General features: G+C 49.8%; 4 protein-coding genes and 1 long non-coding RNA gene across 13 annotated transcripts in view; 2 read left to right on the top strand and 3 right to left on the bottom strand.

The window, feature by feature from the left end:
* AJM1 (apical junction component 1 homolog) overlaps positions 1-5,946 on the top strand; it is a 24,977-nt gene extending 19,031 nt beyond the window's left edge. Inside the window, exons 2-3 of the mRNA XM_061578586.1 lie at positions 1-610; positions 5,441-5,946. The exon at positions 1-610 is cut by the window's left edge and continues 1,446 nt beyond it. Of these exons, the coding sequence (XP_061434570.1) occupies positions 1-610; positions 5,441-5,946 (1,116 nt within the window). The remainder of the gene's footprint in view (positions 611-5,440) is intronic.
* A 16,783-nt stretch (positions 5,947-22,729) lies between these two features.
* On the top strand, positions 22,730-74,078 carry LOC133360194 (uncharacterized). 9 transcript variants are annotated; one of them, XM_061578809.1, is made up of 6 exons: positions 22,730-22,762; positions 23,263-23,388; positions 24,017-24,163; positions 58,951-59,239; positions 65,728-65,955; positions 71,873-74,062. In XM_061578809.1, exons 4-6 carry the CDS (start codon positions 58,963-58,965, stop codon positions 72,700-72,702), a joined length of 1,335 nt encoding a protein of 444 aa, XP_061434793.1. In that variant the 5' UTR covers positions 22,730-22,762; positions 23,263-23,388; positions 24,017-24,163; positions 58,951-58,962; the 3' UTR covers positions 72,703-74,062. The 9 variants fall into 9 exon arrangements, with proteins under 9 accessions (XP_061434793.1, XP_061434794.1, XP_061434796.1 ...); XM_061578810.1 differs by lacking the exon at positions 23,263-23,388; XM_061578815.1 differs by lacking the exons at positions 22,730-22,762; positions 71,873-74,062 and adding an exon at positions 67,390-67,748 and having other exon boundaries at positions 22,844-23,388.
* A 15,090-nt stretch (positions 74,079-89,168) lies between these two features.
* Positions 89,169-96,179, bottom strand: LOC133360055 (oocyte zinc finger protein XlCOF6-like). Its single transcript, XM_061578636.1, has 2 exons — positions 95,978-96,179; positions 89,169-91,981 (listed from the first exon to the last, which is right to left on the bottom strand). Exon 2 carries the CDS (start codon positions 91,965-91,967, stop codon positions 89,922-89,924), a length of 2,046 nt encoding a protein of 681 aa, XP_061434620.1. The 5' UTR covers positions 91,968-91,981; positions 95,978-96,179; the 3' UTR covers positions 89,169-89,921.
* Positions 96,180-115,961: 19,782 nt separating this feature from the next.
* Positions 115,962-120,219, bottom strand: LOC133360192 (protein krueppel-like). Its single transcript, XM_061578805.1, has 2 exons — positions 120,101-120,219; positions 115,962-118,053 (listed from the first exon to the last, which is right to left on the bottom strand). The coding sequence occupies exon 2, from the start codon at positions 118,041-118,043 to the stop codon at positions 117,621-117,623; it is 423 nt and encodes a 140-aa protein (XP_061434789.1). The 5' UTR covers positions 118,044-118,053; positions 120,101-120,219; the 3' UTR covers positions 115,962-117,620.
* Positions 115,962-124,598, bottom strand: LOC133360193 (uncharacterized). The gene is made up of 2 exons (XR_009757234.1): positions 124,517-124,598; positions 115,962-116,699 (listed from the first exon to the last, which is right to left on the bottom strand). It is a non-coding gene; the product is annotated as an uncharacterized LOC133360193 (long non-coding RNA).
* Between the last annotated feature and the right edge of the window lie 19,581 nt (positions 124,599-144,179).

Genomic DNA, 144,179 nt, shown 5'->3' with positions numbered 1-144,179 from the left:
GCCACCGATTACTTGGGCTTCGGCAGCCTGGCGCTGCACAAGACGGTGTCGCCGGCATCACCTGTTGCCAGCCAGGAGCTCGACGAGATCCTCACTGACATCGCGGTGCACTCCTCGCCGCGACTCTCCGACGAGTCCAGCGCGCAGTCTGACCGCTTCGCCCAGCAGCTCCACAGCCTCATTGACAGCGATGATGGCGGCGGTGCCAGCGGCCGGGAGAATGAGGCCGGGGAAGAGGAGGATGCGGAGGAGTACAGAGAGGAGAGACCAGCGGACGGAACTGGCCGAGCATGCCCGGCGTCCCCCGCCAGCCGATTGCGGCACCGGCGCCTCTCCGAGGCAGTTGCACCGGCGCCGGCGCCCACCTCGCTCTGCCGTCGCGTGCTGCGGCTGTGCCGCACCGACGCCGAGTCGCGCCGCGTGCTGTCTAGGGCGGCGCGGGTTGGGTACCTGTCCCGGGGGCGTGGCTGCCTCTTTCTGGGCTTCCCGGGTCCGGCGTCAGCATCAGCGTTCCTGCGGCACGGCCTGGACGGCCTCCTGGTGTCGCCCGCCTACCTCTCTCTGCGCGAGATCCAGGCCCATGCGCGGCGGCTTGGCGACTACGTGCATGGTGAGCGGATGTGGCGGCAAGCGGGCGGGTGGCATCGTTGATTTGGGCACTCTGCAACTGCAACGTTCTCTCACACCCTGTTCTACAGACTCCGGTAACACAACCTGCTACCTCCTCGGAGGTGCCGGAATATAATGCTGTGGTGAGCAATGCCACGGGGAGGGAAGGCTAATTTCATGGCACTTGTAGCCACCATAGGGGCCAAGGGGGGCTCTGGACAGGTGTGAGGGGCTGGTAACCCCTCCACCTTCAGTTTAATTACCACTAAACTACGTGGAAAAAGTCTAACTTAACTTATCCTGGAGGCTCCGGGGGGACAGGCGTCTATGACGTCTCCTGGCCAAACCCCATTTGGCGGAGCCAGGAGACTGAGCCCGTACCCTCGGAGTTCCTCCAGAAATGGCAAAAAGCCACTGCGAGTCACCATGTGGAATGTTCTAATGCTCACTAAAGAGGAGAGGCTGTCCACTCCCTTGTCGGGAGCTGGACTAGTACCACCTGACATTCAGGAGGTACAGTGGACTGGCTCTGGCTCCTGCCACCATGATGGGTAAAGAGTCCACTCCTGGGAGGTGGACTGCTAAACAACAGAAGAGTGGCTCTTCTTCTGAACAAAATAATGAATGAGGTGTGGGAGTGTGGTGAAAGAGGTGTGGGAAACTGTAAGCCTCAGGCTACTGTGGACTTGCCTCCCAATAAACCGGAATCAAAGAATGGTGGAGGTAGTTACTTATGCCCCCACCCAAGGTGGACATCAGTGGAGGGATGCAAGGCTGATGAGTCAGATGCCTTCTTTGACCTGTCCCAAGTGCTCGCAAAAGTGGGGGATAGAGTCATCCTATTGGCTGACTTTAATGTTCGAGTGGGTCATGATGCAGGCACCTGAGCTAGAGTCAGGGATGCAACCTAGGGGGGTTGGGGGGGTATGCAGCGTAGTGAGACACATAGGGGCCCCGAATCAACAGATAAACAAGTTCAAAATGTTGAGAAAAATGATTCACAATAAAATATTCCAACAATTAACCATAACCCGCCAAAAAACATTGTTACAAATGAAAAAAATATATTTCTGAAATATACACACAAAGTAAAATATAGTAAGCGCTACTGGTGTGTGTTACTGAAGACAATGGTTTTTGCTAACTTACATGCACATGAAAGCAAGACACATGATAATTGTAAGTATTTTAATATTTGACGAATACTGTCACTGTGAGACTGTCCTCCTCTAAACCCAATACACAGTGCAACTCAAATAATAAAGTAATCCCTCGGGTAATGTTTTTAATCTGTTCCACGAAAACTACTGTAAACCGAAATAACTGTGAATATAATTCACTCATAAGGTGATAATATAATAAGTAAAAATCACTGAGTCTGCAATAGAGCTGTTTCCACTGACAAAAAAAACGTTACAGTTATAATGTAAAAAACCCAGTCGAGGTCTCATCACTCATAAATAGACATCGCTGATTGGCTGAGGTGATGGCTCAGCCCCACTTATGAGTGCTGAGATTGGCCGAAATTGGTACCCGCCTTCATAACGTAAACATACCATTAATCAACATCTTAACATTAAATCGAAACCATGGGCTCCTTTGGGAGGCGAAACGTTAACAGACAAACCGTTAACTGATGTCACTGTTAACCGAGGGACTACTGTATATATATAGCCCACATGTTATTGTAGATGGGTTAAAATATCTGTAGCTATTTCAGTAAAAGTAAATCGGGAGAAAGGAAAGGGGTCTACAGATGTATCTTGCATACCCCCCTTGAAATAGTCGTTGCGCCCCTGGCTAGAGTGATTGGAAGGCATGGACCTGATCAGCTCAATAATAACAGTAAGAGGCTGTTCGACTTCTGTGCAGCCCATGGGCTTGTCATTACCAATACATTCCGGTATCCGCGCATCCCCACAACATCATGGATGCACACCGGGTCAGAGCAAGAACGTCTTCTGCACTATATAGTGATGGAACAGCGGATGCGGGCCCATGTCCTTGACACCAGCACCTTCCGTGGAGCTCATCTTCCCACTGACTATAGTCTTGTTATCTGTAAGATGCCACTCCAGATGCCACTCCAGTTACGTAACGCTGTGTAGAAACTACTTGGTCTATCCCACCACATGAAGCTTCTGGTTTTCTTGGTCATAGTCATACCCTCCCTTCTAAGTGCTAGAGAAAAGATGGACTGATATGGTAGAGGAGGGTATGGAGCTGAGTGGTCTTACTGGTGACTGCTGTCAGCAGTGTCAGGATCGGCCTCTCTGAAGGAGGCTCGTGAAGGACGCTACTGGGCAGTTGGAGGCAGATGCCAGAGGAGCAACGCTCACAACAACGAGCGGAGCGCTGGGCAGCAAAAAAGCACCAAGTTGATACAGTACAGGACACAGGTGATGCTTCTGCCAGTCGCCTCAGTGAGTCAACCGATGGCACTTGGGCCTGTGCCATAACATCCTGCCAGTGGGCCTTCGACACTTCACGTGGCCTCAAAGTACACCCAACCTGGCCCACATGCCGTGATGACGTAACCACCGCTGAATGGCAAATGGCGGTTGTTATTCAGTGTGTAGGTTGTGTGTTCTCTCCCCCTGTTCTACAGAGTGAGTGGAGGCTGTGTGTTATCTCCCCCTGTTCTACACAGAGAGAGCGAGTGCAGGTTGTGTGTTCTCTCCCCCTGTTCTACACACAGAGAGAGTGCAGGTTGTGTGTTTTGTCCCCCTGTTCTACAGAGAGAGAGAGAGTGAGTGGAGGTTGGTGGTTCTCTCCCCCTGTTCTACAGAGAGAGTGCAGCATCGCTCCCTGACTGTGGAAACTGGACAGGACACCATGAACACAAACCTGAATGAATCTGACTGACATTTGCAGCGATGCAGTGATGGACGCCTGTAAACCAGGCAGTTGCTGGCAGCTGCTCACAATTCCTCAAGTGTATTTTTGGTGACCTAAGACACACATCTCGACCATTACATTCATACACACACATGTTGTACCGTTCTTAATTCTCTGTAAAGCGCCTTGGTTAAGATACCATATAAGTGACGTCAAGATAAGATCTCCTAGCCACCGTAGCCCCTTGTGGTGCCTACGAGGGTCTCCCGGGTGACCGGGTCATTCAGGCCCCACGCCTCAAGGGAAATCGGAGTCCGCGGCTCTCTCCCTCCACCTGTGCGGGTGCTGCACCTCACGCTGCATTCATTTTGCTGTCCTTGGTTCAGTTTTATTCACCGAGGGTTCGTTAAGGGTCGGGTTATTTGCTGCAAGAGAGCTGTGAGGGCCCTGCTGTGGGGCGCCGCGGTGGTTGATGTGTTTCCTCCCTCGCATGGTATGGAGGAGTTCGTGGGTTGGATCTCGACCCTGATGATACCTCTATATTTGGAGTTTGCATCTCTCTCTCCCCGTGGATTTTTCTCCGGGCCCTCCTGTTTTCCCCCCTTCACATTTAGAATCAACGTCATGCATTTAGAGTATTCGGCTACTATACATTTCCTCGTGATGGTAAGCCACTTTGTTGTGCTATCATTTGTGGCCAGGTCGCTTCTAGAAAAAGAGCTACATAGCTCAGTGGACCTTACTTGGTAAAATAAATATAGTTTAGTTTTCGTATGAGTCTCGATGGGTTTCTCGGCCTCGCTGTGCGCTGCGTTGCACCGCTAGTTGAGTAGTTAACCTCACGTTCAATAAACCCTCGGAGCCAGGATGAACGTCCGACTCCAAACGTCATTTATTGAGTTTAACGAGGTAAAACTGGTGAGAAAACACAGATACAGCATCTGTTATAACCCGGAAACACCAACACAATGAACACCACAGCACCAGAACATTGTCCCAGATAACATGCTTCCCAGCAATAGACCCTGGATGGACCAGGCCCCCACACTACCACTGAACAACTACACAAGAGCACAAGCCGCTGCGTTGCATAAAGGCACATCGTGTATTCATCACACTGCACCCCAAATGTACAGCATTACACATAACACTAAACTGTGGATGAGATACTTCGTCATCTTTGCTCTCAGGATCGCAACATAGCCACCTGGGCACAAGTCTGACTCGACCTACTAAATCACAAGTAACATCCACAATAAGGAAAGTTTCAGGCTTCGTTGATAACTAGGCCTCGTATTTACCACAACAACTTAAAGGCATTTACATCACTATAACGGTCATTCCAACATCAACAACAGCATTGCCACTATTATAAGAACATAAACAAACTTACAGACAATGCTTCTCAAAGACCCATGATGGACAACTGCGGCTGGCTTCACTGGGACGCGATGTGTGCCGCCATCTTGAATAATGTGCGTAATGGCCGACACCCGCGTGGTTAAGCGGGAATCTTAAATCGCAACTTCCTGGTCACGTGACCAAAACCAGCATCAAAAACAGGAAATTCCTGTGTACATACGCCCCCCACCCCCATCTGCCGTGAGGCAAAACTCCTGCCTTGAGGCAGAACAATGGGTATTGTTCTCTGGGTTTCTGTGGTTCAATACGAGTCCCTGGATCTCTGTGGGTCTCTATAAGTATGTGTCGCTGTGGATCTGTATTTGTCTATGGGTCTCTGAGTGTGGGTCTTTATGGGTCCGTATAAACATGCGTTGACAGCATTTGGCTGCTATAAAGGAGCTATATAGCTCAGCGGGCTTTACCTGGTAAAATACGAAATAGTTTAGTTTTATCGTCGTGCAGCTGTTAGCGCACTAGCCTTTATGGCGCGACGACTCCGCTACCGAGCCTCGGTATGAGCACCGACCTCTTCACGGAAGGAGGCCATGGGCCTCACGGCATGCACCCCCCCCCCCCACTCCGCTTGTAGAGCTGCAGACTGCTGGCTCTGAGTATGACCCGGACTCGCGCTTCGTGCTCAGCGTGAGCGTCTCAGCGCCCGCTGGGCCGCTCACCGCCCGCCGCCTCGCCAAGATCCGGCTGGCCCCGGCTACGACGCCACCGGCGCTGCCTCCTCCGTCGTCCCCCTCCTCCGCCGCAGCCGCCTCGGCGTCCGATACGCTCATCCTGACGCCGCCGGCTGGTGCCGGCGACGGGGAGCGCCCCGGCGCGGAGGGCCGTCGCTCCCGGGAGTTGGCGCTCACATCCATTCAGCGGGAGCTGCGGGAGCGAGGGGTGTGCCTGCGCCGGGACCACCCGCGGCACTACGCGGCGCTGTGCCGCTACGTGGAGACGGGCAGCCGCCCGCCACCTGCCGCCATCTACCCGCTGGACCGGCGAACCGGGCGCCGCTTCCTGTGCCTCCTGCTGCCGGCGTCCGAGCCGCTGGCGCTGGGCTGGGTGGACAGCCCCAGGCTGCTGCGGGATCTGCTGTGACGGCGCTGACCCACGGGGGGGTGAAACGAAAAACCGGGCGGCGATCGGCATGGAGACCACGGCTCCAATTCACAACTTTAGGGGTTCCAAAAAAACCTGCGATGCATCACAGAAGATGTCACGATACTAAAGGCAAAGATCCCCCCACGGGTATATGATGAAAACATTTTTTATTGCGATTTTACCCTTCCTGGCAATAAAACATGAGTTGTGTTAAGATGTTCAAACACCAAATAGATACACCTATAGCAAGGCGTCAAGTCTGCATTCGCGACACGTACTTGCGGCAAAACATGCAAACAAACATGCTCTTCTTATTTTTCATCATTTTTGATACTGGCAAAATGCTCCCATAGATATAAATGCTCAACCGAGCTGTATGTGTTCTGATACGTGTCTTTGTATTGTTCGCCTTTTGGCATTCTCTGGAATAACATTGGTGTAGAAACTAGGCCACAAAGAAGGCTATCTCTGGTGTAGGCCAATTAGTTTCAAGGACAATGCGTGTATCATTTTCAGAGCATGTGTATTTGCGTGTTTTGCCACAAGTATGCGTGGTTAATGCAGACTTGATGCCTTGCAAAAAGTATATATTTGGTATTTGAACAATCGTAACACATATTTTATTTCCAAAAAGGGTAACACCTATTCTTATACTTTTTGGATCTTTCGGTAAAGTCACATAGATAGGTTCAAAGAAAATAACAACACAAATAGCAAAAAAACTACGACGTTTCAATCTCAACACAAGCAGTCGTCATCAGCAAAAGGGGTGTTAGCTTCGAAAGACAAACTGTTTATAAAGATTTGAAATGGGCGTAGCCAAAACGTCAGCAGCCAATGTTAAAGTAAGTGGTGGGTACCGACTGCGGCGGTGGTGGGTTTTTCTCCTAACCCCCCTTTTCCTGATGACGACCGCTTGTGTTACAATCGAAACGTCGTAGTTTTTTGTTTGTTTTCCTTGAACCTATCTACGTTACTTTACCGAAAGACCCAATGAATATTAATTCCTGCAGTCACGAAAGCTTTAAGTTAAAATTTAACCTATTCTTATTTTTCATCATTTTTTATGCTGGCATAAAGGTCTCATAGATATCCCCCATATACCCTCAACAGCCTGTTAGGGTAAATGCTGTTAGTAGCGAGTAGCAGCACCTATGAAGGCCGGAATTGGCACATGAAGGGGGTGGGTGTCTAAAACCACGCCCGACTGCCTTTGTTTCCTCAGTGGCGGATGCTTACACACCAGCCTTGACGGAGGCCCAGGACCGGTTCAGATAATCGTCACTGGTGTTGTTGGCCATGGGTGGGTATCGGGCTCGGGTCGTTGTTTTTTTTTTCATCGCAGCGTGCTACCGTTGCGCTGCTGCATCATGGTTCATATTATGATCATTATTATGACCCAACTGGCAACCTGAATCCGGCATGGGAAGACCTCACAGCAGATGGCGGGACACTGTCAGGGAAGAGCTGTAGGTCTGTAAGTCTGTGGATCTCTGTGTGCGTCTGTGGGTCTCTGTGTGATGAGGCTGTCAGGGCAGCTTCAGGATCTTGTGGAGGGTGGGTAGTTGTGGCATCTACATCTTTGACCGAGATGACATCTTCACTTTGATCTTGAATGTCCTGGCACGACTTGACAGATTTGGTCGGATGGGAAACAATGGCCTCACTCAACAAGAGGCTGATTCTGTGAAAACCCAAGGACAGGTGGTAACCCTCCCTTCAGGGTCTGTGGTGATGAACCCATCCTGGATAGGCACCTTGTCCTGTTGCTGCTGCTTCCTCCCACAAGAACTGCAAGCACTGCAAAGGGATGCAGAGTGGTGTGGAGAGAGAGGCGTGCTGAGACAGGAGGAAGAGGAGCACGCGGGTGCGAGGATGCACTCAGGTCTTGAGAGCCCATCACACGGGACTGTCAGGGGAGTATGCAGCATTGGGGTGGGATTGGGCAGTGCGCGTCGTGGTTCCGGTGGCTAGGAGACGTGAACTACGTCGCCTACAGGAGGTCGTGGGTTCGATCCTGACTGACGCCTGTTGTATATTTGGAGTTTGCGTGTCTCTCTCTCTCCCCCCGTGGTTGCGTGGATTTTTCTCTGGGTCCTCCGGTTTTTTCCCTGCACATTCAGAATCAACGTCAATCATTCAGAGTATTTAGCTGCTGGTTGAAATTTCTACGTGATGATATGTCACTTTATTCAACTATCATTTGTGGCCAGGTTGCATCTGATAAAGAGCTATGTAGCTCAGTATTGAATGAGCCTTACCTGGTAAAAAAAACAGTTTGTTCTCCTATAACGCTGCATGTTTTCATAACGCGATGAATCTATTACGGAACAAAATCTTTATAACGTGGATGCAAATTGTATATAACAAGATTGAGCGAACAGAACTACGTCGCGTGAGTAGGAATAAGCGGTCGTGCGGCCGCCTGGGTGTAGCGTCACACAAGGCATTGGGATGCTGCTGGATGCTTCTAGTTGCTACCCACGTGCCTCGGTCTTCGTTCGACCTGCGTTGCGCATCTCCCGTTATCGCGGACTGTGCTTCACCCCCCTATATTTGATATTATTTATTATAACGCCATGTTTCCATAACGCAGTGTTCTTCAGGAATGGAACTACAACTACCGCCGCCACGTTATAGGAGAACACAGACTGTAGTTAGAATTGGAAGGGGGAGGCTCGTGGAGAGGCAGTACGAGCAATGATGGCCTCCGCATCCAGCAGCGGATAGACCGTGGCTGACGGCGGCAAATGCTGAAGCTTCTCGAGGCGATCGGAGAGGGAGGGGCGGTCTCATCCCCTGGGCGATAGCACAGGGTGCGATCGCTGGCGGTCGTGTCGGAAGACTTTAAACGCGCCGACGATTCCTAACCGCGGCCAGACCCGCGGGCAGGTGACAACATTTACGAAGGGGCTACGCTTCACCGATATCCCTCATCGGGGGTGAGACTGACGCGCATCAGACGCGGCGTTTCGCCACACAAACTGGTATTAGAAACGCCCACCCTTCCACGGCGGTCGGACATCTCGGATGGAAGAGGTGGTAGTTAATCGCATCTACCCCATACATACGCAAACCTGCCGAATGTAGAATAACTATTGGTGAACGCGTTCATGCGGCTGAGTGGACAGAGCCCACGTCGGAAGATTCGAATCAAAATCTTGATTGAGCTATAAAGCTCTTTTTTACAGATGTCCGGTATGGGGCACGGGCTCGGCAAGTTGCACCAACAAACACAATACACAACACAGATAGGTGTGCGAAATAGAGAAAATGTGAATATATATAAAAAACGTATGAGTAGAAATTGCATAAGTACATATGTTCCTGCCGATGTTTCGATACTAAACACAAGCTTGAGGCAAGGCAGCAAAACAACAACAGTCCCAGACCACACCAAGACAACAAAAATAGCACAGTCGCTCAATAAAGTGACGCAAAGATGTAAATGGCGCCGGCTACCTGTGCACCGTCGCTCTGCAGTCGCGCCAGCTGCTCCCCCGCTATGCGTACGCGACGTACGATGGTGCTGCGCTTGAGAATGACAATAATGTTACGCAGGCATACCTCGTAGAGTGCTCAGGTTGCGTTCTTGGTAAACGCAGTGCGGTACGAAACAGCATTATAGCAGGTCACTAAACATGGTTCCAATGGGGATGCGTTCTCGACAGTGCATTTTTTGTTTAACTATGAGCGATATATGAGGGCTTCATTGGGGTATCGGCAATGGCCTTAATAATGATATGTACACATGATAAATGCATGATAGCATTTTATTATTGAAAATAGTAACTTTTAAAAATGACATGAAAAAGAGAGTAACTTGAATACTCACCAGCGCATTTGGTCGGAGTTTGCATAAGGTTAACCATCGCCTACTATATGGTGGATCGTAACGTGGTACAGAACCTACTACTACTACTAGTACTACTAGTAGTAGTAATAGGTTCTACTACAAGAGATGGGATGGTGGATCTTAACGTGGTACAGAACCTACTACTAGTAGTACTACTAGTAGTAGTAGGTACCACTACTAGTAGTAGTAGGTACCACTACTAGTAGTAGTAGGTACCACTACTAGTAGTAGTAGGTACCACTACTAGTAGTAGTAGGTACCACTACTAGTAGTAGTAGGTACCACTACTAGTAGTAGTAGGTACCACTACTAGTAGTAGTTGGTACCACTACTAGTAGTAGTAGGTACCACTACTAGTAGTAGTAGGTACCACTACTAGTAGTAGTTGGTACCACTACTAGTAGTAGTAGGTACCACTACTAGTAGTAGTTGGTACCACTACTAGTAGTAGTTGGTACCACTACTAGTAGTAGTTGGTACCACTACTAGTAGTAGTAGGTACCACTACTAGTAGTAGTAGGTACCACTACTAGTAGTAGTAGGTACCACTACTAGTAGTAGTAGGTACCACTACTAGTAGTAGTAGGTACCACTACTAGTAGTAGTAGGTACCACCACTACTAGTAGTGGTAGGTACCACCACTACTAGTAGTAGTAGGTACCACCACTACTAGTAGTAGTAGGTACCACTACTAGTAGTAGTAGGTACCACCACTACTAGTAGTAGTAGGTACCACCACTACTAGTAGTAGTTGGTACCACTACTAGTAGTAGTTGGTACCACTACTAGTAGTAGTAGGTACCACCACTACTAGTAGTGGTAGGTACCACCACTACTAGTAGTAGTAGGTACCACCACTACTAGTAGTAGTAGGTACCCACTACTAGTAGTAGTAGGTACCACTACTAGTAGTAGTAGGTACCACTACTAGTAGTAGTAGGTACCACCACTACTAGTAGTAGTAGGTACCACTACTAGTAGTAGTAGGTACCACCACTAGTAGTAGTAGGTACCACCACTACTAGTAGTAGTAGGTACCACTACTAGTAGTAGTAGGTACCACCACTACTAGTAGTAGTAGGTACCACCACTACTAGTAGTGGTAGGTACCACCACTACTAGTAGTGGTAGGTACCACCACTACTAGTAGTGGTAGGTACCACCACTACTAGTAGTAGTGGGTACCACCACTACTAGTAGTGGTAGGTACCACCACTACTAGTAGTGGTAGGTACCACCACTACTAGTAGTAGTAGGTACCACCACTAGTAGTGGTAGGTACCACCACTACTAGTAGTGGTAGGTACCACCACTACTAGTAGTAGTAGGTACCACCACTACTAGTAGTGGTAGGTACCACTACTAGTAGTGGTAGGTACCACTACTAGTAGTAGTAGGTACCACCACTACTAGTAGTGGTAGGTACCACCACTACTAGTAGTGGTAGGTACCACCACTAGTAGTGGTAGGTACCACCACTACTAGTAGTGGTAGGTACCACCACTACTAGTAGTGGTAGGTACCACCACTACTAGTAGTGGTAGGTACCACCACTACTAGTAGTGGTAGGTACCACCACTACTAGTAGTAGTAGGTACCACTACTAGTAGTGGTAGGTACCACCACTACTAGTAGTGGTAGGTACCACTACTAGTAGTAGTAGGTACCACCACTACTAGTAGTGGTAGGTACCACCACTACTAGTAGTGGTAGGTACCACCACTACTAGTAGTAGTAGGTACCACCACTACTAGTAGTAGTAGGTACCACCACTACTAGTAGTAGTGGGTACCACCACTACTAGTAGTAGTGGGTACCACCACTACTAGTAGTAGTGGGTACCACCACTACTAGTAGTAGTAGGTGCCACCACTACTAGTAGTAGTAGGTGCCACCACTACTAGTAGTAGTGGGTACCACCACTACTAGTAGTAGTGGGTACCACCACTACTAGTAGTAGTAGGTGCCACCACTACTAGTAGTAGTAGGTACCACTACTAGTAGTAGTAGGTACCACCACTACTAGTAGTAGTAGGTACCACTACTAGTAGTAGTAGGTACCACTACTAGTAGTAGTGGTAGGTACCACCACTACTAGTAGTAGTAGGTACCACTACTAGTAGTAGTAGGTACCACTACTAGTAGTAGTGGTAGGTACCACCACTACTAGTAGTAGTAGGTACCACCACTACTAGTAGTAGTAGGTACCACCACTACTAGTAGTAGTAGGTACCACCACTACTAGTAGTAGTAGGTACCACTACTAGTAGTAGTAGGTGCCACTACTAGTAGTAGTAGGTACCACCACTACTAGTAGTGGTAGGTACCACCACTAGTAGTGGTAGGTACCACCACTAGTAGTGGTAGGTACCACCACTACTAGTAGTGGTAGGTACCACCACTACTAGTAGTGGTAGGTACCACCACTACTAGTAGTGGTAGGTACCACCACTACTAGTAGTGGTAGGTACCACCACTACTAGTAGTGGTAGGTACCACCACTACTAGTAGTAGTAGGTACCACCACTACTAGTAGTAGTAGGTACCACTAGTAGTGGTAGGTACCACCACTACTAGTAGTAGTAGGTACCACTACTAGTAGTGGTAGGTACCACTACTAGTAGTGGTAGGTACCACCACTACTAGTAGTGGTAGGTACCACTACTAGTAGTAGTAGGTACCACCACTACTAGTAGTGGTAGGTACCACCACTACTAGTAGTGGTAGGTACCACCACTACTAGTAGTAGTAGGTACCACCACTACTAGTAGTAGTAGGTACCACCACTACTAGTAGTAGTAGGTACCACCACTACTAGTAGTAGTAGGTACCACCACTACTAGTAGTAGTAGGTACCACCACTACTAGTAGTAGTGGGTACCACCACTACTAGTAGTAGTGGGTACCACCACTACTAGTAGTAGTGGGTACCACCACTACTAGTAGTAGTAGGTGCCACCACTACTAGTAGTAGTAGGTGCCACCACTACTAGTAGTAGTAGGTACCACTACTAGTAGTAGTAGGTGCCACCACTACTAGTAGTAGTAGGTACCACTACTAGTAGTAGTAGGTACCACTACTAGTAGTAGTGGTAGGTACCACCACTACTAGTAGTAGTAGGTACCACTACTAGTAGTAGTGGTAGGTACCACTACTAGTAGTAGTGGTAGGTACCACCACTACTAGTAGTAGTAGGTACCACCACTACTAGTAGTAGTAGGTACCACCACTACTAGTAGTAGTAGGTACCACCACTACTAGTAGTAGTAGGTACCACCACTACTAGTAGTAGTAGGTACCACCACTACTAGTAGTAGTAGGTACCACCACTAGTAGTAGTAGGTGCCACTACTAGTAGTAGTAGGTGCCACTACTAGTAGTGGTAGGTGCCACTACTAGTAGTGGTAGGTGCCACTACTAGTAGTGGTAGGTGCCACTACTAGTAGTAGTAGGTGCCACTACTAGTAGTAGTAGGTGCCACTACTAGTAGTAGTAGGTGCCACTACTAGTAGTAGTAGGTGCCACTACTAGTAGTGGTAGGTGCCACTACTAGTAGTGGTAGGTGCCACTACTAGTAGTGGTAGGTGCCACTACTAGTAGTGGTAGGTGCCACTACTAGTAGTGGTAGGTGCCACCACTAGTAGTGGTAGGTGCCACCACTAGTAGTGGTAGGTGCCACTACTAGTAGTGGTAGGTGCCACTACTAGTAGTGGTAGGTGCCACTACTAGTAGTGGTAGGTGCCACTACTAGTAGTGGTAGGTGCCACTACTAGTAGTGGTAGGTACCACTACTAGTAGTGGTAGGTACCACTACTAGTAGTGGTAGGTACCACTACTAGTAGTGGTAGGTACCACTACTAGTAGTGGTAGGTACCACTACTAGTAGTGGTAGGTACCACTACTAGTAGTGGTAGGTACCACTACTAGTAGTGGTAGGTACCACTACTCGTAGTGGTAGGTACCACTACTAGTAGTACTCCTAGTAGTACCTGCTACTACGAGGACTACTTTTGGTACCACTACTACATGAGTGTGAAACTAATAGTTCAGTGGGCTTTACCTGGTAATAACAAAAACTAATTAAACATTAGGAAATTCCACATTCCTGTTGCTAGGGCAAATATATCCACCGTTTACTTTCACCACACAGTGGTAATCATTTTATTGACCCTAGTAGATGATGGGCTGAATCAACCCCCAATGAGGTGGACACTCATCCAGGTTTGACCCGGTACGGTCCAGGAACTGGTGTCTGTGTTCGTGTGGCGGCATACATCGAATTGCACCGAGGTCTGCTACCGGCAGCGCTGTGCTCAACTGTATTGCAGGCACTGCACACTTCTGATAACAGACCACCTCGTGCTGACAGACATTTACTGACGAGTTTAGTATATCGTGTAAAAGGTGGAAACCCTACCACACACGTGTTGAACTACTCACTCACTCACCCACCCACTCATCGACACACTCGCCCACCCACTCACTCAACTACCTACCTGCTCACTCACCCACTCATCCACCCACGCATCCACGCATTAACTCACCAACTCATTCACTCACCCCGTTCATTCAATCACCCACCCACTCAGACACTCACGCATCCACTCTCAACTACTGACTCATCTACCCACCCACCCATTTACTTACTCACCTCACTCACCCCCTCACATGCCCCCCCCCCTATCCATTAACTCACCTAAACCCACCCACTCGCACTTTTGAGAGACCCAGCTGGCTGCTGTGTGGTGGACAATGTGGACAACAGAGTCCCCAACCAGGATGTGAACTCGCAACCTTCCGATTGTGAGCCATTCGCTCTATCACTGAGCCAAATGGCAGGGTATATATTTATGAAACCGCATCTGTATATATCTACATAACGCTGCGTGTAATCTCGGAGTGATCTTACTTCCTCCCCTTCCCACGGCTTTGCTTTGCTTGTGGCATCTTGAGAGCCAGTCCAGGTGCGCAAAGGATACCCAGGTGCAGACTCTGTCCAGTCGTCAGCCGCAGCAGTTCATGCCGCTCCGGGTTAACGCCTCGTCTGAATAGAGGATGTGTCAAACCTGTCAAAAGCCATATTTACACTTGGACGGGAAGCACGTACAACGGCATCGTCTCCACTTTATATGTATATACACCGCGCCTCTAATAGCGGTGCATCTCGGGGCAGTCGAGCCAAGGGGACCCCCCGGTGGCAACTGTCTCTGTGCCGTGCCAGGTTACTCAGCACTGACCAGGACATCAGTCTTCCAGTGGGGGGGGGGGGGGGGGGGGTAGCAACGCTTCTCCGCGGTTTTCCCCACTCAAGAGTAATTAGCGAGTAAATGTATTTAATCATCTGCACGCCTCCATCATCCGCGATGGCCCTTCAACGGAGGCCTTTGGCAACCGCCGCGTGTAGTAGTTTGCTCCGATGGACTGCAACTCCCAAGCCAGCGCAGTCATCACCAAGGCGGTGGCCTCCGTGTCGAACCGTGAGCCTCTGAAGCAAGCGGCCGACGAATTGCCACTGGGGTCGCGCGTGGGCGAGAAGTCCAGGAAGGTCGCTGCACACATTTTTGTGGAGCGGCCGTTTTTGAACCGTGGGCCATCTCAACCAGCATAGGTTTGAGGCAGGCCTCTGCTTGTGTTGAACCGAGGCTGCTGATTGGATGCACTCCCACGAGGAAGGAGGCTGAAATTGCCGAGGCGTAGGGCATTCTCTCCTCTTCTGCATGTATCTTGAACTTACTTCGCACCGCACGTAGCCAACCGTGCAGCCTCTCGTTCACTCGACTTGCAGAGAGTCCAGAAGAGTCCACCCCTGTGTGTGTGTGTGTGACCTCACCCCCACAGTGACACACCCCTGTGTGTGTGTGCGTGACCTCACCCCCACAGTCAAACCCCTGTGTGTGTGTGTGACCTCACCCCCACAGTGACACACCCCTGTGTGTGTGTGCGTGACCTCACCCCCACAGTCAAACCCCTGTGTGTGTGTGACCTCACCCCCACAGTGACACACCCCTGTGTGTGTGTGACCTCGCCCCCACAGTCACACCCCTGTGTGTGTGTGTGTGACCTAATCCAGATGGGCTCGGACCCACTCAGTTTTCTCTGGGAAGCTGCAATGCCGGCTTGGAGAAGGGGTAATGATCGGCATAAGGCACTACCACGAGTCTACAAAGCAACGCCTGGCCACAACAATCCAATAGGTGTGTACGCCTACATGTCTAGAAAAACAACAACCCCCTGACAAGTGCGTAAAGAAGCAATGCAGAGAGACATGCTGGGAATTTATCTGACGGACGGAGAAGAGCACGTGGAGTAGGGAACACGCGGCCGTGAGCGGGAACCGAACTCGGATCGTAGCGCAGCGTGCTAACCGCTACACTGCCGCTGCACAGACACACACATAAGTTGTATCTTGCTTTACGAGTGTAATTTATCCCGAGGATCTACCCCCAAATGAATGCATTTTCCCCACATGTGTTAGACACAGAGTGAGACGGCGAACACTCAACACGTTTCACGTCAACAAACCCTGTGGGGCATTGGAACGAAACGCAATATAGTAGGTGACGTTTCAGGCAATGGGCCCTTCTTTCACAGCACATAGAGCCTTCCGCTGGCTGTGCAGTTGATAAAAGCATTTTCAGAGGTCTCCCTCGGTTTACGCAAGGGTTGGTGCCGTTCTTCAAACAACGCACGCTAAACGAAATTTCATAAACCGAATAGCGCTTTTCCCCATTAATGTAAAACAAAAAAATTGGGATGTGTTCCAATTCTACTCGTAACCTAGTAACAGAACACACACCGATATCATTTTTCACACGACAAAAATAATAAAGAACACAAATATTAAAACGATTGAATAATAATTTTAACCAAAAATAATTCACCTTTTAAGGCGATTTACCAAAATACCTGCATCTCTGTACGGTATGTTGAAGTTGCTTCGCACTGAACGTAGCCAACAACGCTAATCGGAGGTTCGGGGGAAGGACAACAAACTAAACACAAAAAGCAGTTCTAAAGAAAGGATTTTGTCAGTCGAGATTATTTAAAAGTGCCTAGCTCCAGTGGCTTCCTAATATCGGAAGGAAGAGCGTTCCAGACGGCCGTAGAAGGGCATCTGAATGCGCGCGATGCGGTGACCGTCAAATGTTGGAATAACGGGAAAGGTGAGTTGGAGGCGCGACCGTTGCCCTGCTGGTAAACCGTGGCTACAGTCGCGGATCAGAATCTTTATTTATACTGGAGGGAAAATCTGATGAGCTATGAAGCTACTTTTTCACAGATTTCTAGGAGCAGACGGATGACGCTTCTCGTTTGATTATCTCGTGGTGCCGGTCGTAGTGAAATTTCGTTCACGCGGAAATTAGATTTTGTTCAACGAAAAGCATCCGTAATTTGTCAATTGCGTTCACGCGAAATTTCGGAAAACGTTCAGAATCGACGGAACCCTGCACTTACGGGAGCCTATGTGCTGTGAAGGGCCATTGCCCGAAACGTCAGCTATATTTTTTTCTTCTTAAAACTATAGTGTTGTTCTTGACGAACGCGTTGCTGATTGTGCTCATGCAACCTCTGACAAACGCAGGGGTTGACGATCGTCGCCACTGCAGAGAGATATTCAGTGTCCTGACTCGAGCGCACGAGATCACCCGTGTGCGTCACGATCAGCGTGCGCGTCACGATCACCGTGCGCGTCACGATCACCGTGCGCGTCACGATCACCGTACGTGTCACGATCAGCGTCTGCGTCACGCGTATTACATTGGACCTCTGACAAACTCGTTCGAACACGTTTGGCGGTCAAACTGTCCTCACGCAGTGGTGGAAATTCTACATTCCCACGACAAGGACCAGTCTCTCCACAGGAAAGGTAACGGGTAAAATGCGCAGCCCCGCAATATCTTTGTCACGCTCCTGCTGGCGGAAGCGCTTCCACTTATGAGCGCGAGATCACCCCCCCCCCCCCCTCCTAGAGGTATTTGGTCTACTCTTCCACACTGGCCAGATGTCTTGGAAGAGGTGACTTTGATCTCCCCCTTACCACTGCTCTTGCTAGTCACCACAACTGAAGGAGCTGACTGGCGTTGCCTAAGTGGTTTATCAATGCCATTGCTGGCGTCCACCCAGCACTTGGATTCAAGTCGGTGCAAAGTGAAATAAAAAAAATCACAGTTTTGAAACATCACGAACGGTGAGGATTTGTAATAAAGGTTTCGGTGTGCAAGTCCATGGGACCCACGAATCAATGTGTACCCTTTATAATAAATATATGGGGGTTGTGTGTGTGTCTGTGTGTCTGTGTGTCAGTCCGGCAAAACAACCCCCTACCTCCTCGCGGTGCCGGACGGGCAACTCTGTCGTGGACAGTGCTGTGGGGGGAGGGCCAATGCCCATTGGCCTCTCCCCTCATGGCGTCTGTGACCACCACAGTGGCTAAACGGGGGCTCTGGACGGGTGCGAGGGGCTGGTAACCCCTCCACCTTCAATTCATTACCACGAAACCACGACTTAAACATAAATATGTTACTAATAAGCTTGTGCCGGAGGCCCCGGGGGGACAGGCGTCTATGACGTCTCCTGGCCAAACCCCAATTGGCGGAGCCAGGAGATTGAATCTTCACCTTCGGGGCTCCTCCAGAAACAACGAAAAGCCACTTCGTGTGGCCACGTAGAATGTACGAACGCTTACTGGCAAGGATTATTCAACATCGCCTTGCTAGCGGAGCCCCAATGTGGTTTCAGGGAAGGGCAGTCCTGCACAGATGCCATATTTTCTGTCCGTCTGCTACAGCAGAGGTGTAGGGAATTCCAACAAGACCTACATCTCTGCTTTATTGGCCTGGACAAGGCCTATTTACCATCAGTAGGCCTGGGCTCTGGGTTGCTCTTCGTGCTTTCGGAGTCCCTGACCCTCTGCTCACGATCATTAAGGACCGTCTTGATGGTGAGCAGGCCCGGGTAAAACTACGTGGCCGGGAGTCAGAGCCTTTCCCTGTACACCTTGGGGTGCGACAGGGATGTCCTCTGGATCCCACATCATTTAACATCTATTTTGACCACGTAGTTCGTGAAGCCTTCAATAGCTGTACCGGGGGAATTTCCATTTGGTACAGATATAATGGGAGGCTGATCGATGCCCGTGTGCGATCAAGGGATGGCTCCCTATTGGTCAACCACGTTATATATGCCGATGATTTGGTAATAGCTGCTCATTCAGAGGTGGAGTTGTAGACGCTGCTGCTGAGACTGGAGCGTGCCAATAAGAGGTGGGGCCTTACCATCAGCCCCACCAAAACTAAGCACCTGCCTGGGTATTTTGTACCATCGGACACTCCACCCCCACAACTCCCAATCAGTGATGGGGTAGTAGTGAAGAGAGTGGAGAGTTTCCCATACCTGGGCAGTGTGCTTATTACCGACTCCAATTTAACAGCAGAGGTCTCACTCCAAATCAGTCGAGCGGCAATATCTTTTCATCGGTTGCGTCACGCTGTATGGAAGCTACCTGGTCTGTCGCTCCGCACGAAGCTTCAGGTCTTCTCGGCCACAGTCATTCCCTCCCTTCTCTACGCTTACGAAACGTGGACCCCCCTAACGGAGCATCTTCGCCGGTTGGAAACATTTAGGCTGGCCTGCCTACGATCTATTCTGGGTTTAATTAGGCTGGATTGTGTGAGGAGCTCACAAATCCTTGAAAGATCTGGGCAAAGTCCCATCGGTGAGCTCCTCCGGCAGGCAAGGGTGTGTTGGTTGGGTCATGTAGCCCGCATGCCCAGCCACCGCATGCCTAAACAGCTTTTGTTCGGCCGGATCGAGGGGACTAAATGGGTGCGGCACGGGCTAGAGAAGAGATGGAGTGATGTGGTACAGGAGGACGTGGAGCTGAGTGGGCTTGCCGATGACTGGTACCAGCGGTGTCAAGATCGGCCTCTGTGGAGGAGGCACGTGAAGGACGCTACTGGGCAGTTGGAGGCAGTCGCCCTCCAGCAACAACGGAGGGCGGAGGAACGATGCTCACAACAACGAGCGGAGCGCCGGGTGGCTAAAGCACAGCAAGTAGGGGGCACAGGTGGCGCATCAGCCAGTCATCTCGGTCATCTCAGTCAGTCGACCCGTGGCACCTGGGTCTGCCCCGTGACCTCCTGCCAGCGGGCGTTCCACACTTCACGTGGCCTCAAGGTGCACACCTGGCACAAGCGTCGTGGTAACGTCACCGCCACTTAGTGGCGTGTTGTGTCTGTCTGTGCGTCGAGTGAACGTTAATGTAGCGGCTTCTGCGCTGCACTACGAACCCGAGTTCGATTCCCGCTCACGGCCAACACCAGTGGCGATTATCTAAACCGGTCATGGGCCTCCCCTAGGTCGACTCAACCTCAAATGAGTGGTTGGTGCAGCGTGTAAAAAATCACACACTGGGGAGACGAAGGCGGTGAGGCGTGGTGCTGACCACCCAACCCCCCCCCCTCGTGTGCCGTGCCGGCCTTCATAGATGCTCGCCAACAGCTCTTGCCCCAATAGTCTGTTAAGGCTATACAGGGGTTATTTGCCTTTGTATTGTGTGCTGTGTGGGGGCTGCTTGTGTGTGGAATTCGTGGGGGGAGGATATTCACTTACAGAGGCGTCCCTCGCATAACGCTGCGTTCCTGAAAAACAGCGCAAGACAAATCGTGCTGTTTTACCTCTAAATCTCTCGTGTCAGGTCAGAGGTTTTACCTCTAAATCTCTCGTGTCAGGTCAGAGGTTTTACCTCTAAATCTCTCGTGTCAGGTGAGAGGTTTTACCTCTAAATCTCTCGTGTCAGGTCAGAGGTTTTACCTCTAAATCTCTCCTGTCAGGTGAGAGGTTTTACCTCTAAATCTCTCGTGTCAGGTGAGAGGTTTTACCTCTAAATCTCTCGTGTCAGGTCAGAGGTTTTACCTCTAAATCTCTCGTGTCAGGTGAGAGGTTTTACCTCTAAATCTCTCGTGTCAGGTCAGAGGTTTTACCTCTAAATCTCTCGTGTCAGGTGAGAGGTTTTACCTCTAAATCTCTCGTGTCAGGTGAGAGGTTTTACCTCCAAATCTCTCGTGTCAGGTCAGAGGTTTTACCTCCAAATCTCTCGTGTCAGGTCCGAGGTTTTACCTCTCAATCTCCCGTGTCAGGTCAGAGGTTTTACCTCTAAATCTCCCGTGTCAGGTCAGAGGTTTTACCTCCAAATCTCCCGTGTCAGGTCAGAGGTTTTACCTCCAAATCTCTCGTGTCAGGTCAGAGGTTTTACCTCTAAATCTCTCGTGTCAGGTCAGAGGTTCTACCTCTAAATCTCTCGTGTCAGGTCAGAGGTTTTACCTCTAAATCTCTCGTGTCCAGTCAGAGGTTTTACCTCTAAATCTCTACTGTCAGGTCAGAGGTTGTATCTCTAAATCTCTCATGTCAGGTCAGAGGTTTTACCTCTAAATCTCTACTGTCAGGTCAGAGGTTGTATCTCTAAATCTCTCGTGTCAGGTCAGAGGTTTTATCTCTAAATCTCTCGTGTTCAGAGGTTTTACCTCCAGAGCTCAGTGCAGAGTTTATAACTCTAGATATCTGGTGTCGAGTTAGAGGTTTTACCTCTCGATATTGAACATCAGGTCAGAGGTATTACCTCTAGATATCTCAGTTCACAGGTTTTAACTTGAGATAACTGGTGTCGATTGATAGGTTTTACCTCGATCTTTAGCATCAAGTCAGAGGATTTACCTTTAGATGTCTGGTTTCAGGATAAAAGATTGATCTGTAGATGTCTTTTGTCAGGTCAGACGTTTTACCTCTAGGTCTGTAGTCAGAGGACTTCACAACAGGGGCTACAAGCAGTCCAAGACTGGCCACTTCGAGAGAGGGATACCCGCAGTCCATGACTGGTCACTTATAGAGAGAGCTACATGCAATACAATACTGGTCAGAGATGGAGGGATACACGCAATACAAAGCTTGTCACTTAGAGAGGGCAACATGCAGTACAAGACTGGTCACTTAGAGAGAGGGGGGCTACATGCAGTACAAGACTGGTCACTTAGAGAGAGGGGGGGGGGGCTACATGCAGTACAAGACTGGTCACTTAGAGAAAGAGCAACATGCAGTACAAGACTGGTCACTTAGAGAGAGGGCAACATGCAGTACAAGACTGGTCACTTAGAGAGAGGGCAACATGCAGTACAAGACTGGTCACTTAGAGAGAGAGCAACATGCAGTACAAGACTGGTCACTTAGAGAGAGGGCAACATGCAGTACAAGACTGGTCACTTAGAGAGAGGGCTACATGCAGTACAAGACTGGTCACTTAGAGAGAGGGGGGCTACATGCAGTACAAGACTGGTCACTTAGAGAGGGGGGCTACATGCAGTACAAGACTGGTCACTTAGAGAGAGGGGGGGCTACATGCAGTACAAGACTGGTCACTTAGAGAGAGGGCAACATGCAGTACAAGATCGGTCACTTAGAGAGAGGGCAACATGCAGTACAAGACTGGTCACTTAGAGACAAGGGCAACATGCAGTACAAGATTGGTCACTTAGAGAGACGGCTGCATGCAGTACAAGACTGGTCACTTAGAGAGGGCTACATGCAGTGCCAGACTGGTCACTTAGAGAGAGGGCAACATGCAGTACAAGACTGGTCACTTAGAGACAAGGGCAACATGCAGTACAAGACTGGTCACTTAGAGAGACGGCTGCATGCAGTACAAGACTGGTCACTTAGAGAGACGGCTGCATGCAGTACAAGACTGGTCACTTGGAGAGGGCTACATGCAGTACAAGATTGGTCACTTAGAGAGAGGGCTGCATGCAGTACAAGATTGGTCACTTAGAGAGGGCAACATGCAGTACAAGACTGGTCACTTAGAGAGAGGGCTACATGCAGTACAAGACTGGTCACTTAGAGAGGGCTACATGCAGTGCCAGACTGGTCACTTAGAGAGAGGGCAACATGCAGTACAAGACTGGTGAGTGAGACAGTGAGTGAAAAAGTGAGAGAGTGAGACAGTGAGTGTGAGACAATGTGAGCAGTGAGACTGAGAGTGAATATGAGAGTGTCCGGCAAAAAAACAACCCCCTATCGTCTCTGTGGTGCCAGACGGTAACGCTGTGGTGGATGTGGAAAATGCCATGGGGGGACGGCCAATTCCAATCGGCTGTTCCCCTCACGGCACTCGTAGCCACCAGTGGCCAGTGGGGCTCTGGACAGGTGCGAGGGGCTGGTAACCCCTCCACCTTTAATTTACTTACCACAAAACCACAAAAAATATCGAAATAAGTTTGTGCCGGAGGCCGCATGGGGACATGCGTCTATAACATCTCCTGGTCAAACCCCATTTGGTGGAGCCAGGAGACTGAACCCGTGCCCTCGGGTTTCCTCCAGAAATGTCAAAAAGGCTCTCCCCGAGACCTATTCTACTCGTGCCACCACTCGGGTCCACCGATTCATCTTTTCTCGTGCCTGCAGACACCGCGCTACCCACAAGGAGGTCTGTGCTTCCTCCACTATGGGCAGTACAAAGCACATTTCGTGAACCAGGACCAGCATCCTCTCCATCACTTACGAACCCAGCGCCGCTTCATCCAGCTGAGGGTAAGGCTTGATAAGCTGCCTGCCTGAGCACCACCAGAGCGCTGCGGCGGGCGAGGGCGACTCTGCTTCCTCTCGCTTGCGATGTTGGACCTTCCTCTTTGCGTGGGATGGCGGGTCGAAGACCTCTGCTTGCAGCGTGGCCCTTCACTCTGCTGGTATCGCCTTGAAGATGACGAGGGCTTCCTCGCTTAAGGCCGTGGTTAGTGCCTTTAATGCATATTCTTTGGTCCAATCTAGTGCCTGATATATGGCCTCAAACCTCCTGGTGAAGGCTCCCCACACAAACTATGTAACTGGCCCCAGCCAGCAAGGTCTGTCGGGCGCTCTCTCGTGCGCCGCCGGGACTGCCTCCTATGCGGGAGCCATAGCCGCCGCAGCTGCCACAACGCTGAGCATCCTTGGCTGCCCGGTCCCTGCGGCAGTCAGCCGGGTGGCTCTACCCGCAGGTTCTTCAACCATCTGCTGTCTTCCCGACACCGCTGGTGTCTCTTGCCATCGTCCTGACAGGGAGGTTCCTCTCTCCCCGTCCGCCGATCCTGAGCCCATCGCCATATTTACTGTAACATCAGCTGAGAGACTGCATCCGTGAGGGAGCTAATTCGTCCCTCCATCCGCTCCCATCCTTCAGTCACCAGCGGCGCTTGGCTGAGTGGACGCTCTTCTCTCTGCGGCTGCCCCAGTTCCGCAGCCTCTCTCGCGTCCCCGAGGTTGATCTCCGGGTCCTCTCCACCTGGGACGTTCTGGATGAAAACTTCTTCATGGTCGGAAGTCGTCGGTGGGTTCTTTCATCGGCTGAGGCGCGACATATTCTTGTTACCCCACTTCTGACATCAGTTGTAATGTTTAACACGTAGGCTTTCGCGACCAATATGACCCATAATACAGGTTTTTTTGGTTAGATTGCGTAACCAAAAAAACAATGTCGTTAAATCCGCCACCACCCAACACAGCCAATTAGTAAGGGTTGTCACGTAAACAGAATATGCCAATTCATACTCTTAGGTTTTTTCGGTAAAGTCACGCAGGTAAAAAAAATAAAATGACGTTTCGGAGGCAACACAAGTCTCCGTCATCAGGTGGGATCGTCACAGCAGTAATTTTAGCTGTGACGGTCCCACGTGACTTTACCGAAAAAACCTAAGAGTATGAATGCTTGCAGTCACGAAAGCTTCAAATCTAGAATATGCCAATTCGTTACTAGTACACAAGCATTGCAGCTGCCCAAGTAATAAAAACTATTAAAATACCGTACATTCCGGAAGTAACTGATAAACTAGCCAGATGTTTGGAAAAACAAAACATCTGAGTCAGATTTGGCACGGTACATAAAATAATAGAAATTAATATCTGGTACAAAATATGGATGACCGAAGCTATTAACAGAAGATGTGTACCAGATTAATTGCACTTATGGAAAATGCTATGTTGGGGAAACAGGATGAATGATCAGCACGGGACTAAAATAAATAATACATATTAAATACTCCCGAAACAACTGTCAGCAGTAGCAGAACACATGTGCAAACAAGGACAATCAATTAATTTGTCATCACATCTATGCCTCTATTTGAGGAATGAAACAAATCTGGCTGTCGCCTGATGAAGCTAGTTGTAATTACTGGCGAAACGTCGTACTCAGATTGTAAATGTTGTGGCATGGCTCTCCAACACAGGTGTGCTGTACTAGTGTAGGGCTGTTATCGAGGGGCTGTTTGTACATAGGATCAAACGGCGAACAAACACAGTGGGCGGAGCTCCGGGAGTACACGGGGGGGGGGGGGGGGGGTGCCCGCAACGACGTCCGCATCGGGCAGCCTGGGGGTAGGGCTGCCCGGGGTTGTGATCCTGGGGGGGATATAAAAGGGGATGACAGAGAGAGCTCGGGGCTCAGTATTAGAACCAAGGAGGGAAGATTGAAGACCTGGGTAGCTAGAGCCCTGGACTCCCCTGAGACGCCGCCCTTGTCAGGGCCGCGCAGGACCGAGCCAGCGGCGTGGTCCCGTGAACCAGAGTCAGCACTCTGGGACTTCGGGTACCGTAGCCCGACACACCAGTGTCGGGCCAGACAGCCTCCCCTAGCCCATTAGTGGAGGACTCGGGGTAGGTCAGGGATAGCTAGTGGTGTATCCCCAGTATACGGGTGAGGGGGCCGATACCCCCTCTAGTACTGTCCTGTCGTGACGACTTGTAAAATAAATACACGTGTGCCTCAACCTCGGTGTCAAGCGTCCTCACCAGTACTTCAACTGGAGTCAGAAGTACTACGAACATGGAAACGCGCAATACAGCTCGGGCCAGAGTACCGCAGGAGGAAGACACTGCTGAGATCGTCGAGCCCGAGACGGCTCCACAAGACATGGTGCAGCCGGGGCCTGACGCCTTCTTACCGGGGCATCGGAATGAAGAGGGGCCGCAGCCAGACGCGTTACGGCTGGCTCACGAAAGGCTGGCGGAGCTGCTGTATGCCGCTGCCGCCACGCTGGAGACCATCACGCGATTGGGGGCTGGTGGTCCACCACGGGGCGAGGGGAGCCGACGACCGGGCCGCCTTCCCGCCATTTCAGAAGAGTCGAAATTTGAATTTCCCGCCATCGACGCCGCGGCGGCTCAGGGCGTGGCCAGCTTGAACATCGGCTCCGACATCGGCCTCGCTGGAGCTGCCGCGTCATCACCGGCGGAGGGTGCGTCATCGCAGCTGCGACAGGCGATTCCATCGGCCGTTCGCGCCGAGCCACAGCCGAGTCGTGGTGACAACAACCTGCGGGGTTCTACAACAACCGCTGCGCTACACCAGAGACTGCCCCCGCTTAAGGAGTTTGTCGGCGCGGAGGGAGACTGGGGCGGCTTTCGGCGACGCTTCCTCGCCCACCAAGAAATGGCAAACTGGTCGGACGATGAGGCTCTCTGCGCTGCCGGCGCTCCTCGACGGCGACGCGCTCGCCGCCCTCACATCGGCGCCGAGGGAGAAGCGTTCTACGCTGCCGATGGCGCTACAGCTGCTGGGCGGGGTCTATGGACCTTCAGCTGAATGCCGACAGCAGTTTTACGATCGCAAGCGGGGTGAAAAGGAGTCGCCCCTGGCATACCGGACGAGCCTCCTGGCGATGGCGAAGACGGCCTTTCCTCGTATGGACGACGACGGCGTGGACGCGATGGTCACGGAGAAAATCCTCCTCCTGGCAGACGACCTCGACATCGCTGTCGTCGTACAGGAGGACGCGGAGATGACATCTCTCCAGGCTGCGCGGCTCCTCCACGCCAACCTTCTGTCACTGCGGCGGAAAGCCAGCAGGGCATCGGCCGGGCGTGCGGTGGCTGCAGCCACCCTTCCGACGGAAGAGCTCTACGCCGTCGACCACCGACGGCAACAGGCGACAGGAGCACGGTCGGGCCGGGACGGGTCGAGCCGCTTCGACCGTCCATCATCTCCGACGGCGCTCCCGCGTTGTTTCAACTGCGGCGTCCGGGGCCACGTCGCCTCGGGGTGCCACTCTCCTCAACAGCGCGGGACGACGCCTCGTCAGGACGCCGGCCCTCCTCCTCCCAAGTTCCAGCAACATGATCCGGCGAGTCGCGGCACCACACATGTTTGGCCAAAGCACTCACCTGTCGCACACTCTCGCACCACAATGAACGGGGGGCCGATGTTGCGCTGCGACGGGCCAACACGGATCACTGCGGGGACTCAAATCGAGCCCGGGCAGTGGTCCGTGTTAGCCCATCGCGTGGTGGCCGCGTTGTCGGGGTCGTCGGCCGTGGTCGGACACATTGACGGGGTAGAAGTACGCATCCTAGTCGATTACGGGGGCATCGGCGACAATCATTTCGGAGCTAATTTACAATATTCTACCTGTACAGAGCCGTCCTTTACTGCCGGTTAACGTCCCATTCTATGCCGCTAACGGGGGCTCTCTCGGCATCATGGGACAGATTCGATTTTTGTTTCCTCCTCGCTGGCGGTTCCGTGCCTGCTGGGGACGGACTTCTTAGGCAAAATGCCGATTCGAATTTTGATCGACCAAGGATGCATTGAGCTTCCGTCGGGGCGACGCATGGCGTTCCTGCCTTCCCCTGCTGCGGCTCGGACGGCGTTCGCAACAGTACCGGCGTTCGTCGTTAAAACAGTTCGTGTGCCGCCGGGAGCTCAAATGTTAGTGCCTCTGAAACTTCGTAGGCCCTTCGCTAAGGGCGTTGGGGATCAGGGTGTTATGCTGGGACCGTCTAGGGCCGGGGTTAATGGACCTCATTTAATTCCGGCCCAGACCGTCGTAAGAGGGGACGAGGACCCTTTCATCGCGGTCCTCAATGTGGGGTCGCAGACAGTAGTGGTTCCTCAAGGGACGGTGCTCGCTCACGCGACGCCGGTGCCCTGCGAGGTACCTGTCGCGAACCACGTTGGCACTGCTTCCCGGACGCACCCGCATTCGGACAGCGATGAAGGGTGGCTCGACGCGCTTTGTGCGGGATCGACGGACCTGTCAAATTCAGAGCGCCAACAGCTTAGATCACTACTGAGGGAATTTTCCGACGTTTTCAGTCGGAATAAATACGATTTGGGTTGTACTCACCTGCTGCGTCACCATATTGACACGGGTGACAGCGCGCCAATTCGCCAAAATCCGTTTCGGTTGAGTCCCGCCGAAAAGGACCATGTCAAATCGGCTGTCGATGACATGTTAGCCGCTGACATCATTTCTCCCTCCACCAGCCCTTGGGGAGCGCCGATTGTCCTGGTTAAAAAGCAGGACGGCTCGTTGCGGTTTTGCGTGGATTTTCGGCGCCTTAATAAAATTTCGGTTGCCGACGCATACCCGCTCCCACGGATGGACGAATCGCTGGACGCCTTGGCGGGAGCGCGATTCTTCTCCACACTAGATTTACTTTCGGGATTCTGGCAGCTTCCTCTGGACGATGATTCAAAGCCTAAAACTGCTTTCCGTACACCGCACGGCCTGTTCCAATTCAACCGGTTGCCGATGGGCTTACACTCAGCGCCGGCAACTTTCCAGCGGTTGATGGAATTGGTTTTGGCTGGATTACAATGGGAGTCGTGCCTGATTTATTTGGATGACGTTATTGTCTTTGGAAAAACTTTTGACGAAAATCTCCAGAGGTTGCGGGTGGTTTTCCAAAAGATGCGGGCTGCTAATTTGAAATTTAAGCCACAAAAATGCCATTTGTTACGCGAGTCGGTGCGTTATTTGGGGCACATCGTGGGGCGCTCGGGTATTGCTACCGATCCCGCCAAAACGCAGTGTGTCAGCTCCTGGCCGACTGCCACCTCGGTGGGAGAGGTGAGGAGTTTTATTGGCTTCGCGTCGTATTACCGACGCTTCGTCGCTAATTTTGCGACGATTGCCAAACCCCTACACGCTTTAACATCTAAAGGGGTTCGGTTCCACTGAGGTCAGGATGAGGAAGCTGCTTTCTGCTCCCTTCGGGACGCCCTGGTGAAAGCTCCTCCCTTGATTTACCCAGATTTTTCGACGCCGTTTTTGCTCGACACCGACGCGAGCAACACGGGTATTGGAGGTGTGCTTTCCCAGGTGGTTGACGGCGTGGAACGGGTGGTTGCGTACGGCAGTCGGGTGTTGTCTCCAGCGGAGCAAAGATATTGTGTCACCCGTAGGGAACTGTTGGCAATTGTCTATTTCATCCAACAGTATCGCCCATATCTGTACGGTCAGCATTTCACCGTCCGTACAGATCATGCGGCACTGCAGTACGCCCTGAAGGTTCAACAGCCATCGAGACAATTGTCCCGATGGTTGGAGGTTCTCCAGGATTTCGATTTCGAAACCACCTACCGTAAGGGCGTTCGCCACACCAACGCGGACGCTCTGTCGCGCATGCCAACCGCCTCCGAATGTGCGTGCCTCCTGGGGTCGGGGCGTTGCAGGCCACCAGAGGACATGCCGGTTCCAGTCCTGGCGGCCGCCGCCGATGATGAAACATTGCTCCCCGATGATATCGCGGAACAGGGAAGAGATTCCCTGCTTGGGTTGCCCGTTAACGAATGGGGGCGCCTCCAGATGGAGGATACCTCCCTCCTCGCGTTGCGTCCTCGCGCCGGGGAGAGGGGGCGTGGGACAGGTGATGCCGACGCATGGGAAATGCACGCGGGGTTGCTTATGCATTGGGACGGGAAATCCCACCGTCACCGGCTGGTGGTCCCTTCTGGGTTACGGGGTAAGGTGGTGTGGGCTGCTCATGAGCGCCTCCTCCACCTGGGTACCCAAAAGACCCTCGCCTTGCTCCAGCTTGACTTTTTTTGGCCGGGCATGACGCGGGATGTCACGGATCTGTTGGCAGCATGCCCTCGGTGTGCGCAGCGCAAACCACCAGCACGGGAGTCGAACCCGCCGTTGCAGTCCATCACAGTCTCCAGGGTGAACGAACTTGTAGCGCTGGATATCCTGGGCCCATTTCCCGCCACTCCTAGGGGCAATAGATATTTATTAACAGGGGTTGAGTACTTTACGCGCTGGCCTATGGCCTGGCCCCTGGCCAATCAGTCGGCAGCAGCCATCGTGGACGCCTTTGTCCAAGGCTACGTCATGGACAAAGGTGCTCCGGAGCGGCTGCTGACCGACCAGGGTAAAAAATTTTCCGGGAAACTCCTCAAACAGGTCTGTGATCTCCTGGGAACGAAGAAAATTCGTACCTCTCCCTATCACCCGCAAACTGACGGGATGGTCGAGCGTCTGCATCGCACCATAACGTCTATGTTGTCGCACCAGGTTTTGGAGTCACAGACCAATTGGGACTTGCAAATTCAAGGGGTCCTGGCAGCATACAGATTGGCCCCCCATGCTGCGACGGGATTTTCACCCTTCTTTCTCATGTATGGCCGCGAACATGACCCACCTGTTCGGGCACAGCTGTAGATCCCCGCGCCGCTGGGTAAGACTAAATTGGACGAACACGTTAAATTTAACCTTGAAAAACTGACTGAGGCACGGGATGCTGCCATGCTAAATTCCGACAGGCGTCAAAAGGCGAATGAGCGCCTCAGACTGGCACGCGCGCACGTGCTGCAGTGGAAGCCAGGGGACAGGGCATGGCTGCACTGTCCCCAGGTACCACTCGCGACCTCCTCGAAGCTGGTGCGGCCGTGGCGGGGCCCCGTCGAGGTGGTCGAGGTTTTGCGACCTCAATGCGTGCGTATCAAGTGGGGGAAGCGCCGGTGGTTCGTTCACCCCTCTAGGCTGAAACCCTTCGTTGCGATGCGAGGCCCCACTCCACACACGCAGGGCCAAACATGTGGGGGGTCGACCGACTCGGAGGGTCCGTCTCTGTTGCTCTCGCCTGACGTCTTGCCGGCTGTTCCGCCCCCAGGTACATCAGGAATGACGGGCTCGCGCCCATCAACCCACACGGGGGATGCCGAGGGTCTCGCCACTTCAATCGCGGACTCACCTCGAAAGGGACAGCTGCCATCGGATGGTCCGCCATCTGGGGTTGGCCCATGTGACGGGCCTGCGGCAAGGACGCGCGCAAAAATGCGCAGACTCTTGTAATGCACAGGAAGACGAAGAAAAAAAAAATTTTAGTTTTTTTTTTGAAAAATTTTCACGTGTTATGGTTACTGGGCGCTGCGTTGGTGGGGTGCTCTTGGCACGTTGTTGTTGTGGCTGTGTGTGTTGTGTGTGTCTTGTGTGTGTGTTGTGTGTGTGTTGTGTGTGTGTTGTGTGTGTGTTGTGTGTGTGTTGTGTGTGCGCTGGGGGTTCCTGGCGAATGTATATACTTTGCTTTTACGGATTTCGTATTTATTCGGGGGGGGGGGGGGCGCGTCGGTTTATTCTCCCTTCGGGGGTATGGTTATTGTTGTTGTTCAATTCGCGTTCTGTTGAAAAAAAAAATGAGGCACACACGAGGGTCAAGGGGTAAAGGTACCTTTATTGGAATTGTTGCAGCCGGGACGGCTGCGAGCTGTGCAGGGGGGAGTGATGTAGGGCTGTTATCGAGGGGCTGTTTGTACATAGGATCAAACGGCGAACAAACACAGTGGGTGGAGCTCCGGGAGTACACGGGGGGGGTGCCCGCAACGACGTCCGCATCGGGCAGCCTGGGGGTAGGGCTGCCCGGGGTTGTGATCCTGGGGGGGATATGAAAGGGGATGACAGAGAGAGCTCGGGGCTCAGTATTAGAACCAAGGAGGGAAGATTGAAGACCTGGGTAGCTAGAGCCCTGGACTCCCCTGAGACGCCGCCCTTGTCAGGGCCGCGCAGGACCGAGCCAGCGGCGTGGTCCCGTGAACCAGAGTCAGCACTCTGGGACTCCGGGTACCGTAGCCCGACTCGCCAGTGTCGGGCCAGACAGCCTCCCCTAGCCCATTAGTGGAGGACTCGGGGTAGGTCAGGGATAGCTAGTGGTGTATCCCCAGTATACGGGTGAGGGGGCCGATACCCCCTCTAGTACTGTCCTGTCGTGACGACTTGTAAAATAAATACACGTGTGCCTCAACCTCGGTGTCAAGCGTCCTCACCGGTACTTCACTAGTAAGGAATTGGCATGTTCTAATTAGGTGACAACTCTTACTAATTGGCTGTGTTGGTCTAACCCAAAAAAACCTGTATTATGGATCAGTTGTAATGGCGGCCGATACACGTTATTCAATTTACTAAGAGCCTTTATTGTGGACACGAACACTGTCTTCGAGCACAACTCAGGCTTCTCTCCAAGTGTCTCCTCCCCTTGTGTTTCCTATTTTATTACCCATCGATCCCCCTTTCCCAAAGGTTCCCCGACTTGCTTTCCACAGTCAATCCTTGTCCTCCTATAACGGTTGCCAATCGTTCTTCTGTAAGTCTACCTTCGTTTCCTGCCCTTTGCGTTGGTATCTTTCCTCCAGTCCTTTCAATTCTCTGTCTCCAGCCAATCCCTTTCCAGGCCTCTCTGTACCTCCCCTTCTCCATCATCTGTCCCACGTGGTCTCTCCCAGATTAGGGGCACCAATTAGAGGCATTGTTTCGCTTCCTGACTGCCTTATTTGCACACACAGCGGACACATGTTGTATACGTGCCATATGCAAAACTTTATATTTAGAGTGATATTGCCTATTTTTTATATACCTGGATTTTTATAGGGGTTATGACATCAGGTATCAGGATGTCCAGGCAACCAGAACAAAGGGTCAACTACACTGACCAGATGACTGCAAGGGGCATAATAGGGGGATGAGCTTTGGGCTTAGGGAAGAAATCTCTATATAACAAGACACGAAATTCATACAAGTCAGTCTTGCAATGGCAAACTCCGGGGGCACCCGTAACCAGCCAAGTGTTTAGTTTTGCAGAGGCAAAGGCTCTGTGTCGCTTAGTGTCTCGCTGAAAGTTTTTATTCTACGTTTTTCCGTTTGGAGTCACTTGCAGAGTCGAGGACTTAGAGGAGTTGTACTGTACTAAGCTAAAAGTTGTGAGAAGCTAAAAGGTGTGCGAATGCATTTTCATATAATACTGTGATCAGCTAAGACGTGTGAGAAGTTAAATGGAGATTTGAGCTATACACCAATGTCGTGTGCGTGAAATGTTGTCTACGCTGTAGGCTGGGAAATCTCTGTTGTCCAAGTGACTGATGTTCTATGAGTCTGGAGAGTTTTGGAGAGTGAGCGAGGAAACACGAGACAACAGCGCACAGCGGGAGACCTCCCGAGGGAGGGAGGGGGGTACCAAGAGTGTTCGCGTGAAGCAGGCAGCGGCTGACAAGGAATGAGGAGCAACGTGGCCACAGAGCACTCCAACTGCAGATCGAGCCTGGCGTGCAGATCACCTGCAGGCCGTGCAGCGCAGATCACCTGCAAGCCGTGCAGCGCAGATCACCTGCAAGCCGTGCAGCGCAGATCACCTGCAAGCTGTGCAGCGCAGATCACCTGCAAGCTGTGCAGCGCAGATCACCTGCAGGCTGTGCAGCGCAGATCACCTGCAAGCCGTGCAGCGCAGATCACCTGCAAGCCGTGCAGCGCAGATCACCTGCAAGCCGTGCAGCGCAGATCATCTGCAGGCCGTGCAGCGCAGATCACCTGCAAGCCGTGCAGCGCAGCAGCTAGCGGCTGACCACGAGCGCGCCGACTCGGGAGCCCCGAGCACCATCCAGCGTGGAGCCCCGAGCACGATGCACAGACAACGGTGCGAAGGGGCGGCGAGCAGCAGGGCCACGAGTGCACTATAGCTGTGGACGAAGCCTGTCGTTGTGGAACTTGAGGTATTGTTCATAAAGAAGGAGAAACATTCACTTTACAATCTTGATTTGAAGCTTTCGCAACTGCAGGAATCCATACTCTGGTTCTTTCGGTAAAGTCAATAAAATAAATCACGACGTTTCGGGCGCAACACAAGCGTCCATCATCAGGTGGGAAAGCATGGTCTGCTGCTGAGGCAGACTGTTTTGAAAGGTTTGAAATGGGTGTAGCCCAAGGGTCATAAAGAAGTGGCCGGGGCTAGTTATGTTAATGTGAGAAATTAGCATGTAACTGTTACCATGTTACCATGAGATCATTGACGTTTTATAACAATTTGATTCGCATTTGATGAGAACGCATTCTGTGCGAATATTGCCATTTTGAGGTGTTGCCTCTTGTCCTGGTTTAACCACGTGATCGTGAGATTTGACCATTGATGCTTTTATGATCATCCAGTACGGATTGATGAGTACGTATATTTACATGACCACTTGTGAGGGTCGCTGGCCCCCGAGATCCCTCCCTCTGTACCGCTAACGGCCGGGTTAACCTCATTATTAACCTCATTACTCGCCCCCTCGCTACTAGGCGAACCGTTGTTGGGTTCTTCACCCATGGGGTGAGAGCCGTCGCTCGAGGATTCCCCTCTCCCGCGGGTCCGCGTAATAGGCATGGTTAATTACGTACGCGCACACCCACACACAGCTCTGCGCGGCACTCACTCAATACAGACCACTCACGTTAGGATCGCGCACCTGTATTATACACGTAGTGAACGTGCGCACACACACGAATACAGCTCCACACGCGATACCCACTCTTGCGCCGCTCTGCGCAGCGCTCGCCGCCTGCTGGCCGCTCACGTTATGATCGCGCACCTGGGGTACGCCGATTACGCACGCCGCGAGCTTACGCACACACAGTACCACACGCGTTCCCACACGCTCACACTGCACGACAAGATCACGCGAGACCACGCTTCGCTATTAATGATTTATTACCTGGTAACTAATGTTGAATCAGTTAGTCGACGAGGCTGGCCTATTCCACTAAACCGGCACCTATTCCCTATTTATCGGCTATTATCCTACTTCACCTCCCCACTCACTGTTTGGCGCCCGCGGAGGTTCGCTGCTCCCTGCGCTAACAACGTACCTCGATGCGTCTCACGGACGTCCGGGTCGCTGGCTGGAGCTGCTGCTGGTCCGCTGGCCTGGAGAGAAGACAGCGATTTCCCCTCTGCGCCCCTCTATTTATCCTCCCTACCTCAAAGGGGATGCTGCGCTGAACAATGGGCTCGTGCACCTCGAGCCCCCGCACGGCGGTTCCGGGCGCTTTTGATCTGCTAATCAGTGAGCGGCGTTGGCGGCGTACATCCTAATTAATCCCTTACCCTTCCTAACAATGGGGCCTGCGCGCTCAAGCGTAATTATCCCAACCCTCCATGACTATGCGCAACAGCTCCTGCGGTCCCGCTATTCATGCTGTCCCGTCCCTCCCCTGCTTGCCCCGTCGACCCGTGGGGGTGTGTGTGGGGGGAAATGCGCCTCAACCGCGGTGGCCGAATGCCCCATGCCGCGACCACACAATATTAAGGCTGGTCGCAGCGCCGCGGCGCAACGTAGCACGGGGGAGGTCGTCCAATTCCCTGATCGCCGGAAACCGTGAGAGTTAACCCCGATAAGGGTTTCTCGGATAAAAACCGGTCGGCCAAGTGACCTCCCCTCGGAGCTCTATGGGGGGGGGGGGAAATGCGTGCGGGTGTGTTCGTGTGAGGTGAGGTGAGGGGGACGCGGGGTTGGCTCCGTTGCTTGGTGGTGGCAAGGTCGGGGATTTGGGCGCCTGCCGAACGGCTTCATGGCGGCGACATCACATAGCCACCCGAGGTGCCAGTCCCCGTCCCGGGTTGACTGGAGCACCTCGCTTGGGCCGCGCCCACGAGGAAACGCTGCGGGGTCCGGGGGATCCGTCCGGACCTGGTGGCTGGCCTCGGGGCGGGTGGTTCCGTCCTCTGCAGCTCCTGCGGCCTCCTCCTCCTCCACTCCAGCGGCTCTCCCCGTCCTCCGGCACCTGTGGGCTGGGGCACAAACTCAACAGCGGAAGGGTCTAGGGCCCGTCGTCCGCGCCGTCTCCGGACTGGATCGGGGCGTCTCGGGGGCCCGGCGGGGCCCATGTAGTGTGCGAGGCCCCCCAACACGAGGGGTGCGGGTACTCCGGGATTTCGGGGCCTTCGGGTGACGGGGTTCTCTCTCGCCGGGGCCGCTTTCCACGGTTTTAAGCGGCGGACATTGACCACCGTCTCTCGACCCCTCTCCCCGCCATAAATTAATACCGTCCAGGGGGATATCTGCCGCACCACGGTCCAGGGTCCCCGCCAGTAGGTCGTCAGTTTCCCCACCTGCCCGGCCCCGACGCGAGGAGTGTGTAGCCACACCTTAGCGCCTGTCAGGAATAAGGGGGGTTCCATGCGGGGCCGGGTGCCCTGTTCTTGTCGCCGATGCACGGCTTCCCCTTGCGGGTATGCTCGGCCTCGGGCTTCTCGCAGGGTCTCCAACAGGTGTTCCACGGGGCGGCTTCCCTCCTCCGGCTGGGGGGAAGGGACGCCGAATAGCAGATCTGCGGGTAAACGAGACTCACGGCCGAACATCATTAAAAACGGGGTTTGTCCCGTCGACGTGTGTACGGTGGTGGCATAGGCGAAAAGGGCGTAGGGGAGGTGTTCGTCCCAATCCCGTTGATTTGCAGCCGCCATACGTTTGAGTTTCCCCGCTAGGGTCTGATTCATGCGTTCTACCATACCGTTCGCTTGGGGGTGGTACGCTGTGGTTCGGTCCTTCTGGATTCCGAATTCTCGGCACAGTGCCTGGAACAGCTCGGCCTCGAACTCGCTACCCTGGTCGGTGAGGACTCGTTCTGGGATCCCGTGCTTGAGTACGTAATGTTCCACGAATGCCCGGGCCATCACCAAGGCCGTTTTATCAGGGATGGCCACTGCCACGGGGTAGCGGGTGAAATACTCTACTGCGACTAGAATATACCGGTTGCCTCGATGGGATCGTGGGAATGGCCCCTGTAGATCGATCCCGACCAGCTGATTCGTGCGGCTGACGCGGAACGGCCTTAGGGGTACCTGGTATCGTGCCGGTTTCGGCCCGCACTGCTGGCAGGCGCGGCAGCCCTGTACCCAGGCCGCCACGTCTTGCGCCAATTTGGGCCAGAGATACTGGCGACGCAGGGTCTCTCGAGTGCGTCGTTCCCCATCGTGGCCCCTGAGTGGGTGGTCATGCACCAGCCGTAGCAGCTGGGGTCGCACCTGGGCAGGAACACAGATGCACCCCGGCTGGCCGGCCTCGGTTAACTCCCGTACCACTCCGTTCTGCACACACAACCGGGCATACAAACCGCTCCAGGGTCCTGGTAGGGCGCTCTTTTCCTCCCGCAGTGCCGCCTCCACTGCCGCCAGATCCGGATCTCGCTGCTGGGTCTGTCTCAGCTGCTCGTCGTTTAGGCCCGGGAAGGCGCAGCCGACGTCCTCTTGGATCCGTCCGATCGGGTCCCGGGCCGCGGGTCCCGCGCTTGCCGGGCGGTCGACGGGATCCTCGGTGCCACCTGTGAGGGTCTCTGTGGCGCACACAGCACTCTCTCTCGCTGGGGGGGGGGGTCAGTGGCCGCGGCCTCTCGGGGGTCCGTTGCCTGCCGGCAGCGTCCCCCCGTGAAACACGGGCAGGCCTCCTCCGCCCTTGTCTCGGCGTACACCGTGGGCCGCCTCGACAAGGCGTCCGCGTTTGCATGCGTCCGGCCAGCCCGATACTCGATTTGCAGGTTGTACTCCTGCAACTGCGCCAACCAACGGGCCATCTGCCCCCGCGGCTCCTTGAATGTAAGAAGGAACTGAAGAGCATAATGGTCAGTGCGTACGCGACATCTCCGGCCGTACAAATACGGCCGGAACTGTTTACATGCGAAAATCACAGCGTACAACTCTTGGCGGGTCACGCAATAGTTCAGCTCGGCCCCACTCAAGGTCCGGCTGGCGTACGCGATGACTCGTTCCGTCCCATCCTGTACCTGTGACAACACCGCGCCCAGCCTGCTGCTGCAGGCGTCGGTGTCCAAAATAAAATCGGTGGTAAAATCGGGGAAAGCGAGGGTGGGGGCGTGGGTGAGGTGGTCTTTGAGAGTGGTGAAGGCCGTCTGGCAGGCCCCCGTCCACTGATAGGGGTGCTTAGGGGAGGTGAGTTGGGTGAGGGGGCGTGCAATCTCGCTGAATCCCTTTACAAATCGACGATAATAGGTGGCGAGCCCCAAAAATGATCTGATCTCCGTCAGATTCCTTGGCCGTGGCCACTCCACTACGGCGCGTACCTTCTCCGGATCGGTGCGCACGCCTGCCTCGCTGACGCGATGCCCGAGGTACCCCACCTCGCGTTGTGCGATGTAACACTTACGTGGCTTGAGCTTGAGATGAGCCGCTCGCAGTCGCTGGAACACCTCTCGAAGCCTGGACCAATGCTCAGACAAAGATCTACTGAACACTATCACATCGTCCAAGTAAATCAGGCACTGTTCCCATTGCAAGCCCCGCATCACCAACTCCATCAGCCGCTGAACACGTCGGCATACTCTCGCAGTAACTCGCGCAGCCGATCGGCCTCTCCCTTAGGTAAGTCCGCCCATGGTACATGTAACGCGTCGAGCAGGGGAACGACCTCGGCTCGGGGAGTCGGGCCGACTCGCCAGGCCAGGTCCTGCTCACCCTCAGGACGACCGGGGTCCTCAGCCCAGAGTGCGAACACCGAGTCGTTAGAGTGGCGTGCGTGCAGGGGGTGTACTGTGGCTATCGGGGTGCGCCGTCGCAGAATCGCTGGGGTATTGTGGGGGTTAAACATCCGCATAAACAATCGGTCCCCATCTGCGTTTACCAACGTGGCGGATCCCACAACCCCATACCGTTTTGCCAACTCCGGGTGAGGAGTTAGCATTACCTCCCCTGATGGTCGGAGCGCGGGGTCGGTGGGGGATGTTGCCACCGGCACCAGCATCTCGGTGAGCGGGCCGATGGTGACTGCCGTCGCCAGGATAGCGGCCACAGGTGCAAAGCGGAGGCGCGTTGGTTCTCGTCCCAGGAACGGTATGCGCTCGCCGTTGCTCTCCATGGTGGCGCATCGCTGGCGGGGTTGCACGTTGAGTCCCAACCGTTCTAGGAGGTCGGTGCCTGCGATACACTCGTGACACAACGCACTCGACACGTAGAACTCCTGCGTGCACACCTGGCTGCCTATGCGGACCTCTAGGGTGGCTCTCCCCAGCAGCCCCATTCCGGCTCCGCTCGCAGTGTGCAGCGCGCGGTCCGGGGCCTGCAGGTGACGCACGTCGACCCCGATCGCGCTGCAGTGCGCTGCGCTCACGAGCGAGGCCACCGCCCCCGTGTCCAACAGGATTCGGGTACGCACTCCGTTAACCTCCCCTTCCACCAGCGACGTGGCTCCCGTGATCCCCGCCACCAGCTCCCGTAGCCAGTCGCCAGGAGTCACCGTTTCCGTGGGCGTTGTTGCTGGAACCTGTGTGGAGATCACTCGCTCGCCATTATTCTCATTATCGTCTATTTGTATCGGGACCGCGTCGATTGCACCCCTAGTTGGTCCGCTTTCTAGGGGGCGTTGGAGTTTAACCCCCGCATCTGCCTCGCTCGGGTGATTTCAGGACAGTCTCTCACTAAATGCCCTCGGCGATCGCACATATAACATGCCCGAGGAGGGGGGGCGGCTCCGTAGTGGGCCCCCTGCCCACTCCCTCCCCCCCCATTACGCCGCTGTCCACCCTCCGCCTCTAGTCGGGCTACCCTTCCAGATAACCCCCCTACCGTGGCGCGTAGGTCCCCCATTTCGGATCGGATGGTCTCAATGGAGGATTGCAGTTTGGTCATATTTTTATTCGTTTCCTCGCGTACCTGGGTTACCCTCTCACCTACGTGGGTTACCTTACCGTCCATTCGGTCTACCCGGCCAGCAATATCTCCAATGCCGGTCTGTAACCCGGCTACCCACCCCGGGGTCGTCTCGCTGGGTCTCTGTGGCTCTCTTTCCCGGCCCCTTACCGTCCTCGCGAGCTCCTGTTCCTCCTCCTCGTCTTCCGAGAGCAGGCTCGCAATGGCGCGCTCTCGTCCCAGCCCCCGGAGCTGCGCGCGTTCGCTGTGAATTCTTTCACACTTACGTGCGCGCTCGACAAGGGCGTTAAAGGGAAGACGTGGGCAGCTCATGTCTGGCTGCCACCACGCCGTGCGAGACAGGTACCGCTGGATTTTCTCGGCGGCCAGTTCCTCAATAACATCAGTTGCGTACCCCGGGCGTGCGATCTTTGTTAACTCGCGCACATCCTCGGCGTAATCACGTAGATCTTCGCCAGGTTGGCGACGGCGCGCATCTAAGGCCGATTTTGCTTCCTCCTCGTCATGCGTGCCAAAACGCTGATCGAGTCGGCGCATCAGCTCCTCTAGCTGTGTCTGTGCGCTCGCGGGTAACGCTTCTACAAAATCGGCTGCCCGCCCATCAAGATTCATATTAAGTTGACGTACTGCCTGCGCGTCCGTCCATCCATTAATTTCCTTGGCCCCTAAGAGAGTGCGGGCGAATGCCTTCCACGAAGGGGCCCCCCGGCCGGTAAATATTAGTCTTATTTTAGCGTGAGGTAACGCGGGGGTCCGTACCGCTTCTGACACCAATTTGTGAGGGTCGCTGGCCCCCGAGATCCCTCCCTCTGTACCGCTAACGGCCGGGTTAACCTCATTATTAACCTCATTACTCGCCCCCTCGCTACTAGGCGAACCGCTGTTGGGTTCTTCACCCATGGGGTGAGAGCCGTCGCTCGAGGATTCCCCTCCCCCGCGGGTCCGCGTAATAGGCATGGTTAATTACGTACGCGCACACCCACACACAGCTCTGCGCGGCACTCACTCAATACAGACCACTCACGTTAGGATCGCGCACCTGTATTATACACGTAGTGAACGTGCGCGCACACACGCATACAGCTCCACACGCGATACCCACTCTTGCGCCGCTCTGCGCAGCGCTCGCCGCCTGCTGGCCGCTCACGTTATGATCGCGCACCTGGGGTACGCCGATTACGCACGCCGCGAGCTTACGCACACACAGTACCACACGCGTTCCCACACGCTCACACTGCACGACAAGATCACGCGAGACCATGCTTCGCTATTAATGATTTATTACCTGGTAACTAATGTTGAATCAGTGAGTCGACGAGGCTGGCCTATTCCACTAAACCGGCACCTATTCCCTATTTATCGGCTATTATCCTACTTCACCTCCCCACTCACTGTTTGGCGCCCGCGGAGGTTCGCTGCTCCCTGCGCTAACAACGTACCTCGATGCGTCTCACGGACGTCCGGGTCGCTGGCTGGAGCTGCTGCTGGTCCGCTGGCCTGGAGAGAAGAGAGCGATTTCCCCTCTACGCCCCTCTATTTATCCTCCCTACCTCAAAGGGGATGCTGCGCTGAACAATGGGCTCGTGCACCTCGAGCCCCCGCACGGCGGTTCCGGGCGCTTTTGATCTGCTAATCAGTGAGCGGCGTTGGCGGCGTACATCCTAATTAATCCCTTACCCTTCCTAACAATGGGGCCTGCGCGCTCAAGCGTAATTATCCCAACCCTCCATGACTATGCGCAACAGCTCCTGCGGTCCCGCTATTCATGCTGTCCCGTCCCTCCCCTGCTTGCCCCGTCGACCCGTGGGGGTGTGTGTGGGGGGAAATGCGCCTCAACCGCGGTGGCCGAATGCCCCATGCCGCGACGACACCATATTAAGGCTGGTCGCAGCGCCGCGGCGCAACGTAGCACGGGGGAGGTCGTCCAATTCCCTGATCGCCGGAAACCATGAGAGTTAACCCCGATAAGGGTTTATCGGATAAAAACCGGTCGGCCAGGTGACCTCCCCTCGGAGCTCTATGGGGGGGGGGGGGGAAATGCGTGCGGGTGTGTTCGTGTGAGGTGAGGTGAGGGGGACGCGGGGTTGGCTTCGTTGCTTGGTGGTGGCGAGGTCGGGGATTTGGGCGCCTGCCGAACGGCTTCATGACGGCGGCATCACACTGTTGTTTGAATTCTGATGATGAGAGTTGTTGGATGTTTAGAGTAAGTGAGATTAAAGTTTCTTCGATTAAAAACAGATATCCGAATGCGTCTTTTCTAAATTCGTACATCATTGTAATGACGAACTGTATCCTGCGGTGAGATCTGAATCCCGAGACTTGACATAATTACACACATAATTGTTAAAGCGAGAATCATAAATGTTGAAGCGAGAATCATTGATATTGTTACGATTGGTGATTTTTACTCCTAGACAATGAGATAACAACAACAACCGCCATTCGCCACGAAGTGGCGGTGACGTCACCCGACGCTTGTGCCAGGCCATGTGCACCTTGAGGCCACGTGAAGTGTCGAACGCCCGCTGGCAGGAGGTCACGGGGCAGACCCAGGTGCCACGGGTGGTGCATCAGCCAGTCATCTCGATCATCTCAGTCAGTCGACGGAGATGACCGAGATAACTGGCTGATGCACCACCTGTGCCCCCTACTGTGCCAACTTGCTCTGCTTTAGTCACCTGGCGCTCCGCTCGTTGTTGTGAGCGTCGCTCCTCCGTCCTCCGTTGTTGTTGGAGGGCGACTGTCTCCAACTGCCCAGTAGCGTCCTTCACGAGCCTCCTCCACAGAGGCCGATCTTGACACCGCTGGTACCAGTCATCGGCAAGTCCACTCAGCTCCACGTCCTCCTGTACCACATCACTCCATCTCTTTTCTAGCCCGTGCACACCCGTTTTGCCCCCTTGATCCGGCCGAACAAAAGCTGTTTAGGCATGCGGTGGCTGGGCATGCGGGCTACATGACCCAGCCAACGCAGCCTTGCCTGCCGGAGGAGCTCACGAGATAACACACACAAAATCACAAACACACACATTAATCTTCTTAGTTCTTTCGGTAAAGTCACGTAGAAGGGAAGTAATAAAATAATAAAAATAAAACATAATAAAATAAAATAATTCTCACGACGTTTCGGCTACAACGCAAGCAGCCGTCTTCAGGTGAAGAATGAGACAATGCCAAGCTAGGAACTTATATATAAGCTGCGTTGGAGGTGGAGGAAAGAGCGCCTTAACAAAAGAATGTGCATGTGAAGAGGAATTTAGCATATTCATGGAAAATGCGTAGGAGGTGGGCGGGGGGGTTTCAAAGTCATATTATGCCCATGCATTATGCAGGATCAACAGCACCAAGGGGGGGGGGGTGCAGGGATTAGCAGTAACAAAGGAAAGGAATGTTAATGATATGTAGCTGCAGTTACTCAACCACCACGTAGAAAACTAAAGTATAAACTACATAAAAAACTAAAGTATAAATAGCATAGCACCATCAGTATACTTACTATACTATACACTAAGCTGAGTTACTAACAGCAAGTAATACATTACAATTCTACGTCGTAAAAATTATATAATATGCTTCCATCTAAACTTTATTCTATTGCATCACACGAGCATATACCGTACTATATACTGCCAACATTGAATTATATACTGTATTGCTGTAAACCAACCTATATCTTATACATTTAATATAACACTATGTATTATTCTACCCACCCTAATGTGTGTCGAAATGGTTTATTACGTCCTTCCAATGATTGCTAAGCCAGAATCCATCTTCTCGGTTAAAATTGTCTCTGTGTTTGTATATGTGGATCGCCTCATGAACGAATCTCTCATGATAGCCAGATGGCTTGCAGAGAACCTCTGTCTTGGAGAAGTCAATATCATGTGAGCCCACTGAGTTGTAACAGTGATCTGCCACGGCTGAGGTGTTTGTCCTACCGTGTTTCAGGTCAGCTTTATGTTCACGGATGCGGTCCGAGACATGTCGTTTGGTTTCCCCAATGTAACTGCTACCACAGAGGCAACTTAGTTTGTAGACGCCAGGGTACTGTATGTCTGGAACCACATCTTTTACAGACGGTACCAGATCACGGATTTTATGTACTGTGTTGAATCGGACCTGGATCTTGTGTTTAATCAGGATTTTGGAGATCTTTTTTTTTTTTTTTTGTGACCCCAGCAATGTAGGGTAAGGTGATGGTCTTGAAAGGCTCCTCAACAGGATCCTTCTTGATGGTTGGAGTGATGGCTTTGCGGATTGTGTAGTCGGAGTAACCATTAACCTTAAGAGCTTGGCGTACGTGTTTGAGTTCACTGGCAATGTGTTCATGGTCGGAGATGCATTGGGCTCTATGATAGAGCCCAATGCATCTCCGACCATGAACACATTGCCAGTGAACTCAAACACGTACGCCAAGCTCTTAAGGTTAATGGTTACTCCGACTACACAATCCGCAAAGCCATCACTCCAACCATCAAGAAGGATCCTGTTGAGGAGCCTTTCAAGACCATCACCTTACCCTACATTGCTGGGGTCACAAAAAAGATCTCCAAAATCCTGATTAAACACAAGATCCAGGTCCGATTCAACACAGTACATAAAATCCGTGATCTGGTACCGTCTGTAAAAGATGTGGTTCCAGACATACAGTACCCTGGCGTCTACAAACTAAGTTGCCTCTGTGGTAGCAGTTACATTGGGGAAACCAAACGACATGTCTCGGACCGCATCCGTGAACATAAAGCTGACCTGAAACACGGTAGGACAAACACCTCAGCCGTGGCAGATCACTGTTACAACTCAGTGGGCTCACATGATATTGACTTCTCCAAGACAGAGGTTCTCTGCAAGCCATCTGGCTATCATGAGAGATTCGTTCATGAGGCGATCCACATATACAAACACAGAGACAATTTTAACCGAGAAGATGGATTCTGGCTTAGCAATCATTGGAAGGACGTAATAAACCATTTCGACACACATTAGGGTGGGTAGAATAATACATAGTGTTATATTAAATGTATAAGATATAGGTTGGTTTACAGCAATACAGTATATAATTCAATGTTGGCAGTATATAGTACGGTATATGCTCGTGTGATGCAATAGAATAAAGTTTAGATGGAAGCATATTATATAATTTTTACGACGTAGAATTGTAATGTATTACTTGCTGTTAGTAACTCAGCTTAGTGTATAGTATAGTAAGTATACTGATGGTGCTATGCTATTTATACTTTAGTTTTTTATGTAGTTTATACTTTAGTTTTCTACGTGGTGGTTGAGTAACTGCAGCTACATATCATTAACATTCCTTTCCTTTGTTACTGCTAATCCCTGCACCCCCCCCCCCCCTTGGTGCTGTTGATCCTGCATAATGCATGGGCATAATATGACTTTGAAACCCCCCCGCCCACCTCCTACGCATTTTCCATGAATATGCTAAATTCCTCTTCACATGCACATTCTTTTGTTAAGGCGCTCTTTCCTCCACCTCCAACGCAGCTTATATATAAGTTCCTAGCTTGGCATTGTCTCATTCTTCACCTGAAGACGGCTGCTTGCGTTGTAGCCGAAACGTCGTGAGAATTATTTTATTTTATTATGTTTTATTTTTATTATTTTATTACTTCCCTTCTACGTGACTTTACCGAAAGAACTAAGAAGATGAATCCCTGCAGTCACGAAAGCTTTAAATCGAAACACACATTAATCATAATTTTTTTACATACACATTCTTAATTACACTTAACACATATTTTTGTTAATTACACTTAATTACATATTTTAACATATTTTGCATAAATGTTCACATTTTGTTTTACTTTATTATTTGTTATTATTGAATATAAATGTTTTAATGAAAATATATACAACACACACCATGTCAGGTAACTCTTCTGTGGTGTTTCGGTCTTTATGTAAAGTAGTAACTCGGCGGGAGACGACTTCACGGGTAGCACACTCTTTTATTTCACCAACTTATAGTTACACGGGTGACTAACACCCACTTAGTTACATGGGTGGCTAACACCAGCCTAACCCACCCAGTTCTCCTGGCTACACCGACACGGGCTCTTACGCCCCGTAGCCTCTCGGAACACACCCGGCCAGGGTGTCCGTCTCGACTCTGGGTCCCACCGTCCCGACCCACACGGGCGTCGGACCACGGGTCCCACAGTCTCGGCTCCGAGCCTCACAGGGCCCCGGTCCTGACAAGGACGGCGGGACTAGGGGTCTCGGGCCACTACCTCCTCCACTCCGTCTTCAATCTTCAACTGGTTAACAACCCCGAGTGCTCTCGTGCGTCCCCGTTTAAGCACCTCCTGCGGACGTCGCTGAGAGCACCCATCCCATTTGACCAATCACTGGGCGCTGGCTACGATCCTCTTTTCGCACCTCGTGTCAGCGCGCCTCACCACCGGCGCGCGCGTCCAAACCACACCCACATCGCGTGCCCAACCCCGCGCCCCGTGCCGCCCCGTGATCCATCACTGTCGGCGCACGTCAACACCACCACTACATCACCCCCTACCACATAGCTCGCAGCCGACCCGGCTGCTACAAAAACATACAACACCCCCTCCCCCCCCATGTGTGCCCCGTAACACAAGAACAACATAACAACACAACACAACACGAACACCGCCATCCGCAAAAATCAGCAAATGCCACTACAACAGCAAGAACAATATGTACAATCCGGCGAGTGACAACAATAAATGTGTATGCAGAAAGAAAAAAATATTTTTTTTTTCTCTTCTTTCCGACTCGTGCAGCGTCCCATTCTTTCCGAGCGTCCCTTGAACGGGACATTACCCCGGCAGAGGGGAACACGGCGGCGAGGTCGGGTTAGAAAAAATGTTTTTTTTTTTCATGAAAAGTGTTGTGTCCTAGCCCGAGTCCGCCTTGCCGGTCCGTCGTACGGCACCAGACTCGGTTGACCGTCCGGTGGTGCCGGCAGTTCAGGAAGGCATGGGCCAGGCATCGGGGCTCCGTGCGTGCCGCGGGGTTCCGGTTCCCGACGGTCAACAGCCGTCAGGTCCGTAACACCTGGCGGTGGGTCAGGTGGAGACACGTGAGGATCAGCCTGCGACACATCCCTCCCCGAGTCGACGGTCACATCACACGCTCGGTCGTTATGGCATAAAACGGGGTCACGCGGTGCCGCGTAGGGTTTCAGTCGGGAGGGGTGCACGTACCAACGGCGTTTTTCCCATTTAATCTGTATACTCTGGGGTCGTGCAACCCGCACAATTTCCACCGGTCCCCTCCATGGTCTCAACAATTTGGGGGACGTAGCCAACGGTGCATGTGGACAATGCAGCCAGGCCTTATCGCCTGGTTTCCAATCGTGCGTATGCACCCTCCGTCCATGCAATCTCTCGTTCGCGATCTGCCGAGACCGCGAATTCAATCTCGCAGCCTCTCGCGCTTCAGCCAATTTGGCGATATTAAACTTGATGTGGTCTGCCAATTTAGATTTTGCACGTGGCTGGGAAATCCCCAGTTGGACGTCCATGGCCGGATCGGCCTCCCGCCCATACATAAGAAAAAATGGGGAAAACCCCGTCGCCGCATGAGGGGCCATTCGATAGGCAGCGAGTACCCCCGGTACCTGTAAGTCCCAATCCACCTGATCGTCGCAGACCTGTTGGCACAGCATAGACGTAATCGTCCTGTTCAGACGTTCAACCATTCCGTCAGTCTTTCTTTGTACCCAACAGGTCGCACACCTCGCGCAACAAGACGCTCGAAAATTTTTTCCCTTGGTCCGTCAGCAAGCGTTCGGGGGCGCCCTTGTCCAAAACATAACCTTGGACAAAGGCGTCCGCCACTGCCGCAGCCGACTGGTTGGCGAGTGGCCATGCCATGGGCCAGCGGGTGAAGTACTCTACACCAACCAGCAGGAACTTATTTCCCCTAGGTGTAGCGGGAAAGGGCCCCAAGATATCTAACGCAACCAATTCGTTTGTGCGCGAGACCTGAATGGATTGCAGCGGTGGATTAGCCGCTATTGGTGGCGGTTTTCTTTGGGCGCACCCTACACATCCCTTAAGAATGTTCGCCACGTCGTTGCCCATCCCCGGCCAATAATAGTCTCGCTGGATTAGGGCGAGCGTTTTGTGAAAACCCAGATGCATGAGTCGTTCATGAGCAGCCAGAACGACCCTACCCCGCATAGCAAACGGCACAACGAGCGCGTGACGCCGGGACATGTTGTCCCACTTCATCAAGAGGCCCTGTCTGCACACCCAGGAACCGACCCGCGTTTCCCCTCCCTCGGGAGCGTCAACCTTCCGACGTAGCGTGAGTAGGGAGCTGTCGGCCATTTGGAGACGGCCCCACTCGATGAGAGGCAACGCTAACAGCGAGTCCCTCCCCGTGGGAGCGTCGACCCCCGCAGTACCAGTGGCGGCGAGCACAACTTCCGCGGGGACGGCGACAGGGGTTTTACACCGCGCCGATCCCAGCAGACATGCGCATTCCGTGCGCGGCGGCAACCGCGACAAGGCATCCGCATTCGAGTGGCGCAATCCCTTACGGTAAATCGTTGTAAATTGGTAGTCCTGAAGGACCTCCAACCATCGGGACAATTGGCCGGATGGCTGCGCCACCCGCATGGCGTATTGAAGAGCCGCATGGTCCGTACGAACCGTAAAATGACGGCCGTAAAGATACGGCCTGAATTGCTGTATAAAAAACACAATCGCCAGCAATTCACGACGTGTCACGCAGTAGCGTTGTTCCGCGGGGGACAGAACCCTGCTACCGTAGGCGACCACCCGTTCGACCCCCCCGACCACCTGTGAGAGCACTCCCCCGATACCCGTGTTACTGGCATCCGTGTCGAGCAAAAACGGTTGCGTGAAATCGGGGTAACACAAGGGGGGAGCCTGCACCAAGGCGTCACGAAGGGAGCAGAACGCAGCCTCCTCTTCCGGCCCCCAGTGAAACCGCACACCTTTAGCCGTCAAAGCGTGCAGGGGCCTGGCTATGGTGGCAAACTGCTTGACAAAACGACGGTAATAGGAGGCGAATCCTATGAAGCTGCGGACTTCAGTGACCGAGGTTGGCGTTGGCCATGAGCTGACGCAGTGCGTCTTAGCAGGGTCTGTCGAGATCCCTGAACGACTAACGATATGGCCCAAATACCTGACCGATTCCCGAAGCAGATAACATTTAGACGGTTTAAATTTAAGCTTAGCGGAACGCATCCTGAGGAACACCGCTCTCAGTCGCTGGAGGTGCTCCTCAAAAGTCCGGCTGAAAACGATGATATCATCGAGGTAAATCAAACAGGTGTCCCATTGGAGGCCTGATAAAACCAATTCCATGAGCCTCTGGAACGTGGCGGGAGCGGAATGTAAGCCCATGGGCAATCGGTTGAATTCAAATAGGCCTCCCGGTGTCCGGAAAGCGGTTTTTGGTTTCGATTCGTCATCGAGGGGCAATTGCCAAAATCCCGAAAGCAAATCGAGCGTCGAAAAAAACTGTGCTCCCGCCAAGGCATCCAGCGACTCATCCATCCTGGGGAGCGGATACGCATCGGCCATTGAGATTTTGTTTAGGCGGCGGAAATCGACACAGAACCGCAAGGACCCGTCCTGTTTTTTAACCAGGAAGATAGGAGCACCCCACGGACTGGAAGAGGGCGAAATGATGTCGGCCGCCAACATGTCATTAACCGCTGACTGCACATGCTCCTTCTCGGCTGGACTGAGCCGGAAGGGATTCTGTCGAATAGGGGCCGCGTCCCCTGTAGCTATGTGGTGGCGCAACAGGTCTGTGCAGCCAATATCGTACTTGTGCCTGCTAAACACGTCAGCGAACTCGAGTAGCAAGCCCCTCAATGCTCCCAACTGCACACTGGACAAGTTACTAGACCCGGCACACAACGAGTCCAACCACTCTGTCCCCTCCTCACTTTGAGGATGCGTATCGGCACTCGAATCCGCGTGAGCAACGAGCTGTTCCTCGACGGGTAGCGGCGCAGCGTGAGCCAGCACCGTTCCCTGCGTAATCACGGCCGGCCGCGACCCCGTATTCAGGACCATAACGAACGGCTCACTGTCCCCCCTCACCATGGTCTGGGCCACCGCTAAGTCAAGGCCCCCTTTAGCTCTGTTAGACGGCCCCAACAGAACTCCCTGTGCCCCCGCATCTACCCCGAGGGGTTTTCTCAACCGAAGGGGTACCAACATTTGCGATCCCGGGGGCACCCATACAGTCTGAGTTGCCAGCACCTGCACCGTCGCACAAACCGTGCGTATCTTAGTAGGACTCGTCAAAAACGCAACCCGCCGTCCCGATGGAAGCTCAATGCAGGCCTGATCTATGAGAATTTTGATGGGCATTTTAGACAGAAAGTCCGTTCCTAGTAAACAAGGAACGGCCAGCGATGATGATACAAAAATAGGACCCGCCAATTTTATATCGCCAATACAAATAGTCGCCCGAATCTGGCCGATGATTCCCAAGGATCCCCCGTTCGCCGCGTAAAATGGTACGTCCACCGGCAGAAGGGGTCGACATTGGACGGGAAGAATGTTATAAATAAGGTCCGAAATGATAGTGGCCGACGCACCCGTGTCCACAAGCACCCGGACCTCAACCCCGTCAATAAACCCCGTTACCACAGACGACCCGGCCGACGCAGCCACTATCCTGTGGGCCAATTCGGACCATTTGACTGCTTTCGGGCCGTGTACGGACCCCTCTCGCCGAACCGAACCCCCGGTGCCCATACGCGGTCCCCCCACCGCCAAGCGGCGACCCGAACGTGCCGTGTATGTGGACCGAACGTGTGAGGTGCCGCGACTTGCCGGGTTTAGCTGGGATGACTTGTGGCCCTGGTCGTCGTCCGGCCGTGGTCCCGTGGCGCGCTGACGCGGGGCCCGGCACCCGGACGCGACGTGGCCCCGAAGGCCGCAGTTGTAGCAGACGACGAGGGACGTCGTAGGTTTCGGTTGCTCCAGCTTGCGGGATGAACGTGTGGGCGAACGACCTCCCGTTCTCCACTCCCCCGGTCTCGATACGGTGAAGGCCTCCTCCCGAGGCGCAGCAGGCTGAGGCCCGGCGACCGTGGCGGCCGGTGCCCCGTTCCCCGCCGATGCGCAGATGACCGTCGGCTTTCGCTTGAGGACTTCGTAAGCGTGAATACTCGTGGCAATCCCCAGGGAGCAGATGTCCATTTCGTCCGCCGTATTGATGGGGACTCCCAAGTCGTGAGCCAACGCCAGCAGCTGCTCCGTCACCATGGCGTCCTTCCCCTCCTTGTCCATGCGGGGAAAAGCTGCGTCCGCCAAGGCGAGCAGCGCCGTGCGATAGGCGAGCGTTGTTTCTCCAACCACCTTTCGCCGATCGTAGAATTGGTGGCGACAGGTCGAGGGCGGCCCGAACACCTTAGCCATTAGGTGTAGCGCGGCCTGGAGCGTTGAGCGGGACGACCTTGGGGCGGACGTGAAGGCTGCAAGCGCGTCGTCGTCGAGCATCGCTGGCAGCGCGCGCAGAGCAGTGGTGTTAGACCACCCCGACATTTCTTGATGTGCGAGGAACCTTCGTTGGAAGGCTCTCCAGTCGCCCCCGTCTGCCTTGAACGCCGACAGCGCGGGCAATCGTTGCTGGAGGACTCGGTCGTCGTCGTCGTCGTCGGAACGATTTTCCCGCGCGCCGCTGTGGTTGTAGAAAATGTCAGCTTCGTCTGCAGGCGCATAATGGAGAGCTCCGGCGCGCGCCGATGACGCGGGCTGCGCTGTGTGGAGATCTTCGGCCACGTGGTGTCCGCGCTTCCCGCCAATTGGTGGCGGACCCTCAAAAACGGCGCCAACTTCAAAACTTTTGGCGCGAAGCGCCTTCTGGCGGGATCCCTCCAGCCGCGTTCCCTCCTCCAACCCCGCAGCCGTCCCTCCGCCCGCTGGAACGGAGATTTCCGCCAAAATTGCAGCGGCGGCGAGCAGCAACTCCGCCAGGCGGAAGTGTGCATCCTGTAGGCTGGTGTCGGAGGCAAGCGGAGCATCGGCCATCGCCGCGAAATGCTGCATCGGCGGCAACTCCTCGTCCTCTCCTCCCGAGGTTGGTGTCTCCGGTACGCCGTCGTCTTCCCGATCTCGCTCGTGGGTACGGGTAGTCTTCCTTGTGTCCATTCTTCTTGAAGACAGGTTTGCTTCTGACGCCAGTTGTAAAGTAGTTACTCGGCGGGAGACGACTTCACGGGTAGCACACTCTTTTATTTCACCAACTTATAGTTACACGGGTGACTAACACCCACTTAGTTACATGGGTGGCTAACACCAGCCTAACCCACCCAGTTCTCCTGGCTACACCGACACGGGCTCTTACGCCCCGTAGCCTCTCGGAACACACCCGGCCAGGGTGTCCGTCTCGACTCTGGGTCCCACCGTCCCGACCCACACGGGCGTCGGACCACGGGTCCCACAGTCTCGGCTCCGAGCCTCACAGGGCCCCGGTCCTGACAAGGACGGCGGGACTAGGGGTCTCGGGCCACTACCTCCTCCACTCCGTCTTCAATCTTCAACTGGTTAACAACCCCGAGTGCTCTCGTGCGTCCCCGTTTAAGCACCTCCTGCGGACGTCGCTGAGAGCACCCATCCCATTTGACCAATCACTGGGCGCTGGCTACGATCCTCTTTTCGCACCTCGTGTCAGCGCGCCTCACCACCGGCGCGCGCGTCCAAACCACGCCCACATCGCGTGCCCAACCCCGCGCCCCGTGCCGCCCCGTGATCCATCACTGTCGGCGCACGTCAACACCACCACTACATTTACATAACAATAACCCCATGTGTCCTGACTTGGGCCACCCTATATAACATTAACCCCATGTGTCCTGACTTTTGGGCCACCCTGTATAACAATAACCCTGTGTGTCCTGACTTTTGGGCCACCCTGTATTCCCCCCCTACCCCCCTATTTTAAAGCACTTTCTCCCAACCTCAACCCACCCTTATTCGGCTCTTCATTTCTCTTCCTCAACTTTCGATTTAATCATGAACTCTTTCCTATTGGCTCATTCAAAGTCGCGCTTTCCTATTGGCCGATTCAAAATGTAATGTGACCGTGATGAGCATTGGATTTGGTCGGTTCCTCGCTCTGCCACGGTTGTTGAACAGAGATGTAGCCACTGCCCTTAGGGGGCTTGGGACCGGTCATGGCGTTGATAATGAAGGGAGAGCAAAGCTTCGTGTGAGGTGAGTTGTAATTTGTAGCATCATTAGCATAATCACCAGCCGTGCTCGATCCGCTGTCTGTTCTGCGCCGTGTTCGTGACCCGGTCAATGCATAGATTAGTTGTTTTTTTGTGAAAGAAGAAAAGCCCCCCCCCCCCCCACTTTCTCTTTCACATCCGTGTAGTTAACCGTGGGTTTCCATCAATTCAGCTCTGTACATGACATTTACTAAATGAGTTGTCGCGTGTATTTTTCTCCGCGTATTCGCCTGCTGCTAGAAATGTCCACGCGATGGTGATGACGGTCACGCCACTTGGTTGAGCTAATTGGGATATCCAGGTCGCTTCTGAACAAGAGCTACAGAGCTTGGCGGCATTACCTGGTGACACACACAAATAGTCGTAGTTCATCCAAAACATCTATCCCGGGGACACTGATGCGTGGGTTCAAAGCCACCTTATTCCAGATATTTTTTGTTTAATTTTCTTTGGATGTCATAGACGCCATGGTGAAAATGTCACGTACGGTAAAGTAAAATTCACTGGGAGAATCTGTATTATTATTGTATCATTATTGTATTGGTGACAGATTGGACACCGAAGGAAATGGAAGTTTTCTTTTTAGTGCAGAATTCACTTAGCAATAAGGCGCTATACAGCAAAACATGTCTCTCAAGAAAGAGTAAAGCAAATGGTAAACAATATGCAGTACTTCGACACCCTGATGCGCAATGTTCGTGCCTTTGTGGGAGCACAGCGGAGGGCCGGGTGCGATGTTTCGGTGCTACTGACGCTATGATTCTTTGATTCTTATAAACCACTACAACAGATGGCATATGATTAATTACACTATGTAACACGATTTTTGTCCCTGGGTAGTGTTATTTTAAAATTGCTTATGCCTAAAAAGTATAGAGAATGGCTATTATTCCCCACAAAATTTGCTTTGTGACCAGGACTTTGTGCGAAGGAATGACACATGCACACCACGTTTTCTCATTGAAAATAGGTAATAAAAAATATTACTGTCCTGGTCACAAAAAGCAAAGTTCGTGGGGAATAACATCAATTTTATGTACGTTTGAGGCATAAGCAATTAGGAAATAACACTACCCAGGGACAATTATTTTGTTACACTGTTATTGTTCTAGCAAAGTCGGCATGGTCCAGCTGATGTTAAGGGGCCAGGGGATTGTTTAGTCGTCGTTGTTGTTGTTGTTGCTGCAACATGAGAGATTTTAATCGCTACGTTGTCACCAAGTGAACGTTTGGCGCCAGAAACCACCAAGTGAAAGTTGAACTTCCCCGTACGCCGCAGTGCAGGGTTTGGGGAAGCGAGTGAGAAACTGGGTGAATGGGTGAGCGATTAATTTCATTAATAAGTTAGCGAGTCAGAGAATGAGCAAGGGACCGAGTGAATGAGTAAATTATAAAGAGAATGCATGATGAAGAGACTTGGTAAATTGGTGAATGATTACACGAATGAACGAGTGAATGAATAATCGAAGTAATGAATGAGTGAGCAAGTCGGAGAATGAATGAGACACCGAGTGCATGGGTGAATGATTAAGAGAATGAGTGGACGATTAAGAGACTGAGTGAATGAGTGCGAGTCCTGGCGAGTGAGTGGCTAGATGGCCGAGTTCCACGGAGTGAGAAACTCCAGTGTCGTTCAGTATTGGACGACGCAAGCCTCACCCACACACTCCCAGGAATTGTTCTTTAAGGGAAGTTTTTTTTTTACCACGAGATGTTGAGGCCAATTTTATTTTTAGAGGGAGATGTTTCGCAAGAAAGCACGTATGTATGTTGAACTTCTTTCGCAACGTACGTTGTCAACCGTCCTACTCGGAGGTGCGGGGGAAGGAGAACAAACGAAACGCAACAAGCAGTTCTCAAGAAATTAGTTTTGTTTAGATCGAAAAGTGCAGAGCTCCAGTGGCTTCCTAATATCGGAAGGAAGAGCGTTCCAGACGGACGCAGAAGCGCATTGTGTGTGGCTGAGTGAGGTGTGTAGCGGTTAGCGAGCTGCCCCACGAACCCGGCAACTGGAGTTCAATTCCCGCTCACGGTCAACAGCAGTGACGATTTTCACCTAGATTGACTCAGCCTCAAATGAGTACCTGGTGAACATCGCCACTAAGGAGACAACGGCGGCCGGGCGTGGTGCTGGCCACCCACCCCCTCGTTAGCCGTGTCGGCCTTCCTCGGTGCTCGCTAACAGCACTTGCCCCAACAGTCTGTTAAGGCTATATGGGGGATCTTTGTCTTTTATGGCTGAGTGGACGTGTGGGTGAGTGAGTGGGTGAGCGAGGGGGTGAGCGAGAGAGGGGATGAGTGAGTGGGTTAGTGAGGCAGTGAGGGAGAGAGCATGTGACTGAGTGGTTGAGTAGGTGAGTGAGTGGATGAAAAAGTAGGTGGATGAGTGAGCGAGCAGGTGAGTGAGTGAGCAAGTGAGTGGATGAATAAGTAGAGTAGGTGAGTGGGTGGGTGAGTAGGTGATTGAGTAAGTAGGTGAGTGGGCGGATGAGTGAGTGGCTGAGTAAATGGGTGAGTGAGTAGGTGAGTGGGTGAGTGAGTGGTTGAGTAAGTTGGTGAGTGAGCGAATGATTGAGCAATTGGGTTAGTGAGTGGGTGGGCAAGTGGGTGAGATTAACACGTAGGCTGTCGCAACCAATTTTATCCTAAATGGAGGTTTTTTTCGATTAGATCGCGTAAATATAAATGTCGTTAAACCTGCCACCATCCGATACAGCTAATTAGTAAGGTTTGTCACGTAAACAAACATGCAATTTGTTACTTGTTCAGCACACCAGTGTGTTAGAGAGTAAACCCACAACATTTACAATTCGAGTATGACATTTTACCGGTAATTGCAACCAGCCTCATCAGGCGACAGCCAGATTTGTAGAGAAATCCTCCTGTTTCGATCTTAAATAGAGGGATAAATGTGATGTCACTTGTGAGCCAATCAGTTGCCAGGAACAGTGGGGGGAGGGGGTAAATGTTTTCATATAAATGAGCAGGAACCCGTGGAACTTTCGTGAGGATTTTGTGAAGAGGAGTGGGGCGCGACTTAAAAAATTCACTCACATCATGTCCCCACTATTCTCCATTATCACCGCCCATCACTGTTCTCTACCCATTCCCATCACCCTGTACCCCCTCCACATTCCAGTTGCTTTCCCCATCAAACCTAAGCCACCCTTCCCATCAGCATGACCTCCATCCTTCCCGCAATCACCCTCTCCACCCCCCACTTACATCACCAATCTCCACCACTCCATCCTCATCACCCTACCAACCCGAGTCCCATCATCACCATCAAGCTGGCCCATCACTAATTACGACCAGCATGGTAAAGTGATGGTGAATATGTATGTCGTCGCATTTTGAACGTATAATTTATTATAAATGTAAATATTTTAGTATGTTTATTTTATGTACATTGTAACTTTACAGGCCAAAACTTCACGGTAGACAACGTTGTGTTTCACCATTTTGACTTGGCGTTTTCTTTGGCTCTCGGAGTCGAGAATGTTGACTTGAACATCTGTAAGAACCCTTGCTCGAGAACATGCCACGGCCATGGGAGAAGTCTGGCTGTGGTAAGTAAATGCCAACCGTGTCAAATGTCTGGCCTTGTGCCTTGTTGATTGCACTATGTAACACAATTTTTGTTCCTCGATAGTAAGTGTTATTTCGTAATTGTTTATGCCTAAAAAGTATAGAAAATGTATATTATTTCCCACAAACTTTGCTTTTGTGACCAGGACAGTGATATTTTGAAATTTACCTATTTTAAATGAGAAAACGGGCGTATTTGTGTATTTTCGTTCACAAAGTCTGAAAAAAAACATATGAATCAAAATTAACAAGTATTTATACTAAAGTAATACAAAAATAGCTACAAAAGATTTGAAAGTGAGTAGTTTTTCGAGATTTACGATTATACTGTAAATCAAATTCACGAATCGGCGCCCAAATGTAGTCTCCCATCATGTTCTCATTATACTGTCCTTGGTAGCGACGTTCAAAGTCCAGTATATCCTGGTGGAAGCGCTCGCCTGCTCCTTCGAGTATGATCCCATGTTCTCCTTGAATTTATCAAGATGATCATCAAGGATATGGACTTTGAGGGACATCCTACAGCCCATTGTGCTGTAGTTCTTCACGAAAGTCTCAACCAGCTCCACATAGTTTTCGACCTTGTGATTGCCCAGCAAGCCACGAACGACTACGACAAAGCTGTTCCAAGCCACTTTCTCCTTCCTAGTGAGCTTCTTGGGGAATTCATTGCACTCCAGGATCTTCTTTATCTGTGGTCCGACAAAGACACCGGCTTTGACCTTTGCCTCAGACAGCTTAGGGAAGAAGTCATGAAGGTACTTGAAGGCTTCCGACTCCTTATCTACAGCTCGGACAAATTGTTTTATAAGGCGTAATTTGATGTGCAGTGGTGGCATCAGCACCTTCCGGGGGTCCACCAGTGGCTCCCACTTGACGTTGTTCCTCCTTCCAGAGAACTCGGTCCGCTGTGGCCATTCCCGCCTGTGTTAGTGTGACTTGGTGTCCCTGGTGTCCCACAGGCCAAGATAGCAGGGAAACTTGGTAAAACCGTCTTGGAGACCCATCAGAAATGCCACCATTTTGAAGTCTCCGATGGCCTCCCAGCCGTACTCATCATACTTCAAGGCATCCAGTAAGGTCTTGATGCTGTTGTAATCCTCTTTGAGGTGCACCGAGTGAGCCAGGGGAAGAGACGGGTACTTTTTACCATTATGGAGCAGCACGGCTTTGAGGCTCCTGGATGAGCTGTCAATGAAGATGGCTGCTCTCCGGAGGAGTGGGTATGGGGAGCTCATGGCAGTGTGGCACTGGGGCAATGGATGAAGGACGATCCGGATACGTGATAGCAGGTGCATTCTTGCCAGTCCGACGTTTGGAAGGGTCCACCATGCAGAAGTAGCAGTTGCTTGAGTGGTCAGTGGGTTCCCGCCAAATTCTTGGGATAGTGAACTTCATAGCTCTCTTTTTCCACTCTGTACCATCCTACATAAATACATGTATTTCACCCTTGACATTTTTCATATATGATGTATTTTTTTCAATAACATTGAAAATAGTAAAACATTTTCAAATGTAAAACTTAAATTTAATATTTTTTTAACTAATTCTATAATATTAAATTCCGAGCAACAATTGTCCATCTTACCTTCCAGAGTTTTTTGTATTGCTCGCATGTGAAATGAGGTGATCAGAGATTGTCTTGATCCTCGACAGGCATGCCAAAATATGCCTTGTAGGCCTCACACATCCTAGCAGATGCTTCTACAGAGTACTTTTTCGCACTTGTCTTGATCAATTTTCCACAGACATAGCAAAATGCGTCTGCTGGATACTTGCAGCCTCTTAATGCCATCTCAGAAAATGCAGCTATGTATCCACTTAGGCAGCTGGAACTAAATTGAACTGGTGGGCTTAAGGCCCCTGTGTTGATACTACTATTTATATTACTAGAAAGTTCTAGGGTGTTCTAGAAGTTACTCCAAGTTTATTCACCACTGAATCTATCTGAAATGTTCTTGAAAATAGGTAAATTTCAAAACATCACTGTCCTGATCACAAAAGCAAAGTTTGTGGGTAATAATAGCCATTTTCTGTAGTTTTGAGGCATAAGCAATGAGGAAATAACACTTACTACCCAGGAACAAAAATAATAATAAACATTTGTTCTAGTGTTGTCATTGAGTAAGCAAAGCGCAGGGGGAATTTGATTATCTGTAAAGTGAATTGGCAAGCCTGTGTCACTCGGGGCAAGCTTTACTCGTACTAGGTACTCATTTTAGGCTGAGTTGACCTCGGGGAGGCCCAAGACTCGTTTAGATACTCGTCAGTGGGGTTGGGCGTGAGAGGGAATTGAACTCGGGTCGCCGGGTTCGTAGCACAGTGCGCGATCAAAACGTCGTAGTTTTTCGTTATTTTCTTTCAACTTATCTACATGACCTTACCGAAAGACCCAAAGAATAGGATATGCTTGTCTATTTGTATGTTTATTTATGCCAATTTCACATAGTAAACAAATACAAAAAAACCTAAAAACATATCATTCAAGAATGTGAAATAATAAGCTATTTTACGTAATGATTGGTGATTATCCAGCGTTTTTGAAAATCCGGTGCCCCCTCCTCCCCAAAGCTGCCGTCTAATAAATTATCTACTGTATTTATAAAACCGCTCAGACAGAGTCGACGATGGCCAAGGCGCTGATCCGTCGTCACAAAACTACGCTGATGAGATGGATCAGCAGAGACCCGACCCATCTGCTGGACGAGCTGGACAGCAGAGGCCACATCCAGCGCGAGCTCTACAAGGCAGCCAATGACATCGCCGACCGCATGAAGCAGGCACGGTCGCTGCTCGACCACTTTATTGACTGCAGCGAGGAGGGGTGCGAGAAGCTCCTGCGGACGCTCAGAGTCGTGTGCGATCACTACCCCTCGGAGCTACGCACGTGGTTGGACGAGAACGGTAAATGGCCGGGGGGAAGGGCTTAATCACTTTGCACGCAGAGCGGGATGCTACGCGTGTGGAGCGGGATACTCTGGAGCAGGACGCTACGGAGCGGGACGCTATGGAAAGGGACGCTATGCGTGCGGAGCGGGATGCTACGGAGCGGGACGCGATGCGTGCGGAGCAGGACACTACGAAGTGGGATGCTATGGAGCGGGATGCTATGTGCGGAGCCGGAAGCAATCGCCATTAAGGCATCGTTTCATGCAGGAGGGAAATGAGACGGCTGCCGTAGAAAAACTTAACATAGTTTTTTGTAAGTGTGTATGTTGAACTTCTGTCGCACTGTACAGAACTAATTGGGCTAATCAGAGGTGCGGGGGGGAAGGACAACTAAACGCCAGGTAAGGCCCACTGAGCTATGTACCTCTTTTTAAGAAGCGACCTGGCTATCAGAAATTATAGCGCAACGAAGTGGCTTATCACGTGGAAATTTATTGCAGTCAAATACTCTAAACGCGTGATGTTGATTCTAAATGTGAAGGGGAAAACCAGAGGGACCCGGACCAAATCCACGTGACTACGGTGAGAGAGAGATAGATGCAGACTCCACATAGTTGCAGGCATTGTCATGGTCTGGGGATTGAACCCACGACCTCTTTTATACTCTTTTTATATTAAGAGAGAGTTTAGCCTGGAGCAGAAGAGAGAGCAGCTGGGTTGTGAGAGCTTTACACGAAGTTGTAGAATAACAGCAACAATGGTAGAAATGTCACAGTGACAGGAGACAGTAAAGTTTAGAATTTTATTAATTAGATTTTAAATAATTATAAAGTTGTAGCTCGGATGACAGTGAGGAGGAGAGGTGGGAATGGTTGAGGAAGGGTAGGGATTTGGGTCGTGATAGGGTTGGTGATCGGGGTCGTGATATGGGTAGTGATAGAGGTCTTGATAGGATTAGTGATAGAGGTAGTGATAGTGGTTGGGGTTGTGACAGGTGTAATGATAGTGGCAGGGGTAGTGACAGGGGTAATGATAGTGGTTGGGGTAGTGATAGGAGTTGGGGTAGTGACAGGGGTAGTGATAGTGGTTGGGGTAGTGATAGGAGTTGGGATAGTGGCAGGGGTAGTGACAGGGGTAGTGATAGTGGTTGGGATAGATGAGAGGGATAGTGATAGGGTAGTGTTGTATATGTCGGATAAAAATAATAAAAATTTAATGAAGATCGAAAAATGCGTAAATATTGAAAAGTATGCTAATTTATGCAATAAATTATGCTAATTTGGGAGATGCTCGTATTAATTTATGCGCATGTATGTAAATATGCAAATGTATGCAGCTATGGTAATTAGGATTAGCGTCCTTGCTCAGGATCGTATCAACAATCGGGATAATGCAATTATTCTTGCTTAAACATTTAATGATTATCTCTTAGTGTGTTTATGTCAGATCTCCAAATTCAAATCTCAACGCAGGATACAGTTCTTATAAATAAGATTGTTACACTTCTTTGTTAAGCAATTTTAATTCTAAACAAAAGCATAACAATCTGATATGCGAACTCTCATGCTTGGAATCATCCACGGTACCATCGGGGAAATTTCCCTCATTGAGCAGTACATTTAATCATCAATGATTGCGTTGTTTCACTTTGGCCACCAAACATATAATTAATTCCACCGCGTGACACGAGCATAGACGACGATAGGGAGAGTTCTTAAAACAGGCGTGCAACGATATTCATACGAAAGGCGATAAGCAAATTATTATATCCCGAAGGCAAAAGTATATTCAATAGATTCATCGGCAAGATTAGATCATTAACGAAATGTCTTGGAACAATGGTGTGCGGCGGTGTGCGTGTCCTCTTACGGGAGATTTTTTTTATCTTTGGCAAAGTTTTCATTAATTCGTGGACAAGATTCTATGAAAAAAAAAACAGGTTTAACACTATATTCTCTCTGTGAGCGTATAGATTCGTGACGAAGGTTTCAAAAGTTTAGTTCACATCGATGAATCTATTGGTAATTTATGCGATTAAAAATAAAATGAAATAAAACCAAGTAAGAAAAAAAACGACTAATGCACTTATAAACGACGTATTCTTATCACTCGATGAGCTGCGATGCCTTCACGGCCAACTGATGGTTCATGCACTTTTATAATTAGTCTTCTTATGATTGGTTCCATTGTGTGGGTGTGTTGGATTATCTCGTTGGTAAATTCTTGTAAGTGACTCAAGGTATGTTGTAGCCGTGTTCACAGTATTTCCATCGTGGTTTGATTTATTTATGGGGAGATGTTCTTTGCTTGTGTGGGCAAATCTTGCTATCGCGTGCTGCGGGAAGACAAAGGCGGTTGGGAGGCTCACATTACATCTTGATTAGGTATGACTGACTTATTTCGCCTTTAATACTTCTAGATGACCCTTGGTCTAATGCTTCATAATTATTATTTGGTTTGTGTTTATTCAAGATTTGTGATTTAGCATTATTATTACCACGTATTTCATAGGCTTTTACTAACCTTCGTTCCACTGCCTGTATCCTGGGTTTGAGCAGTTTGTTCTCGAGTTATTGTTATTATCTGATATCCCGAGGTTAGAGAATTCGTTTTGGCTTGGGAATAACCCTGACTGCCAGAATTCTTCTTTGATGCTTCGGTCAGGTCGTGTAGAAAATTATTAAAGGTAGAAATAACATTAGTATTGAATTAATAAATGAGGAGTAATGATCCACTGATGTAGATTGTAGCCTGGTTTTTAATTGGAGTTAGTGTGAGGATCGATAATGTTAGCTTAATCTTTGGTCGCTAAGTTTTGGAATTTTTGTTTAGCTAAACTAGCCCACAAAACCCGTCTGTTCGCTTTTCGCCGTTGGCTTGGTGGCTCTGCGTTTGAAGCCCGTGTTACCACACCCCCTCTCTCTGTCCTTTGTAAAGGGGGGGGGGTGTCCTTTCATTATTTTTTATGGTTCATATCTGGCTCCTTGTTGCGAGCGTGACAAGGCAGCTGCTCGAGAAGGGGGGGGGGGGGGGTCCGTTTTGTTTGCGCTCCAAGTGACCCCGCGATTGATTATATGAAAAAAAATATTTGGCAGAATTATTCTTAATATGAATTTTGTAAAAAGGGTCATATATCCAACAGTAGTGATAGTGGTTGGGGTAGTGATAGTGGTTGGGGTAGTGATAGTGGTTGGGGTAGTGATAGTGGTTGGGGTAGTGATAGTGATTGGGGTAGTGATAGTGATTGGGGTAGTGATAGTGATTGGGGTAGTGATAGTGGTTGGGGTAATGATAGTGGTTGGGGTAATGATAGTGGTTGGGGTATTGAAAGTGGTTGTGATAGTGGTTGGGGTAGTGATAGTGGTTGGGGTTATGACAGGGGTAGTGATATAGGGGTAGTGATAGTGGTTGGGGTAGTGATAGTGGTTGGGGTAATGATAGTGGTTGGGGTAGTGATAGTGGTTGGGGTATTGAAAGTGGTTGTGATAGTGGTTGGGGTAATGATAGTGGTTGGGGTAGTAATAGTGGTTGGGGTATTGAAAGTGGTTGTGATAGTGGTTGGGGTAGTGATAGTGGTTGGGGTTATGACAGGGGTAGTGATAGTGGTTGGGGTAGTGATAGTGGTTGGGGTTATGACAGGGGTAGTGATAGGGGTAGTGATAGTGGTTGAGGTAGTGATAGTGGTTGGGGTAGTGATAGTGGTTGGGGTAGTGATAGTGGTTGAGGTAGTGATAGTGACAGGGGTAGTGATAGGCCTCGGCAAAGTAAGGTAAAAGTTAAAAGGTAAATACAACGAGCCTACCTTTACCCTACCTTTTACCTTACCACAACACAATCACTCTACCCTACCTTTTACCCTTTAGCAGGTAAAATAAAAGGTAAAAAGCAACGAGCCTAGCTTTACCCTACCTTTTACCCTTACCCCATACAAATTACCCGATTACAGGGTAATTACTGGGGAACTACTACACATGAACAAGGTTTGTAACAGTAAATGCTAGATAGAGCGCTTTAATCATATAGAATACTCTCGATGATTCTAATTTTACACGCTTGTTGTCGTTGTTGTCATTGTTGTCGTTGTTGTCATCGTCGTTGTCGTATCCTCAAATCTTGTAACTCAATTTTAACCCACTTCCCAATGTAGTATCGACTGCAAACTTGGTATACTTATGTCATACTGATGACAACACTAAAAATATATATTTTAAAAAAAAATTATATGTTATGTTTCGGCTTGGCTCTAATTGTCCACGCTCAACTGACGTTGGCTGTAATTGGCCACGGCCCCTTACGTTATGGCAAGCTTCGGGGCCACTTCCTGGAGTCCTGGAGTTCTGCCATTACTAGTACATTTTATAAAAGCGTGTTTTTAATAAAGTTTGTTTTAATATTACTTATTAAATGTAGGCCATGGACTGCGCCACGGAGCTTTTAGCGGTAAACAAGGTACCGTATTTACCGGATAATACTTTGCGCTACCTTTACCCTACCGGGTAATTCTTCCGAGCTACCTTTACCCTGTTACCCTTGACCTTTCCCCTGGGCATGTCGACACCTTACCCTTTACCTTACCCTTTTACCGGTAAAAAGGATAAATTACCTTGCCGAGGCCTAGATAGTGATATGAGTTGGGGTAGTGGTTGGGGTAGTGATAGTGGTTGGGGTAGTGATAGTGGTTGGGGTAATGATAGTGGTTGGGGTAGTGACAGGGGTAGTGATAGTGGTTGGGGTATTGATAGTGGTTGGGGTAATGATAGTGGTTGGGGTAGTGACAAGGGTTGCGGTAGTGATAGGGGTTGGGGTAGGCCTGGTTTAGCTGGGGGTCAGGGTTAGGGAGTATCAGCAGCAGCAGGATGAAGACGCTGGGCTAGGGGAGAAGAGATGAGGATTGTTCTAAGGCAGGAAAGGAGGAAGCTGAAGGTCATCATAGTGGTGCAACTCTGGAGTATGGGCAGCAGGGTATGTATGCAGAGTAGAACTTAGGCGACATTATTATGGTAGAGGGATCGTATAGATTACTGGGTATGTATGCAGAGTAGAACTTAGGCGACGTTATGACTTGTACACAATGCACGGAGTGTCTGTGAGTGGTAATCAGCATCATCACTGGTCGTGATCTATCCACTGTTCAATAAAGGCTCCCTCTGTAAGCCATTGCCAACTCTCATGGTCTGGCAAGACATAAATCCATCCAGCTCTTGCACACATGCTGATTTTATCCCTGCATTCAAACTGTTAAACTAAACTATTTTGTTTGACCAGATAAGGCCGACTAAGCAATATAATTCTTTTTCAAAAGCGACCTGGCCACAAATGATAGCTCAACAAAGTTGCTTACCATGTGGAAATGTATAGCAGCCAAATACTCTAAATGCACTTTGCTTCTAAATGTGGAAGGGAAAAACCGGATGATCCGGGGCTAACATGCAAATTCCAAATATACAGCATGCGTCAGATTCAAGATCGAACCCACAACCTCCTGTAGACAAAGGGAGGTAGTTAACACCTTACTCCTACCTCATCCCCCCCCCCCCCCCAGTTACCCCTCACCATGAAGTGCACCACAGTTTTTGTACAGTAAATTACAGTGTACAATATTTGTTTTGTATTACCCATCTAGTTATTATTCTCCATATTTACGCGTGAAAATCAGTGGCGGCTCCTGCAAAATCTCTCAGGGGGGGGCAAATGTCTGGATGATTGATAAGGATAAGGTCCACCCATGCAATGGATAAATTAACAGCTTAAGCATGTAAAGGCAACTTCACTTCTTTAATATTAATGAAAAATAAAGTGACCCTTACAATACATCTTGTTTGTTTCTATACTCACTATTAAAACAAACCACTCAAGTTTTTTTTATTAAAGATTCCACTAGGTGGCAACAAATTATATTGTTGGATGAAACGTGCTTACGTATGATGACGTAAGCACGTATGATGACGTAAGCACGTTAGGGCGAGCCCTCCCGGAAGCCATAGAGAATGCATTGCAGCGCCCCCGTTCGAAAAAAAACATCTTTGAATGTAAGTCTATGGGACCACTCGGGGCGATTCTCAGCTGGAGGGAAATCGCCCAAAAAGAGGCGGTACTCCACAGAACGTAGCATGACGCTGATTGGACTATATCCAGAGGCACAGTGACGGCTAGCGTGACTCTGTGGTTGAATGACATTGGTGGTGCGTCGCCCAATCGCCCTAATGAAGAAACCGCCCCTGGTGAAAATGTCTTAGTTGTGTTGAAAAGTGTAATTTGAGTAGGTATTGGGTCGTAAAATATTTCTTAGGGACGAAACTTAGGCTGTATAATGGGACCTAATGGGAGAATACGTTTCGCTTCATGGTGTTTCACTTTACAATCAGGGTTTCAACGCTCAATTTTACGTTCTCAACCACCGGCTATCACATTTACATGTTCTGTTCTGATGACCCCAATTTAATGAGCCTATTTCTTGGTAGCTCTTCTTTATCTTGTAACCCACATATTGTATTCACTTTCAGCCAACAGCATGGCCACGGAGAAGTTCACGGAGCCAGGATTTTCCAGTAGCTGCTTTTCACATCAAACCTCGTATATGAAATGTACCGGATGGTGCATGCAGGAAGATACAACTGCTGCAAGGTTTGGACAAGACGTGCCTCCTTATCCGGCAGTGGACGCGACTACGCAAACTGATAGAGGACCTATGGAAATGTCTGCCGTCGACAGTGATATGCTCACATCCAAAGGTATTACAGATGAGGGTCCTTTTTAAAATTGGTTGAAATGAGACACAAGACCCCTGCATTATTGTTGCTGAGGTTAATTTAATGAACCAGCGAAGGAAATTATTTTCAATCTCCCTCTATTATGCACCAATTGTTTTGCTTATTACTGTGACTGGCAAATGCAGGCAAACCTCGCTTAGCGCTGTTTTGTCCTGGAGAAATGTTTTACTAAAAACCAATACAATCAAAGAATGCAAAGCCCTTTCGAGAACACGTAGCAGCAGCGGGAGCACTGGCCATCACTTGCTCAGCCAATGAGAACAACGCACGCACTGAGCCAATCAGCACCAAACCGCCCACAATTTCATCAAAGTTCGTGGTCACGATTGGATTTGTTTGGCCAGCCGAGAGCTCAACACGAGACCAAGATAGAGCCCCAGGCTTTACCTAAAAAAAAACCTCACTATGGAGATTTAGACTGAGGGCATCGCAAAGACCCAAACTGGCAGCGCAGCAGCTCCAACCTCATCTCCCACCGCTGTCTTGCAGCAGCACAGTATGTAATACTTCCTGATATTAGAATACATTTTTTTTACCAATGAAATTATGTTTACCATCTGTGTTATTATGAGTGTTTTTACTGATACCCCAATGAAGCCCTTGTATATTGCTCATGGGAAAGAAATAACGCTTTCAGGAACGCATCCCCATATCGTCTTGCACGCGTTTCCCCCACTCATGTGGTGGTGTCCGCTGGCCTTGCCAACCTCCATGATCATCATAAAGGTTTTGGGTTTAGATCTAAATTTAAAAAACTTTATTACGAATAATATTGGTCACGAAAATCTACGTGTTCTCCATGCTGCCCTGCCCTGCGCCATCTCTCTTTCCGCTCCTCGGGCCACCATGTCTGATCGCACCACATTGCTCCAAACCCCCCACCTCTTCTTCTGCCTTCCTCTTGATTTTTTTTCCTTCCACTTCCATCATGGGCACCTTCTGACCCACATCATTTCTCTGTTTGTCGCTCCACATGACCGAACCACACCAGCATCTTCTCTCTCATTTTCTCTGTGACTTCTACCACCTTGAGTCTTCCTCTCACTTCTTCATTTCTCACCATGTCCTTCCCCATATATACAATGGCATAATGACCCCTTTTAGCGCCGATTTGTTTATTGCTCACTTCCCCAGGAACAATGCATCTTGAGCACTAAGTGAGGTCTGCTTGTGTGTCCTCCTACCTACCCATCTTCCCGCATACACTTTTGTTTCCACGAATGATACAAAATCTCTCCACAAATTGCTGACGTAATTAGTTTTGCAGGCGAAAACAGCGTTGGTGGCATTACCTGAGTATCACCTTTTAGGTGACCTTGCTTAGACTATACATTTGTTTCTTTTTGTATTATCTGCCAGAGGACAGTGCACTGCCTCTAACATCTCCTTCCATAGCCCCTCCCTCTTCTCACTCACGCACTTCGTCTGGCATGGGAAGCACTGGCTCAGGCTGAGTGTTCTCTGCCTGCCGGTGGGCGAGGGTGGCCTGGGTCTGGTGGACGTCGCCGCCAGGGTCATGAGCTTCAGGCTCATGGCCGTCAGGCGGCTGCTGTACAACCGGGAGGAGCTACCCTGGAAGTCACCGGCCCTCGCCCTGCTGAGGAATGCAGGGGGGTACCTGGGGTACCGAAAGGAGCTTTTCCTGATGAACCTGAGCCTGGTCGACTTTACAAGGCTGCCAGGTTATCACCAGAACCTCTTGGACGAGTGGCGGAGCTTCGAGTGGAGCAGAATGCGCGCGCCCTACGATCTCGCACAGTTCCTGAACGAACGCTTGTTCTGCAATGGCCTCTTCCAGGGGATCAGAGGAGAGAGGACCCTGGCTCTACGCCTCACATCAGCAGGGCTGCAGACAGTCTTCGACCTCGTGCAAGCCCACCAGCACAAGTGGAAGACCATAGCTGAGATCGCCAGGACCGCAGGACTCCGCTCCATGCTGGCCAGGTAGAAGCTGCTGCAGGACGTGCTCTGCGCCATGAAGGAGCTGCGCCTGAAGATGGAGGTGCCGGGGAACAGTGGCGGCCCTCCCCCTCCCTCCTCCTCCTTCCCAGAGTTGTGCTTCTCCTGCGCGCAGCCCCCTGGCCACAGCGACTCCGGCAAGCTACTGAAACTCTGAAGCTGCAGGAACGTGCCGCTGAAGAGTGCCCTGAACAAAACGCTCTACACATGCTGTGTCAAGGCGCTGCATTCCCGGGACCTGGCCGACCTACCGGACACAAAATGGAGAGACCATTTCTCTCCCCTCATTGCGGCCGCCCCCCAGTGGAAACAAATGTACAAGTCTCCCATAGACAAACGGTGCGGTGACCTCCAGAGGAGATTGGCACACTGCACATTGCCATTGGCCATGTGGCTCAGCCGAATCTCGCTGGGAGTAACAGACTTGTGCATTTTCAACCGTACCAGGGAGGATCTGCCGCACCAGTGCTTACGCATCTTCCTCGAACGCTGAGGGGCCGGAAAAGCCATCTGTACCAGTGTGGACGGCACCCTCATGTTCACCATCTGAAGTGCTCGCTCGTCGCCGTGGCATGTGCGATGACCACCACCACGTAACTTTTGAGTTGTACACGGTGCATTTAGCGCCACAGTACCTGGATTTATATTGTTATTTGTTTACTGGTGACTGTATTTCGTTTCGACTGTATTTAGTATCGGAATCGCCTCCAGTGCTGTTGCTGCTGGCGGCAATAAAAGTTGTTAAAAAAGTCAACTCTCTACTCTTCCTTTCCAATCTTCTCTCTCTCTACCCCTCCTTCCCATGCCCAATCCCATTCCTTCTCCCTCCTTACTCTCCTCCACTGGAGTCAATTTCCCCTTTACATTGAGCAGCACTGCCCATAGACTCAATACTGCCACACATAGACATAGCACTACCCACAGACCCATAAATGCACCATAGACTTAATGCTGCCCATAGACTCAATGCTGCTCATAGACTGGTGCCGGGACTTGTGAAGTCACGGCCGGTAATGTTGTCATTGCGGGCAGCCCGGTGTAACAGGCTGTAGTATACCCACAGGCCGTAGTACACCCGGGGTTAAAACGGCCTAGGCTAGATTATACCCGGGTATATTATGGCCTAGGCCAATTTATACTCTTGGGTATTCATCTTCTTGGTTCTTTCGGTAAAGTCACGTAGAAGGGAAGTAATAAAATAATAAAAATAAAACATAATAAAACAATTCTCACGACGTTTCGGCCACAACGCAAGCAGCCATCCTCAGGTGACCGAAACGTCGTGAGAATTGTTTTATTATGTTTTATTTTTATTATTTTATTACTTCCCTTCTACGTGACTTTACCGAAAGAACCAAGAAGATGAATCCCTGCAGTCACGAAAGCTTTAAATCGAAACTCTTGGGTATATTATGGCCTAGGCCAAATTATGCCCCTCTAGGCCAAATCATACCCCCATGATAGTAAGTGTTGAGTGGTAAACACATGAATTACTAATTTTTACAACATTTTATTTAAAACTGTAAACACATAGACTTTGATTGCTTCAACCAGAAAAACTTTAATAATAACCATAACCCTAAAAATGCTTCAATTGATCAAATTGAGATTCTTCCATTTATATGCTTTTTAGATATCGATTGAAGTTCGTTGTCGGCTGTTCTCTGTATGGATAATTGTCTTCGAACTTTCACATGGGGCATATTCTGGCCTGGAGGGGTATGGTCTGGCCCAGTCTAGTTTAAACCCCGGGTATAGTTTAGCCTAGGACACTTTATCCCCTTGGGTATACTCTGGCCTGGGCCAAACTATACCCAGGTTTAATCGGGACAGGGGTTATTTTAGCCTGTTACACCTGGTTGCAGGCTGCAGTACCAACACTAGAGGTGGTTGGGTGAGTGCTGGTTAGCGCGAAGGCACCGCGAGGAGTGTGCGGTGCCAGCTCCCAGTGAGGGAGCGAGAGTGAGCGTCAGCCAGCCAGGGTTACTCTGGGGCATGATACTTTGGCTGACCTGTTGTCACGTGACCAGACGATACTGGAGGGGGGGCACCGGTGGACGGGGGCCGAGGGGCGGTCACGTGGTCCCTGAGAGCTCTCGGGAACATTCGAGAAGGGGCCCGAGGAGCCTGGAAGGTAGGTGGGGCTAAGGGGGGAGCCAGCCCCAGCCCGGGAGCATATAATGAGAGCTCCGTGAGGAGCTCGGGGTTCTTCAAGTGTTGGTGTTCGAAGATCCACGTCGGGGAGAAGAAGCCTCTAGCCACGCGGTCCAGGACCCAGCTTGTGGTCCGGACCGGGACAGTGAATCATGTCTAGTTCTGCCGTAGCGTGGTTTAGATGGGCATTCGAGACCCGAGCGTAGGTTGTGTTATATTCGTGCTGTTGTGTTGAATAAATAGTGTTGCTCCCAAGTTAACGTCTGTGACTCAGTTGGACTCACTATAGACTCAACACTGCCCATAGACTCAACCCTCCCTATAGACTCAACACTACCCAAACACACCACTTCCCATATTCAACACTGCCCATACTCAACACTGCTCATAGACTCAACACTACCCATAATCAATCAATCTGTATTTTGTGTGCCAATATCTCCCTCAATAAAGTAGGCATCAATGCGCATTACAGTCACCAGGTTGTACATAAAGCAGTCCCCCTCTTTAACCTCCTTCCATTCCTCTCTCAAAGCCTCACTTCCTCTCCATCACCCTTCCTCTTCCCTTGCCCCTCCATTCCATCCCGCACCTCCCCTATAGCCCTTTCGTGATCCATAAGTACCCCTCTATCGGTGTCACTCATTCCTCAATCATTGCCAATTACATAATTCCTTTCTTGTGTCATCGTTTTGTAAGATACATCAAGCGCCCTGAGTGAAGGTACTTTATATTTACATAATCAACCCTCTATCCTCGAGGGTTACCCTCTTGAAAACGCTCGCGAATGCAAAATTCTTGGTTGCAGAAATCTTGTTTCTGCTACGAGTGAACATAGGGGGGAAATGGTAAATGTTTAATTCCAATGACTACAATAAATAATGAATACGTTAAAGAGAACGTGTTTTTATATTACCTTTTAACGATGGTGATTTAACTACGATGGAGGAGGTGGTGAGGAATTCAGGATGACTCCACGGGAGATGCAGGTGTTTGATAACAACGCCACACATTTGTTATCATTTTAGCACTCTGGGCAGTGCTCGCCACAATACATTCCTCGATTTGCATTCACCTTTTTGACCTCAAAGTCGACTTTTTTTTTTACCAAAGTGTATGAACGAGTTGGCTGTAAGTACGCGTAAAGTAAAAATGCACAAGTGCGAGTTCGGAGCAGGAATACTACAAGACTTAAAGACAAAAGGGGCAACCAATGCAGCGTGCCTAATCTTCGCAGCAGACCATTTCAAATGTAGTAACATTCTGCACGCACCTCCACGGTGTTGGTGATGTGGCACTGTACACTCGCGAATACCGGAGTCCAGCGGGTGTCGCGAATAGGACATCGGTGTGCATTTAGTAACTCACAAATAGGAGAGTCCAGAACTCGCGTGTAGCGAGTTAGCTGTAATCAGATTGGATTATTTACATTTATTTACATCAGCACATGATGTTGATAACAAGAAACATAAACAAATCGTGAATAACATGGCGTATTCAGTCGTATAAGCTACCCAGCTACTTTTACATTTGGTGATTTTAATACTAACGTTAAGCACCAGTTAGTTCATGTGTTGACACAAAGTTGCTGGTAAATTTAATGAAATGTAATAATGAAGTTATAAACTTGCTGTAGCTTCAAAATAATGCAATGCATTGATTTATATATAATGACACGTGCAATTTCTTCTTTGCAATAAAGGGGAAAATAATTTGTAGGTAATGTTTTGACCAATATCACAAAAGTGTTTCATATTTTTTTCAGTTGCGGAGGTGTTTACTGTATGGAAACAAGAACTGACAAAGACCTGGGAGAATTCTCTATTTGCAAAAATGAAAACAATTGAAGGCAACATTAAAGAGACAAATGAAACAATGATCAGGGAAATTAAGGTGATTTCAGAGCAGCTGGAGGTCTTAAAGGAAGGTGTGCCTATATGTCAAAATTGTGCAAATGTTAATGTAAGTGGCCAACCTTCAGCAGAGTTACTTGTACCACCCAAAGATAGAATTGTATTGAGCAACCAACTGACCCCACAGCCAGAGTCGCAGATTTTGAAGACAACACCAACTTCGGACGTGTTCACCGCCTTCAGCGAAAATGGACCAGACCAAACCGCGATGGACACCTCTGACGATTCAGCGCCAGTCGAGGAAGAATCGGCATTTCATTACTCCCCCGTGCCAAAGAGCAAGTTGTCAACGTGCCATTTGGAAAATGTGGAAACGTATGCAGCTTTGTTCAGTGGAGCGCCAGGTGCAGGAAAGGTCTCGCCCATTACTGAAGCGACCGCAGCAGAGGCTGCTGCTGGAGATGTGTTAGGAACGTTAGAAAATCGACAGAAAACAAGGGAGCGCAAGCAAAAGAGCCCCACTAAAAAGAAGGGCACCGTACATTATCACATGCGTGACCACAAACATGGCTCTACGGAATCTGCCTTATGCAAGAAAATGAAACCCATGCATATCCGAAAACGGCAGAGCTCAGCGAAGAAAGTAAAATCCACGGGTGGAGATGCTGTGATCAGTGAGTATCCTTCCGTAGTCAACAGGAAGACAAGAATAATAAGAAGCATGTGCCATGAAAGACTTTGACAGCATTACCACTGAGAACCCGAGTGTCAAACAAGATTGCAAGAAAATGTTCCTAAAACCAAGGGCACGTGTCATGTACGTTTGTTGAACTTCTTTTGCACCATATGTGGCTAACCGTGATAATTGGAGGTGCAGTGTCAGGTCCATTCCATAAGCTGAGCACCGTGATAATCTTCGTAATCATCTTCTTCTCCATCCCGTCCCTCCTCTATAGCCCTTTCATGATTTCTCAGCACCCTCTGTTAGGTTACTCATTTCTCACTGTCACTCATTCCTCAGCGATTAAAAACGAAGGACTCAAGGGTGCTGTGGTGGCTAGGAGATGTTAACTCCCTCGCCTGGTGTACAGGAGGTCGTGGCTTCAATACCAACCTCGACGCCTGCTGTGTATTTGGAGTCTGCGTCTCTCTCCCCTCGTGATCATGTGGATTTTTCTCCGAGTCCATCAGTTTTCCCCTCCACGTTTACAATTAACGTCACCCGTGTAGAGTTTTTGGCTGTTATAAATATACACATGATAAGACACTAAATTGGGCTATAATTTGTGGTCAAGTCATTTTTGAAAAAGAGCTACATAGCTCAGTGGGCCTTATCTGGTAGAATAAAAAAAAAACTTTTTATATATATAGTTTAGTTTCAATCCTTGCACTGCCCCTGCCAACTACGTAATTTCATTGTCATTATGCAAGCTACATCAAGAGCCCTGAGTGAAGGTATGTTGAGTAATAGCACTGGCTGCGGCCGAAAAGTGGTACTGACAGCATATGGCAGTACCCACGTCAGCAGGCAACAGTATATACGGGGAGAAAGACAACTAAGGGCAAGCTCAGGAAGGGGTATATCTAGAAGCCCCGGGAACCTGCTAGTAGGTTCCAAAAGGGGGGTGTGGCCAGAGCGGAGCAAAGCCACACCGGGAGCATAAGAGGGAACCCTGAGCGGGAGCTCGGGGCTGTTGCTGAAAGTGGATCCCCTCGCTGTGCTACTGTTCGTCACCATCGTCGCCGCCGTCTTCACCATCACAGGGCGCCGATAGCTAGACAGCCTGCCAACTGTACTAGCTAGATAGTGCCGCCGACAGTAGACGGCTGTGTGTAATATATAAAAAGTGTGCACCCACGTAGGGTGCGTGTAGTCCCCTTTGTGTGCTAGAATAAAGAAGGTACCTCAAATTATTCCTGTCTCCGAACTGCGTCATTACATATATTAGATTCGGTAGAAACTCGGTGTTCCACCGACATTCCAACTTCAGCCAAATTTGTGCTTTGTATCAGGGTAATAATTATAATCGGAGTTAAAGGGGGCATGGGCACTGAAAATAAAACCAAGATTTTTAGATGCCTCATCTAAATGTGTAATATAGGCATTCCATGAAACGTCTAAAAGTGTCATTCCAAGAAAATGTATGGTCTTACTGTGGATGAGAATATATGTTTAAATATTTTAGAACGAACTGTTGAATTGCCAGCCTTATGTGATATTTTAATTCACCGAGTTGAACGTGATTGGATTTTTGTGACCCCCAATCAAGCTTTCCGTGGGAATTTATGCACGGACCTCCACATACCTCTGATTATTCGTAATTTCAGCTTTATCCTTTAACTTCCCTAATTTCCCTAATAATGGCGCCTGCGTGCTCGAGCCCATTTTGTCATGCTAAATTATGCCGTCCCGTCCCTCCTCGACCTGTCTCGTCGATACGTGGGTGTGTGTGTGGGGGATGCGTTTCAACCGCGGTGGCCGAATGCCCCTCGCCGCGACCATGCAATCTTAATGCCGGTCACAGCGCCGCGGTGCGAAGTAGCATCGGGGGAGGTCGTCCAATTCCCTGGTTGCCGGAAACCGTGAAGGTTAATCCCGATAAGGGCTTCTCGGATTAAAACCGGTCGGCCAGGTGACTTCCCCTCGGAGCTCTATGGGGGGGGGGGGGGGGGGGAAATGCGTGCGGGTGTGTTTATGTAAGGTGAGGTGAGGGGGACGTGGGGGTCGGCTCCGTCACTTGGTGGTGGCGAGGTCAGGGTGGGGCGCCCGCTGAATGGCTTCGTGGCGGCGGCATCACATAGCCCCCCGAGGTGCTGGTCCCCGTCTCAGGTTGACTGGAGCACCTTGCTTGGGCCGCGCTCACGAGGAAATGCTGCGGGGTCCGAGGGGTCCGTCCGGACCTCGTGGCTGGTCTCAGGGTGGGTGGCTCCGTCCTCTGTAGCTCCTGCGGTGGCCTTCTCCTCCACTCCAACGGCTCTCCCTGTCTCTCGGTACCTGCGGGCTGGGGTACAAACTCGGAATCAGAAGGGTTTAGGGGCTGTCATCCCCGCCGTCCCCTGGCGGGGCCGGAACGCCTCGGGGCTGGGGGTCTGGCGGGGCCCATGTAGTGCGCGAGGCCCTCGAGCCCGGGTGGTGTGGGGGTCCCGTGGGTTCGCGGTTCTCCGGCGGCGGGGATCTCCTCCGCCGGGGCTGCCCTCCATGGTTTTAAATGGCGGACGTTGACCACCGTTTCGCGTCCCCTCTCTCCACCTTGGATCAATACCGTCCAGGGGGAGATCTGCCGCACCACGGTCCATGGTCCCCGCCAGTAGGTCGTCAGCTTCCCCACCTGTCCGGTCCCGACGTGAGGGGTGTGTAGCCACACCTTTTTGCCTGTCGAGAAGAGGGGGGGCTCCACGCGGGGTCGGGTGCTCTGCTCTTGTCGCCGATGCGCGGCCTCTCCCTGCGGGTAGGCCCGGTCCCGGGCCCCTCGTAGGGTCTCCATCAGGTGCTCAACGGGGCGGCTCCCTTCCTCCGTTTGGGGTGGGGGGACGCCGAACAGCAGATCTGCGGGTAAACGAGACTCACGACCAAACATCATTAGGAACGGGGTTTGTCCCGTCGATGTTTGCACAGTGGTGGTGTAGGCGAACAGGGCGTAGGGGAGGAGTTCGTCCCAATCCCGTTGATTGGCGTCCACCATATGTTTGAGCTTCCCTGCTAAGGTCTGATTCATGCGCTCCACCATACCGTTCGCTTGGGGGTGGTAGGCTGTGGTTCGGTCCTTCTGGATTCCGAACTCTCGGCATAGCGCTTGAAACAACTCGGCCTCGAACTCGCTACCCTGGTCGGTGAGGACTCGTTCTGGGATCCCATGCTTAAGTACGTACTGCTCCACGAATGCCCGGGCCACCACCAGGGCCGTTTTGTCAGGTATGGCCACTGCCACGGGGTAGCGGGTGAAATAATCCACCGCTACGAGAATATACCGGTTGCCTCGATGGGATCGTGGGAATGGCCCCTGTAGGTCGATCCCGACCAGCTGGTTCGTGCGGCTGACGCGGAACGGCCTTAGGGGTACCTGATATCGTGCCGGTTTTGGCCCGCACTGCTGACAGGCGTGGCAGCCCTGTACCCAGGCGGCCACGTCTTGTGCCAATTTGGGCCAGAGATACTGGCGACGCAGGGTCTCTCGAGTGCGTTGTTCCCCGTCATGGCCCCCGAGCGGGTGGTCATGCACCAGCCGTAGCAGCTGGGGTCGCACCTGGGCAGGAACACAGATGCACCCCGGCTGGCCGGCCTCGGTTAACTCCCGTACCACCCCGTTCTGCAATCACAACCGTCCATACAAACCGCTCCAGGGTCCTGGTAGGGCGCTCTTTTCCTCCCGTAGTGCCGCCTCCACCGCCGCCAGATCCGGATCCCGCTGCTGGGTCTGTCTCAGCTGCTCGTCGTTCAGGCCCGGGAAGGCACAGCCGACGTCCTGGATCCGTCCGATCAGGGTGGGGTGATCCTTCGGGTCCCGAGCCGTGGGTCCCGCGCTTGCCGGGCGGTCGACGGGATCCTCGGTGCCACCTGTGAGGGTCTCTGTGGCGCACACTGCACTCTCTCTCGCTGGTGGGGAAGGTCAGTGGCCGCGGCCTCTCGGGGGTCCGTTGCCTGCCGGCAGCGTCCCCCCGTGAAACACGGGCAGGCCTCCTCCGCCCTTGTCTCGGCGTACACCGTGGGCCGCCTCGACAAGGCGTCCGCGTTTGCATGCGTCCGGCCAGCCCGATACTCGATTTGCAGGTTGTACTCCTGCAACTGCGCCAGCCACCGGGCCATCTGCCCCCGCGGCTCCTTGAATGTAAGAAGAAACTGCAAAGCATAATGGTCAGTGCGTACGCGACATTTTCTGCCGTACAAATACGGCCGGAACTGCTTACATGCGAAAATCACGGCGTACAACTCTTGGCAGTTCACGCAATAGTTCAGCTCGGCCCCACTCAAGGTCCGGCTGGCGTACGCGATGACTCGTTCCGTCCCATCCTGTACCTGTGACAACACCGCGCCCAGCCCGCTGCTGCAGGCGTCAGTGTCCAAAATAAAATCGGTGGTAAAATCGGGGAAAGCGAGGGTGGGGGCGTGGGTGAGGTGGTCTTTGAGAGTTGTGAAGGCCGTCTGGCAGGCCCCCGTCCACTGATAGGGGTGCTTAGGGGAAGTGAGTTGGGTGAGGAGGCGTGCAATCTCGCTGAATCCCTTTACAAATCGACGATAATAGGTGGCGAGCCCCAAAAATGATCTGATCTCCGTCAGATTCCTTGGCCATGGCCACTCCACTACGGCGCGTACCTTCTCCGGATCGGTGCGTACGCCTGCCTCGCTGACGCGATGTCCGAGGTACCCCACCTCGCGTTGTGCGATGTAACACTTACGCGGCTTGAGCTTGAGATGAGCTGCTCGCAGTCGCTGGAACACCTCCCGTAACCTGGACCAGTGCTCAGACAGAGATCTACTGAACACTATCACATCATCCAGGTAAATCAGGCACTGTTCCCATTGCAAGCCCTGCATCACCAACTCCATCAGCCGCTGGAACGTCGCAGGCGCATTGGTGAGTCCGAACGGGAGTACTCGAAACTCGAATAGTCCCATCGGGGTGGTGAATGCGGTTTTCGGCCGATCTTCCTCCGTCATCTCCACCTGCCAATACCCAGACGCGAGATCGAGGGTGGAGAAATGTCGCGCTCCGGTGAGGTTGTCAAAAGTGTCGTCGATGCGGGGTATGGGGAAGGCGTCGCCGAGCGTGACTGCGTTCAATTTACGGTAATCGGCGCAGAACCGGGTTGACCCATCCTTTTTCGTTACTAGTACCACCGGGGCTGACCAGGGCTCGCCGAGAGCTGAATTATGTTATCGCGAAGCATGTCCCCAACCGCCTCTTTGATCTGGGTGCGTTCGGGTGCGCCCACTCGGTACGCAGGGAGTTTGATGGGTCGGGCTGCACCGGTGTCAATTTGGTGCTTAACAAGGTCGGTCCAACCCACGTCCGAGTCGTGTTCACTGAACACGTCGGCATACTCCTGCGGTAACTCTCGCAGCCGATCAGCCTCTCCCTTAGGTAAATCTGCCCATGGTACATGTAACGTGTCGAGCAGGGGAACGACCTCGGCTTGGGGAGTCGGGCCGACTCGCCAGGCCAGGTCCTGGTCACCCTCGGGACGACCGGTGTCCTCAGCCCAGAGGGCGAACACCGAGTCGTCAGAGTGCCGTGCGTGCAGGGGGTGTACGGTGGCTATCGGGGTGCGCCGTCGCAGCATCGCCGGGGTACTGTGAGGGTTAAACATCCACATAAACAATCGGTCCCCATCTGCGTTTACCAATGTGGCGGATCCCACGACCCCATACCGTTTTGCCAACTCCGGGTGAGGAGTTAGCATTTCCTCCCCTGATGGTCGGAGCGCGGGGTCGGTGGGGGATGTTGCCATCGGCACCAGCATCTCGGTCAGCGGCTCGATGGTGACTGCCGTCGCCAGGATAGCGGTCACAGGTGCGAAGCGGGGGCGCGTCGGTTCTCGTCCCAGGAACGGAATCCGCTCGCCGCTGCTCTCCATGGTGGCGCATCGCTGGCGGGGTTGCACGTTGAGTCCCAGCTTTTCTAGGAGGTCGGTACCTGCAATACACTCGTGACACAACACACTCGACACGTAGAACTCCTGGGTGCACATCTGGCTGCCTATGCGGACCTCTAGGGTGGCTCTCCCCAGTAGCCTCATTCTGGCTCCGCTCGCCGTGTGCAGTGCGCGGTCCGGGGCCTGCAGGCGGCTCACATCGACCCCGATCATGCTGCAGTGCGCCGTGCTCACGAGTGAGGCCACCGCCCCCGTGTCCAGCAGGATTCGGGTACGCTTTCCGTTTACCTTCCCTTCCACCAGCGACGTGGCTCCCGTAATCCCCGCCACCAGCTCCCGTAGCCAGTCGCCAGGAGTCACCGTTTTCGTGGGCGTTGTTGCTGGGACCTCTGTGGAGATCACTCGCTCGCCATTATCACTACAGCTTGTTTGTGTCGGGGCTATGTCGATTTCATCCCCTGGTGGTCCCCTCTCTAGGGGTGCCTTAGTGTTTGACCTATGCATCTGCCTCGCACGGGCGAGCTGAGGGCAGTCTCTCCTGAGATGCCCTCGACGGTCACACACATAACACGTCCGGGGAGGGGTGGCGGCTCCGTAGTGGGCCCCCTGCCCGCTCCCTCTCCCTGTACACAGTTGTTCCAACTCGGACTCTAATTGGGATACTTTCCCGGCCAGCCCCCCTACTGTGGAGTGTAGTTAACCCATTTTGTCGTCTACTTGGGTTACCCTCACCTACTTGGGTTATCTTACCGTCCATTTGGTTTACCCGGCCAGCAATATCTCCCGTGCCGGTCTGTAGCCCGGCTACCCACCCCGGGGTTGTCTCGCAGGGTTTCTGGGGCTCTCTTGCCCGTCCCCTTACTGCGATGGCGAGCTCCTCCTCCTTGTCTGAGAGTAGGCTCGCTACGGCGCACTCTCGTCCCCTCCCTCAAGGCTGCGCGCGCTCACCAGAGAGCTTCACGCATTTACGCGCGCGCTCGACAAGGGTGTTAAAGGAGAGGCGTGCACCGTCTACATTTGGCTGCCACCACGGGGTGCATGCCAAATATCGCTGGACCTTCCCGGCAGCGAGGCTCTCAATTACTTTTTCCTCGTGCTCCGGGTACGCGAGCTGGGTAAGCGCGCGTACGTCCTCGGCGTAATCCCGCAAATCCTCGCCGGGTTGGCGGCGGCGTGCCTCTAAGGCCACCTGTGCCTCCTCCTCATCATACGTGCCGAAGCGCCGTTCGAGCTGGCACATTAATTCCTCCCACTGAGTTTGTGCGCTTGCGGGCAAAGCTTCCACAAAGTCAGCTGCCCGCCCATCCAAATGTAGCTCTAACTGCTGCAACGCCTCCTCGTCTGTCCATCCATTAACCTTTTTAGCCCCCTTGATGCTGCGGGCAAACGATTTCCATGATGGAATTCCTTTGCCCGTAAATGTGCATTTTATTTTAACCTGGGTTGGGGGGCCTCTTTCCCTTGGGGGTGCGGGGGATCGTCCCGTTTCTGACACTAATATGTGGGGGCCGTTGGCCCCCGGGGTCTCTCCCTCACGCATCCCCTTTTCCGGTTGCGTTGCCACACCACCCTAATACCCGCTAGGGTTTCGCCGGCATTCGAACGCGATGCCCCTACTCATACAGCCTCGCGCCGCGCTCTCTCGCTGCGAGCGTACGTACGCGCAGCATCATCAATCAAACGCCATACTACGTACGCACAGCATCAATCAAACGCCATACTCCCCCTCACACAGCTTCGCGCAGCACGCACTCGCTACACCATTTAAAGCAGAGGTCTCACTCCTAATCAGTCGAGCGGCATAATCTTTTCATCAGTTGCGTAACGCTGTGTGGAAGCTACCTGAGGGGGCACAGGTGGTGCATCAGTCAGTCGTCTCAGTCAGTCGACCTGTGGCATATGGGTCTGCCCCGTGACCTCCTGCCAGCGGGCGTTCAACACTTCACGTGGCCTCAATGTGCACATAGCCTGGCACGAACGTCATAGTGACGTCACCGCCACTTAGTTGTTGTATGGTATTGTGACATTTTTTACACTTCATTATTTTTCTATCTACGTGACTTTACCAAAAGACACAATGAATGTACATTAATAATGTTTGCGTGCAGACAACACATTTTTCTATTCCTTGCTTCTTTCACTCAACTCATGTACATACAAGCGTGTTATTTTATTATTCACCTTACAAATATTCACATATTTTCGTTTGTGTGCTCACAACGAATTATAAATTCATAACTTGGTCTGCACTGATATATTTGTTGTGTCATATCACGTTGATAGAAACCTATTTTTTTTATAATCACCTTGGTAATATTACAACTAATATTTATGTTCCTTGCTTCTTCCGCTAATCTCATGTACTTGGAAAGTGTGTGTAAGTCGATGTGTGTGTCTGTCTTTTTCGCCCGGGCAACACCGGGTACTGACACCTAGTACTCTATAAAAGTTTAACATACACGCAGAATTGTGGGTGGGGGTGACAAACTCTCCGAATTTCTAGTTCACTTTAGGGTTGCTTGGAAAAGTTAACTACCTAACCTAGTTTGAAGGAGGTCGTGGGTTTGGTTCCGAACCTAACGCCCGTATATTTGGGGTTTGCATCACTTTTGCTCCCTCCCGTGGTCGTGGGAATTTTTCTCTAGGTCCTCCGGTTTTTCTCTCCACATTTCGAAACATGTGTTTAAGAGTATTTGGCTGCTATAAATTTCCACGTGATTAGTGACTTAATTGGGATAGTTTGTGGCCAGGTCGCGTCTGAAAAAGAGCTATGGGCCTTAACTGGTAAAATAAAATAAAAAGTTTAATTAGTTTTTACTGTTAAACGAGCTCACCCCGGATAGTACAGATAAGGAAGGCAGAGTGCTGGCACAACTCGAACAAGCTGTTACACCAAACACACAATCACAAACTCAAGCTCGGCCATTTCATACACAGATTGTCAGTCACTCGCCCATGCATCAACTTTATCAGATAGGAGTCGTGCCACGCTGGTATCACTTCCTATGGTCGAATATTTATCCATGCAGTAGCCTGGTGTTAGCATTACCAACATTTGAACCTTATGGTGGGACCCCAGGGTCCCATAAGCCCCCGGCTCTCGCACAAACATATTTTCATGTAAAAATTGCTCTTTTTCACCAATAAGTTTGAAGGATGGTGGCAAGTGTTGTCTTCTTAAACTATGCCTTTAAAACTGAAAACTACTTACCTGCAGTACCTCGATTTAAATACACTATCGAAAATGTATTTACACCTTTGTCAATCATCGTGTTTCTCAGCGTGGATTTGTGAACACACTTTTTAAACAGTACATAAAATAGTACGTATTTTCAATGCACTGCTCATATCGTAACAAGCGTTTATACCAATGTTACTCTACATAGTAGTGGGTCGCCGCTCCTCTTATCCACATTGATATGAGCGGTATGTGGGGACTATGGCTTAACCGCAAAAAAACACCTATATGATTAGATGCATATGTTGTGTCGGAAATGCATATCGTATACCGTCCGTATATACTTACCTGCAGTTGCGGGCACAGGCCCATAGGGGGTGCCACCCTGAGCTGGGGAAGGTCGGAGAGAGCCAGACCGTTGAGGGGCCGGGTTCTCCCCCCCCCCCCAGACCCCAGGTGAGGGGCTGGGGGGGTTCTTCCAGAGTCCCCTGGAAGGTTCCAAAGAGGGGGCGGTACCGGGGGCGGAGAGTCTCCGGGAAGTGTATAAAAAGGGGCACCTCAAGCACAGCCCGAGGAAGTGTTCCGAAGACGAAGAGAGAAGACCAGCTAGGCTAGGACCCTGGGACCCCGGGACCCGACGTCCTTGTAAGGGCCGGGGCCGATCGCGGACCAGTGGTCAAGACCCGTACCTTGGCTGGGTCGGGTCAGTTCGCCTCCCCTAGGGCACAGATAGCCGGAGGGCTGAGAGCTAGGAATCCCAGTGTGAGGGCACGCTAGCCTGGAAGCTGTACCTCCCGAGATAGTGGCAGTTAAGGGGAGTCTTGTTAAAGTTTATAAATAAACCGTGTTGCCTCTAAGACGTATCCAGTCTCCGTGGAACGCACTACACATACGAACAAGAGAATAATGATCCAACAGGAGGAATAATTAACGGTGCAAAGCATCTCATCTGTTAAATATCTGCAGGTAAAAGGATTGTCATTGATTGATTCTGGCTGCAGATATTGGTCGGTCACAAATAATAATGAAGATAAGGGAGCAGTTGTACTGTATTATGCAATCCGTTATGATAAATAACGGACTTAAGTCGTGTCGGCAGTTTGAGCAGCTTTGGATAATACTTACAGCGAGGGAAAAAAGTATTTGATCCCCTGCTGATTTTGTACGTTTGCCCACTGACAAAGAAATGATCAGTCTATAATTTTAATGGTAGGTTTATTTGAACAGTGAGAGACAGAATAACAACAAAATTCAGAAAAACGCACGTCAAAAATGTTATAAATTGATTTGCATTTTAATGAGGGAAATAAGTATTTGACCCACTCTCAATCAGAACGATTTCTGGCTCCCAGGTGTCTTTTATACAGGTAACGAGCTGAGATTAGGAGCACACTCTTAAAGGGAGTGCTCCTAATCTCAGATTGTTACCTGTATAAAAGACACCTGTTCATAGAAGCAATCATTCAGATTCCAAACTCTCCACTATGGCCAAGACCAAAGAGCTCTCCAAGGATGTCAGGGACAAGATTGTAGACCTCAACAAGACTGGAATGGGCTACAAGACCATCGCCAAGCAGCTTGGTAAGAAGGTGACAACAGTTGGTGCGATTATTCGCAAATGGAAGAAAGACAAAATAACTGTCAATCTCCCTCGGCCTGGGGCTCCATGCAAGATCTCACCTCGTGGAGTTGCAACGATCATGAGAACGGTGAGGAATCAGCCCAGAACTACACTAGAGGATCTTGTCAATGATCTCAAGGCAGCTGGGACCATAGTCACCAAGAAAACAGTTGGTAACACACTACGCCGTGAAGGACTGAAATCCTGCAGCGCCCGCAAGGTCCCCCTGCTCAAGAAAGCACATATACATGCCCGTCTGAAGTTTGCCAATGAACATCTGAATGATTCAGAGGACAACTGGGTGAAAGTATTGTGGTCAGATGAGACCAAAATGGAGCTCTTTGGCATCAACTCAACTCGCCGTGTTTGGAGGAGGAATGCTGCCTATGACCGCAAGAACACCATCCCCACTGTCAATCATGGAGGTGGAAACATTATGCTTTGGGGGTGTTTTTCTGCTAAGGGGACAGGACAACTTCACTGCATCAAAGGGACGATGGACGGGGCCATGTACCGTCAAATCTTGGGTGAGAACCTCCTTCCCTCAGCCAGGGCATTGAAAATGGGTCGTGGATGGGTATTCCAGCATGACAATGACCCAAAACACACGGCCAAGGCAACAAAGGAGTGGCTCAAGAAGAAGCACATTAAGGTCCTGGAGTGGCCTAGCCAGTCTCCAGACCTTAATCCCATAGAAAATCTGCGGAGGGAGCTGAAGGTTCGAGTTGCCAAACGTCAGCCTTGAAACCTTAATGACTTGGAGAAGATCTGCAAAGAGTGGGACAAAATCCCTCCTGAGATATGTGCAAACTTGGTGGCCAACTAAAAGAAACGTCTGACCTCTGTGATTGCCAACAAGGGTTTGCCACCAAGTACTAAGTCATGTTTTGCAGAGGGGTCAAATACTTATTTCCCTCATTAAAATGCAAATCAATTTATACCATTTTTGACATGCGTTTTTCTGGATTTTGTTGTTGTTATTCTCTCACAGTTCAAATAAACCTACCATTAAATTATAGACTGATCATTTCTATGTCAGTGGGCAAACGTACAAAATCAGCAGGGAATCAAATACTTTTTTCCCTCACTGTATGCCTTACCTCTTTATTTCCTAATTTTATCTCCTTCACTGGACCTCGTTTTCATCGGGCCCGCCAGCGTAGGCGCCGTGCCCGTGTCGTGTCTGCGCATGTACACGCTCAACAAATGGTGACGTATATGTGTATATGTGCCCACCATGTGTGTAGGAGCACATGCTAATGGCGTGCACCACTGGACTGCACTACGTTGGTGCTTAGCTGCTCGCCTTCCCTGGTTGTGCACGTGTCCGAACTGCACGGTCTACCGAACCCACCGGACTACGGCTTTGGGCGCCACGCTGCTACCGCTGTCATCACTTCCTCACCCACCATAAACCTCCACACCCTAACCCAGGTCCTGCTTGCTTCTCTTACCTTGACCTCCTGAACCTCCATTTCGCCGCGACTCTGCACCATCTATACACCGACACCAGCCTCATCTCCAAGCTCGCCGACCTCGGCCTCCTCTATGGTCATCGTCACTATCGTCGGTCCCGTGGCTGCAGGGGTGGCAGGAGCTGTGATTCCCGGCAAAACTCTCCACTTACTACAAAGAAACCTGGACCAAGGTTGCATCACACTCATTCACCTACCTTGTCCTTTATTTACCTCATCCTAAATTCCCGCTCAATCACAAATAAATCTGCCCTTATCTACGATATCCATGATCACCAAATTGATCTGCTCATCACCGAGACCTGGTTCATACCAGACCTCCCTCCTGCTCTTACAGTAGAAGTTTCGCCCCCCGGTTACAGCACCCTTCGTGTCCCTCACGTGATGGATCGCCAAGGCTGGGGCCTGGCTGTCATTTTCATCAAACCTCTATAATAAATATCGATGATTTCATCCACCTACGAATTTGTCATTGTTCCTCATCACTAGAACCTGTTTTTTCAAACTCATCTACCATCCCCCAGAAGGAAGCATCTCCATGTTCTTCAGTGAGCTCTCGAATCTCATCCATTACTTACCCAGATCACCGCACCGGTTCATACTCGCTGGTGATTTGAACTGCCCGGTCCTTCCATACATTCCATTGATCAATGCTTGGCTGACCTATTAGTCTACCACAACCTGGCCGTTGTAAACTAGCCCACTTGACTCTCTCCTACTGGTATTGAGAGCATACTGGACCTAATAATTAAATCTGACTCGGATCGTCACATCTCCATATCTAGCCAGTCCAAGGTCACCTTCTCGGATCACCATTCCACCCTCATACACCTCCACTCACCCAAGCCACCTGCTGCAAACTCATCCTGCATTACTCAACCTGAAGGGCATTGACCATCGCACCCTCAGGCCCTCACTTGAAAACATCCAATCATTGCATAAACTTCTCTTGACCCAAACATCTGTTCCAACCAAGCAGAACAAGACCTCAGGGCCGCTCTTAACAACGTCACACTACTTTAAATTTAGGTCAGTCAGATCATCATCTCACTACTCGCTTTGGCTGTTTGCAGATGCCATCCTGGCAAAGCATCACAGTAGATGATGCGAGCACACCCGAGTGTGCAGCAGTCTGGCATCTTATGCGAGTCGTTTATAAAGCTGCCTGTTAGAGCAGCAAACAGAATTTCCTTGCCACTCGTGCCACCTATGTGTAGTGACATATAATGGGTCACTATCGCACCTAGCGCCAGTTACTGATAGAGGGGAATTGGTAGTGTAGTAGCCCTCTCTGCCAGCAGGGTGTGCTATGTAATGGAAAAGGGTCTCTACGGGGCATGGTTCTGGTAGCTGGCAGAGAAAGGGCATCTGAGGACATAGCAGCCCGGTTGGCTGGCAAGGGCACGTGACAGGACAGGGTAAGGATGTGGGTCAAAGGTGACAGAAGAGACACATGGTGCATTGCCCAGAATCTTCTGGTAAGTTCCAGAAGGGGGCGTGGCCGAGGGCAGAGCCAGGCCACGCTAGGGGGCATAAAAGAAAGGTCCCGGGGTCCCATTGGGGCTGTCTGCTGGAACGGAACCCGCCGTGCTACTATATTCTTAGGTTTTTTCAGTAAAGTCACGTAGGTAAAAAATTAAAAAGAATAAAAGTAAAATAAAAATCACGACGTTTCAGAGGCAACACAAGCTTCCGTCTTCAGGTGGAACCGTCACAGCACGATAGCTGTATCAAGTGAGAGAAATTCCAAGAAAACAGTCCTTGTATATATACTGGTTGAGGGTGGGAGGAGCCAAGGTAGTCCCTGAATATTATTTTTGTGAGGTTCAGTGCGGCTGAAGCACGCTATTAGGAATGAGCCTTTGTTGTGTAAACTAGGTGCGGCTGATGTAAAGGTGCGTGTAAAAGGGACTGAGCCTTTTTGTTATGTAGAGATAAAGCGGCTGAAATCGCTGCCAGGAAATGAGTCTTTGTTGTGTAGAATGGTTGACTGAGCCTATTATTAAGTAGAGGTGGTGCGGCTTAAATCGCTGCCAGGAAATGAGTCTTTGTTGTGTAGAATGGTTGACTGAGCCTATTGTTATGTAGAGGTGGTGCGACTTAAATCGCTGCCAGGCATGCTCCAAATATGTGTAGTTAAATCTTTTTTGCATGGTTAATAACATCTTTCCAATGATTACTGAGTTTGTACCCATCATCACGGTTGAAATTATGTCTGTTTGTATATTTGGATGGCCTCGTGTACAAACCTTTGATGGTAGCCAGGAGGCTTGCAGAGCACTTTAGTCTCAGAAAAGACAATTTCATGAGCCCACAGCGTTGTAGCAATGATTGGCAACGGCGGAAGAATCAGTTTTGCCGTGTTTCAGATCTGACTTGTGCTCGGCATCGTGGGTCAGGCAGTGCCGACTAACCTGACCCGTTTATGTAATTACCCTGTGGGAGTTTCCGGTTATGTAGTTATCTTGTTGTGGTTACGTTTATATAGTTACCCCATTGTGGTCGTAGAATAAACGTGTTGCCTCTTGAGTTAAGTGTATCTGAACAGATTCACTTGCCTTCAAGACAGTGATATTTAGAAATTTACCTATATTCAATGAGAAAACGGGTGAATTGGTGTCTTTTTGTTCACGTAAAGGCCTGGTCACAAAAGCAAAGTGTATGGGGAATAATAGCCATTTTCTATACTTTTTAGGCATAAGCAATTCAAAAAAGTAACACTTAGTGTAATGGTGCATCCTTTTGGGACATGCTTTATGTAAAAAAAAAAACATGTATCGTTCCCGATGACCACTGCAAAGTATGATCTTCAGTTTTGATTATAGTGTGCTGATGTTTAAAGGTGTATTGAAAAATGTTGATACTGCTACTGATACTCCTGCTGTTATTGAGTGACTCATCCAGCCAGCTATGGCTGCAAAGTTTGGTCACACATGTTATGGATAGTTGATTGTTAAATTTGAATCAGTTCCTATTATCACTGTTACATTGTTTTTATAGCTTTATTTTGGTGATTTTGAAAACGTTTTGGTTTTGCCATGTTTGTTTCTTGTAGTAGAGTTAGCCTGATAACTTTAATTTAATTTAGTCTTCGCTCATTTACCAGCTTCACATTCCTTATTGCCGTACAAATACTGGAGGAAGGGCCTTTCTTATTGATGCCCCCAGGGTCTGGAACGCTATCGCCAATAAACTACAACTAGGATCACTACCTGTGAGATCTTCACTCAAAACTGCACGGGGAAAGTGTAACACCCCTAGCTGCCACTGCTATTCAGTGGCCTGAAATCAAATGTTTCGCTCCAGATGACCGCTGCAAAGTATGATCTTGTGTTTTGATTATAGTGTGCTGATCTTAAAGGTGCATTGACAATTTTTGATACTCCTGCTGTTATAGAGTGACTCATGCAGCCAGCTATGGCTGCAAAGTTTGGTAGTACATGTTATGTATATCGTTTATTGTAAAATTTCAATCACAGCTCCTATGATCACTGTTACATTGCTTTCATAGCTTTATTTTTATTTCAAAAACGTTTTGGTTTAGCCATATTTGTGTGTTGTAGTACAGAGTTACTGATAACTTGAATCTAAATTGTCTTATGGTTGTTATTGTTTGACTTGCATCCCACTGGGATTTTTGCACACAGCATTGATATACGGTTCTTTTTCTGGAAGACTTTGCTGTTTTTTCCTGGATTTTTCTGTTTGTGCGTAGTCACTAAGATGTTTGTTGTTCATGTTTTGTTTGTTGCGGTTGCACCCGATTCAAGAGCCGAATGGCTCACAGGGCTATACCAAATAAATGAAACCGAATCTAAATTGTCTTATGGTTGTTATTGTTTGACTTGCATCCCACTGGGATTTTTGCACACAGCATTGATATACGGTTCTTTTTCTGGAAGACTTTGCTGTTTTTTCCTGGATTTTTCTGTTTGTGCGTAGTCACTAAGATGTTTGTTGTTCATGTTTTGTTTGTTGCGGTTGCACCCGATTCAAGAGCCGAATGGCTCACAGGGCTATACCAAATAAATGAAACCGAATCTAAATTGTCTCATGGTTGTTATTATTTGACTTGCATCCCACTGGGATTTTTGCACACGGCGTTGAAATATGGTGTTTTTTCTGGAAGACTGTTTTTTTCTGTTGCGTGTAGTCACTTTAAGATGTTTCTTGTTCATGTTTGTTGCGGTTGCACCCGAGTCAAGAGCCGCATGGCTCACAGGGTTATACCTAATAAATTAAACTGAATGCTTTAGCGGGTTTTGGTTTATGGTGGGACCCCTATTTCACGCGACACTCCTAATGACCATGTGCGGAATATAAGCAAGACCTCTGCCAGTATATTCCAAATGTATAGGGTTTACTAATAATTAAATGTCTAGACAAATCTTACATTGTCAAAGGGCAACAGGCTTACTACTTCCCCGGAGAAGTGCACGCATCACAACCACGATACCAACTTAAATGACCCTCGCAACAACACAACAACCAACACCGTCATACAACAACCCAATGACCACGGCTTTACCAACTTCCTCCACCACGAATGCTGGGGGAGAAAAACCTGCTGAGCAAAACCCCGAAGGCATGCCCGAAGCATCGCCCGGCTCAGAAACAGAACATTCTCAGTGGATCAGTCCCCTTTCCCCTAGAGCAGGATCAGTCCTGGCCATCTCGAGCAGGATCAGTCCCAGCCACCTCGAGTAGGATCAGCAGGCCACTTTGAACAGGATCAGTCATGGAATAAAATCCCGCCCGCCTCAGTCTCCATCTCCAGCACAGCAGCCGCCTCAAACAAGACGAGGAGCGGAATTAAATCCCGCGCCCCCTTCCTTTGGTTCCCCTTGGCAGAGCCTTATATTCAATCACACCCTTGCAACCACTTTTACACAAGTCCCTCACTTCTCCCCAATCAAAGAAACACCCTGCCCCCCAAAGCTATCACTTTGACTGCCACACTAAGTACCCAGGAACAAAAATTACGTTACATAGTGTAATCATCACTGGTGCTGACATGAGCAGAAATCGAACTCAGGTTGCCGGGTTTGAAACAGCAGCGTGCTAACCGTACGCTACTTGGACACCTGCTGCCCCAACTACTCTGCTTTGTCCAAGAAGTCCACCCATACCTCCACCTTCACAACATGCTGGGGGTCAGTTCTCGCTCCGTGATAGTTTGGATTCTCCTCCTCCCGCTTCACGCAACCTCCATCCACCCGAAGGTCTGGTCCTGGAGTTGAATAATGAGATTCTTTCTTCACTCCTTCTAATTTTACCTTCACTCCTTCACATTCCACCTTCACTTCTGGCCACGTTTCAACGTCGACATTCTCATCTGGTTCCCGTTTCACTGGAGACTGACTCATTGTAGAACTTTGACTCTCATTAAGCAATGTCACTTTGTGCTTCCCCTGGACCTGCTCTGGTCTGTTTCCAACTTCTGACCGTGAATTCGTTTGACTAGGCACGGTGCACTTAAAGTGCTTCTCGTCAGAATGTGTTCTCTGATGCTTGTGAAGATATGCCGACCGTGTAAAAGCCTTCCCGCACATGTTGCACTTGAAGGGTTTATCCCCTGTGTGTATTTTATGATGTGCATCAAGATTTGATTTCCGCGAAAATTTATTTCCACACATGGTGCACTTGAAGGGTTTAACTCCTGTGTGCATCTTCCCGTGTGCATCAAGATGTGCCGACTGCACAAACGCCTTCCCACACACGGTGCATTTGAAGGGCTTCTCGCCTGTGTGTATTTTCTTATGCTTGTGAAGATATGCCGACCGCGTAAATGCCTTCCCACACACGATGCACTTGAAGGGCTTATCGCCAGTGTGTGTCTTCATATGCAAGTCAAGATTTAATGACCATCCAAATGCCTTCCCACACACAGTGCACCTGAAGAGCTTCTCAGCAATGTGGATTTTGTGATGTCTGTTAAGAAGATAATTCTCTGCAAATCCTTTCCCGCAAACGGTGCACTTGAAGGGCTTATTGCCAGTGTGTATTGAATGATGTATTTCTAGAACTGATAACCGTGAAAATGACTTTCCACACACAGTGCACTTGAACATATTCTCTCTTGTGTGTATTTTCTGATGCACATCAAGATTTGATTTCCGTGAAAATGAATTTCCACACATGGTGCACTTGAAGGCTTTTTCTCCTGTGTGTGCTCGCTTACTCTTTGGTTCTTTCGGTGCTCGCTTGTTACAATTAGGAGTTCCTGACCATGCAAATGCTTTGCCAGGTACAGTGCACTTGAAGTGCTTCATCCCTGTGTGTGTTCTCTGATGCTTGTGAAGATATGATGACCGTGTATACGCCTTCCCACACACGGTGCACTTGAAAGGTTTTTCTCCCGTGTGCATCTTTTCATGTGCGTCAAGATGTGATGACTGTACAAACGCCTTTCCACACACGGTGCATTTGAAAGGCTTCTCGCCTGTGTGTATTTTCTGATGTCTTTTAAGAGTACCTGCACGCGTAAATGCTTTCCCACACACGGTGCACCTGAATGGCGTATCGCCAGTGTGCGTCTTCATATGCAAGTCAAGATTTGATGGCCATCCAAATGCCTTCCCACAAACAGTGCACCTGAAGAGCTTCTCGGCAATGTGGATTTTCTGATGCCTGGTAAGATGTGATGTCTCTGCAAATCCTTTTCCACATACGGTGCACTTCAAGGGCTTATCGCCAGTGTGTATTGTATGATGTACGTTAAGAATTGACAAACGGCTAAACGACTTTCCGCACACGGTGCACTTGAACGGCTTCTCTCCTACGTGTATTCTCTGATGCACAAAAAGATTTGACGACTGTGTAAAGGACTTTCCACACACGGTGCACTTGAAGGGCTTCTCTCCCGTGTGCGTTTTCTGGTGTCTGCTAAGATTTGACAACTCTGCAAACACCGTCCCACACACAGTGCACCTGAAAGGCTTCTCTCCTGTGTGTGTCTTCTCATGTCTGCTGAGATGTGATGACTGTGCGAACGCTATCCCACAAACGGTGCACTTGAAGGGCTGCTCGTCCTTGTGTGTTTCCTGGTGATTCTTCATCGCACCGATGTCATCCATGCTGTACGTACACTTGCCGCATTGGTAACTCTTCGCAACTGGCTGCGCCGAGTGTCTCTTCTCCATCAATGGGATTGATTCTGCAGATAGTCACAAATTTTCAACAATATACATCAATATGCATACGCATCACACTCTGTACGCTTACAGACAATATAGGAATACGTCACACACGAATACAGCTCACTATCACATCTTACGCCAGTGACTAGAAGATGCTAACTACCTCGCCTGTCATACAGTAGATTGTGGGTTCGATCCTGGCGCCAACGCCTGTTGTATATTTGGAATTTATATGTTCTACCCATGGTCGTGTGGATTTTTCTCTGGGTCCTCCAGTTTTTCCCTCCATATTTAGAATCCACGTCACACGTTTAGAGTATTTAGTTGCTATACATTTCCACATGATGAGCCACTTAATTGAGATATATTTTGTGGTCAGGTCACTTCCGAATAAGATTTACATAGCTCAGTGGGCCTTAGCTGGTAAAATAAAAACAAAAACCATAGCCCAATGCGGCGGGTCCAGTTACGTTTTTGAATATTGCCGCAATTGGAAAATCTGCAACCCGCAAACTTGAAGGGAAATGGGAAATCTCTGCTTTAATTCCTGGCTTGTAATACATAAAACCTTCCTGCTTTGATTTTCCCTTACCCTGCACCGATCCAGACAAGACATGGGAAGTTTTTGAACGAAAAATATGATTAATATTTTATAGTGTGAAGTTGGCACAGTAGGGGTTACAGCTGGTACATCTACCGGTCCTCTCAGTCAGCCAACCCATGGCACCTGGGTCTGTCCCCTGACCTGTCAGCGAGCCTTCAACACTTCACATGGCCTCAAAGTACACCTGGCCTGGTACAGGTGTGGTGCTGACATCACTGTCATTTAGTGGAGAATGGTGGTTGTTGTTGTTCTTGCATGCGCGCAAAGTGTGTGTGCTATTGTGGTAACTCATTGCGCCCCTTCCGAAAAGCCAACAGGCATCAGAACTCACGGTAAGTGAATATAAAACAGTTACTTATTTAATGTTTATTTACTTACAGTATTTTTTTACAGTGTCACATGCAAATGTACAATATTTATTCTTGGTTATGAGTTTCACACTTCTTCCATTTTTGTTGAACCGTAACACTTTTCATAACACCGACCGGATGGGCATTTAAATACATTATATTATCGTGGTCCTAATTACGAACCATTTTAATTAGGAACTATTTATGTCCATAAGTCCTGGACTGTCTGTATAGCCATAAAAGACTGTTGGAGCAAGTGCTGTTAGCAAGCACCTATGAAGACCTGCATGGGCAACAAGGGGTGGGTGGCCATCATCATGCCTGGGCGTCTGCGTCTCCCTAATTACGATGGTTACACATCACACCTGATACTTATTTGAGGCTGAGTCGACCTAGGGGAGGCTCAGGAACAGTTCAGATAATCATCACTAGCGTTGGCCGTGAGCGGGATTTGAACTCTGGTCTCTGGGTACGTAGGGCAGTACATTAACCACTGCACTACCGCTCCCCACGCTACAACACGAGAAAACTCACACAATGTACATACTAATTACACACTTGAACACAAAGTACACCAACAGAAAATATCCTGTTCGTGCAAGTACTCATAGCCAGCACCTACTCATGCTGGCATGGCACACAGGGATGTAGCGTGGCCAGTATCACACCGGGCTGTCATTGTCTCTCCGAAAATGTATACGAACTGCAGGAGGTAATCATTTAAGGCCGAGTAGACCCACGAGAGGTCCAGGACCGGTTCATATATTCACTGCCACAGATGTTGGCTGAATGGAAATCAAACTCTGTCCACGGAGTTAGTCTCGAAATGCGTTATACACTGCGCCACTGCTCCCCACATTACCCTCTCGCATGCTCGTGACAAAATGATACACAGTCGAAAGACGGCCAGAGACAACTGCGGTCGGGCGTGGTTTTGGCCACAGACCCCCTAATGTATCATGCAACAGGGGGTCGCAAGTAGCACTTGCCCCAACAGTCTGTTAAGGCTATAGGGTGCATCTTTGTCTTTATCTTATGTGATGGAGTGGCGTTTGTATGCTCTACCCCTGTCTTGCATGGGACTCGTCCCAAGTTGTTTTGGTATCTTCTTATAGCTAAACCCACAAACAACGTCGCTAGTTTTGCCCACAACATGCCCTGTTGAAATACGAGACTGCTCAGTGAGGTAAAGCAGTAAGCCAGGCCGAAATAAATTACAAGCCAGGCCGAAATAAACTACAAGCCAAACAGCGGAGCGGGCAAGCTGTTTTCTGGCTGGGACCCACATTGCCACGTTTGAAAATTACAACCTCGACATCGATTCACAGTTATTACTCAATTGATATTCACACAAAATAAAGAAGCTCGGCTTTTTTGAGTAAACATAAGTAAAGAAAATGTTTGTCGGCCAATGCATGTTTTTTTTCAAGAGCACGTGTGGTTAATGCAGGCTTGATGCCTTGAAAAAGGCATGTATTTTGTGTTTGAACATTTTAATACCTATTCTTGGGTTTTTCGGTAAAGTCACGTAGGTAAAAAAATTTAATTAATAAAAGTAAAATGAAATAAAAAATAAAATAAAAATCACGACGTTTCGGAGGCAACACAAGCTTCCGTCTTCAGGTGGAACCGTCACAGCACGCTTGCTGTATCAAGTAAATTTACTTCGTGATTTTTATTTTATTTAACTTTTATTAATTTTATTTTTTTACCTACGTGACTTTACCGAAAAAACCTAAGAATATTAATCCTTGCAGTCACGAAAGCTTCAAATCTAGAATTTTAGTACCTGTTTTATTTCCAAAAAGGGTCAAAACCTATTCTTATCGTTTCATGATTTTGATACTGGCAAAAAGGTCCCAAAGATAAAATTGCTCAACCCGTGCTATAAATGCTCTGAAACGTGTATAAAGAAGGCTGCCTCTGGTGTCGGCTAATCAGTTACAAAGACAATGCATATATTATCAAAGTATGTTTTGCCACAATACGTGTGGTTAATGCTGATTTGATGCCTTACAAAAGGTTGTTTGAACATGTTAATACTGTACCTGTTTTATTATAAGAAAGGTTTGTATGATCTCACCCTGGTCTACAGCGTGATTGAGTGCAGTTTGTATATTTTCCAGCTGTTCTACAGATTGAGAAAGATTGGAGTTTGTATGGTCTCCCCCCATGTGCTGCAGAGTGAGTGGAGTTTATAAGTTCTCCCCGTTATCGAGTGAGAGTGGAGTTTGTATGATCTACCCATGTTCTACAGAAGGAGTGGAATTTGTATGATCTTCCCCTACGCTCTGGTTATTTCGGTAACGTCACGTAGGTATAAAATACATTAAATCACGACGTTTCGATTGCAACACAAGCAATCATCAGGTGGAAAAACCACAGCAAATATTTATTGCTGTGGTTTTTCCGCCTGACGATTGCTTGTGTTGCAATCGAAACGTCGTGATTTAATTTATTTTCTACCTACGTGACTTTACCGAAAGAACCAAAGAGTATGGATCCCTGCAGTCACGAACACTTCAAATCTAGACTGATCTTCCCCTGTTCTGCCACGGGGTTTCTTCACGTCCTCTGCTTTCCTCCCAAAGTAAAACAAACCCCATGCACAGCGATGGAACTCTGCTGCATTACGATTCGCAGCGGACGCTCCGTATCGCAGGCCGCATCGCCGTGACCTCCTCTATGGCATGCCTGGGCAAAGGTCATTGGACGTGAGAAGACATTTTCACTGCAGGGCCATTCTTAAAGACAAGGCAACCGTCCCCATAGATCTGCTCATTTGTCTGAACTCTTGTGGCATGGCTAGGCCTGCATCTCTAGGCCTCACGCTAACATGTTACAACCCATACTTGCTGCTACTCAATTGATATCCCTACGAGCGAGACAGAGAAGGAGCGAGGCTGTACCTGATGAAACAACAACAACAACCATCAAAGGCAAAGATCTCCCGTATAGCTTTAAGTGACTGTAAGGGACAAGTGCTGTTAGCGAGCACAACAACCAACACCACCACCACAACAACCAACACCACCACCACCACGATGTGAACTTATCACCTCGGGTGAGAGCGGCGGCAGCAGCAGCAGAGAGATCCACGGACTCGACTCCCTGACACCACCGATCTAATTAAACTCAAACTCGACAAGAACTCTCCTCGCCATTACCAATCGCCGCTGTTCGGCACAAAGGGGCCGGCGGCACCACCACGCACGAGACCGCCTGTACCAGGCCAGGTGCATCACTCGGCGTGACGTCACCACTCCGCGTGACGTAATCGGAGGCGTACACCACTAGTGACGGCATGTCACCCCCACCCGTCAACCGCGCGGTACGTCACGTCTCCTCGGACACTGCCAATTTCCGTTAAAATAACATCCTTATTTGGGCAAAGCGACGCCCAATAACTCCATGTATGGGCCTGCATCATTAACATAATTTATTCAGTTAAACCGCTGCTCAGTGGGGGTCGTGTCCCCGCAAGTGACGTCATGTCATGTCCCCCTCCGCGCGCTTCCACGTGACGTCACGTGATCTGAGGAGCTGCCCGTTTTGCTGGTCACTTGCCGAGGTGGGAAGTCCACACCGTGGTGGTGGTGTTGTAGTGGTTGTGGTGGTGGTGTTGTAGTGGTTGTGGTGGTGTTGTAGTGGTTGTGGTGGTGGTGTTGTAGTGGTTGTGGTGGTGGTGTTGTAGTGGTTGTGGTGGTGGTGTTGTAGTGGTTGTGGTGGTGGTGTTGTAGTGGTTGTGGTGGTGGTGGTGTTGTAGTGGTTGTGGTGGTGGTGGTGTTGTAGTGGTTGTGGTGGTGGTGGTGTTGTAGTGGTTGTGGTGTTGTAGTGGTTGTGGTGGTGGTGTTGTAGTGGTTGTGGTGGTGGTGTTGTAGTGGTTGTGGTGGTGTTGTGGTGGTGGTGTTGTTGTGGTGGTGGTGTTGTAGTGGTTGTAGTAGTGGTGTTGTAGTGGTTGTGGTAGCGGGGTGTTGTAGTTCAAGTTCAAGTTCATTTATTAGGTATAGCCCTGTGAGCCATTCAGCTCTTGAATCGGGTGCAACCGCAACAAACAAAAAACAAAAACATGAACAAAAAAACATCTTAAAGTGAATATGTGACTAAGTGCAAACAGAAAATCCAAAAAAAGACAGCAAAAATATTGCAGAAAAAACACCGTACACCAACGCTGTGTGCAAAAATCCCAGTGGGATGCAAGTCAAACAACAACAACAACCACAAGACAACTTATATTAAGGCCATCAGTCTAACTCTGTACTACAACAACACAAACATGGCTAAACCAATACACTTTTCGAAATCACCAAAATAAAGCCATGAAGGCAATGAAAAAGCAATCATAGGAACTGACGGAATTTTCACAATAAATGGCATAAACAACATGTACTACCAAAACCCTGCAGCCATAGCTGGCTGCATGAGTCACTCCACAACAGCAGGAGCATCAATCGGAGTATTGTAATTTTTCAATGCACCTTTAAGATCAGCACACTAAATCAAAACACAGGTCATACTTTGTAGCGATCATCCGGAGCGAAACATTTTATTTTAGGTCACTGAATAGCACTGGCAGCTAGGGGTGTACAACTCCTCTAAAGCAGTTTTGAGTGAAGATCTCATAGGTAGTGACTCAAGTTTCAATTTATTTGCAACAGCATTCCAGACCCTGGGGGCATCAATAGCAAAGGCCCTTCCTCCAGTATATGTACGGCAATAGGGAATATTAAGCTGGTAAATGAGTGTAGACCTTAGGTCAAATTTGTTCTTTGAAACAGAAACGAGATCCAGCAGGTAATCTGCAGATTTTTTTGCAAGTACATCATGAATAAATAAGATCTGGTGCACAAGCCGTCGAACATTCAGAGATGTTAAGTTTGACCCAATGTAGAGATCACAGTGGTGAGTCCTATATGGGCAGTTCAATGCAAATCTTAAGGCCGAGTGATACATTGAGTCAAGCTTCTTAAGTACAGTACTTGGGGCTGATTTATACACAATGTCACAGTAATCAAGTAGAGGCAGTACGGTAGCTTTAATCAATTCCAAACGGAACATAGGAGGGAAGCAATGCTTGTGTCGATATAGAAAACCAATTTTAATTTTTGTCTTTTTCCCAATATAATCAATGTGATCTTCAAAATTCAGTTTTGAATCCAGGATGACCCCAAGATACTTATAGATCTTGACTTGCTCTATTTGATCATTATTTAAGGTATGTAATTGGGGAAAAATAACTTCCCGCTTTAGTCCTGGTGAGAAGCATAGCACCTTGGTTTTGGCAGGATTTAGGACTAGTTTAAGAGCAACTAGCTGATGTTGTAGTTTGTTGAAATCACTCTGGAGCTTAGCAATCACGTCATCCGGAGAGCGGCCAGCAGTAATTAGTACCGTTGTCATCTGCAAAAAGATTTACCCTGGAATAATCCAGTTCAGTGCCCAAGTCATTTACATAAAGAGAAAACAAGAGGGGGCCGAGAATGGAACCCTGTGGAACCCCTTTTGTTATCTTAACACTGTTTGACCTCCAACCATCTGTGAATACAGTTTGGGTGCGAGAAAAGAGGTAATTTTTTAACCATTTTACTGTGTTTTCGGAAAAACCGAGGCAACTTATTTTACTAAGCAGGATGTTGTGGTCTACTGTATCAAAAGCTTTGGACAAGTCAAGAAAAAGACAGGCGCAGTACTGCTTATTATCAAGGCTACTGTAAATGTGATTCAGAGAGTCTAATGCAGCAGATGTGGTGCTGTATTTTTTTCGGAACCCAGATTGTTTTAGATGTAATAGATTGTTGGCGGACAGGAAACTGCTAATTTGGTAGGTCAATAATTTTTCAAAAATTTTCATCAACGGGGACAACATTGAGATAGGTCGGTAGTTATTTGGATCATCTTTAGGGCCCCCTTTGTGAAGTGGACGAACATAGGAATGTTTCCATTCTAGAGGAACTGATGCTTCTTTGATGGACAGGTTGAAAATATGGGCTATAGGTTTGTATATTAGGTGACCAACAGTTAGTAGAGCAAAGACGGGAATACTATCTGCTCCGGTAGAGGAGGACCCTTTGAGGTAGGACAGTTGTTTCAGAACATTACTTTCGTGGATTGGCTGAAAACTAAATTCGCTTAATGTTTGGACAGGAGTGTAGGAATTTGCATGAGCAGGGGTGACTCCCAATACATTATCAAATAGGGTACCAGCTTCAGAAAAATGAAGGTTAAAATTGTCAACTATTTTTTGGGGATCTGAAAAATATTCCCCATTTCGGTTAAGCTGAACGGGCAGATGATCTGTTTTGGATGCCTTTTCGATACATTTGATTGTTTTCCAGAAAATCCTGGCATTTCCATGAGATTCAAGGAGAGTGGAAGAGAAGTAGTTATTTTTTGCATGCCGTATTTTTTTGACGCATCTATTCCTTAAAATCCTGTATTCTAGCCAGTCATTGACCAAATTACTTTTCTGAGCACATGCCCAAGCCTTGTCCCTAGTTTTCATGAGCTTTGTAATCACAGGATCAAACCATGGTGGACGGTTGCCTTTAGTTTTGAATTTAACCAACGGAGCATGTTTGTTAAGAATTTGGAGAAACGTGTACCTGAAGGTCTCCCAAGCCGTAGTCAGGTTTGGAATATCACAGACCTTGTCAATATCCGAGTGAAGCACATCATTAGTAAATGCCTGAGTGCTGAAGTGTCTCATGGAGTGCTTCTCAACCAATTTAGGGGGGGCTTTGGGTCTGGCTGATGATCTCACCCCAAAAATGAAGGAGTGATCACTAAGGTTATTACCTAGAACACCAGTCAGTGCGAAATTGTGAGGGGCATTTGTTAATAGGACGTCAAGCAGAGATGACTGTCCCGGATTTTTTAGGTTGGGTCTTGTGGGGACATTTATTAATTGAAACAGGTTAAATTCATCTGCAAAATTTGTGGCCACGGCCGGCGGGTTTAGCCAATTCCAATTTAGATCACCCACTAAAACTATTTCACCTTTAGGGAGGCCCCCAAGAAGCTCTCTCAGTGCAGATGCAGCTTCAACATCCTTCCCACTAGGCGGTCTATAGCAGCACACTACCAATATGTGTTGATTATTAGGGAGAGTTATTCTGAGAGCCAGACCTTCAAAGCAACATTTTTTAAACAAGGAGTGAGCTGGTGAACATGTAATAGTATTACGAACATAGATGTCAATTCCACCTCCTTTAGATCCTCGGTCAAGCCGAAAAAGATTGTAGTTGTCAATCGTAATCTGCAAGTCATTGACGGCAGGAGTGAGAAATGTTTCTGTTAGGCAAAATATGTCCGGGTCAAGATTTGCTACTTCTAGTTTTAGTTGACTTAACTTAATCAAAAGCCCTCTGATGTTGACATGTAGAACACCAACACCTTTTCTGCCAGAAAAATCTACAGAATTATATGAGTTCTTTACATTTGGTCCAGGATGAAGCTCAATACCACCCAGAAATAAGAAAAGTAGAATTAATAGTTTGCACAGGTATTTTCTGTGAAAGGATGAAGAGCGACGAACCTTGGACGAATAGCAGCAGCTCGCAGATGGTGTTATTTTTAAGAGCAGAATGAAGTTTGGAAGGAGTGCTGGTGAAGTAATGGGACAAAGATAGGGTTTAAAAGGATATAATGATGGAGTGTAGAAGTGTCTATAAGTTGTTTCATTAGCAGGTGTAGTTGCAAATTTAGCAATAAGTATTGACGCGAAGTAACGCGGGTAGCCATTTGTAGAGTGGTGGTGGTGTTGTAGTGGTTGTGGTGTTGTAGTGGTTGTGGTGGTGGTGTTGTAGTGGTTGTGGTGTTGTAGTGGTTGTGGTGGTGTTGTAGTGGTTGTGGTGGTGGTGTTGTAGTGGTTGTGGTGTTGTAGTGGTTGTGGTGTTGTAATGGTTGTGGTGGTGTTGTAGTTGTTGTGGTGGTAGTGTTGTAGTGGTTGTGGTGTTGTAGTGGTTGTAGTAGTGGTGTTGTAGTGGTGTTGTAGTGGTTGTGGTGTTGTAGTGGTTGTGGTGTTGTAGTGGTTGTGGTGTTGTAGTGGTTGTGGTGGTGTTGTAGTGGTTGTGGTGGTGTTGTAGTGGTGTTGTAGTGGTTGTGGTGTTGTAGTGGTTGTGGTGGTGTTGTAGTGGTTGTGGTGGTGGTGTTGTAGTGGTTGTGGTGGTGGTGTTGTAGTGGTGGTGTTGTAGTGGTTGTGGTGGTGTTGTAGTGGTTGTGGTGTTGTAGTGGTTTTGGTGTTGTGGTTGTGGTGGTGTTGTAGTGGTTGTAGTGGTGGTGTTGTAGTGGTTGTAGTGGTGGTGTTATAGTGGTTGTGGTGGTGGTGGTGTTGTGGTTGTGGTGGTGTTGTAGTGGTTGTGGTGGTGGTGTTGTAGTGGTTGTGGTGGTGTTGTAGTGGTTGTGGTGGTGTTGTAGTGGTTGTGGTGTTGTAGTGGTTGTAGTGGTGTTGTAGTGGTTTTGGTGTTGTAGTGGTTGTGGTGGTGGTGTTGTAGTGGTTGTAGTGGTGGTGTTGTAGTGGTTGTGGTGGTGGTGTTGTAGTAGTGGTTGTGTTCTGGCGAATTGGCCCGATGATGCTGGATGTAATTACCAGCGAAACGTCGTACTAAAAAAACTGTAAATGTTGTGGATTCACTATTCAACACACCGGTGGGCTAAAGTAGTGAACTATTTGTCTTTTGTCAACGTGACACTTTTTTGCTGATTGGCCGTGTCGGGTGGTGGAGGGTTACGACACATTTATAAATAACGCGATCTAACCCAAAACGTTTATTATGTCTAGCAATAGTCTGCAAGCATTGATGGGCTCCATTTGCACTGATAGCCAGTCCCTCCAGAAAAACGCGGAGTTTTTTGGTGATTGTTGCGGGCAAAAATCGTTGATTATGCGGCACGTTTTCTTAAAAAATGCGATGGAATATGCGGGTAATTTATGCAATTTTATGCGATTAAATTGCGGGAACTTGCAAAAATTGCGGGAACTTGCAAAAACTGCGGTTTGATGAAAAAGAGAAAAAAAAGTGATTCCCCCAACACCCTATTCACTAGGCTACTACGTTAATGTAAAGAGTCATTTCTTATTACTTCCTATGATAAGCAAGCATACTACATCACAGAAAGTGCTGGGAATATTTAAGTTCTCATCTTGTTTTATTTCAGACCTTAACAAACAGATGGCTCAAACTTACAAAACATTGAGTCGAACAAGTTCTGTAGCTTTACAAAATGAATATGCTACAACTTCTGTAAAAATGAATAAATAAAATATTAAAAAATAAAATGTGTGCTTCCTGTTTTACAGAGGTAGCTATACAAAACAGACATCTTCTGTTAAAATAAGTGTTTTCAGTGCACAGTAACGTAAGCAATACAGTAACAGTACAGTCTTACAGTAATGTAAATTTACATACTACTAACAAAAAAGTGCAATCTTTCAACTGTAAAGTTGCATAAACTCCTGAATAAAACTAACTACGTAGCCTCTAACACTTCATAACGTTCCCATGTCAACAGGGGAAATGGCTGCGCTTGTGTGAAGTAAACGCAATATTTTTCAACTTTCTGCTAAGATATATGTGACTTTTTGCAACGAAAATGCGGGGATTATGAAATCATGCAAGCCCGCATATTTTGCGCGCGGAAATCTGCAATTTATGCGGCGAAAGTGCGGCGTATTTGAAAAAACGCGCCCCCCGCATAAATATGCGGACTTTGGCTGATTTTGTGTGGAATCTTGCGATCGCATAATCGCGTTTTTCTGGAGGGACTGGATAGCGTTTCTCCATTGTTGCAATGTCCTGATGAAATCACTCGCCATGCTCGTCGCTCACTGCTCCGCAGTTCGGTGGGGAAAAATCTAGATGAGAGTGCAAAAAATGTATCTTTAGTGACATGTTGCAACCAAGTCTTTTGCATGTCTTGAGGTTTTCCACCAACTCCCTTGTGTGCCTTGTTGTTTCCAAGAAAATGTATTGCCACTAACTGGAAGGTTTTCCATGCCGTCTTTTCCTTGCCACGCAGTGCACTGTCAAGTGCATCATCTCGAAGAAGTTCACGAATCTGAGGACCAACAAAGACCACCTTCCTTTATTTTAGCTTCACTTAACCTTGGGAAATTTCCATGGAGGTATTTGAAAGCTGCTTGTGTTTTGTCCATGGCTTTGATAAAGTTCTTCATCAGACCCAGCTTGATGTGTAAGGGTGGTAACAAAATATTCCTTGATTCAACAAGTGGTGGATGCTGAACACTTTTTCTCCCAGGCTCCAATGACTGTCGGAATGGCCAATCTATCTTGATGTTGGTTCATGTTGTCATAGGTTTCCTTCATATGGACTGCATGATCAACTGGAATTGATGGCAAAACATTGCCATTATGCAACTTTAAGACTCATCCTCGATTAATCAATGGACAGTCTCCACTCATCTGGATCATGAACGATGTTGAGGGCTGCCATCACACCATCGATGTTGTTGCAGACTACAAGATTACCTTCCATGAAGAATAATGGGACAATTTCCTTTTGACGGCTGTGGCACATGGATACCCTAACATCACCTGCCACGAGATTCCACTGCTGCAGTCTGCAGCCCAACAGCTCTGCCTTACTCTTGGGTAGGTAACATTTTTGACAAGGTCTTTCAGTTCACCTTGTGTTGAGGTGTGGTTCAGAGGAGGGGGATGGGAGAAAATCTGGATCATGTGACCTTGATGGTTCAAGTGAGTGATTCTGGTACATCAGGAACCAGCAGTCCTCCGTGGGGAACTGGGTGTATAGCTGATGGAATGTTTGGAAAATGCACAGTCCGCTTTTTTTTCTTTGACACCTCCAACTGGAGGCGCCATGCAGAAGTAACAATTGCTGATATGACCTGTTGGCTCTCTCCAAATCATTGGTACTGCAAAAGGCATAGATTTATTTTTCTTGTTCAACAACTGGCGAAGCTTTGTTGCAAAAGTGTAGTGACGTATATTGGGTCACTACGGCACTCATCGCCAGTTACTAATGAGAACTGGAGTGTAGATAGCCCTCTGTGGCAGCAGGGTGTGCTATGGCACCAAAGAGGGTCCCTGAGGGGCATAGCTCTGGTGGCTGGCGGGGTGAGGGCATGTCAGGACGTAGCAGCCTGATTGGCTGGCATGGACATGTGACCGGACAGAGCAAGGATGTGGACCAAGGGTAAAGGTAATGGGACACGTGGTATAGAGCCCACGGTCTTCTGGTAAGTGCCAGAAGGGAGGCATGGTCAAGGCGGAGCGAGGCCACACAGGAGGGCATAAAAGCCAGGTCCCGGAGTCCAATCAGGGCTGTGGAACCCGCTGTGCTACGTCTCTTCAGTCTTCGCTCTCCGCATCGTGGGTCAGGCAGTGTGTTAACTGACCTGACCCGGTTATATAGTTACCCCGTGTTGGTTACCACTATAGTATCCCAGTTGTGTGGTTATGTAGTTACCCCATGGTGGTTGCCACCTATATAGTTATCCCGTGTACGTTTATATAGTTACCCCGTTGTGGTCAGGAAATAAATGTGTTGTCTTCGAAGTCAAGTGTGTCTATACTCTTTGGTTCTTTCGATAAGTCACGTAGGTAGAAATAAAACAATAAATCACGACGTTTCGATAGCAACACAAGCCATCGTCTTCAGGTGAAAATCGCGACAGCCACGATGTCTGCTGCGAGCAGCACGATGTCTGCTGCCTTGTGAAGAGAAGCTGTTACCAGCAAGAGTTTTTAAAAAGTTTTTGAGAACAAATGTAGCCGAAGTAGTGTTAATGGGGAATTATAGTGTAAAGGTAATACATAGCGTGGCATGTTAAAGGAAATTAACTTAGATTAGCATGTTGGATTATAGTGTCCACGGGCAGGTGTTTTAACTCCGCGTGACAATGGCCAGCAATACAGAATGTCCCTTGGGGACGGCGCTAACAAAGGGGGCCCAGTTACTCGGTATGTGGGTGCCAGGAAAGAGCAGCCCAACGCGGTGGAGGAGGGAGAGGAACGGGTGGACGTTGCCTGTGATCGATTCTTGGGTTGAACATGATTGGATTGCACTGATAGAAACTCAGATCCTTGAAAAATCTGGACATATCCCCATCAAGGTTTCTGTGGTTGGGTCACGTAGTCCACATGCCCAGCCACCACATGCCCAAGCAGCTTCTGTTTGATAGAGGGGGCTAAACGGGCATGGCGCAGGTTAGAGAAGAGGTGCCCTGTTACGGAGGATGTGGAGCCGAGTGAACTTGTTGATGACTGGTACCAGAGGTGTAAAGATTGGTTTCTATGGAGGAGGCTCATAAAGGACACACTCATTGGCACTTCGAGGCAGTTGTCCTCCAGCAACAGTGGAGGGCGGAGAAGCAATGCTGACAACGGAGAGCCGGGTGGATAAAACGCAGCGAGGTGACATAGTGGGGGCACAGGTGGTGCATCTGCCAGTCACCTCAGTCAACCGATGGCACCTGGGTCTGTTCTGTGACTTTCCGGCGGGCCTTGGACAATTCATGTGGCTTTAAAGTGCACCTAGCATAGCACATAAACTGTGGAGAAATACCATGTGTAGTCGGCCCCTCTCCTGTAAATCGTAAAAAGGGGACAGGTCGGCTAACTAGACAACAATAACAGAGGTCGGAAAAGATAAGTAGATACTCTGCATTGTGTTCTGTCCTCCGGAGAAGTGGGCGACTCCACAAAAGATGGGTGCCAGGGGTTTGTGAAATGGCAGCACTTTACTTCAAAGTGTTCTTCTGATGAGCATTTGCGTATCTGCAATCATGACCAGACACCCCTATCACCCTCCACGTCACACAACACCTCAGCTCAGTCCCTCAGCATATAATCCACTCCAAATCTAAATAATAATATCAACCGCTTAAATCTAAAAACTTGGAAACATTATTTAACAAGAAATATTTCCATATTTAACATCAAACATCTGCCCAAAAGATGTGCTTCCTACATTTTCTACAGTCCCTAATTATACTCCATTAACGAAACAATATGCACTCGTATAATTAATAATACCGCACCCCCCCCCCCCCCCCACCAAATTGTTATGTAAATTAGGGACATATTACTGACAATAGACATAAAACCATTATTCTTTCTTATATCCGAATCAAGGGTGGCTATTTTTTTTATGAACAGCACAATGCAACACAGTAACACTAAATGTAATCAACTATCACAAAAACTACTTCTATTTTCATTACTAAAACATTCTAAGAATATTCCAACTCAGTTATATCTATTGATTCAAGTTAGATTAATCAAAATAAGCAAGTTATTAACACCCATGAATATAATTGAATAACTATCACCAAGCTGTGAAGTTGAAGAAGGTGGCTTTCCGAGCTATGCTTGAAAAATTTAAAAAGGTCTCCCGACTCGATTGAGAGGTATCGGCTTGCCAAGACGGCGGAAGTTGTGGCAGTTGCTGAACCTAAAGTCCACATGGAAGAGTTTGGAGAGGCCGTGGAGAGGGACTACCGGGCAGCCTCAAATATGTTCTGGGGTGGGGTCGACGGGACGTGGCCCATGCTGTTTTTAGTGAGGGTGGCGTAACATTGACCTCAACTAAGGAGATAGTCGAGAGGTGGAAGGAACACTTTAAGGAGCTTCTCAAACCGGTGGACGTGCCCTCCTCACAGATATTCGAGGGGTCATGGGAGTATGCTTCTCTAGTCTACCTCTCTGTAGACTTGGAGAAAGCATATGACCGTGTTCCCCGCAATGCCTTGTGTGCGCTATCTGTTCCTCTATTCCCAAAGTGATAGCTGTATCAGTATTCTTGGTTTTAATTCAAAGTCATTCACTTTGGGTGTTGGACTCCACCAAGAGTGTCTTGTCTCCACTCCTGTTTGTGATTTTCATAGACGGGATATCAAGGCGCAGCCGAGATATGGAGAGTATCCAGTACTGGGGTATGGAGGTGGCGTCGCTGCTTTTTGCAGATAACGTTATCCTCTGCCTCATCGGTCAGTGATCTTCAGCATGCACTTTAACAGTTTGATGCCGAGTGTAAAGCGGCTGGGATGAGGATTTGCATCTCCAAATCAGAGGTAATGGTTCACTCTCGGAAAACGGAGGATTATTCTTTCCAGGTGAGGTGGGAACAGCTGCCCTGAGTGAAACGTTTAGGTACAGTAGAACCTCTGGTCACGAACGCTTCTGACCACGACCAAATCGGGTTCCGACTAAAAAATTCACAAATTCTTTGAATCTGGTCACGAACACATACTCGGGTGGCGATCAAACACGTCCGCGGCCGATTTCCCCTTGGTCCCCGGCAACAACTCCCCACTCCGCTCACGCGCACGCCCTTATATCCTCTTGCTAATTTCCCGAGTCCTCTCCGTGAGTCTCTTCAAGCTCTCGCCAGGCTGGCGCCTGTTGGCCCATCAATCAACTCTCATCTCCCGTCTCCCTGGCAACACCTCCGGTCTCAACGTGCACAACCGGTCGACCCTGTTTGCACCTGCTTCGCCCCTTGCAACTGGCGGTTTGTCCATGCAAATCTCACGCGCACCTGTTTGCTCTCAGTTGCCCTCGGTTAACTATGCGCACCGCGTATTTCACTACTCTACATCATCCCACTCCCTGAATAAAAACGCAGCCGTCCTAGCTGTCAATATATGCAAACGTGCGCGTATGTGTCGTGACTGACCCATTAACTAGCATAATCGTAAGCAGTGACCGTGGAAGAGCAACGTACAAAAACAATAAACAGTAACAAAAGAAATGTGACGGCATGAACAAACCGTCCTAATTAACGAAAAGTGCGGCAGGACCGTCCCCGCGGGTAGAGACAATTTCGCTCGGGTGTGAAGAATGGTCCCGCTGCAGGACTCATCGCACCGTCCGTGGCCATTAGGCTCTCCGGTCCTCCTTACGTCCCGTTTCCTCAGGCGTGGCGGTCGGCGCGCCAGACACATCAGACATTGGCCGTAAGGGACGTGGAGATGAATCGACAGGACCGGTCGAGACGTATCTTTTTAACCGTGACCGATGCACGAACCAGCGCCGCTGGCCCAACCGAATACGCACACACTGTGGCCGCCGGACCTCAAAAACCGCGACTGGTCCTTGCCAAGGACGGTACAGTTTTTGGGACGTGCCTATGGGCGCTTAAGGGCAATGAAACCACACCATGTCCCCCTCTTTCCAAGGCACCCCCTGCCCTCCCTGTTCCCGCAGCCGCTCGTTCCCGGCCTGCCTGCGGGCAGAGTTGCTCCTAGCGGCCTCGTGGGCCAACCGCAGCTGCTCAAGCGTTTGCGACATGGGGTTCGGCACCACCGACCCCTTCCGAGGAGGGCGCAATCCCAACTGAACCTGCACTGGGGGTTCGGGCTCCCTCCCGTACATCAAATAGAATGGCGAAAATCCTGTCGAGGAATGAGGAGCTAGTCTGTAAGCAGCTCGGACCCCTGGAATGTGAAGATCCCAGTCTGACTGGCCCATGGTCACTTGCTGGCATAGCATGGCAGTGAGGGTCCTGTGTAACCGCTCGACCATCCCATCAGTTTGCGGATGATATGGTGATTTGAAGCTTTCGTGACTGCAAGGATTCATATTCTTAGGTTTTTTCGGTAAAGTCACGTAGGTAAAATATTAAAATTAATAAAAGTAAAATAAAATAAAAATCACGACGTTTCGGAAGCAACACAAGCTTCCGTCTTCAGGTGGAACCGTCACAGCCCGACAGCTGTATCAAGTAAATGAGAGATTACAGGAGATACCACTCCGTATATATAATGGTTGAGGGGGGGAGGGAGGGGGGGAAGGGGCAGGGATGGCCCACTCTTTATTATTATTATGGTAAGGTGCGGTTTGAGACTATGAATAGACTGCATAACAAAAGACTGAGGTTCGGTTTGTGACTACGCCTAGCCTACATAATAAAATAATAAAAGTGTACATAATAAAAGTGTGAAAAAAAGAAGAAAGCTAAACCTGGTAGAAAGCTAAACCTGGTGAAACAACTGGCTGTCCATCAGTAACCTGCAATAGTTTTCTGTCAAATAAGATGGTTCAAATAAGTGTAGTTAAATCTTTTTTGCATGGTTAATCACATCTTTCCAATGATTAAAGGTGCGGCTTGAGACTATGAATAGACTGCATAACAAAAGACTGAGCCTTTATTATGGAGAAGTTCGGTTTGTGACTACGCCTGGCCTGCATAACAAAAGCGTGAAAAAAAAAGCTTAACCTGGTAGAAAGCTAAACATGGTAAAACAAAACTGGCTGTCTATCAGTAACCTGTAATAGTTTTCTGTCAAATAAGATGGTCCAAATAAGTGTAGTTAAATCTTTTTTGCATGGTTAATCACATCTTTCCAATGATTACTCAGTTTGTAACCATCATCACGGTTGAAATTATGTCTGTGTTTGTATATTTGTATGGCTTCGTGTACAAACCTTTGATGGTAGCCAGGAGGTTTGCAGAGAACCTTGGTCTCGGAAAATACAATTTCATGAGAGCCCACCGAGTTGTAGCAATGATTGGCAACGGCCGAAGAATCAGTTCTGCCGTGTTTCAGATCTGACTTGTGCTCGCGGACATGATCAGAAACATGACGTTTCGTTTCTCCAATGTAGATACTGTAAGTCAGGAACGATCCCACTAAAAGCCTAACGACAAAAACCAACAGTATCATCACGAGTTCGACTTCCCTAATCGAACCAAGCAAACGTCCCTCTCTAAAACCATCGGCGGCTAGACCTCCCAGACTCTATGGTCTTCCCAAAATCCATAAAGAAGGCACCCCGCTACGACCCATCGTGTCGACGATAAACTCTCCTACGTACAAACTAGCCCGTTTTCTATCAGATACTCTGCTCCCCTTCACAGGCAAGACCTCTTCGGCAATACTCAACTCAACCCAATTAGTCTCTATGGTTAAGGACATAGTACTATCTCCTGATGACATCCTCGTCAGCTTTGATGTAGTATCTCTGTTCACCAAAGTCCCAGTACCGGACACCCTAACAATAATTGAGGACTTAGTCCAACATGGATTGAATTATGATGTACCTGCGCTGGTTAGGCATTGCCTCACCAACACCTATTTTACCTGGAATGGCACCTTCTACAAACAGAATGAGGGTACCCCTATGGGCCCCCCCTTGTCACCAGTTATAGCCAACATGTTCATGGAAAAGTTTGAATCAGACGCCATCCAGACATCCACCCTGCGTCCTTCCCTGTGGAAGAGGTATGTGGATGACACTTTCGTCATCTGGCCACATGGCCTCCCAGCATTGAACCACTTCTTGGACCACATCAATTCTAGACACCCATCCATCAGATTCACCATGGAAGTGGAGAAAGACGGTAAACTACCACTCTTGGATATTCTGTTTGAGAGGAGGCCTGACGGATCCTTGGGACATTCTGTCTACAGGAAAGTCACCCACACAGATTCCTACTTGAAACCGGATTCCCACCACCACCCATCTCAAAAGAATTCTCTCATCAAAACGCTATACCACAGAGCCCATGGCATTTCTGACCAACACCACCTGGTCGGTGAATTAAGACATGTACATCGGGCCCTCAGGATGAACGGATACTCTGACCGCACTATCCGCCAAGCTGTTTCTCCCACCACACAGAAACAGCCACATGAAACTCCGACCAAAACTATCACGTTACCATACATAGCAGGCGTGACCAAAAAGATCTCCAAAATTCTAAACAAACATAAGATCCAAGTCCGAATCAGTACAGTGCATAAAATCCGTGATCTGATTCCATCTGTGAAGGATGTCGTTCCTGACTTACAGTATCCTGGAGTCTACAAATTGAGTTGCATTTGTGGTGATTGCTACATTGGAGAAACGAAACGTCATGTTTCTGATCGTGTCCGCGAGCACAAGTCAGATCTGAAACACGGCAGAACTGATTCTTCGGCCATTGCCGATCATTGCTACAACTCGGTGGGCTCTCATGAAATTGTCTTTTCCGAGACCAAGGTTCTCTGCAAACCTCCTGGCTACCATCAAAGGTTTGTACACGAAGCCATACAAATATACAAACACAGACATAATTTCAACCGTGATGATGGTTACACAAACTGAGTAATCATTGGAAAGATGTGATTAACCATGCAAAAAAGATTTAACTACACTTATTTGAACCATCTTATTTGACAGAAAACTATTGCAGGTTACTGATGGACAGCCAGTTGTTTCACCAGGTTTAGCTTTCTACCAGGTTTAGCTTTCTTCTTTTTTCACACTTTTATTATGTAGGCTAGGCGTAGTCACAAACCGAACCTCTCCATAATAAAGGCTCAGTCTTTTGTTATGCAGTCTATTCATAGTCTCAAACCGCACCTTACCATAATAATAAAGAGTGGGCCATCCCTGCCCCTTCCCCCCTCCCTCCCCCCCTCAACCATTATATATACGGAGTGGTATCTCCTGTAATCTCTCATTTACTTGATACAACTGTCGGGCTGTGACGGTTCCACCTGAAGACGAAAGCTTGTGTTGCTTCTGAAATGTCGTGATTTTTATTTTATTTACTTTATTAATTTTAATGTTTTACCTACGTGACTTTACCGAAAAAACCTAAGAATATGATATGGTGAGTTGCGTATCTTCCGCGTGCCCAGAGAATCGCACACCTCCTGGAGCAACTTGGCGAAATTCCTGCCCTGATCCATGAGGAGTTGCTCAGGGGGCCATATAAAAAGGCGTCGGCTATAGACGCAGCTGATTGGTCAACCAGAGGCCAGGCCATAGGCCAACAGGTTAGACATTCAACCCCAATGAGATACTTTTGTCCTTTCTGGGAGACCGGAAAGGGCCCCAAAATGTCAAGGGCCACCAATTCATTAACCCGTGACACAACGATGGACTGTAACAGGATCTGCAGTCGCAGGGTAGGAGATTTCCAACGTGCACAATCAGCATAACCTTTAATCAAAACGCCAATAGTAAGAAGCGAATTCGATGAAACTGCGGATTTCAGCCACCGATTTTGGCACCTGCCATGTGCGCACGCACGCGGTTTTCTCCGGGTCTGTGGCAACACCGGCTGCGTTAACTATATGGTCCAAGTATTTAACTGATGTCTGAAGCAAATTACATTTCTGAGGCTTGAATTTCAACTTAGCCGCACGTACCTTCTTAAAGACCGAAAGCAATCACTGTAAATGTTCGTCAAAGGTACTGCCAAAAACGATGTCATCCAAATAAATTAGGCATGAAAATCATTGCAACCCTGCGATGACCAATTCCATGAATTGCTGAAAGGTGGCTGGCGCCGAATTTAATCCCATCGGAAGACAATTGAAGTGGTAGAGCCCTTGTGGCATGCGAAAAGCGTTTTTTGCTTTGGATTCGTCATCGAGGGGCAATTGGTAAAATCCGGACAGTAAATCGAGTGTCGAAAAGAACTGTGCACCCGATAATGCATCTAGCGAGTCGTCCATACGAGGGAGGGGATATGCATCCGCCACCGATATCTTATTTAACTTGCGTAAATCAATACGAAATCTTAAGTTCCCATCACGTTTTTTGACTAGGACTATGGGCACCCCCACGGGCTATTGGTCAGGGAAATAATATCAGCTGCCAAAATCTCGTCAACAGCCTGGCATACCTGTTCTTTTTCCGCGGGGCTAAGTCTCTGCGAATTAATCTGAATTGGGGGCGAATCGCCCATATTGATATGGTGGAGGAGAGGAGTGCGTCCAATTTCAAATTTGCTCGTGCTGAAGACATCGGAAAAATCGTATAAGAGCCGGCACAGCTGACCTCGCTGAACTTGTCAGCGCAGAGTTCTCGGAGTAGATTCCAACCATCCGGAATCTGGCTCACCAGGTTTAGCAACGCTTCCCGCCAATCCAGGAGCTGGCTCCGCATTATCAAAACACTGGGCCGCCGAGGCGTGCGCCAGGACAGCGCCCACCTGAATCACAACCGGCGCATGCCCCGCATGAAGAACTTGTAGGAATGGCATCTGCTCGGCGGATACAAGTCATAGCCCCCGCCAGGGAAGGAGATCGTGACACGGCATTAGAAGGGGTTAGAAGAATCTCCTCTTCCAGGCCTGGTAAAGGCAACTCTTTGCGCAATCGCAATGGCACGAGCATTTGAGAACCCGGAGGTACTTTAACGGTGTGGCTAGCCATCACATGAATGACAGCATTCTGCGATGGCTGTTGACCAGGGGAGTTCAGAAACAGCAACCACTGTCCCGATGGTAATTCAATACACCCCTGGTCGATGAGAATTTTCAAGGGCATCCTGCCTAGAAAATTGGTGCCCAGCAAACAGGGCATAGCCAATGTCCGTGAAACCAATATCTAGCCTTCCAAAAGATTTCCCCAATTTGCACAGAGGCCAACATCTGATCCATTATACCCAGACTCCCCCTGTTAGCCGCTACACAAGCGCTCTCCATGGGGGCAAGATGATCGGACGAAGGAAACGTACAAAACACAGCCTCGGAGACCATAGTCGCAACGGCCCGTGTCTATCAACCGACGAACCTGGATCCCCTGAATCAACCCCATAATACCATCATCATTAGACCTCCTTAGCCAGTACCAAAATATAATAATAGGGGTTTTCCCCTTTTTTCTGGCAACAAAACTGAAACCTTTTAACAAGGATTCATGTCTGCATTAACCACAATACTTGCAGTCAAATGCAAACAAAAAACACACTATGATAATATATGAATTGTCCTTGAAACTGATTGGTCCACACCAAGGGACGGCTTTCTTTTGAGCCTCGACCCAATTGGTGCTCGACCAGAGGACGCCAACCCCATAATAGTCGAAGAACCCGCCGCGGCACCCACTACGCGATGAGCCAGTGTGTTCCACTGCGCGACGCCGCGTGGCCAATACGCTAACGACCACACACCCCATGTGCGAGTCGCAACGGGATGCGGTTTTACAGGATGAGTCCGCACGCGACCTATGCTAGATGGATGGGACAAAAACGGCCGTGTGTCTGATGCATCCGGATTCGGCTGTGGATTGCGGGAGATGTTGTTGAAGCCGGAGGATGGATGCAGAGAGAATCCTCCGGTCCCGCAGCGGCAGTCGACGGCGATGTGGCCCGTGCAGCCGCACCTGTAGCAGGTATGGTAAGGATGCCCAGGCGGCTGGCTCAGCCTGGGGCGCCATTCCCGTGCTGATGGGCGCAGGCCAGCGCTCCTTCCCTCCGTTCACGGGACGAAGGAGGCACATGCCTGCTCGTCCACGTCCGGCTTCGTTGCACCGGCCGCCACCGCCAGCCAGTCTTTAAGGTTGAGGACAGCACTGCGATATGCCAGCGGCGTCTCGCTCTCACCCCATTTCCGCAGCCTGAATCTTCTCCAAACATTAGACGGGGGATCAAAAATAGCGGCCATTTCGGTGTAGACGCGCGCGAGGGTCGCTCTATCCAACTCGGGGATGGTGAAAAAGGCGGCTAACGAGTTGTCGTCGAGGGCCGTGGGAAGAGCTTGAAGTGCCTCCTGGGATGTCCATCCCACTGAGATGTAGGCGGCCTCGAATCGACGACGAAAAGCCGTCCCATCTCCTCCTGTAGCAGTGAACTGACGCACCGGCGGCAGCTGTTGGAACTTGGGAACGACTTCCACCTTGGAAGCCGGCGGCTGCTGCTGCAGCACGGGCCAATCGCCCGAAATGGCGGATGAGTTGAACATGGCTGCAGTCCCGGAAATGGTGGGAAGGTCCAGCGCTCCAGTCGCCTCAGTCATGACAGCAGTGGGAAGCGCGTCTTGGTGTCCAGTTGAAGTCGCAGAAGTCATCCGCTCTAAAAGATGAGTGGCGGCCGACAGAAACCTCCCCAGGTGACCGGCGATGTCCAGCCAGCTCTGCGGAGGAGGTGGCTGGGTGGACTCACCATGCATTCCTGAGTCGATTGAAGCCCGTCATCGTAACGGGCGCTCGGAGCTCCGGCAACCGGAGCTGTTGGAGGGACATCTTGCTCGGCGTCATCGTTGGACGCAACAGGTGGGTTTTTAAGTTTCATTGCCGACTTGGGACTTGACGGCGAGGGTTCGTTGGCAATTCTTACACCAAATGTAGTGTCTTCAAAACTTAATCACACCGACACGTTGTAACAAGTCACCTGCTTACACTTTATTCACCTATTCTTGCACCAGTTGTAGGCACTCCTATAACTATCTATACGGTCACTTGTTTAACTTCTCCCCACTCTTATCTACCTTGCACCTCACTTATCCTGCACTCAGTAGCTCTGCTCTCAGCGACTCCGCACACAGCATCTCCGCACAAAGCGTCTCCGCACACAGCGAATCTACATCTCCACCGCTGCCCCAACCTACGCTCTCCTCAGACCCGCTCACCTGTCTGTCCCGGGCGGGAGGATCAGCCAACACCCGCCCGGCGACAGCGTGAGGGTTGAGGTCCCGTTGACAGCTGGAGTGGCAGCGGCGGGATGTCTTCACTCTTGGTCCACGGCAACAACTCCCTGCTGCGCTCACGCACACGCCCTTATATCCCCCTGCTAATTTCCAGAGTCCTCTCGTGCGTCTCTTTAAGCTCTCACCAGGCTGGCGCCTGTTGGCCCATCAATCAACCTTTACCTCCCGTCTCCCTGGTAATACCTCTGGTCTCAATGTGCACAACCAGTTAAACCCGTTTGCACCTGCTTTGTCCCTTACTACTGGCAGTTTGTCCGTGCAAACCTCACATGCACCTGTTTGCCCTCAGTTGCGCCTTGGTTAACTGTGCGCACCGCGTATTTCACTGCTCTACACTATTATTTACTATGTGCTGCACGCTTTACACTGCACTATAAACCATAACTACACTGCGCATGGTGAGTGTGCATAGCCAGCAGGTGGGGTGTACAATAGGCTTCCAGACCCCTGCTGTTACCATCGTATAAAATGTAAAGTTATGTCAGGCTAAGACCATTAAAATGAAACTCAAATGGATTCAAACTAAAACAAGTGCAGCAGGTAGCCCTGACATTAAATATTTTTATATTAATATGAAATTGCTTAACTTTTTTGTATTAAAGTGCATTTAAAAAGCAATTACAAAAACATCACGGCCACACCTGGCAGTAATTTTAATAGAAATGTCCAACAGTTAAAATGTATACATAATCATTTCATATATATCAAAATATGCCCCTAAATAATGTTTTTAATAGGCAGTATGCATTCCATATCAACTAATTCTCTTCTGCAATTAATTACATCATAAGGACAGAAAGCTCATCTCCAATTGGATGACACCTACACCTGTATGTGAATGCTATGGAACATCGGTCTCAAACTCTCGGTTACACATCTTCTCTGGACGCAATTTCACACATGCTGGCTGTCGCAGTTAGAGTGATAGCTTTGGGGGCAGGGTGTCTTTTGATTGAGGAGCGAGGGACGCGCGGGGGTGGCTTTGTGCGAAAGTGGTTGCAGGTGTGCGGGGGATTAGATCAGCTCGGGAGCACGAGGGTTTGGACTCATGGGCATGCCGTGCTAATCAATATGGAAAAAAACAAGGGTGCGACTCAATAAAGGGTATGCTGCGGAGACTGTAGGGGTGGGGATTCCATTCCGCTCATCCTGCTCGATGCGGCTGCCGTGCTGGAGACGTGAGACTGTGCCGACCACGGGGAAACTCCTCCTCCCCAGCCGTGCTGGTGAGTCAGCACCGCAACCATCGCCTTGGAGTCCAGCCTGGGGGTGATCGACTGGGGTTCTGCGGTGGACGGTTGGTCCATTTACTAGTGGGTCGTCCTCCGCTACAATTGTTTTTGGGGCCAGGGGTGGGGAATCACGGGGAACCACCTGCTGCTGCCGTGAAGGGAACGCTTAGTGAGCTGCTGCGAAGACCATTTGGGTTGGTATAATTGCTCGTGATGTGTGCACTCCTCCGGAGAAGTTGCAGGCCTGTTACCATTTGACAATTTAAAACTTATAAAATTTAAATTCTAAGTAAATACTATAAATCTGGAATATACGGGCAGTGGTCTTTGTTATATTCCGCACACGGGCATTTGGGGCGTCGCGTGAAACAGGGGCCCCACTATAATCTAAACCACAGCGATGCTAGCTAGGGTTTCGAGTATAGACCGAAACCCTCTAAAGCATGTCCCAAAAAGATGCACCGTTGTACTGGCCCCTCCTCAGCTATGTCCAAAAAGTTCACGCACACCTCCACAAACTCCTGGGGATCAGAATTATCCTGCTTCACGCTGCCTCCATCGACTTGTAGGTCGGTTCCTGGAGTCGAATTTTGATCTTAAAATTTCACCGTCACTCCTGGTCATGTTGTCAAAACATAATTTTTACTGGTTCTTGTTTCATAAGAGATGGGCTCATTGCAGCACTTTCAATTAAAAAAAAATGTATTTCACCTTCTCCACTGTGTACACTCTGTAAGTGTGTGTGTTGCGCAGCACGCTAACCGCTCCAGGACCGCTCCCCCAAAAACTCCACCCACACCTCCACATCCACAAACTCCTGGGAGTCGCCTCGCTCTCCTTCAAAATCCTCCTGCTTCTCCTGCTTCACACTGTCTTTATCCACCTGGAGGCTGGGTTCTGGAGTAAAATTTTCATCTTCACATTCCACCTTCACTGCTGGTGATGTTGCCAAGCTGGGGTTGTCTTCTAGTTCTTGTTTCACGCGAGATGGGATCAGTGCAGCACTTTGACTTTTACTTCTCGATTCCACCTCTGTCTCCATGTGGGTCTTCTCATGCTTCTTTCAGGCTTCTAACCGTGCAAACCCCTTCCCACACACAGTGCACTTGAAGGGCTTCTCACCTGTGTGTGTTCTCTGATGAAAAGGAAGATTTCTTGAATTAGCATATGCCTTCTTGCACACAGTGCACTTGAAGGGCTTCTCACCCGTGTGTGTTCTCCGATGGATATGAAGAGCATGTGAACGAGAAAATGCCTTCTCACACACACTGCACTTGAAGGGCTTCTCACCCGTGTGTGTTCTATAATGTTTCTTAAGAGTTCCTGACTCTGCAAACGTCTTCCCACACAGAGTGCACTTGAAGGGCTTCTCGCCCGTGTGTGTTCTCTGGTGCTGCTTCAAATGTCCACGGCGATCCGTGCTGTATTGACACTTGTCACATTGGTGCCTTTTAGCACTGGGCTGTGTCGAGGGTCTTTTCTCCATGCGATCGATTCTGCAGATACACGTTACACATAATATACACACATTACAGAGACAAGGATCCTCTACTCCCCTGTATAGCCATAAAATACTGTTGGAGCAATTGCTATTAGCGAGGACCTATGAAGTCCTGCACGGGGCACGAGAGAGTGGGTGGTCAGCATCACGCCCGGGTGCCCTTTGTCATCCAAGTGGCTGTGCTTGCACAACACCAAGTACTTATTGTACGTTGAGTCGACCGAGGAAAGGCCCAGGAATGGTTCAGATGTTGGCCGTGATCTGGAATTGAACTCGGGTATCTGGGTTTGTAGTGAAGCACACTAACCACTGAACTACTGCTCCCCACATTACACACAGAGTACACTCACACACAATATACGTACTCATTACATGCTCGAACAAAGTACACCGACATAAAATATCCTTCAAATCAATATAAAATATCCTGTTCGTGCAAGTGATCATAGCCAGCACCTACTCATGCTGGCATGGCAAGAAGGGATGTAGCGTGGCCAGTACCACACCCGGCTGTCATCGTCTCTCCAACGATGATGTATACGAACTGCAAGAGGTAATCATTTAAGGCTCAATCTACCTACGTGAGGTGCAGGACCGGTTCATATATTCACTGCCAGCGATGTTGGCTATGAGTGGGAATAAAACTCTGTCCACGGAGTTGGTCGCAAAATGCGTTTAACACTGAGCCACCGCTCCCCACATTCGCCTCTCACATGCTCGTGACAAAATGATACACATACAGTCGAGACGGCCAGAGACAACGGCGATCGGGCGTGGTTCTGGCCACCCACCTCCTGGTGTATCATGCCAACCTTCATAGGTGGTCGCTAGCAGCACTTGCCCCAACAGTATGTTAAAGCTATAGGGTGCATCTTTGTCTCTATCCTGTGTGAGACAGTGGAGTTTGTATGTTCTTTCCCTGTGTTGCGTGGGATTCTTCCAGGTTTTCTGGTGTCTTCTTGAAGCTAAACCTACAAACAACGCAGCTGGTTTTGCCCAAAAGTTCCCACTGCTGAAATAATAACCGGTACATTACTCAATTGGGATTACCTACATTCGGTAAAACATCCCCCTACTGGGGCAAACTTGGCAGGAACCTCTTGGGAAAAAAGTCTTGAGATTCGGCGAGAAACTGCTCGGTGAGGTAAAGCAGTAAGCCAGGCCGAGACAAATTACAAGCAAAACCAATCAGCGGGCAAGCTAGGGGCCATCCATTTAGTAGGTACGCAAAAATTATGTCAACTTGATCCCTCCCCCCCTCCCTGTACGCACGCGTACTTTTTACACCCCCCCCCCCCCCAACTAGAACGGCCTATATTTAATCCATGCATAAACGATCAAGGATTAATAATAATATCAACGTGTTCTTGTTTACTAGCTTGCGACCGAGCTTCACACACAGCTTTTTACAGTTATACTTGACCGTGTTATCCATCCTGACTGGTTATTCAAAAACACGTGCGTCGACTGAACATCTGTAACAGTCGCTCGATGTATAGAGCAGTGTCAGTACTCAAGTGCGGGCAGCAGCAGCACGAACAGAGAGAGCACCGCGGCAGCTAACACCTTGAGCCAGCGGCAGTCTGCGGTGAGGCCAGATTGGAGGATGGGGCAGGCCGCCAGACTATGTCAGACTCACTGCTGAGCTGCGTGATAGCTGCAGTCAGGGGCACGGTGGCACACGAGTGACACCTCTCCCACAGTCCCACCTCTCCCGGCAGTACTTGTCTGACAGCTGAAGAAACTGAACTGTCTCATTTGAAGGCCAATGTCGACAAATTATTGAGGCTTCACCCTCCCCCCCCGTTTCCTATGCGTACGTTGTGATTAGACCCCCCCCCCCCTACGCAAGCAAACGCATATACGTACTAAATGGATGGCCCTTAGCAGGCGAGCCCTGCATGGGGTCGGCACCACATTGTGATGCTTCAATACTACAACCTGGACATCGATTCACAGTTACTAAGTTGCTATTCAGACACAAGAAAGAATAAGCGAGGCTTTCCTGGGAAAATTAACGTAACAACAATGCGAACTTTTACCTCGCGGATCAAATTAAGCGGCGAACAGAGCCACGAGTCGACTCCCTGCTCCACTTCCTGGTTCCAGGATCTCGTGACGTCACGCGGAGGCGCGTGGGGGAGGGGGGAGTTCCCGGGTGACGTCCTCGTGGGGGAAGCTCTCCTCGCCCCGCCCCTCGCCCCGCCTCCTCGCCCCGCCCCTCATCCTCCACTGAGCGCGGCTCGCGCTGATGACGTCACGCAACCCGAGAACCAGGAAGTGAAATCGAGAAGTCTCTATGGAGCTCGGCTGTTGCCGTGTGACCCGATAATGTTCACATCGTGGGGGTGATGGAGATGGTTGTTGTTGTTGTTGTCGTCTGCCTAGATACAGCCTCGCTTCTTATCTCTCTCGCAGGGATAGCAATTGAGTAGCAGCAAGTATGAAATCGATGTTCAGGTTGGAACATTTCAACTTGAGGCCTAGCTACGCGAGGCTTGCCTCCTGCTCTCGCCTGATTACACTGGTCCACAATGTTTTAGACGTCTGCCTCAGAGATGAGATGCGTTGTTTAATATTGAGTATTGTGCTGAATTCAAATATGACAAAACAACTGATTGGCTACTGTTCACAATATATTAAAGTTACATTTTACGTCTATGTATATTGTGTAGATAGTTTAACTCAAATGGTAAACCTCGGTCTTTTCATGTGTTTATGGTTGCTTTACAGTTTACATGATAACATGTCACCTGTCCTGTTCATGTAACACTTAAAAAAGCAGCAAAAGGGTTATATAAATAACATTTATTATGAAACAAGGCAAAACACTTGTGTTTATATATAAGTACATAGTTTAGTTCTTATTCAGTGTCTACTCAGCGCTTCTTGGCTTGTCTCGTATTCATTAAATGGAGCATCTCGTGTCACTGTCCAGCAATAGTCTGCAAGCATCGATGGCCTCCATTTTCCCTGATAGCGTTTCTCTATTGTTGCAATGTCCTGGTGAAACCGATCGCCATGCTCGTCGCTCACTACTCCGCAGTTCGGTGGGAGTGCAAAAAATGTATCTTTTAGTGACATGTTGCAACCAAGTCTTTCGTATAGTATTGCGTCATACGTGATATGTATGACGTAATACCAGGTTCAGATTGCATCATTCATCGTTTTGCTCAAAAAGCCAGTATATTTTATGTTTATATTATTTTATTATTTCCCTTCGACGTGACTTTACCGAAAGAACCAAGAATATGAATCCCTGCAGTCACGAAAGCTTTAAATCAAAAGCCAGTACTGTCCAAACCCAGTCATATATTTATTCATAGATCCAGTCAAAGATGTATTTTAGTCATTTCTGGTTTAAATGTAGGTCCCTTCCCTTAATAACTCACTTATCCTCCACCATTCCCAAGTCAAGGGTTGTACATACTGACCCAGTAGCATATCTTAAAAACTGGAGCCAATCAACAAGTTTAAGCATCATTTTCATTCTCACTGGCCCAGAATTAGTAAAGTTGGACTATTTTGGAAGCATTTTGGCCCTAGACCAGTTTTATACAGTGGTACCTCATCGATCGAACTTTATTCGTTCCAAAACCGTATTCGAACGCCGATTTGCTCGAACACCGAATCAATTTTCCCCATAAGAATGAATGGAAATAGCATTAATCAGTTCCCCACCCAAGGATGCTCCTATTATGGGCCATTTTTACACAAAGTTTACAATATTAAAATACAGTACAGTACATAAAAGCATACAAAAAACAGTTCTAATTAATATAATAAATGAACATTGAATTTCACTTTACCTGTAGTAAGGAGAGCGGATGGCTTGAGTGGAAGGTGGTGAGGGAGGGGAGGAGGAGGTGTCAGTGTTGCTTGGAAGGGGAGTCCCCCTCCATAAAACGGGTAACTGCCCTTCTGGGGTTCTTTGCCTTTTTTCTAGCACGAACTGTGATTCACTTGAGGGCCTTTTTACTAAAAACTGATCAAGACAGGATTGTTTCTGCCTCCGTTTTAAGATGTTTCTGAAATGACTCAATGCATTATCATTATAAAAATCGCCTGCTCTGCTGGATGATATTTTCTACAAAATTGTGTAACTCAGCCCATTTTGCCATCATTTCCTTCATCAGTGAACTCGGAGCAGGATCCCTTCCCTCCTCTGAAGACATGTCATCTTTTGCTATCTGTTGCTGCTCATCGTGAAGGTGTTGGAGTTCCTGTCGTCAGTGCCATTGTGTATGGATAAACACAATAAAAACACTAAAATAAATGCATTTGATCCGAAGTTGCTTGCAAATTGCGAGGAATCATTAATTAACAGACTCACACAGAGACCCATGGACTCACACAGACCAGACCCTTGCACTCTCCACACAGATACTTCATAGACAATCATATGCTAGTCGCAGATTTTTAGGATTGTGCAACGGACATAAACAAGAGGTCGGACAAAGAGCAGATCTACGTGGACAGTCACTTTGTCAATGATAATGGCCCTATAGTGAAAATGTCTTCTCACGTACAAAGACATTTGCCCCGTCATGATATAGAGGAGGTCACAGTGATGTGTTTTGCAATACAAGAGCGTCCACTGCGAATCACAATGCCGCAGAGTTACATGTGGATGGGTTTTTTACTTATTATGGGAGAAAGGCAGATAATGTGAAGGAAACCCATGGAGAACGGGGAGATCAAACAAACTCCACTTAATCACTGCAGAACACAGATCATACAAACACCACTCACTATAGAACAAGGGGAGTTCATACAAACTGCTCTCTGTGGAACAGCAGAACATACAAACTCCACTCACACTGTAGAACAGGGGGGAGGTCATACAACGTCCACTTTGTAGAACAGGCGGAGATCATACAACCTCCATGCAGAACGGCACTCGATTCAGGAATGGAAACCGTGATTGAGCCGGGGTGGTGAGATGTTATGTTTTTTTTTTGCCTGGTATGCAAGAGTTTGTGGGTTGGATTCTGGACCCTGGCAATATCCGTTGTATATTTTGAGTGTGTATGTTCACCTTGGCTCTGCAGATTGTGAGTGAGTGATTGAGTGTGTTAGTCTGTGAGTTTGTTAGTGTGGCAATGTTGCGGACCGCAGATGCAATTTTTAGGCGCGGAGCTTAATGTCAGATCACGTCGCATGGGCCAGTGAGTTAAATGTCCAGCTGAAGAGATGTATCTTTAGATGTTTTATGAACGATGAAAATAATGTATCGTTACGGATGTGGAAAGATGACATTCTAAATGACGGGCAGTGATGGAGAAACGACGAGAAGAAATTACAGTCCTTGTCCTGGGAGTTTCAAGGAGGTTCTGCGACGCACTGCGAAGTTGTTTACGATTTATTTAAGTGTGAGGCATCAGCAGAGGAATAGTGGGTGTTATGGTGGGGTTTGCAGAGGCAAGCGATTTTGAAGGTAATTTTGCTATAAATGGGCAGCTAATGAAGGGCACGAAGGATGGACAGGGTGAGGGTTGCAGGGGCCGTAGACAACTCGGGCAGTGTGATTTTGGAGGCGTTGCAGCTTATTCTGGTCGAGTAATATAAGCTGCAATAATTACAACTAGCTTCATCAGGCAACAGCCAGATTTGTGGAGAAGTCCTCCTGGCGTAGCGTAATACTCAGATTGCAAATGTGGCTTGGCCCTCCAACACCGTTGTGCTGTACTAGTGAAGAATTGGCGTGTTCTGTCTACGTGACAGGCCTTGCTGATTGTGTCGGGTGGTGGTGGGTTTAACGACATATTTACGCTATCTAATCCAAAAAGCCTATATTATGGATATTGGTCGCGAAAGCCTACGTGTTAAAAAGTCTTAAGGGCTCCAAAGCACAGAACAACCCAGAGCCCTGGCCTATTAATGGTATCATAGGCCTTGACCAATGTTTTGGAACAACCTTGTTTCCTCCATTATACGTCTTCCTTCAACAAATATTCTGAAGTAGGAGATTAGTGCAGGATACAGCCACATTTGACAATTCGATTTGTAAATTTAGTGTTGTCCAGCAGTCAAAGCGTAGTGCTGTAATAGCTATTATGTGCAGCGCGCTTTTGCAGGTATCCTCGACGCCATGGAAAGCGAGTCAACTGACGGTGACACAATGTTGGAAGAATGACAATATTGCAAACTGCTTCATAAACATTAAGGAGTTCGTTGATGAGGTGAAACAGTCATCCCTCAATGCCTGCTGGGGGAAATTTTGGGAAGAGGTAGTCAATGGCTTCCAAGGATTCCCCTGAGTCGATGCCATTTTTCATTCACCAGTGGGTCATCTCCACAACCATCGCCTTGGAGTCCAGCCTGGGGGTGATAACCACTTGCTGGCCGGTGGGCGCGATTGACTGGGGTTCTGCAGTGGATGGTTGGTCCATTCACCAGTGGGTCGTCTCCGCTACAATTGTTTTTGGAGCCAGGGGTGGGGAATCACGGGGAACCACCTGCTGCTGCCGTGAAGGGAACGCTTAGTGAGGACTGCGGGGTGTCGACAGCTGGGACATGTGGGGAGGAAGGGAGGTGATCTGTGATGCCGCCGCCACGAAGCCGTTCGGCAGGCGCCCAATCCCCGACCTCGCCACCACCAAGCAACGGAGCCAACCTCGCGTCCCCCTCACCTCACCTCACATGAACACACCCGCACGCATTTTCCCCCACCCATAGAGCTGGAAGGGGAGATCACCTGATCGGCCGGTTTTTATCCGAGAAACCCTTATCGGGATTAACTCTCACGGTTTCCGGCGATCAGGGAATTGGACGACCTCCCCCGTGCTACGTTGCGCCGCGGCGCTGCGACCAGCCTTAATATGGTATGGTCGCGGCGTGGGGCATTCGGCCACCGCGGTTGAGGCGCATTCCCCCCCCCCACACACACCCCCACAGGTCGACGAGACAGGCGGAGGAGGGACGGGGCGGAATAGTTTAGGGTGCGCAGTAGCGCGGCGCCATGCATGAGAGGGAGATTAATACAGGAGCGTGTTTGGAATCGAGGCCGCAGCACATCCGATTAGCATAACAAAAGCGCCGTGGAGGCGCCGCAGAGCGGCCGTGCTCGTGCAAGGGAGGCGCGTGCCATTGTTTAGAGTTTACGCCGTGCCAGCAGAGCATTAATTAGCATATGCACCGCTCATGAGCGGAGAGCCTTCGGGAGTACGGACAGAGGATCGCAGCAAGGTAGAGAGTCTCACTTCTCTTCAAGAGGCACGCGTGCAAGTCGGCTCCCAGCTCTGCCCTCCGGACGTCCGCGTGACGTGTCTCGATGGCATAGAGGAAAAGCCACAGGACACCGAATACTTCGAGCCGTGAGTAGCAAGGTGACAGGGTATCGTAAGCCGATAAATAGGGAATAGGTCCAGGGGAAGTAGGATAGGCCAGCTTCGTCGACTCGTACTGACTTAGCATCAATTCGCGAGTATTAGATAATAAATCATTAATAGCGAAGCGTGGCCTCGCGTGATCTTGTCTTGCAGGGTGAGCGTGTGGGTGTGCGGGTGTACAGTGGTTCGCCACGTGAGTGAGCGCTGCGCGGAGCTGAGCGCGTGGGTGAGCGTGTGTACACAGTGATTCTGTAGTGCTGCGGCTCACCTCGGGAGCACTGCGCAGAGCGGTGCGAGAGTGGGTGTCGCGTGTGTTCACTCCGTGTGTGATACAGGTGCGTGATCATAATGCGAGTATTCAGTGGTGAGTGAGTGCCGCGGAGAGCTGTGTGCGTGAGTGTGCATACGTTCGTTACGTGTCGGATATGGATGCGCATTAGTAACGTGGTTATTCGACGTGGAGGCGAGTGCTGCACAGGGCTATAGACGGGCACACGCTCGCAGTGTGCGAGAGCTGTACGTAGCGGTGTAAAGAGGGGGAGTGTGCCGTTTGATTGATGCTGTGCGCACGTATGCTCGCAGCGTGGGAGCGCGGCGCGAGGCTGTAACAGTAGGGGCGTCGCGTTCGAATGCCGGCGAAACCGTAGCGGGTAATAGGGAGGTGGGGTAACGTAAACGGAATAGGGGATGCAGGCGGGAGGGACCCCGGGGGCCAACGGCCCCCACAGATCCTTTGAGGTGGTACTTGGAACGTTTTGTTTGGTCTGTTGCAGAGCCGGGTGATACTTTGTGCGTGCCTTTGGGGATTGCTCGTGGTGGAGGAAATCTGTGAAGCCGTGGTTGTCGGGTTGTTGTGCTGTTGCGAAGACCATTTGGGTTGGTATAATTGCTCGTGATGTGTGCACTCCTCCGGAGAAATCGCAGGCCTGTTACCATTTGACAATTTATAACTTATAAAATGTTAATTCTAAGTAAACATATTCTTAGGTTTTTTCGGTAAAGTCACGTAGGTAAAACATCAAAATTAATAAAAATAAATAAAATAAAACAAAAATCACGACGTTTCGGAGGCAACACAAGTCTCCGTTATCAGGTGGGACCGTCACAGCCGGATTAGCTGCATCAAGTGAGGCAATGATTCAAGATGTAATCCCTTAAAAAGCAAGTTGAGGGGGAGGAGAGGGGGGGGGGAGCTAATCAGAATGTGGTAGCCAATGAATGGAACGTATCGGGAGGGAGGGGGGGCGGGGCTCAAAGACGGCACGGAGTGCCAACGTACAACGCATCGGGAGGGGGAGGGGGGGGGCCAAAAGAATGCATGACGGCATGGACGCGGTTGCTGCTGTACAACACATCGGGAGGGGGGGCGGGGCCAAAGAATGCACGACGGCATGGGCGCTGTTGCTGTTGCACAACGCCAACGCATTGGACAGAGAGGGGGAGGGGAGGCTTGATACACATGATAGAAAAGAACGAAAATGCCCATGTTTATACCAATGCTGGCTGAACAATGAAGAGAGTACTGTTAAACACTGGGGATGTTAACACTCGGTAAAGTAAAGTAAGATAGTGCCTATCAGATAAGATGGTCCAAAAAGTGTAATTAAGTCTTTTTTGCGTGGTTGATAACATCTTTCCAATGATTACTAAGTTTGTACCCATCATCACGGTTGAAATTATGTCTGTTTGTATATTTGTATGGCTTCGTGTACAAACCTTTGATGGTAGCCGGGAGGTTTGCAGAGAACCTTGGTCTCGGAAAAGACAATTTCATGAGAGCCCACCGAGTTGTAGCAATGATCGGCAACGGCCGAAGAATCAGTTCTGCCGTGTTTCAGATCTGACTTGTGCTCGCGGACACGATCAGAAACATGACGTTTCGTTTCTCCAATGTAGCAATCACCACAAATGCAACTCAATTTGTAGACTCCAGGATACTGTAAGTCAGGAACGACATCCTTCACAGATGGAATCAGATCACGGATTTTATGCACTGTACTGAATCGGACTTGGATCTTATGTTTGTTTAGAATTTTGGAGATCTTTTTGGTCACGCCTGCTATGTATGGTAACGTGATAGTTTTGGTCGGAGTTTCATGTGGCTGTTCCTGTGTGGTGGGAGAGACAGCTTGGCGGATAGTACGGTCAGAGTATCCGTTCATCCTGAGGGTCCGATGTACATGTCTTAATTCACCGGTCAGGTGGTGTTGGTCAAAAATGCCATGGGCTCTGTGGTATAGCGTTTTGATGAGAGAATTTTTTTGAGATGGGTGGTGGTGGGAATCCGGTTTCAAGTAGGAATCTGTGTGGGTGGCTTTCCTGTAAACAGAATGTCCCAAGGATCCATCAGGCCTCCTCTCAAACAGAATATCCAAGAATGGTAGTTTACCGTCTTTCTCCACTTCCATGGTGAATCTGATGGATGGGTGTCTAGAATTGATGTGGTCCAAGAAGTGGTTCAATGCTGGGAGGCCATGTGGCCAGATGACGAAAGTGTCATCCACATACCTCTTCCACAGGGAAGGACGCAGGGTGGATGTCTGGATGGCGTCTGATTCAAACTTTTCCATGAACATGTTGGCTATAACTGGTGACAAGGGGGAGCCCATAGGGGTACCCTCATTCTGTTTGTAGAATGTGCCATTCCAGGTAAAATAGGTGTTGGTGAGCACATGCCTAACCAGCGCAGGTACATCAGAATTCAATCCATTTTGGACTAAGTCCTCAATTATTGTTAGGGTGGCCGGTACTGGGACTTTGGAGAACAGAGATACTACATCAAAGCTGACGAGGATGTCATCAGGAGATAGTACCATGTCCTTAACCATAGAGATGAATTGGGTTGAGTTGAGTACTGCCGAAGAGGTCTTGCCTGTGAAGGGGAGCAGAGTATCTGATAGAAAACGGGCTAGTTTGTACGTAGGAGAGTTTATCGTCAACACGATGGGTCGTAGCGGGGTGCCTTCTCTATGGATTTTGGGAAGACCATAGAGTCTGGGAGGTCTAGCCGCCGATGGTTTTAGAGAGGGACGTTTGCTTGGTTCGATTAGGGAAGTCGAACTCGTGATGATACTGTTGGTTTTTGTCGTTAGGCTTTTAGTGGGATCGTTTTTAATTTTAGAGTAACTCCCATCATTAAGAAGGTCCAGGATTTTGTTGTTGTATGAATTTTTATCCATGATGACCGTTACATTGCCCTTGTCTGCCGAGAGGATGACTATATCATCTCTCTTTTTTAGGTCCGCGAGTTCAGAGCGTTCGTTTTTGCTGATGTTACTAGTGGGTTTCTTGGCATTCTTAAGAATAGTAGCTATTTCAGCTCTTGCTACATCCGCATGGATGTGTCCTATGCCTCTGAGGGCTACATCAATCTGAGAAATCATATCCTCTACTGGTATATATTTAGGGGTGATGGCGAAATTTAGTCCTTTGGCCAGTACCGTTTTTAGATTGTCAGAAATTGGGATGTTACTCTGATTAATCAAGGTCTTGTTAACATCCAGCTTTGCGATTTGTGGCTCTGGTTTCTTCTTAGATAGGAGGTTGAATTGAGAAATCAGGTTAGCTTTGCATTTGGCTGACATTGAGTCAGCAGATGCAGAAGTCATGTTATCAACGTGGTTCCAATCGGAAGGTGACATTTTTTGTGTTAACATTAAATGTGTTTGTAAGAGAGTCTTGTCTAAATTATCGAGTTCAGATGGGAGTAACCTTATTCTCTCCGAGATTAGTGATAGGCTAGCTTTAAATAAGATCTGTTTAGAGTTCGGTGAGGACACAGCAGCGGATGTGAGGGTGAAAGTGTAGGGCTGTTACAGAGGGGCTGTTTGTGTAGGGCTGTATGCATAGGATCAAACGGGTAACAAACACAGTGGGCGGGGCTCCGTCAGTACACGGGGAGGTGCCCGCAACGACGTCCGCACCGGGCGGCTTGGGGGGGGCTGCCCGTGGGGGGGTTGTGATCCTCTGGGGGGGTATAAAAGGGGATGAGCCAGAGAGCTCGGGGTTCAGTCTTAGAGTAAAAGGGGGAAGACGGAAGATCGACTAGCTAGGCCCTGGACTCCCCTGGGACGCCGCCCTTATCAGGGCCGCGCCAGTGGCGTGGTCCCGTGAACCAGAGTTAGTACTCTGGGACTCCGGGTACCGTAGCCCGACTGACCAGTGTCGGGCCAGATAGCCTCCCCGTTAGTGGAGGACTAGGGATAGGTCAGGGGTAGCTAATAGAGTATTCCCAGCTATCCGGGTGAGGGGGCCGATACACCCCTCTAGTATTGTACGTCCGTAGTGTGACTACTTGTATAAATAAATACGTGTGCCTTACAACGGTGTCCAAGCGTCCTCAATAGTACTTCATCTGGTGTCAGAAGAACTACGAACATGGACACGCGCCAATCAGCTCGGGCCAAAGTACCACAAATGGAGGACGCCGCTGAAATTGTCGAGCCCGAGACGGCTCAACAAGACATCGTGCAGCCAGGGCCGGACGCGTTCTTACCGGGGCATCGGCATGAAGAGGGGCCGCAGACAGACGGGCTGAGGCTGGCTCACGAAAGGCTGGCTGAACTGCTTTACGCCGCTGCCGCCACGCTGGAGAACATCACGCGGCTGGGGGCTGGTGGTCCACCACGGGGCGAGGGGAGCCGGCGTCCGAAGCGCCTTCCCGCCATTTTCGAAGATTCAAACTTAGAATTTCCCGCCATCGATGCGGCGGCTGCTCAGGGCGTGGCCAGCCTGAACCTCGGGTCCGACATCGGCCTCGCTGGGGCTGCCGCGTCATCGCCAGAGGAGGGTGCGTCATCACGGCTGCGACAGGCGATACCATCTGCCGTTCGCGCCGAAACACAGCCGAGTCGTGGAGACAACAGCCTGCGGGGTTCCACAGCAACCGCTGCGCTGCACCAAAGACTGCCTCCGCTCAAAGAGTTTGTTGGCGCGGAGGGCGACTGGGGCGGCTTCCAGCGATGCTTCCTTGCCCACCAAGAAATGGCTAAATGGTCGGATGCTGAAGCTCTCTGCGCGCTGCCGGCGCTCCTCGACGGCGACGCACTCGCCGCCCTCACATCGGCGCCGAGGGAGAAGCGCTCTACGCTACCGATGGCGCTGCAGCTGCTGGCCGGGGTCTACGGACCTTCAGCGGAATGCAGGCAGCAGTTTTACGACCGCCAGCGGGGCGCGAAGGAGTTGCCCCTGGCATACAGAACGAGTCTCCTGGCGTTGGCCAAGACAGCCTTCCCTCGCATGGACGAGGACGGCGTCGACGCCATGGTGACTGAAAAAATCCTCCTGCTGGCAGACGACCTGGACATCACCGTCGTTGCACAGGAGGACATGGAGATGACTTCCCTCCAGGCGGCGCGGCTCCTCCACGCCAACCTGCTGTCACAGCGGCGGAAAGCCAGCAGGGCAGCGGCCGGGCGTGTGGTGGCTGCAGCCACCCTCCCGGCGGAGGAGGTTTTCGCCGTCGACCATCGTCGGCAGCAGAGGACGGGAGCACGGTCGGGCCGGGATGGGTCGAGCCGCTTCGACCGTCCGTCATCGCCGCCGGCGCTCCCGCGTTGCTTCAACTGCAGCGTCTGAGGCCATGTCGACTCAGATCGAGCCCGGGCAGTGGTCCGTGTTGGCCCATCGCGTTGTGGCCGCGTCGTCGGGGTCGTCGGCCGTCGTGGGACACATTGACGGGGTTGAGGTACGCATCCTGGTCGACACGGGGGCATCGGCGACCATCATTTCCGAACTAATTTACAACATTTTACCTGTCCAGAGCCGTCCCTTACTGCCAGTTAACGTCCCATTCTATGCTGCTAACGGGGGCTCCCTTGGCATCATTGGACAGATTCGAGCGCAAATTTGTATCGGGGATATCAAATTGTCGGGCCCGATTTTTGTTTCCTCCTCGCTGGAGGTTCCGTGCCTGCTGGGGACGGACTTCTTGGGTAAAATGCCGATTCGTATTTTAATAGACCAGGGATGCATTGAGCTTTCGTCGGGACGGCGCATGGCGTTCCTGCCTTCTCTTACTGCGACTCGGACGGCGTTCGTAACTATACCAGCGTCCGTCGTTAAAACGGTTCGTGTGCTGCCGGGAGCTCAAATATTAGTGCCTCTAAGACTTCGTCGGCCCTTCACTGAGGGCATCGGGGCCCAGGGAATCCTGTTAGGATCGTCTAGGGCCGGGGTTAGTGGACCGCATTTGATTCCGGCCCTGACCGTCGTGAGGGGGGACGGGGACCCTTTCATCGCGGTCCTCAATGTGGGATCGCAAACTGTTGTAGTTCCTCAAGGGACGGTGCTTGCGCACGCGACGCTGGTGCCCTGCGAGGAACCAGTTGCAAATCATGTCGGCACTGCTCCCCGGCCGCACCCACGTTCGGACAGCGATGAAGGGTGGCTCGACGCGCTTTGTGCGGGATCGACGGACCTGTCAAATTCTGAACGCCAACAGCTTAGAGCGCTACTGCAGGAATTTTCCGACGTTTTCAGTCGGAACAAATACGATTTGGGTTGCACTCCTCTGCTGCGTCACCATATTGACACGGGTGACAGCGCGCCAATACGCCAGAATCCGTTTCGGTTGAGTCCCGCCGAAAAGGACCATGTCAAATCGGCTATTGATGACATGTTAGCCGCCGACATTATTTCTCCCTCTACCAGCCCTTGGGGAGCGCCGATCGTCCTGGTTAAAAAGCAGGACGGCTCGTTGCGGTTTTGCGTTGATTTTTGGCGCCTTAACAAAATTTCGGTTGCCGACGCATACCCGCTCCCACGGATGGACGAATCGCTGTACGCCTTGGCGGGAGCGCGATTCTTCTCCACGCTGGATTTACTTTCGGGATTCTGGCAGCTTCCTCTGGATGATGAATCGAAACCTAAAACTGCTTTCCGTACACCGCACGGCCTGTTCCAATTCAACCGGTTGCCGATGGGCTTACACTCAGCGCCGGCAACCTTCCAGCGTTTGATGGAATTGGTTTTGGCTGAATTGCAATGGGAGTCGTGCCTGATTTATTTGGATGACGTTATCGTCTTCGGTAAAACTTTTGACGAACATCTCCAGAGGTTGCGGGCGGTTTTCCTAAAGATGCGGGCTGCTAATTTGAAGTTCAAGCCCCAAAAATGTCATTTGTTACGCGATTCCGTGCGTTATTTGGGCCACATCGTAGGGCGCTCGGGTATTGCTACCGATCCCACCAAAACGCAGTGTGTCAGCTCCTGGCCGACTCCCACCTCGGTGGGAGAGGTCAGGAGTTTCATCGGCTTCGCGTCGTATTACCGACGGTTCGTCGCTGATTTTGCGACGATTGCCAAACCCCTACACGCCTTAACATCTAAAGGGGTTCGGTTCCACTGGGGTCAGGAGGAGGAGGCTGCTTTTTGCTCCCTTCGGGACGCCCTGGTAAAAGCTCCTCCCTTGATTTACCCCGATTTTTCAAAACCGTTTCTGCTCGACACCGATGCGAGCAACACGGGTATTGGGGGCGTGCTTTCCCAGGTGGTTGACGGCGTGGAACGGGTGGTTGCGTACGGCAGTCGGGTGTTGTCTCCAGCGGAGCAAAGATATTGTGTCACCCGCAGGGAACTGTTGGCAATTGTCTATTTCATCCAACAGTATCGCACATATCTGTACGGTCGGCATTTCACCGTCCGCACAGATCATGCGGCACTGCAGTACGCCCTGCGAGTTCAACAGCCATCGGGACAAATGTCCTGATGGTTGGAGATCCTCCAGGATTTTGATTTCGAAACCACCTACCGTAAGGGCGTTCGCCACACCAACGCGGACGCTCTGTCGCGCATGCCAACCACCTCCGAATGTGCATGCCTCCTGGGGTCGGGACGTTGCAAGCCAGCAGGGGACATGTCGGTTCCGGTCCTTGCGGCCGCCGCCGACGGCGAGACAGTTGTTCCAAATTCTATTGAACAACAGGGGAAAGATTCCCTGCTGGGTTTGCACATTCAGGAATGGGGGCGCCTCCAGATGGAGGATACCTCCCTCCTCGCGTTGCGTCGTCGCGCCGGGGAGGCGGGGCGGGGGTCGGGTGATGCCGACGCATGGGAAATGCACGCGGGGTTGCTGATGCATTGGGACGGAAAATCCCATCGGCACCGGCTGGTGGTCCCTTCTGGGTTACGGGGTAGGGTGGTGTGGGCTGCTCATGAGCGCCTCCTCCACCTGGGTACCCAAAAGACCCTCGCCTTGCTCCAGCGTGATTTCTTTTGGCAAGGCATGACAAGGGATGTCTCAGATCTGTTGGCTTCATGCCCTCGGTGTGCGCAGCGAAAACCACCAGCACGGGAATCAAACCCGCCTTTGCAGTCTATCAGGGTCTCCAGAGTGAACGAACTTGTCGCGCTGGATATTCTGGGCCCATTCCCCGCCACCCCTAGGGGTAATAGATATTTGTTAACCGGGGTCGAGTACTTTACGCGCTGGCCTATGGCCTGGCCCCTGGCCAATCAGTCGGCAGCAGCCATCGTCGACGCCTTTGTCCAAGGTTATGTCATGGACAAAGGTGCTCCGGAGCGGCTGCTGACCGACCAGGGTAAACATTTTTCCGGAAAACTCTGTGAGCTCCTGGGAACGAAAAAAATTCGTACCTCCCCCTATCACCCGCAAACTGACGGGATGGTCGAGCGTCTGCATCGCACCATCTCGTCTATGTTGTCACAGCAGGTTTCGGACTCACAGACCGATTGGGACTTGCAAATTCAAGGGGTCTTGGCAGCATACAGATTGGCCCCCCATGCTGCAACGGGATTTTCACCCTTCTTCCTCATGTATGGCCGCGATCCTGACCCACCTGTTCGGGCGCAGCTGCAGATCCCCACGCCGCTGGGTAAAACTAAATTGGTTGACCATGTTAAATTCAACCTTGCTAAATTGACTGAGGCACGGGATGCTGCCATGCTAAATTCCGACCGGCGTCAGAAAGCAAATGAGCGCCTCAGACTGGGTCGCGCGCACGTGCTGCAGTGGAAGCCGGGGGACAGGGCATGGCTGCACTGCCCCCAGGTACCACTCGCGACATCCTCTAAACTGGTGCGGCCGTGGCGGGGTCCTGTCGAGGTGGTCGAGGTTTTGCGGCCTCAGTGCGTTCGCATCAAATGGGGGAAGCGCCGGTGGTTTGTGCACCCCTCGAGACTTAAACCATTTGTTGCGGTGCGAGGCCCCACTCCACACACGCATGGCCAAACATGTGGGGGGTCGGCCGACTCAAAGGGTCCGTCTCTGCTGCTCTCGCCTGACGTGTTGCCGGCTGTCCCGCCCACAGGTGCACCGGGATTGACGGGCTCGCACCCAACCACCTCTACGGGGGATGCCAAGGGTCTCGCGACGTCAAGCGCGGACTCGCTTCAGAATGGACAGCTGCCACCGGATGGTCCGCCATCCGGGGTTACCCCGTGTGACGGGCCTGCGGCAAGGACGCGCGCAAAAATGCGCAGACTCTTGTGATGCATTAAAAGGAAATTTATTTTTCTCGTGTATGGTTGTGGGGTGCTGCGTCGGTGGGGTGCTCCTGCCACATTGTGTTGTGTTGTGTTGCGTGTGTGCTAGGGGTTCCTTGCTAAAATTGTATATACGTTGCTCTTACGGAATTCGTATTTATTCAGGGGGGGTGCGTCGGGTTGTTTTCCCTTCGGGGTTTGTTGGTTCTTGTTGTTGTTCTCTTCACGTTATGGTTAAAATTGTTTTTTGAGGCACACGCGGAGGTCAAGGGGTTAATAAACCTTTATTGAAGTTGTTGCAGCCGGGACGGCTGCGAGCTGTACAGGGGGGGGTGATGTAGGGCTGTTACAGAGGGGCTGTTTGTGTAGGGCTGTATGCATAGGATCAAACGGGTAACAAACACAGTGGGCGGGGCTCCGTCAGTACACGGGGAGGTGCCCGCAACGACGTCCGCACCGGGCGGCTTGGGGGGGCTGCCCGTGGGGGGGTTGTGATCCTCTGGGGGGGTATAAAAGGGGATGAGCCAGAGAGCTCGGGGTTCAGTCTTAGAGTAAAAGGGGGAAGACGGAAGATCGACTAGCTAGGCCCTGGACTCCCCTGGGACGCCGCCCTTATCAGGGCCGCGCCAGTGGCGTGGTCCCGTGAACCAGAGTTAGTACTCTGGGACTCCGGGTACCGTAGCCCGACTGACCAGTGTCGGGCCAGATAGCCTCCCCGTTAGTGGAGGACTAGGGATAGGTCAGGGGTAGCTAATAGAGTATTCCCAGCTATCCGAGTGAGGGGGCCGATACACCCCTCTAGTATTGTACGTCCGTAGTGTGACTACTTGTATAAATAAATACGTGTGCCTTACAACGGTGTCCAAGCGTCTTCAACGGTACTTCAAAAGCGATGGGTATTACCTTGTTATCTCGGCATCTCTTGAGGAAGGCCAGCGTCTCGAGAAGCTGTGACTTCTTATCTCGTTGTCTGTTAAAAACTCTAACAGATAGGTGGAATTCCTCTCCGTAGAGGGCATTAATTCTTCTCAGTCTTTTGTTATTCAGTCTATTCATAGTCTCAAGCCGCACCTTTAATCATTGGAAAGATGTGATTAACCATGCAAAAAAGATTTAACTACACTTATTTGAACCATCTTATTTGACAGAAAACTATTGCAGGTTACTGATGGACAGCCAGTTGTTTCACCAGGTTCAGCTTTCTACCAGGTTTAGCTTTCTTCTTTTTTCACACTTTTATTATGTAGGCTAGGCGTAGTCACAAACCGAACCTCTCCATAATAAAGGCTCAGTCTTTTGTTATGCAGTCTATTCATAGACTCAAACCGCACCTTACCATAATAATAAAGAGTGGGCCATCCCTGCCCCCCCCCCTCAACCATTATATATACGGAGTGGTATCTCCTGTAATCTCTCTTTTACTTGATACAGCTGTCGGGCTCTGACGGTTCCACCTGAAGACGGAAGCTTGTGTTGCTTCCGAAACGTCGTGATTTTTATTTTATTTTACTTTTATTAATTTTAATGTTTTATCTACGTGACTTTACCGAAAAAACCTAAGAATATGAATCCTTGCAGTCACGAAAGTTTCAAATCTAGAATTCGTACTTTGTCTGCCATGGTTTGTCACACGGTGAGCGAAAAGCAGGCTGATTGGGACCTTCACATTCCTGGCGTACTGTCTGCATACCGTATGGCCCCCCATGCAACTATGGTATATTCACCGTTCTTCCTTATGTACGGTCGGGAGAATGTGCCGCCGATTGGCGTGCAGCTGAGAGCACCCGCGCTGACCCTACCGGAACATGTCTGCGATTCGGTTCACCATGTCACAGAAGCACGTGAGGCAGCAAGGATTGCTACAGCCAAGACCCAGGCCCGTAATGAGCGGTGCGCTCGTCGGTCGCGACGCGACATGCCATGGGCTGGGGGCGACTGGGCCTGGCTTCACTGCCCCCAGGTGCCAGTGGGTACTTCTCTCAAACTGCACAGGCCGTGTCAAGGGCCTGTTGAATTGATGTAAATACGCAATCCTCAATGTGTACGTATCTGGGCGGGTTCGCGCAGTTGGTACTTCCACATTTCGCGATTGAAACCCTTCTTTGCTCTGTGCATTGATCCTTCATCCCCATTGCCTACCCTGTCGGGGTCTGATGCATCCGATGTGCCACCTCGGTTGCCGGTTGATCCCCAGAAGGGGCCTGTTTTGCCTCCCACAGACTCACAGGCTCTGAACGCCCCGGCTGCTGCCGACAGCCCCACTCCCGCTGCCGCTTCTTCCACCGCTGCAGATGCTGGACGTTCCACTCTTCCGCCTCCTGTTGCGTCACAACTAGCGGAGCCTCATGCCGTTGTTGGGGATGGACCGGCGTCGCGTACACGTTCCAAATCTGTTCCCTTTCATTGAAAAATTTTCTGACTTATCTTGCATAGTGCATTTGTATGCATCTCATCATTGTTGATATGTTGCGTTATGATTGTTCTTCTTACTTGCCTTGCGTAGTGCTTTCATAAGGCACCTTGTTTTATTGTTGTTGCTGTTGCGCTGTTCCTTGTTCTCAGTGGCTTTCGTATTGCGCACTACTTCATTCCTAGCCGGGACGGCTAGCCTTTTACACCGGGGGGGGGGGGGGGGTAATGTAATACGAGAGTTAATCGACGGTCGCCGATCGTTGGAATAGGTTCCGCCGCCTCGGCCATCAGCCAATCAGAGGGATGCGCCGAAATTCAAGGGCGGAGCTCAAGGGCTCTTGTGGGTAACCAGCCAGAAGGTTCGTTAGGGGGCGTGGCTGTAGGCGGGGCTTGGCGGCGTACGTAAAGGGTTATAAGGGGAAGCCGTAAGGGACTCGAGGTCAGTGTGTGGATTCTAGAGGCGAGACTATGTCTCGCACCTCCGGAACGCCAGCAGCCACGTGGCGGGCCGGAGGCTGTCTCCTTGCACGCCGTCTGTCAGCGGCGCGCAGCAGGAGTGGGGGGAAGTGTGAGCGAGCCGTGCGCGGAGTGACAACACCTTATACGTAGAACAAGAGTGTAACGGTGTCGAAGGGAAGAGAATGCGGAGCTGTCCAGCCGTCAAGAAATAAATAATAGAGAAGACACGAACTAAGATCGTCGTCGAAGTGGTTTATTACACTATGATGGTATGTGCTTTATAAATTGAAGTTATTATTCAATACATTAACAGTACAGGTTGTACTGTACTCTATTCCAATGGTAAATGAGCCATAGCTTTTATAGCTCAACGTTATAGGAGTTTGAAATCATTTAACCTGCAACACACAGACGCACAATATTCGCTCACTTTCATAGAGAGAGAATGATTCAGAGCTGCAAGGAATCGTGGACAAGCGGGAGCTTATGCCTACAAATACTAAAGCTCTGCAGTCCTCTATATATCAAAGTGTTATTGATCAATTTGTAATGCGAGCCAAGAATGAGGGGGCGGAGTCTGGGTCACGTGAGGAGAAGGAGGAGTCAGGGTCACGTGGGGGAGAGGATTTAGGGGAAGAACCGGAAGGGGTCGAGAAGGAGTAGAAACAGGAGGAGGCCACGCTGGGCCGTGGCGAGAGAGTGGCGAGATTGCCACGTGGTGGAAGGCTGTGGCACCGTCAGCCAGTGGCACCGTCAGCCAGCGGCGTACGTGGGCACAGCAGAGCTAGTGGGTGAGAGCGAGTGGAGTGTGGGAAGCTAGCCGGGAGCGAAGGCTAGCAGGGTGTGCGGGGCACGCCGAGCAGTGGTGTGGCTGCGGAGCGGAGCAGCGGTGTGGCTGCAGGGTGCGCGGAGGAGGTGGCACGAGTCTGAGCGAGGACGCTGTAAGGGCGAGAGAGACAAGAACCCGAATAAAGGACAACGGAGATCAACACTGTGAAGGAGTCTTTTATTACAAATTTAAGAGTGTTTATATATGGGAGGAAACCGGAGCACTGGGAGAAGACCCATATGAAATGTTGGTAAATTCACTGGGACACCCTGTGGAATAGCGACAGTTTGATATTAAGAGCCAAAATCAATTTTTTCGCAAAAGAGAATTTCTTGATGATGATGGTCTCCTGATTTTTCCGCCCAGGAATTTCCACCCGGTGTCACGAGAGCATTCATTGTCTCGATCCCGCGATGTTATGGACGAGCAAAGGCCATGGAAGTTTGGCTCGATAGCTCGGAGCTCAGCGACGACCACAGCTGGTTCCTCAACGAAGTCCTGCTGTACGACATCGAGCAGCACACCACGTAGGTGGCCTCATCAGCGGGGTGCAGGGCGGGGTACAAAGATGGAAAAGGTCTGGAAGGATCCAGTGTCGTTTTGGGAGTGAACATTGAAGCTATGAAAAATAAAAATAGGTTTTGCCCTTCCTACCAGTAAAATGCCTGTTGACATGTTCAAACACCAAATAATTACTTATTGCAAGGAATAAAGTGTGCATTAACCACACGTACTTGTGGCAAAGACATGCAAACATGCTGTGATAACATATCCATTGTCTTTGTAATTGATTGGCCTACACCAGAGACAGCCTTCTTTATGGTCCTGTCTCACCAGTATCAGACCAGAGAACACCAAAAAGTGAACAATACAAAGAAACATTGGAACCTGACTGCATCGTTCCAGAAGGAACTCGGGAAAAGTCTAGCGGCCGGGAGCCCATGTACAATAATACCCAGATTTACGCCTTCCCGTTCTACGTACTTCGGCAATAACGTACTCAACTTGTCGATACCCAATCCCGTTTTACGTACTGTGGTACATTGGCGGAATGTATTCGTAATTTATTAACTTGACCACTCGGAACCACGTTGTTTACACTGCATGCACCAGGAGACACGCAAGCGTTGGCGTCCCTGACTGGCTGTCGTCTCTTTCATGTGTACACGTACTCTCAATATTTTTTCCCCCCACATACCGTATTGATGGCGACTATGTTTATACAAGTGTAGTGGTGATACGCGCTGGGGTAGGGATCGTGTGCCAGCGCGTAGTGATTGGCTGTGTATGTGGTGACGCGCGCTGACGGTGGAGGATCAGGGGTCAGCGCGGGGTCGTGGGTTACGGGGTGCTGATTGGCTGTGTGCCGGTGACGCGCTGAGAGGGAGTGATCGGGTGGCAGCGCGGTGTGATTGGTTGAGTAGTGTTAACACGCGCTGGGGAAAACGGATCGTAGAGATAGCGCGTCGTCATTGGTTAACTAAGGAGCGATGCTCACGTCAACGTCCGCATCAGCTCCGTCTCCCGTGAGCAGGGGCTATAAAAGGGGATGCACACAGGCGTAAAGGCAGTATGTAACCAGCGAAGAATGAAGACGGGGATGAAGAGATAGGGCCCTGCGGTACCTAGTCCCGCTGTCCTAACGGGACCGGGACTCTGTGTAACCCAGAGGCGAATGCATTGTGTGTAGCCATAGGCATAGGGTCTACACGAGTCGAATGCATGGTGTGTAGCCATAGGCATAGGGTCTACACGAGTCGAATGCATGGTGTGTAGCCAGAGGCATAGGGTCTACACGAGTCAAGTGCATTGTGTGTAGCCAGAGGCATAGAGTCTACACGAGTTAAGCGGAGTGTATAGTCAGAAGAATAGAGACCACACGTTGTATTGTGACACGTCAAGATTTAATAAAAGTGTGTTACCCGTCAAGAAGTTCCTGCCGTCATTTCCAATACTTCACAAGTGTAAACTATTTTACATGATAAAAAACTAATAATACATATAGTATAATAGACAAGGTAATATATCTTTATATATCAACAGTATACACTTTTTAAACCAATGGTTGTAGAGTATAGATCCACAATAGGTAACTGAACATCCTTTCTTTAGGTTTTGTACCACGAGTTCTTGTGTGTAGTGTGTCAATAGTGCATGACGAACCGAGGCATAGTTACTACATTTCAAATTGTATTCTAGATCTAGTTATTGTCCTTTCTGTCACTGTTAAGCACTTAAAAAAACATCCGCTTTGGTGTCTTCTAAAATATATTGAAGGAATTGCATTGCAGAGAAAATGTATCCTAACTCCTCACTCTCCCATATAAAAAAATGTAGCAACCAACACAGGCCACCTGTGTTTCGCATGGTTGTCTACGTGCGGTATGAAAGAAGTTCAACATACATACATGCCTTTGGTGGGCAGTTATCTTAATATGTAAATGCTCAGTAATTTATGTCCACTCTAATTCAAAGTGAATTTCAATAAATAAATTACTATTTTTGTCACGAGAGTAAAGCCTAGCCAGCTGGACAAACATGGAGAAGCACTGTTTCGGGTATCCGAAAAGTCCAGTTTGAAAACAAACGTAATTGTAAACAATACTACAATAAAGCGTAATATAAAATGCGTGTAAAAAGTTGTAATATAAAACGTAAAAAAACATTTATGTTCCTTAAAGGCTAGGAGATAAATAAACATACCAAAATACAAAAACTACTGTGACATATACTGCCTGTGTAGTGCAGTGCACGGTTATGTTCTCACCACTGCTCTGCGCAGATTTTTTTTTCTGCAAAGTGAGAAGAGAGACAAGTACCTCGGTGAACGGAGCCTCTTGGCGTGAAGCTCCATTAGAACCAAATGATATATCTTCAGAAATTATGCAAAGTGAATAAGAAGAGTAAATGTTTAATGCCGCTTGTACCCTGTAAACACAGCCGAGTGAAGTTGTCTCAGTTGTTAGCAGCCAAATAGCGAAATGCTTATTGGCGAGCCTCCCTCGTGTTGGTAACATATTATTGTGTTCTTTGCTGTGATCAAGGGACTGTGTTACCCCCATAATGTAATCCAAAGACCAGCTAGTGCGCGTGACCTTCGCTGGGCTAAACGTGCAACATAAATCCATCGTTTTGGAAATGAAACGCAGATCATAAGGAGGGCAGAGGCCGGGGAAACGAAAAGTTAAGTGGCGCGTTAGGGTTAGCGCAGTCCATCCTAAAGATCGTTTTAAAGCAAGAAGACAAAGTAACAGCTACCGCGCAGCAATATTTTCCTATTGCACCCCCTTCTCTAAGGTCATGGAACGCATCCCAATCCCTGACTTATATCTACCTCTAGTAAACGAAGTTTATGATATGGACGATGACGTCATGGAACCCCTTGCTCTTCGTTAACCGAGGTGTTACTATAATGAGTTGACACAAAAGTGCATCACCGGATCATCTGTCACTGCAGGTTCTTCTTTATCTTCAATGCGTGGCTATCGGTCCTGTATGGCGATGGAAGCCTCTCTCGGCGCACGGACTCTGCGCCGGGACACAGCATCACAAGTTGGTCACGGCTGCTCACGCAGTCTTTCAAGAAACACTTCTCTGACGACTTCCTATGGTAGGCAGGGGTGGGAAAGCGAAAAAAGGAACGACTGCTGGATGTGGCCTGCACCACCCCAAATCACCACTCTAGGGCTGGATCATACCAACTCAGCCTGAGCGCAAGGGGGGCGGAGGACATGAGCATTGCCTTATAAGTTAGGAATTTTTGACTGCTTCTGGGCAATTATCAGAAATAATAAAGCATTGTTAGATATATATTCCTTATGTATATCCCTACGTAGTATTTGGGAGATCCAGAACGTGATGGACAGAATCGCACATGACCTAGATAGAGATATAGATGTACACTACCCACCGCTGCTGTTCCTGGTTCCTTCTACAATGATGCAGTTTGGTTAAAAAGTTCACTTTCACTGCCACATTCTGGCTCTTAATTTTTGTAAATGTATATAGCTCCTTAAACAGTGGCATTGATACGAAAAAATATAGAGGCAAGAATACAGGTGTTAAAATCTTTAAACACCAAATAGAGACCAGTTATCAAAAGGCATCAAGTCTACATTAACCACACAGCATGCTTTGAGTAAAACATGCAAATAACCATGCTCTAGTATGAATGTATGCATTGTCCTTAAAACTGATTGGATTAAATCAGAAACAGCCTCCTTTATGGCCTTTTCTGAACACTGTTGTTAGCATTATGACTGCATTATGACTGCATTATGACTGCAGGTATTGTGGTCTATGCAACCATGACTCCTTGTAAAAAAAGGTGTCAGTTTTGTTGCCAGATAGAAGGGTAAAAAACCAATTACCATATTTTTTACTGGCAAATGAGGTTCCAATGGTGTAAATGCTTACCCTGAGCTTTCATACTCTGATGGTGCATTGTCTGAGTTGTGCGCCTTTTGGTATCATCTGGTCCAACCCATGTGAGATTGGGTTTTAGGAAAGTTGTCTCGGGTGTGGACCAATCAACTTCAAGGACAGTGCACATTATCAGAGTTATGTTTTTGTTTGCATTATGACTGCAGGTATTGTGGTCTATGCAAACATGACTCCTTGTAAAAAAGGTGTCAGCTTTGTTGCCAGATAGATAGAAGGGTAAAAATAAATTATCACTGTTGTTAGACCAAAGAACACGAAATGGCAAACAGCACAAACTCAATGCAAATATTCTAGCTGGAAAGCGTAAAACTGTTTTCATTTTCTTGATACTGGCATAAAGGGTCCCATACATAAAGAATGGGGTTATTAAAAGTGGTGGTGTAGATATGGTGACAGGAGGCCAGGTGGGAGTGTATAATGACGGGTTGCGGTTGGCCTGGTCGCAGTTGGGGGCCGCTGGTAGGGAGTACAAGTAGGATGGGCAAAGGGAGACGAGATGGGGGTTGTTTGATGGGAGGAACGGAAGCTGCAAGTTGTTATAGTGAAGATGGTTGCTCTGGATGCTGCAGTGGGAGATGGTTCCAGTGGAGGGGAGCGAGAGAGGCGGAGGAGCTAGAGAGCGAGACTGGGCATAGCCGGGCGAGGGAGGCACAGAGAGGGGCCGTAGAGACAGGGAGCATAAAGGACGACATGGGACAGAGTCAGATAGACTGGAGTGAGAAGTTGACACAGACAGGGATCCAGCGGAGTTGGGAGAGTAGAGCAGAAGTGTGAGAATCCTTCCGGCCCATTTCCATCCCCGTGGTAGGGGCCCCACAGGGGTGACGTGCAAGCCGTCCCTCGCTACTCCTTCAGCAAATCCCATTATTTATAAATTTATATTTCTAATTTATTTACTTTGCCATACTGTGTTCAACTACCACACTGGAGGTTCAAAAAGAAATTGTAAACGCGCTCCCATCGTTTATTTTCCTAAGTTATTATTATAACATTGTTCAATTCAAGATATGTACGAACTCTCATTCATTGCATCGTCAGCAGCGTTGCTTGTCACTGGCCGCTTGCCGTGTTTTGACCTCTAATTCTCCATCGTAATGACAACGATTGCCTCGATTGTGCTGTCGGTGACATTTCCCGATGCGATTTGCCATTTAGATCTCTCGCAGTGCATTACAATCCTCTGTTTTAGAGAATGGCCCATTG

The sequence above is a fragment of the Lethenteron reissneri genome, chromosome 67 (assembly GCF_015708825.2).
Source record: "Lethenteron reissneri isolate LAM-NWPU_2019-01 chromosome 67, ASM1570882v1, whole genome shotgun sequence".
NCBI classification, from domain to species: Eukaryota; Metazoa; Chordata; class Hyperoartia; order Petromyzontiformes; family Petromyzontidae; genus Lethenteron; species Lethenteron reissneri.
This window is presented reverse-complemented; position numbering and strand designations above follow the sequence as displayed.

What these genes read in the sequence shown, in the direction of transcription:
- LOC133360194 (XM_061578810.1), top strand. Translation starts at nt 58,963, where the DNA reads ATGGCCAAGGCGCTGATCCGTCGTCACAAAACTACGCTGATGAGATGG. An exon ending in CACGTGGTTGGACGAGAACG is followed by an intron (nt 59,240 to 65,727) that starts GTAAATGGCCGG and finishes ATTCACTTTCAG; the next exon opens with CCAACAGCATGGCCACGGAG. An exon ending in TGATATGCTCACATCCAAAG is followed by an intron (nt 65,956 to 71,872) that starts GTATTACAGATG and finishes TATTTTTTTCAG; the next exon opens with TTGCGGAGGTGTTTACTGTA.
- LOC133360055 (XM_061578636.1), bottom strand. Translation starts at nt 91,967, where the DNA reads ATGGAGAAGAGACACTCGGCGCAGCCAGTTGCGAAGAGTTACCAATGC.
- LOC133360192 (XM_061578805.1), bottom strand. Translation starts at nt 118,043, where the DNA reads ATGGAGAAAAGACCCTCGACACAGCCCAGTGCTAAAAGGCACCAATGT.